This window comes from Hordeum vulgare, chromosome 2H, assembly GCF_904849725.1.
Source record: "Hordeum vulgare subsp. vulgare chromosome 2H, MorexV3_pseudomolecules_assembly, whole genome shotgun sequence".
Taxonomy (NCBI): domain Eukaryota; kingdom Viridiplantae; phylum Streptophyta; class Magnoliopsida; order Poales; family Poaceae; genus Hordeum; species Hordeum vulgare.
In genome coordinates this window covers 142,799,552-142,943,730 of record NC_058519.1, presented here as the reverse complement: position 1 = coordinate 142,943,730, position 144,179 = coordinate 142,799,552, and the positions used below count along the sequence as shown (strand labels likewise).

General features: G+C 43.2%; 1 protein-coding gene and 1 pseudogene across 1 annotated transcript; one reads left to right on the top strand and one right to left on the bottom strand.

Moving 5' to 3' along the window:
- Nucleotides 1-28,867: 28,867 nt before the first annotated feature.
- LOC123425587 lies at nucleotides 28,868-47,456 on the bottom strand (annotated as a pseudogene).
- A 15,911-nt stretch (nucleotides 47,457-63,367) lies between these two features.
- Nucleotides 63,368-137,064, top strand: LOC123425900. Its single transcript, XM_045109662.1, has 11 exons — nucleotides 63,368-63,497; nucleotides 90,684-90,712; nucleotides 90,808-90,984; nucleotides 91,249-91,325; nucleotides 91,443-91,535; nucleotides 92,068-92,167; nucleotides 92,326-92,426; nucleotides 92,518-92,617; nucleotides 136,005-136,349; nucleotides 136,413-136,563; nucleotides 137,003-137,064. Exons 1-11 carry the CDS (start codon nucleotides 63,368-63,370, stop codon nucleotides 137,062-137,064), a joined length of 1,365 nt encoding a protein of 454 aa, XP_044965597.1.
- The last annotated feature ends 7,115 nt before the right edge of the window (nucleotides 137,065-144,179 follow it).

Sequence of the window (144,179 nt, the reverse complement as noted above, 5' to 3'; positions counted from 1 at the left end):
TGTGGTTGCTAACATCACTATCTTAACAGACTTTATTAGCTTGGATATTCCCGAGGACGATGCCATGGCTGTCATCCTCGGAAGACCCTTTTTAAACACTGTAGGGGCTTTTATAGATTGCAACAAAGGCAATGTCACTTTCCATGTCAACGGTAATGAGCATACGGTGCACTTTCGGAACAAACAATATCGAGTACATTGCATCAATGCTATCGAAAAAACTTCATCGATTCTTATTGGGAGCTTTGAATACCCTATTCGTCATGTCAAGATGAAGTATGATTTGCTTGTTGGGGAGATTCACATCCCCATTGAGGTAACCTAGTGACTGTTCGAAAATTCTCCGTCTTCTTTTGCGATTCGAAAAAGTTTTGTCGAGGGGATTTGATCAACCCCATTGACGGATTTCTTTCGATGACCATGAGATGGATGAATCGAGGAGTCACAAACCTCTGTTCCAAGCTTTCACTCTAGGTTGCTTAGAAGAAAAATGATAGATTTAGTTTAATTTTTCGTGTTTTCTATTTTAGCGTTCGGTGGAAAAGTACCCCGAAAATAAAAGTTCTCCGAACGTCCTGAAAATCAAGTATCATTTTTTCTGGACTTTCTGAAAAATACTGAGACGAAGAGCTTGTCTGGGGGCTGCACCAGTGGGCCACAAGCCCAGGGGCCGTGCCCACCCCCCAGGCCGTGCCGACCAGGCTTGTCGGGCCCACAGGCACCCCATCCACTCATTCTTGCTCTCATCTGGTTCTCCTACCTCCAGAAAAAATCGTTTCATAGCTCAAAACCGTGTTCTTGCTCCTCTTAATGGGATTTTCGATCTCTTTGCTCAAAGCACCATTCTCCAAACTGTTTTGGGGAAATTACTCCTCGGTAAGTGACTCCTCCCTTGGTCCAATTAGTTTTTGCTCTAGTGCCTTATACTTCACGTATTTTTGCTGCCTTGGTGACCATGTTCTTGAGCTTTGCATGCTAATTTTAGCTGGTCCCAAGTAGTTTTGATGCCTAATATGGCCTCTAGGCACTTGTGGGAGTAGTTGCTACGAGTTTAGTTGAGCCTTGTTCACTTTTCCTTAGAATCACTAAAAATTTCAAAAAAATTCAGAGATATAAAAAGGAAAAGATGAGGAGGTTATTAAGAGGATCTTCAAGCCGTGACCCCAAGGATGATGGGAGTGAGAAGAAGCCCAAGTATATGGTCCCTCGAGTCGCAGAAGTTTGAGCGTGCGAATGGCCAAGCGACGTGTTCTTACGCACCGCTGGAATTTATGAGGACTTTTATCACTTGGTGGAGAACGTAGGCCTTACCGCCTGCATTGAAGAAAAGTGTCTGCAATACCTCCTGCTCACTAATATCTTCGTACAAAGCTTTAACTTCTATCCAAGGAAGAATCCTCCTATGGTTGAGTTTAAACTTTATGATATCCCCCAGCGCATGTCACTCCATGATTTTTGCAATGTTTGCAAATTGCCTTTTGTTAGGGATATTCATGAACCTCGTCCACGGGACATAGAAGCTTTCATCGATACAATTTCTGTAGGAGAGGAGAGAGGTGTGTCTTGCGCTAGAGCTGCTAGCATTCATTTTCCCGTGCTTCGGTACTTCTCATTGTTTGTGGGAAAATGTTTGATTGGCCGTGGGAAAGCTGGTTCACTTAGTTCCCCAGATCTTGCGGTCTTGCGCGAAGCCCTTTATAACGATAAAACTTATAGCTTGGGCGCTATAGCAGCTCAAGGGTTGAACATGAACTGTTCTAAAGGTGTTGTCTATGGAGGTATCTATGCTACCCGTCTTGCTAGACACTTTGAGATACCTATTAGACTAGACGAGGAAGAAGAGATTCTTCTTCCCGAGAGATATCTAGATTATGATAGCATGGTTCGCCATGACTTTCTTGATAGAGATATAAATAGAAGGATGATTTATAACCTGGTATTTAGTCAGGGTACTCGTGAGACTATTACTTTGCCTGCTCCGTCTTTGTTCAATCTTCATGCAGGCAGGTACATTATTATGCCCTCGGACATCTACGCATATTGGGGCTTAGCCCAACCACAGGTGCCCGTGCCCGAGCCACCAGTCGAGTACCAGACGCCAGTTTATCAGTGGGAGCCAGAGGAGCTCACACAACACTGGCATCCTCAGTCCACTCCGGAGTACCCCGGAGCTGGTTATTTCCCTCCTTGGGAGTAGACCAACTTAGGCCAAAATCCTAAGCTTGAGGGAGTACGTGTTCTCACCGACTTTACATTCTTGCTTTTGCTTTCACTTTGTTCGTCGGTGTTCACACTTTGCCACTGTATCATCCATGCTAGTTTATTTTCTTTTTCTCGTTTTCTTTTCGTGTGTCTATCTAGTTTGAGAAAAAACAAAAAGATTTTCTTTCCTTCTTTTTCTAGTTGAGAGCTTTCCCGTGTTGATAGTTTTCTTTTTCTTTGGGTCAAGGTAGAAGACCATGGTTACAATGTTTAGTGGCTCTTGCATGCATACCTGCTTAGCTTTCAAAGAGCCATATTACTCTGTCTTCTCCTTTGTGTTTGCCTGCAGATTCCTGCTTTAGTCCAATGCACGAGCACTCTTATTATTGTTCACATCATTCGGTCGTGCAAGTGAAAGGCAATAATGGCGATATATGATGAAGTGACTGATCCTGGAAAAGCTGGTATGAACTCGATCAATTTTGTTTTTGTAAATATGGCTAGCTCACTGTTCCTAGTTCAACTTTGTTGTGAGAGAAACATGTTTGCAATGACAACTTAGAGATCATAGTTTGTTATGCCATTCTTACTTAGCTAGGAGCTTATAGTTTTTTGTCTTGGATGCCCACATGAATTTTGAGATGACTGTGTTGTAGTATGATAGGATGGTATCCTCCTTTGAATGTTTCAAGTGGCTTGACTTGGCGCATGTTCACGCATGTAGTTGAAACAAAATCAACATAGCCTCTATGATATTCATGTTCATGGTGATTTGTGTCCTACTCATGCTTGCACTCAATGTTAGTTAATCTCATTGCATTTTGATGACTGTTGTCGCTCTCTAGTTGGTCGCTTCCCAGTCTTTTGCTAGCCTTCATTTGTACTAAGCGAGAATACTGCTGGTGTATCCACTTCCATAAACCCAAAGTTGTTCCATATGTGTCCACCATACCTACCTATGTGCGGTATCTACCTGCCGTTCCAAGTAAATTTGCATGTGCCACTTACTAAACCTTCAAGAAATAATCTGTTTTGCATGCCCGAACTGCTCATGTGGTGACAGGGGTCTATTGGTATCGTCCATGCTAGGCGTGTTATCCTTGATATGTGTTTATTCACTATCATTCACGAGAAAGGGGCCGGTAATTGGAATTCCCTGTTCCATGCTCAAATCGAAAAGATAATTGCAAACAAAACTCCCCCAGGATTGATGTTGATATGGACGGTACCCGAGGGTTCGGCTAGCCGTGGAGTGTGATTGATTGGTGGAGGGGGAGTCAAAACTTTACTTTTCTGTTTGGGAACCGCCTATAGCATGTGTAGCGTGGAAGATGTTGAGAACTCTTAGTCATTGCGTTGACAATGAAAGCATGCCACCCAAAATTATTATCTCTGTTTTCAAAGCTTGAGCTCTGGCACCTCTTCAAATCAATGCTTCCCTCTGCGAAGGGCCTGTCTATTTATGTTCCTGTTGAGTAATCCTCCTCTTACAAAAGCACCAATTATAGAGCACCTCTATCATTTTTATGCTTTTCTTTTAACTATGTCGAGTATGACTGTGACTGGATCTTCATTGCCATGAATTACAATGTTTAGTCAGCCCTTGGTCTTTGAAGGTGCTCTGCATTTATGTTTTGTTGTCTCAGAAAAAGCTAGCGAGATACCATCTATTCGCACTGCTTCATGTTGTTTTGATTGAAGTGTTGACATTTGAGACTTATTATTATTTGCTCGCTAGTTGATTATGCAATTGATATGAGTTTACCGTGAGACCTAGATGTCATTTTCTTATGTGGTTTGCTTGTGATCTTGCTGAAACTCTGGATATGAGTTAGTCATAGTTGCAACAGCAAGATCAAACAGAGTTCGTCAAAGTTTTTCTTTTGTCTTTTTAAGTCTGTCAACTGAATTTCTTGAGGAGTTGATACGTCTCCGTCGTATCTACTTTTCCGAACTCTTTCGCCCTTGTTTTGGACTCTAATTTGCATGATTTAAATGGAACTAGCTCGGACTGACGCTGTTTTCAGCAGAATTGTCATGGTGTTCTTTTTGTGCAGAAATAAAGTTCTCAAAATGTCCTGAAAATTTACGAAGAATTTTTCTAGAATTAATTAAAAATACATGCGCAAAGATCCACCGAAGGGGTGAACCAGTGGGCCACAAGCCCAGGGGCCGCAGCCAACCCCCTAGGCCGCACCGACCAGGCTTGTGGGGCCCACGTGGCACCACCGCCTCCAAACTCAGCTCTATATATTCCGTTTCGCCCGGAAAAAAATCAGGGAGAAGGATTCATCGCGTTTTACGATACGGAGGCACCGCCACCTCCTGTTCTTCATCTGGAGGGCAGATCCGGAGTCCGTTTTGGGGTCCGGAGAGTGGAAATCGTCAACATCGTAATCATCAACCTTCCTCCATCGCCAATTCCATGATGCTCTTCATCGTTCGTGAGTAATCTCATCGTAGGCTTGCTGGACGGTGATGAGTTGGATGAGATCTATCATGTAATCGAGTTAGTTTTGACGGGGATTGCTCCCTAGTATCCACTATGTTCTGAGATTGATATTGCTTCTACTTTGCCAGACTTAATGCTTGTCACTAGGGCCCGAGTGCCATGATTCCAGATCTGAACGTATTATGTTGTCGGCAATATATGTGTGTTTTAGATCCTATCTTGCAAGTTGTAGTCACCTACTATGTGTTATGACCCGGCAACCCCGGAGTGACAATAGCCGGAACCACTCCCGGAGATGACCATAGTATGAGGAGTTCATGTATTCACCAAGTGTTAATGCGTTGGTACGGTTCTTTATTAAAAGGAGAACCTTAATATCCCATAGTTTCCATTAGGACCCCGTTGCCACGGGAGGGATGGACAATAGATGTCATGCAAGTTCTTTTCCCTAAGCACGTATGACTACATACAGAATACATGCCTACATTAGATTGACGAACGGGAGCTAGTTACTTATCTATCCGTGTTATAGTTGTTACATGATGAATCACATCCGTCATACTCATCCATCACCGGTCCACTGCCTACAAGTCTTTTACTACTGGTCCTTGCTACGTTACTTTGTCGTTACTACTGTCGCTACTACTGTTACTCTGCTGCTACTGGTTACTGCTGTTACTTGCTACTGTTTTCACTACTGCTGTTCCTTGCTGCTGCTATCACTACTGTTGTTACTTGTTACTTTTCTGTTACCTGTTGCAAGACTTTTCTGGAGCCGTTGCCGAGGAAGCATTATTCTCAAGAATAGTCCCCCGTCCAATGTGCTATTTTCTAGCGCCATTGATACAACAAGTTAGGAATAGTCTGCCGTCAACAGATCTTTTCTGGTACCGTTGCTATCAAACCACTTTGCTACTGATACTTTCTTGCAGATACTAATCTTTCAGGTGTGGTTGAATTGACAACTCAGCTGCTAATACTCGAGAATATTCTGTCGCTTCCTCTGTTGTCGAATCAATAAATTTGGGTTGAATACTCTACCCTCTAAAACTGTTGCGATCCCCTACACTTGTGGGTTATCACTACCATACATTGGGCTTGAAACCAATGGACCCTCTCGGCTTATTAATTGCCTAGTACTCGGTCGAGGAGTTGCAAGTAGTTTCTAGTGTTTGTAGTTACGTTAGAGGCCATGCATGGTGCTGACCTTAGAGGTGGGTTGTGACACGGTAGGTAGTGGCACGGTGTACCAAGTAGCACCCGGATGGTGGGCTTGGGAACCCTGCGCACATTGTTTGAAGCCGTAACGGAAACTTCAGCCGGACTTCCGTGCGGGTTCAGTCTCAAATAGGCGACAAACCTGGACTAGGTGTTAGCATGGTTAACGGTCGTGGCCGACTCCCTCGATGGGCTTCCGCTTGAAGATTGCCGAGGTGCGTGAAGTGCACATGGTGATAAGTGGCGAGAGCGTGTTTGAAGAAGTACACCCATGTAGGGTTATGATCTATTCGAATAGCTACATCTACGGATATGGACTACTTGGAAACATATGTTATTCATAGATAACTGTAATAGCTACTCATAAAAGTATCAAGATAAGTGTGAGTATCATGAATGGCATTCTTGTAGGGAAGCGGGAAAGAATCCCTGATAGTGTATTGTTGTGGAGGTAGTAGACTCGTGTGCGACTTATCAAAACTTGTTAAAAAAATACTTGTAGTCGTAGTATAGTTTAGCCAAGAGTCAAAGCTGGCTTGCTGCATGAAACCCCACAACCCCCTTGTTGATACTTGTGCATGAGTAGATAGATCTGATTTAAAGTCTTGCTGAGTACTTTCGTACTCATGTTTGCTTAATAATTGTTGCATAAGATGCCCACGAACCATTTGGTGGGTTCTAACTAGATGTCGATGATGATGAGTAGCTGGTGTCCCAGCTACGACCTGGCCCCTTCGGAACTAGATGCCTTTTCCTTTCACCTGTCTGTACTCAGACAACTTTAAATGCTTCCGCATGGATTGTATTAATTTGTTTTTATGACTTGAGTGTCGGGTCATGTGACCCCTTTGTGTATGAACTTATTATGCAAGGCTCTTCTGAGCCTTCTAAATAAATGTTGTGATGTTGTATGGTTACGTTGTGATGCCATTTTGTATCTATGCATATTGAGTATTACATGTGTACGTGTCATGTGCTATGATATGTATGGGGTTCGACACCTAGTTGTGCACCTTTAGTAGTACTCTTTACAGAGAAATGCCCCTTTGTAACACAGACATTGCTATGATATGGGGTTCGACACCTACTGCTCCGGACACATTGGTTGAACGCCATGTATCCTTCTTAGCTGCTATGTATGTCCCTTCAGGGAAATGTCTCACAGTGTAATGGAGTCCTTGTAGCTTACTACGACTCGTCTACACACGCTGATGACCAACACCTGCTTTGCTGGGTTATGTATGTCTGTCTCTGTACGGATGTACCACTTGGGTTTATAACTAGTTATGTCAACCGAGTTCTTTGATATTGGAATGCTAGTGACACGTTTGATATGTGAGTCAAAAGACGCAAACGGTCCCGACCAAGGTAAGGTGGCAGCTGTGGGGTTAACCGTGCGTGAGACCGCAATGTGATGTTGTGTGTTAGATGTTGGATTCCTATGGCATAGGATCGGGGTCCCGACAGTTGGCCAGACCACATTGATAGACCAGCAAGGAACTCAATATAATGTCGTGAATAATCTGAACACAAACCCACAATTCATCAGATCCCAACAAACACACCACAAAAGAGTGATTACATATGACAGATCACCATGATAACCACAATGATCTTGGCAATGAAGAACAAAGAGAGAGATATAGCCATCTAGGTACTACTACGGACCCGTAGGTCTGTGGTGAACTACTCACACATCAGCATGGGAGCAGCAAGGTTGACGTAGAGGCCCTCCGTTATCGATCCCCCTCCGACAGGGCACCAAAACAATGCTCCATATGGGAACACAACATAACAAATACTTGCGGTGACGGAAAAAGATTTTTGGGTGGCTCCATAGGGTTTTTGGGGAATATGTGAATTTATAGGACACACAGGAGGGCAAGAGGCCAAGGAAGGTGGCCCCAAGCCATCAAGGCGCGGCTACCCCCTGGACGCGCCCTGTTGGCTTAGCGCTGCCCCATGGGGCCTGTGGTATCCTTCCGAGGCTTCCATGTCCTTATTTTTTCCAAAAAAATCGTCAACAAGTTTCGGGGGGTATTTGGAAAATGTTTGGTAGAGTATTCCTAAAAAGCCAAAAACATGCAGAAAACAACAACTGGCACTTGGCACTAGGTTAATAGGTTAGTTCTCAAATATAATATAAATCAGCAAGTAGATCCCAAAAAGCATCTTAGAATGATCATATAATATCATTAAACAATCAAAAAATTTAGATACGTTGGATACATATCAAGGTCACGCACTGCATTCCTTGCATATTGACAATCCATTTCTGCACATATCAAACAAAGCTATTTATCAAAAAACCATTTCTCCATTAAGGCAGAAGAATACAAATGTGTGTTAGAACACTCATCAATGGAGATCCATAGCCAACCTCGAAGCCGACTTCTCACCCCTCCTCGGGGATTCTGTACTTGGCTACCTTGAGAAGCCGCGTACACTTGGCATATAAGTCAGAATGGAAGAAATGGAGAAGGTGTCCCGTCGCTGGATTGGTGCTCCCACGTCGGCTTGGCTTGGAGTTGAAGTGGGAGAATCCGGCGGTTGAGCATGACATAGATCATGATGTGGATCTCGAGGTTCCTCTCGGTGGACCACAACTTGATCTTCTTGGTCAGGCGTGCCGCCTCTTCGGGGCTCCCTCGGGCAATGCCCATCTCCCTCCAGGACGTGGACTTTTTTGGGGGCCCGGCCGAGGAAGCTGAGATTTCGGTCTGACCAGGAGTGAGTGACTCGGTGATGTGAAACCACTCGCGTTGTCATTCGTTTACCATCTCGATGAAGGTGCCCTTGAACCATTCATCATTATGATTCTTGATGACCATGGCCCCTCCGCACTCCGTCAGCTCGGAGCCGCTCGACTTCGGCTTGACCCTGAAGATCTTTAGCGAGAGGCCAAAGTGCGGCTCGCAGCGAGGAAGGCCTCACAGACCATGGTGAAGGAGGTGATCCCATAGTAGAACATCAACCCACGCACAAAAGGATACAACAGGAAGCCCACGCCTTTGAATGAGGCGGGGGATGAAGATTACCCACTCCCCTGACTTGGGAGCGGGTACTTGCTCGTTAGCGCCATGAGCACGGGTACCGGTGTTGGCGGGGATATATCCAGCTGCACGCAGCTCCTGAATGGTGCCCTAAGTCACGAGAGAACCACCCAGCCTTCTGTTGGGGAACGTCGCATGGGAAACAAAAAATTTCCTACGCGCACGAAGATCTATCATGGTGATGTCCATCTACGAGAGGGGATTTCCGATCTACGTACCCTTGTAGATCGCACAGCAGAAGCGTTAGTGGACGCGGTTGATGTAGTGGAACGTCCTCACGTCCCTCGATCCGCCCCGCGAACCGTCCCATGAACCGTCCCGCGATCCATCCCACCATCTAGTGTCGAACGGACGGCACCTCCGCGTTCAGCACACGTACAGCTCGATGATGATCTCGACCTTCTTGATCCAGCAAAAGAGATGGAGAGGTAGATGAGTTCTCCGGCAGCGTGACGGTGCTCCGGAGGTTGGTGCTGATCTAATCTCAGCAGGGCTCCGCCCGAGCTCTGCAGAAACGCGATCTAGAGGTAAAACCGTGGAGGTATGTGGTCGGGCTGCCTTGGAAAAGTTGTCTCAAATCAACCCTAATAGCTCCATATATATAGGAGGAGGGAGGGGAGGCTTGCCTTGAGGCTCAAGGAGCCTCAAGGGCTGCGCACCAAGGGGAGGAGGAGTCCTCCTCCAATCCTAGTCCAACTAGGATTGGAAGGTGGAGTCCTTCTCCTCCTTCCCACCTCTTTTTTTTATTTTCTCTTTGATTTTCTATCTATGGCGCACAGGGCCTTCTTGGGCTGTCCCACCAGCCCACGAAGGGATGGTGCGCCACCCCCAAGGCCTATAGGCTTCCCTGGGGTGGGCTGCCCCCCCCCCCCCCCGGTGAACATCCGGAACCCATTCGTCATTCCTCGTACATTCCCGGTAACTCCGAAAACCTTCCGGTAATCAAATAAGGTCATCCTATATATCAATCTTCATTTCCGGACCATTCCGGAAACCCTCGTGACGTCCGTGATCTCATCCGGGACTCCGAACACCATTCGGTAACCAACCATATAACTCAAATACGCATAAAACAACGTCGAACCTTAAGTGTGCAGACCCTGCGGGTTCTAGAACTATGTAGACATGACCCGAGTGACTCCTCGGTCAATATCCAACAGCAGGACCTAGATGCCCATATTGGATCCTACATATTCTACGAAGATCTTATCGTTTCAACCTCAGTGCCAAGGATTCATATAATCCCGTATGTCATTCCCTTTGTCCTTCGGTATGTTACTTGCCCGAGATTCGATCGTCAGTATCCGCATACCTATTTCAATCTCGTTTACTGGCAAGTCTCTTTACTCGTTCCATAATACAAGATCCCGCAACTTACACTAAGTTACATTTTTTGCAAGGCTTGTGTGTGATGTTGTATTACCGAGTGGGCCCCGAAATACCTCTCCGTCACACGGAGTAACAAATCCCAGTCTCGATCCAGACTAACTCAATGAACACCTTCGGAAATACCTGTAGAGCATCTTTATAGTCACCCAGTTACGTTGCGACGTTTGATACACACAAAGCATTCCTCCAGTATTAGTGAGTTATATGATCTCATGGTCATAGGAACAAATACTTGACACGCAGAAAACAGTAGCAACAAAATGACACGATCAACATGCTACGTCTATTAGTTTGGGTCTAGTCCATCACGTGATTCTCCTAATGACGTGATCCAGTTATCCAGCAACAACACCTCGTACATAGTCAGAAGACCCTGACTATCTTTGATCAACTGGCTAGCCAACTGGAGGCTTGTTAGGGACAGTGTTTTGTCTATGTATCCACACATGTATATAAGTCTTCATTCAATACAATTATAGCATGGATAATAAACGATTATCTTGATACATGAATTATAATAATAACTATATTTATTATTGCCTCTAGGGCATAATTCCAACAGTCTCCCACTTGCACTAGAGTCAATAATCTAGCCCTCACATCACCATGCGAATTACATTATAATAAATTTAACACCCATACAGTTCTGGTGTTGATCATGCTTTACCCGTGGAAGAGGTTTAGTCAGCGGCTCTGCTACATTCAGATATGTGTGCACTTTGCATATATTTCCGTCCTCCCCTTAGACGTAGTCGCGGATGAGGTTGAAGCGTCATTTGATGTGTCTGGTCTTCTTGTGAAACCGTGGTTCCTTTGCTAAGGCAATGGCACCCGTGTTGTCATAGAACAAGGTTATTGGATTCAGTGTGCTTGGCACCACTCCAAGATCCGTCATGAACTACTTCATCCAGACACCCTCCTTAGCCGCCTCCGAGGCAGCCATGTACTCCGCTTCACATGTAGAATCTGTTGGAATTATGCCCTAGAGGCAATGATAAATATAGTTGTTATTATAATTCCTGTATCAAGATAATCGTTTATTATCCATGCTATAATTGTATTGAATGAAGACTCATTTACATGTGTGGATACATAGACAAAACACCGTCCCTAGCAAGCCTCTAGTTGGCTAGCCAGTTGATCAAAGATAGTCAGTGTCTTCTGATTATGAACAAGGTGTTGTTGCTTGATAACTGGATCACGTCATTAGGAGAATCACGTGATGGACTAGACCCAAACTAATAGACGTAGCATGTTGATCGTGTCATTCTGTTGCTACTGTTTTATGCGTGTCAAGTATTTATTCCTATGACCATGAGATCATATAACTCACTGACACCGGAGGAATGCTTTGTGTGTATCAAACGTCGCAACGTAACTGGGTGACTATAAAGATGCTCTACAGGTATTTCCGAAGGTGTTAGTTGAGTTAGTATGGATCAAGACTGGGATTTGTCACTCCGTGTGATGGAGAGGTATCTCGGCGCCCACTCGGTAATACAACATCCCAGACAAGCCTTGCAAGCAATGTAACTTAGTGTAAGTTGCGGGATCTTGTATTACGGAACGAGTAAAGAGACTTGCCGGTAAACGAGATTGAAATAGGTATGTGGATACTGACGATCGAATCTCGGGCAAGTAACATACCGAAGGACAAAGGGAATGACATACGGGATTATATGAATCCTTGGCACTGAGGTTCAAACGATAAGATCTTCGTAGAATATGTAGGATCCAATATGGGCATCTAGGTCCCGCTATTGGATATTGACCGAGGAGTCTCTCGGGTCATGTCTACATAGTTCTCGAACCCGCAGGGTCTGCACACTTAAGGTTCGACGTTGTTTTATGCGTATTTGAGTTATATGGTTGGTTACCGAACGTTGTTCGGAGTCCCGGATGAGATCACGGACGTCACGAGGGTTTCCGGAATGGTCCGGAAACGAAGATTGATATATAGGATGACCTCATTTGATTACCGGAAGGTTTTCGGAGTTACCGGGAATGTACCGGGAATGACGAATGGGTTCCGGGAGTTCACTGGGGGGCAACCCACCCCGGGGAAGCCCATAGGCCATAAGGGTGGCGCACCAGCCCTTAGTGGGCTGGTCGGACAGCCCAAAAGGGCCCTATGCGCCATACAAAGAAAAATCAAAGAGAAAGAAAAAAAAAGGGAGGTGGGAAGCAAGGGAAGGACTCCCACCCACCAAACCAAGTCCAACTCGGTTTGGGGGGGGAGCCTTCCCCCCTTGGACTCGGCCGACACCCTTGGGGCTCCTTGAGCCCGAAGGCAAGGTCCCCTTCCTCCCACCTATATATACAGAGGTATTGGGGCTGATTTGAGACGACTTTTCCACGGCAGCCCGACCACATACCTCCACAGTTTTTCCTCTAGATCGCGTTTCTACGGAGCTCGGGCGGAGCCCTGCTGAGACAAGGTCGTCACCAACCTCCGGAGCGCCGTCACGCTGCCGGAGAACTCTTCTACCTCTCCGTCTCTCTTGCTGGATCAAGAAGGCCGAGATCATCGTCGAGCTGTACGTGTGCTGAACGCGGAGGTGCCGTCCGTTCGGTACTAGATCGTGGGACTAATCGCGGGATTGTTCGCGGGGCGGATCGAGGGACGTGAGGACGTTCCACTACATCAATGGCGTTCTCTAACTCTTCGGCTATACGGTCTACAAGGGTACGTAGATCACTCATCCCCTCTCGTAGATGGACATCACCATGATAGGTCTACGTGCGCGTAGGAAAAATTTTGTTTCCCATGCGACGTTCCCCAACAGTGGCATCATGAGCTAGGTTCATGCGTAGATGTCTTCTCGAGTAGAACACAAAAGTTTTTGTGGGGCGGTGATGTGCGTTTTGCTGCCCTCCTTAGTCTTCTCTTGATTCCGCGGTATTGTTGGATTGAAGCGGCTTGGACCGACATTACTCGTACGCTTACGAGAGACTGGTTTCATCGCTACGAGTAACCCCGTTGCTCAAAGATGACTGGCAAGTGTCGGTTTCTCCAACTTTAGTTGAATCGGATTTGACCGAGGAGGTCCTTGGATGAGGTTAAATAGCAACTCATATATCTCCGTTGTGGTGTTTGCGTAAGTAAGATGCGATCCTACTAGATACCCATGGTCACCACGTAAAACATGCAACAACAAAATTAGAGGACGTCTAACTTGTTTTTGCAGGGTATGCTTGTGATGTGATATGGCCAACGATGTGATGTGATATATTGGATGTATGAGATGATCATGTTGTAATAGAAAATATCGACTTGCACGTCGATGGTACGGCAACCGGCAGGAGCCATAGGGTTGTCTTTATACTAACGTTTGTGCTTGCAGATGCGTTTACTATTTTGCTAGGATGTAGCTTTAGTAGTAATAGCATGAGTAGCACGACAACCCCGATGGCAACACGTTGATGGAGATCATGGTGTGGCACCGGTGACAAGAAGATCGTGCCGGTGCTTTGGTGCTGGAAATCAAGAAGCTCGTGATGATGGCCATATCATGTCACTTATGAATTGCATGTGATGTTAATCCTTTTATGCACCTTATTTTTCTTAGAACGACGGTAGCATTATGAGGTGATCTCTCACTAAAATTTCAAGACGAAATTGTGTTCTCCCCGACTGTGCACCGTTGCTACAGTTCGTCGTTTCGAGACACCACGTGATGATCGGGTGTGATAGACTCAACGTTCACATACAACGGGTGCAAAACAGTTGCGCACGCGGAACACTCGGGTTAAGCTTGACGAGCCTAGCATGTGCAGACATGGCCTCGGAACACATGAGACCGAAAGGTCGATCATGAATCATATAGACGATATGATTAGCATAGGGATGCTTACCACTGAAACTATACTCAACTCACGTGATGATCGGACTTGAGCTAGTGTAAGTGGACCATGAACCACTCAAATGACTAGAGAGATGTACTTTTTGAGTGGGAGTTTAGCAAATAATTTGATTAAGTTAAACTCTAATTATCTTGAACATAGTCTAAGTCCACTTTGAATATATTTGTGTTGTAGATCATGGCTCACGCGACAGTCATCCTGAATTTTAATACGTTCCTAGAGAAAGCTAAGTTGAAAGATGATGGAAGCAACTTTGTAGACTGGGCTCGTAATCTTAAGCTAATCTTACAAGCTGGGAAGAAGGATTATGTCCTTAATGCTGCGCTAGGAGATGAACCACCCGCTACGGCTGATCAGGATGTTAAGAACGCTTGGTTAGCGCGTAAGGAGGACTACTCAATAGTTCAATGTGCAGTCTTGTATGGCTTAGAACCGGGACTTCAACGTCGCTTTGAGCGTCATGGAGCATTTGAGATGTTCCAGGAGTTGAAGTTTATCTTTCAGAAGAACGCCCGGATCGAGAGGTATGAGACCTCCGATAAATTCTATGCTTGCAAGATGGAGGAAAACTCGTCTGTCACTGAACATGTGCTCAAAATGTCTGGGTACTCAAACCGTCTAGCTGAGCTGAGGATTGAACTCCCGCAAGAGGCTATCACTGACAGAATCCTTCAATCACTGCCGCCAAGCTATAAAGGCTTTGTGTTGAACTACAACATGCAAGGTATGAACAAGTCTCCCGGTGAGTTGTTTGCGATGCTGAAAGTCGCAGAGTCTGAACTCCATAAAGAGCATCAAGTGTTGATGGTGAATAAGACCACTAGTTTCAGGAGAAACGGCAAAGGCAAGAAGTGTAATTCAAAGAAGAACGGCAAGCCTGTTGCCAATCCGCCGAAGAAACCCAAAGCTGGACCTAAGCCTGAAACGGAGTGTTACTATTGCAAGGGTATGGGTCACTGGAAGCGCAATTGCCCCAAGTATCTGGCAGATAAGAAGGCGGCCAAAGAAAAATCAGGTATATTTGATATACATGTTATTGATGTGTACTTAACCGGCTCTCGTAGTAGTGCCTGGGTATTCGATACCGGTTCTGTTGCTCATATTTGCAACTCGAAACAGGAACTACGGAATAGACGAAGGCTGGCGAAAGATGAAGTGACGATGCGCGTAGGAAATGGTTCCAAGGTTGATGCAATCGCCGTCGGCACAGTGTCACTTCAGTTACCATCAGGATTAGTGATGAACTTAAATCATTGTTATTTAGTGCCTGCGTTGAGCATGAACATTATATCTGGATCTTGTTTATTGCGAGACGGTTACTCTTTTAAGTCAGAGAATAATGGTTGTTCTATTTCTATGAGTAACATCTTTTATGGTGATGCGCCGAATGTGAGAGGATTGTTCATATTGAATCTTGATAGCGACACGCATATACATAACATTGAGACCAAAAGAGTTAGAGTTAACAATGATAGCGCCATATTTTTGTGGCACTGCCGCTTAGGTCATATTGGTGTAAAGTGCATGAAGAAACTCCATTCCGATGGACTTTTGGAGTCACTTGACTTTGATTCACTTGACACGTGCGAACCATGCCTCATGGGCAAGATGACTAAGACTCCATTCTCCGGAACAATGGAGCATGCAAGTGACTTGTTGGAAATCATACATACCGATGTGTGTGGTCCGATGAGCGTGGAGGCACGCGGCGGATATCGTTATTTTCTCACCTTCACTGACGATTTGAGTAGATATGGTTATGTCTACTTGATGAAGCACAAGTCTGAAACATTTGAAAAGTTCAAGCAATTTCAGAGTGAAGTGGAAAATCATCATAACAAGAAGATCAAGTTCCTACGGTCTGATCGTGGGGGTGAATATCTGAGTTTCGAGTTTGGTACTCACTTAAGACAATGTGGAATTGTTTCAGAGTTAACACCACCTGGAACACCACAGCATAATGGTGTGTCCGAACGTCGTAATCGTACTCTATTAGAAATGGTGCGATCTATGATGTCTCTTACTGATTTGCCGTTATCGTTTTGGGGTTATGCATTAGAAACAGCTGCATTCACTTTAAATAGGGCACCATCAAAATCCGTTGAGACGACACCATACGAACTGTGGTATGGCAAAAGGCCAAAGTTGTCGTTTCTTAAAGTTTGGGGATGTGATGCTTATGTCAAAAAGCTTCAGCCTGAAAAGCTGGAACCCAAAGCGGAAAAGTGCGTCTTCATAGGTTACCCAAAAGAGACAGTTGGGTACACCTTCTATCTCAAATCCGAGGGCAAAGTATTTGTTGCTAAAAACGGAGCTTTTCTCGAGAAGGAGTTTCTCTCAAGAGAATTGAGTGGGAGGAAGATAGAACTTGACGAGGTTGTCGAACCTCTCATCCCTCTGGATGGTGGCGCAGGGCAAGGGGAAACCTTTGTCGTTGCGACGCCGGTTGAGGAGGAAGTTAATGATGATGATCATGAAACTCCGGTTCAAGTTTCTGTCGAACCACGCAGGTCGACGAGACCACGTGCTGCTCCAGAGTGGTACGGTAATCCCGTCTTATCTATCATGTTGTTAGACAACAATGAACCTGCAATTTATGAAGAAGCAATGGTGGGCCCAGATTCCAACAAATGGCTAGAAGCCATGAAGTCCGAGATAGGATCCATGTATGAGAACAAAGTGTGGACTTTGGAGGTACTACCTGAGGGCCGCAAGGCTATTCAGAACAAATGGATCTTTAAGAAGAAGACGAACGCTGACGGCAATGTGACCGTTTATAAAGCTCGACTTGTGGCAAAGGGTTTTTCACAAGTTGAAGGAGTTGACTACGATGAGACATTCTCACCCGTAGCGATGCTTAAGTCCGTCAGAATCATGTTAGCAATAGCTGCATTTTTCGATTATGAAATCTGGCAGATGGATGTCAAAACGGCGTTCCTTAACGGTTTCCTTAAGGAAGAGTTGTATATGATACAACCCGAAGGTTTTGTCGGTCCTAAGAATGCTAACAAGGTGTACAAGCTCCAGCGATCCATTTATGGACTGGTGCAAGCATCTCGGAGTTGGAAGAAACGCTTTGATGAGGTGATCAAAGCATTTGGGTTTATACAAGTGGTTGCAGAATCTTGTATTTACAAGAAAGTGAGTGGGAGCTCTGTGGCGTTTCTAATATTATATGTGGATGACATATTGCTGATTGGAAACAACGTGGAGTTTTTAGAGAGCATAAAGGATTACTTGAATAAGAGTTTCTCTATGAAGGACCTAGGAGAAGCTGCTTACATTCTAGGCATTAAGATCTATAGGGATAGATCAAAACGCCTGATAGGACTTTTCACAAAGCACATACCTTGATAAAGTTTTGAAGAGGTTCAAAATGGAACAGTCCAAGAAAGGGTTCTTGCCAGTTTTACAAGGTACGAGATTGAGTAAGACTCAGTGCCCAGCAACTGATGAAGATAGAGAGCATATGCGCTCCGTCCCCTATGCTTTAGCCATAGGTTCTATCATGTATGCAATGCTGTGCACTAGACCGGATGTTAGCCTGGCCATAAGTATGGCAAGCAGGTTCCAGAGTAATCCAGGAGTGGCTCACTGGACAGCGGTCAAGAACATCCTGAAGTACCTGAAAAGGACTAAGGAGATGTTTCTCGTGTATGGACGTGACGAAGAGCTCGCCGTAAAAGGTTACATCGATGCAAGCTTTGACACAGATCCGGACGACTCTAAGTCGCAAACCGGATACGTATTTATTCTTAATGGGGGTGCGGTAAGCTGGTGCAGTTCCAAGCAAAGCGTCGTAGCAGATTCTACATGTGAAGCGGAGTACATGGCTGCCTCGGAGGCGGCTAAGGAGGGTGTCTGGATGAAGCAGTTCATGACGGATCTTGGAGTGGTGCCAAGCGCACTGAATCCAATAACCTTGTTCTGTGACAACACGGGTGCCATTGCCTTAGCAAAGGAACCACGGTTTCAAAAGAAGACAAGACACATCAAACGACGCTTCAACCTCATCCGCGACTACGTCGAGGGAGAGGACGTAAATATATGCAAAGTGCACACGGATCTGAATGTAGCAGACCCGCTGACTAAACCTCTTCCACGGCCAAAACATGATCAACACAGAACTGTATGGGTGTTAGATTTATTACGATGTAATTCACATGATGATGTGAGGGCTGGATTATTGACTCTAGTGCAAGTGGGAGACTGTTGGAATTATGCCCTAGAGGCAATGATAAATATAGTTATTATTATAATTCCTGTATCAAGATAATCGTTTATTATCCATGCTATAATTGTATTGAATGAAGACTCATTTACATGTGTGGATACATAGACAAAACACCGTCCCTAGCAAGCCTCTAGTTGGCTAGTCAGTTGATCAAAGATAGTCAGTGTCTTCTGATTATGAACAAGGTGTTGTTGCTTGATAACTGGATCACGTCATTAGGAGAATCACGTGATGGACTAGACCCAAACTAATAGACGTAGCATGTTGATCGTGTCATTTTGTTGCTACTGTTTTCTGCGTGTCAAATATTTATTCCTATGACCATGAGATCATATAACTCACTGACACCGGAGGAATGCTTTGTGTGTATCAAGCGTCGCAACGTAACTGGGTGACTATAAAGATGCTCTACAGGTATTTCCGAAGGTGTTAGTTGAGTTAGTATGGATCAAGACTGGGATTTGTCACTCCGTGTGACGGAGAGGTATCTCGGGGCCGACTCGGTAATACAACATCACACACAAGCCTTGCAAGCAATGTAACTTAGTGTAAGTTGCGGGATCTTGTATTACAGAACGAGTAAAGAGACTTGCCGGCAAAAGAGATTGAAATAGGTATGTGGATACTGACGATCGAATCTCAGGCAAGTAACATACCGAAGGACAAAGGGAATGACATACGGGATTATATGAATCCTTGGCACTGAGGTTCAAACGATAAGATCTTCGTAGAATATGTAGGATCCAATATGGGCATCCAGGACCCGCTATTGGATATTGACCGAGGAGTCTCTCGGTTCATGTCTACATAGTTCTCGAACCCGCAGGGTCTGCACACTTAAGGTTCGACGTTGTTTTATGCGTATTTGAGTGATATGGTTGGTTACCGAATGTTGTTCGGAGTCCCGGATGAGATCACGGACGTCACGAGGGTTTCCGGAATGGTCCGGAAACGAAGATTGATATATAGGATGACCTCATTTGATTACCGGAAGGTTTTCGGAGTTACCGGGAATGTACCGGGAATGACGAATGGGTTCCGGGAGTTCACCGAGGGGGGAAACCCACCCCGGGGAAGCCCATAGGCCATAAGGGTGGCGCACCAGCCCTTAGTGGGCTGGTGGGACATCCCAAAAGGGCCCTATGCGCCATAAAAAGAAAAATCAAAGAGAAAGAAAAAAAAAGGAGGTGGGAAGGAAGGGAAGGACTCCCACCCACCAAACCAAGTCCAACTCGATTTGGGGGGGAGCCTTCCCCCCTTGGACTCGGCCGACCCCCTTGGGGCTCCTTGAGCCCCAAGGCAAGGTCCCCTCCCTCCCACCTATATATATGGAGGTATTTGGGCTGATTTGAGACGACTTTTCCACGGCAGCCCGACCACATACCTCCATGTTTTTTCCTCTAGATCGCGTTTCTGCAGAGCTCGGGCGGAGCCCTGCTGAGACAAGGTCATCACCAACCTCCGGAGCGCCGTCACGCTGCCGGAGAACTCTTCTACCTCTCCGTCTCTCTTGCTGGATCAAGAAGGCCGAGATCATCGTCGAGCTGTACGTGTGCTGAACGCGGAGGTGCCGTCCGTTCGGTACTAGATCGTGGGACTGATCGCGGGATTGTTCGCGGGGCGGATCGAGGGACGTGAGGACGTTCCACTACATCAACCGCGTTCTCTAACGCTTCTGTTGTACGGTCTACAAGGGTACGTTGATCACTCATCCCCTCTCGTAGATGGACATCACCATGATAGGTCTTCGTGCGCGTAGGAAAATTTTTGTTTCCCATGCGACGTTCCCCAACAGAATCAGCTACGACGCTTTGCTTGGAACTACACCAGCTTACCGCACCCCCATTAAGAATAAATACGTATCCGGTCTGCGACTTAGAGTCGTCCGAATCTGTGTTAAAGCTTGCATCGACGTAACCCTTTACAGCGAGCTCTTTGTCACCTCCATACACGAGAAACATCTCCTTAGTCCTTTTCAGGTACTTCAGGATATTCTTGACCGCCGTCCAGTGATCCACTCCTGGATTACTCTGGAACCTGTCTGCCATACTTATGGCCAGGCTAACGTCCGGTCTAGTGCACATCATTGCATACATGATAGATCCTATAGCTAAAGCATAGGGGACGGTGCTCATATGCTCTCTATCTTTATCAGTTGCTGGGCACTGAGTCTTACTCAATCTCGTACCTTGCAAAACTGGCAAGAACCCCTTCTTGGACTGTTCCATTTTGAACCTTTTCAAAACTTTATCAAGGTATGTGCTTTGTGAAAGTCCTATCAGGCGTTTCGATCTATCCCTATAGATCTTAATGCCTAGAATGTAAGCAGCTTCTCCTAGGTCCTTCATAGAGAAACTTTTATTCAAGTAATCATTTATGCTCTCGAAAAACTCTACATTGTTTCCGATCAGCAATATGTCATCCACATATAATATTAGAAACGCCACAGAGCTTCCACTCACTTTCTTGTAAATACAAGATTCTCCAACCACTTGTATAAACCCAAATGCTTTGATCACCTCATCAAAGCGTTTATTCCAACTCCGAGATGCTTGCACCAGTCCATAAATGGATCACTGGAGCTTGCATACCTTGTTAGCATTTTTAGGATCGACAAAACCTTCGGGTTGCATCATATACAACTCTTCCTTAAGGAAACCGTTAAGGAACGCCGTTTTGACATCCATCTGCCAGATTTCATAATCAAAAAATGCAGCTATTGCTAACATGATTCTGACGGATTTAAGCATCGCTACGGGTGAGAATGTCTCATCGTAGTCATCTCCTTGAACTTGTGAAAAACCCTTCGCCACAAGTTGAGCTTTATAAATGGTCACATTACCGTCAGTGTCCGTCTTCTTCTTAAAGATCCATTTGTTCTGAATAGCCTTGCGGCCCTCGGGTAGTACTTCCAAAGTCCACACTTTGTTTTCATACATTGATCCTATCTCGGACTTCATGGCCTCCAGCCATTTGGTGGAATCTGGGCCCACCATTGCTTCTTCATAATTTGTAGGTTCATTGTTTTCTAACAACATAATTTACAAAACGGGATTACCGTACCACTCTCGAGCAGCACATGGTCTCGTCGACCTGCGTGGTTCGATAGGAACTTGAACCGGAGTTTCATGATTATCATCATTAACTTCCTCCTCAACCGGCGTCGCAACGACAGGGGTTTCCCCTTGCCCTGCGCCACCATCCAGGGGGATGAAAGGTTCGACAACCTCATCAAGTTCTATCTTCCTCCCACTCAATTCTCTCGAGAGAAACTCCTTCTCGAGACAAGCTCCGTTTTTAGCAACAAACACTTTGCCCTCGGATTTGAGATAGAAGGTGTACCCAACTGTCTCTTTTGGGTAACCTATGAAGATGCACTTTTCCGCTTTGGGTTCCAGCTTTTCAGGCTGAAGCTTTTTGACATAAGCATCACATCCCCAAACTTTAAGAAACGACAACTTTGGCCTTTTGCCATACCATAGGTCGTATGGTGTCGTGTCAACGGATTTTGATGGTGCCCTATTTAAAGTGAATGCAGTTGTGCCTAATGCATAACCCCAAAACGATAACGGCAAATCGGTAAGAGACATCATAGATCGCACCATCTCTAATAAAGTAAGATTACGACGTTCGGACACACCATTACACTGTGGTGTTCTAGGCGGTGTCAACTGTGAAACAATTCCACATTGTCTTAAGTGAGCACCAAACTCGAAACTCAGATATTCACCCCCACGATCAGACCGTAGGAACTTGATCTTCTTGTTACGATGATTTTCAACTTCACTCTGAAATTGTTTGAACTTTTCAAATCTTTCAGACTTGTGCTTCATTAAGTAGACATAACCATACCTACTCAAATCGTCAGTGAAGGTGAGAAAATAACGATATCCGCCGCGTGCCTCCACGCTCATCGGACCACACACATCGGTATGTACGATTTCCAACAAGTCACTTGCACGCTCCATTGTTCCGAAGAACGGAGTTTTAGTCATCTTGCCCATGAGGCATGGTTCGCACGTGTCAAGTGAATCAAAGTCAAGTGACTCCAAAAGTCCATCGGTATGGAGTTTCTTCATGCGCTTTACACCAATATGACCTAAGCGGCAGTGCCATAAAAACATGGCGCTATCATTGTTAACTCTTACTCTTTTGGTCTCAATGTTATGTATATGTGTGTTATCACTATCAAGATTCAATATGAACAATCCTCTCACATTGGGTGCATGACCATAAAAGATATTACTCATAGAAATAGAACAACCATTATTCTCTGACTTAAACGAGTAACCGTCTCGCAATAAACAAGATCCAAATATAATGTTCATGCTCAACAGAGGCACTAAATAACAATTATTCAAGTTCATAACTAATCCTGATGGTAACTGAAGTGAAACTGTGCCGACGGCGATTGCATCAACCTTGGAACCATTTCCCACGCGCATCGTCACTTCATCTTTCGCCAGCCTTCGCCTATTCCATAGTTCCTGTTTCGAGTTGCAAATATGAGCAACAGAACCGGTATCGAATACCCAGGCACTACTACAAGAGCTGGTTAAGTACACATCAATAACATGTATATCAAATATACCTGATTTTTCTTTGGCCGCCTTCTTATCAGCCAGATACTTGGGGCAGTTGCGCTTCAAGTGACCCATACCCTTGCAATAGTAGCACTCTGTTTCAGGCTTAGGTCCAGCTTTGGGTTTCTTCGTCGGATTGGCAACAGGCTTGCCGCTCTTCTTTGTATTACCCTTCTTCCCTTTGCCGTTTCTCTTGAAACTAGTGGTCTTATTCACCATCAATACTTGATGCTCTTTACGGAGTTCAGACTCTGCAACTTTCAGCATCGCAAACAACTCGCCGGGTGACTTGTTCATCCCTTCCATGTTGTAGTTCAACACAAAGCCCTTATAGCTTGGCGGCAGTGGTTGAAGAATTCTGTCAGTGATAGCCTCTTGCGGGAGTTCAATCCCCAGCTCAGCTAGACGGTTTGAGTACCCAGACATTTTGAGCACATGTTCACTGACAGACGAATTCTCCTCCATCTTGCAAGCATAGAATTTATCGGAGGTCTCATACCTCTCGATCCAGGCGTTCTTCTAAAAGATAAACTTCAACTCCTGGAACATCTCATATGCTCCATGACGCTCAAAGCGACGTTGAAGTCCTGTCTCTAAGCCATACAAGACTGCACATTGAACTACTGAGTAGTCCTCCTTACGTGTTAACCAAGCATTCTTAACATCTTGGTCAGCCGTAGCGGGTGGTTTATCTCCTAGCGCAGCATTAAGGACATAATCTTCTTCCCAGCTTGTAGGATCAACTTAAGATTACGAGCCCAGTCTACAAAGTTTCTTCCATCATCTTTCAACTTAGCTTTCTCCAGGAACGTATTAAAATTCAGGGTGACTGACGCGTGAGCCATGATCTACAACACAAACATATTCAAAGTGGACTTAGACTATGTTCAAGATAATTAGAGTTTAACTTAATCAAATTACTTGCTAAACTCGCACTCAAAAAATACATCTCTCTAGTCATTTGAGTGGTTCATGACCCACTTACACTAGCTCAAGTCCGATCATCACGTGAGTTGAGTATAGTTTTAGTGGTAAGCATCCCTATGCTAATCATATCAACTATATGATTCATGATCGACCTTTCGGTCTCATGTGTTCCGAGGCCATGTCTGCACATGCTAGGCTCGTCAAGCTTAACCCGAGTGTTCCGCGTGTGCAACTGTTTTGCACCCGTTGTATGTGAACGTTGAGTCTATCACACCCGATCATCACGTCGTGTCTCGAAACGACGAACTGTAGCAACGGTGCACAGTCGGGGAGAACACAATTTCGTCTTGAAATTTTAGTGAGAGATCACCTCATAATGCTACCTTCGTTCTAAGCAAAATAAGGTGCATAAAAGGATTAACATCACATGCAATTCATAAGTGACATGATATGGCCATCATCACGTGCTTCTTGATCTCCATCACCAAAGCACCGGCACGATCTTCTTTGTCACCGGCGCCACACCATGATCTCCATCAACGTGTCGCCATCGGGGTTGTCGTGCTACTCATGCTATTACTACTAAAGCTACATCCTAGCAATATAGTAAACGCATCTGCAAGCACAAACATTAGTTTAAAGACAACCCTATGGCTCCTGCCGGTTGCCGTACCATCGACGTGCAAGTCGATATTATCTATTACAACATGATCGTCTCATACATCCAATATATAACATCACATTGTTGGCCATATCATATCACAAGCATACCCTGCAAAAACAAGTTAGACGTCCTCTAATTGTTGTTGCATGTTTTACGTGGTGACCATGGGTATTTAGTAGGATCGCATATTACTTACACAAACACCACAACGGAGATATATGAATTGCTATTTAACCTCATCCAAGGACCTCCTCGGTCAATTCCGAGTCAACTAAAGTTGGAGAAACCGACACCCGCCAGTCATCTTTGAGCAACGGAGTTACTCATAGCGATGAAACCAGTCTCTCGTAAGCTACGAGTAATGTCGGTCCGAGCCGGTTCGATCCAACAATACTGCGGAATCAAGAAAAGACTAAGGAGGGCAGCAAGACTCACATCACCGCCCACAAAAACTTTTGTGTTCTACTCGAGATTACATCTACGCATGAACCTAGCTCATGATGCCACTGTTGGGGAATGTCGCATGGGAAACAAAAACTTTCCTACGCGCACGAAGACCTATCATGGTGATGTACATCTACGAGAGGGGATTTCCGATCTACGTACCCTTGTAGATCGCACAGCAGAAGCGTTAGTGAACGCGGTTGATGTAGTGGAACGTCCTCACGTCCCTCGATCCGCCCCGCGAACCGTCCCACGAAACGTCCCGCGATCCGTCCCACGATCTAGTGCCGAACGGACGGCACCTCCGCGTTCAGCACACGTACAGCTCGACGATGATCTCGGCCTTCTTGATCCAGCAAGAGAGACGGAGAGGTAGATGAATTCTCCGGCAGCGTGACGATGCTCCGGAGGTTGGTGGTGATCTAATCTCAGCACGGCTCCGCCCGAGCTCCGCAGAAACAAGATCTAGAGGTAAAACCGTGGAGGTATGTGGTTGGGCTGTCTTGGAAAAGTTGTCTCAAATCAGCCCTAATAGCTCCATATATATAGGAGGAGGGAGGGGAGGCTTTCCTTGAGGCTCAAGGAGCCTTAAGGGCTGTGCACCAAGGGGAGGAGGAGTCCTCCTCCAATCCTCGTCCAACTAGGATTGGAAGGTGGAGTCCTTCTCTTCCTTCCCACCTCTTTTTTTTCTTTTCTCTTTTATTTTCTATCTATGGCGCACAGGGCCTTCTTGGGCTGTCCCACCAGCCCACCAAGGGCTGGTGCGCCACCCCCAAGGCCTATGGGCTTCCCCGGGATGGGCTGCCCCCCCCCCCCGGTGAACATCCGGAACCCATTCGTCATTCCCGGTACATTCCCGGTAACTCCGAAAACCTTCCGGTAATCAAATGAGGTCATCCTATCTATCAACCTTCGTTTCCGGACCATTCCGGAAACCCTCGTGACGTCTGTGATCTCATCCGGGACTCCGAACAACATTCGGTAACCAACCATATAACTCAAATACGCATAAAACAACTTTGAACCTTAAGTGTGTAGACCCTGCGGGTTCGAGAACTATGTAGACATGACCCGACTGACTCCTCGGTCAATATCCAATAGCGGGACCTGGATACCCATATTGGATCCTACATATTCTACGAAGATCTTATCGTTTGAACCACAGTGCCAAGGATTCATATAATCCCGTATGTCATTCCCTTTGTCCTTCGGTATGTTACTTGCCCGAGATTCGATCGTCAGTATCCGCATACCTATTTCAATCTCGTTTACTCGCAAGTCTCTTTACTCGTTCCGTAATACAAGATCCCGCAACTTACACTAAGTTACATTGCTTGCAAGGCTTGTGTGTGATGTTGTATTACCGAGTGGGCCCCGAGATACCTCTCCGTCACACGGAGTGACAAATCCTAGTCTCGATCCAGACTAACTCGATGAACACCTTCGGAAATACCTGTAGAGCATCTTTATAGTCACCCAGTTACGTTGCGGCGTTTGATACACACAAAGCATTCCTCCGGTGTCAGTGAGTTATATGATATCATGGTCATAGGAACAAATACTTGACACGCAGAAAACAATAGCAACAAAATGACACGATCAACATGCTACGTCTATTAGTTTGGGTCTAGTCCATCACGTGATTCTCCTAATGACGTGATCCAGTTATCAAGCAACAACACCTTGTACATAGTCAGAAGACCCTGACTATCTTTGATCAACTGGCTAGCCAACTAGAGGCTTGCTAGGGACATTGTTTTGTTTATGTATCCACACATGTATATAAGTCTTCATTCAATACAATTATAGCATGGATAATAAACGATTATCTTGATACAGGAATTATAATAATAACTATATTTATTATTGCCTCTAGGGCATAATTCCAACACCTTCCGAGGCTATCGACCACGATTAGTTGGGGTAGACTAAGGTTGTTGGAAGCTAGATTGGAGATGAGCGCTGGAGCTAGACGAAGCAGTGCGGGGGGGGAGAGGGTGGTTGCTTGCGCTGCTCTGTGTTTTGCTCTTATAGTCTGTTGAAAGGCCAAGAGCCACCCTCACCGTGCCGATAAACCCGACACTCCCGCAAAAGATGTCGTTGTGCGTATGTGGGAAAACAAAATCTAGATGATATCCCTAATAAAACGGGCACAATCTCCCTTCCGATGGGATGGACTAGTAGAAAGTTTGCCTCGAGCCACGATTTGGGGGTAAGTAGTAACTGCTCGACCCATCATTGGATGAGCCGCTATGATAAAGCTGTTAGGATAGAAGAAACTATTCACACGTGCAAGGTCGGCCTTCGAGGCTAAGTTACCTCGTCTCTTCAGGTAAAATAAGAGTTCAGCTAGGTCTTGTTTGTAAGATGTTGTTTCTTTCGAGAGCGGTCCGGGAGTTCGGAAGTAATAAAGGGAACTCATCTATCGATCCAAGGACTCCGGATCTGAGATTATCTTCGTCAAGAGAATAAGCCTCGACACATAAGACCAGTTCGAGGGCTACCGATGGTGTCCTGGACTAGGTGGTGCTAACCTGGTCGGCTCAGGCTCCTCCGATTCGGTCCGTGGACCCTCATTCTTTTCAAGGTGGACTCCGGAAGCTACATCATGGGAATTTATCAAGACTACATCTACCGAAGACTTAACATATACTCCAAGATATCTCCTACCGCCTCTACGCCAGGATACTGACCTTGTAACCCTATACACACTTCCTCGCGTGTATATAAGCCACAGGGTTTAGCTCGTAGAGGGGACATCAACACAATATCATCCACCTAACCTTAGGGTTAGAACACAACTTACGATCTCGAGATAGATTAAGCTTGTACTCGATACTTCATCATCAATCTAAACAAGAGCAAGGCGTAGGGTTTTACCTCTATTAAGAGGGCCCGAACCTGGGTAAACATCGCCTCCCTTGTTCCTAATACCACATGTCCGAGATCCATAGCTCGTGACCCCTACCCCGAGGTCTGCCGGTTTTCACACCGAGAGGAAGGGACACTAACCCGAATCCAAATCAAACTCTTCAACTCTTTTTATTTAGGGAAAACTCTTGTGCTCTTCTTAGCTAGCTCTACACTTTGCATATCTCTTAGTTTGTGTCAATAGCTTGCATCATGTACGTACATACTTGAGTTGTTTGATGAAGCACATATATTTAAGGGAGTTGAATTGTGGAAAGTACTCCTGTGAAGCTGGTTGTAGATGAACCCGATATGCGGAAAATGGTTGAGCAATCCAGGAAAAAAATAAAATATTCTAAAACCTTTTTCAAACAAATTTACCTACTAGGTGTACTCTATAAGAAGTGTGCATTGGTCCTAGCTATCCATCTACCAATACTACTGAAATCAATACATGGGACGGTAATTTTCCATTATGATAACACGGGTTTATAGATTACAAAAAAGATCTCCTCCGACTGAAGGACCTTTCGGACGACGGGACGTGCAAACAAAAAGAGCGATCGTAGAGCATAAGATAACTAATCCTTCAAAGAGGGAGCAAGAGAAAACATAAATAGCTGTAAATTACGAGAAACGCTTCATCTTCCACTGAACAGAACTGTCACCAAAGACTCACCAGATCCGCTGCAAATGCCCATCGCCGGTGAAGGGCATGGTGTGATGTATGAATCGAACCCTTCGCTCTGAATCAAGGCCATCTCGTTGTAGCTCATGTAGGTCGGAGTCAAATGAGGGGCAGCTTGGTCACCGTCGAGGTACTGCATGACCTTTCGCATGCTAGGCCTTGCGGTTGGCAATGGGTGCGCGCACAACAAACCTAGTTTGAGCACGATACTTACTTCTTCCTTGTTAAAATTTCCCTCGAGCCGGGAATCCACAGTATCGATGATTGAGCCATTGCGGTGGTGCTCAAGCACCCAGTCGACCAGCACCACCGGATTGTTATGCTCATCACTCCCGATTGGCCTGCGCCCACAGACGACCTCTAGGAGAAACACACCAAATGCGAATACATCGGTTGAGGGTGTTGCCTTCCCCGTGCGCATGAGTTCTGGCGCAAGGTATCCCATGGTACCAACGACATGTGTTGTTTGAGCATCCGTGCCATGGTCGTATAACCTTGCAAGACCAAAGTCACCGAGCCGTCCATTCATCTGCCTATCCAGTAGCACATTGCTTGCTTTTATATCTCGGTGGATGACGACTTGCTCCCAATCCTCGTGGAGATACAATAAGCTTGACGCGATGCCTTTGATAATCCAGTACCTTTGAGGCCAACATAGAGGTGGCCCATTCTTATTGTACAAGTACTTGTCAAGGCTGCCATTTGCCATGTAGTCATACACTAACAGAAGTTCACCGTTGCGCCGGCAATAGCCTAGCAGCTGCGCGAGATTCCGGTGCCGGAGACGACCAATGCTCACCACCTCGGCAATGAATTCACGTATTCCTTGCCTTGAGTCATGCGACACTCTCTTGACGGCGATCTCCAAATTAGACACCGGAAGGACCCCTTTGTATACTTTTCCAAACCCTCCAACACCGAGCACATTTCTGTTCTTGAACCCGTCTGTGGCATGGAACAAGTCCTTGTATGCGAATCGGTGTGGGCCGAAATCTTCCTCCCAGTCTTCGCGCACCTCAGCGAACCGACGCCGACGCCGCACGATGAACGCAACAGCCAAGACTGCAGCGATGAGCAATATGATTGCTAATGGTAGAGCGATGTACAGGGTCTTGGACGGAGGTTCGGGACCCACACGCGGTAGGCTGGGCAGCTTAGAGAAGTCGAGCGGCGGAGGAGGTCCGTCGAAGCTGAAGCTCCATCCGAGGACGTAGTGGTGCGTGGACACCACGCCCGACGATGATGAGAAGCCAGCATACATCGTGTCCGCCACGATAGTGGAGAGGTCAATGGTTTCAGAGAGCAAAGGATTCTTGGGCTTGGGAACTTGCACGGGAGATAATGTCACATTGAGTCTCCTGCCGTGGCCGTCGTAGTCCACCCACACCTGCATTGGCTTGCGGCTAATCAGCATCAGGTCTCGGAAGGCCATGTCGTCGTCGTCGCCGTAGTAGCCGGCGGGCTTGGCCTGCTGCGAGATGAGGCTGTTGACGTTGATGCCGACGTGGTTGCTGTTGATGTCGCTCAGCTCGGGGTTCCGGATGGTGTCTAGCTCGACGGCCAAGATGTGGTCGCTCGCGGTGCCGTTGGTCGCGTTGAGGAGGCCTAGGTACTGTCCGCCGTTGGCCGATGAGAGGTTAGAGGTCGGGGCGAGCACGAAGGCGAGGCCCTGATCGCTCAGGCTGTCGAAGACAGACACGATGGCGAACACGAAGGACGCGGAGAAGGACCGCGCCACGGCCGTGGAGCTCGCCGTCGCGTTGAGGAAGCGGAGTGGGGCTGGGTGGAAGGCGTGGCCTTTCTCCTGGGAAGTGAAGTTTGTGAGAGCGAGGAGGCCGTTGGGCATGACGACGGCGAGACCATCTAGGGTAAGATTCGCCGTCGCGAAGCCCTGGTAGGTGAACTGGCCGGCGTCGGCCGAGGAGGCTAACGCTACGTTCAGGCTCAATGACAGGAGCAGAAGAAGAGCTGGCATGGTTTCTCGCCAAAGTTTGCTCTCTCGTTTTCTTTTGAGCAGACTGAGATAAACTCAACTGGTTAAGTTTATGACCACGATCGGTACATTTTATGACGGCGTGGATGGTTGTGTTGTGGGTGAGATCGCAGGATTGAGGCGCACCGCACACTAGGATAAGTCAGAGAGAGAAGGACGTGTCTTGCAGTCGTAGAGGAGGACCGAGGCGCGCCGCACACTGGGGGCTGGAAGTCAGACAGAGAGAAGGGCGTCGGAGGGAGTCGCCGTCGTCCATCTAACAGAAGGTAGTAAAAGTGGAACACAAGTCTGCTACATTTATGGATAGAGTAGAATGGACCGCAGACAATTCTCACGCTCCAGTGACAACTCTCGCCTTCTATTGAGTACGAGTAAATAAATCTTCTCAAAACTATAAAGGTCTATGTCGATGCATCGTCTCTTAGCACGTAATCATATAATTAATAAAAACATAAAGAAACAACGAGTATAATGCATTGTATCTTATGTGTTATATCTAAATTTAATGATTTATGACTCATGTATACATGTGATTGGGTTAGCATTTCTTTTTTGTCTATGGCCACGTGTTAAGGTTGTATATTAGGTGAGATACAACTTCACTATCTCTCTTCATTTAATACAGTACCACATAAGCAAAATGCATATGAAACCACGCTAAGAGACTTCAGTTGACATAGGTCTAAGTGATAACGTGAGAGTTCTCACTCGAATGATACTCCCGTCGGTCCTTTTTTGTGTGCATTTAGGGTCCAGCTCGCATACCAATGAGGAGCGCTAGGTAAAAAAATGGACTAGTTTACCCCTGAATTGCTACAACGAGAGTTACTCGGCGCATGCGAACCATTCATTAGTAGAAAAAGGACCTTTTGTTCCGGTTCATAAGGGCTTCTGTCCCGGTTTTGGAACCGGGATTAAAAGGTCGTTACTAATGCCCTCGGCCTTTAGTGCCGGTTCTTACACCAACCGGGACAGATAGGCCTCCACTTCGCCACTCGGCCTGATGCATCTCGATTGTGGAGGATTTCCGCCAACGGAGCATCAGAAACGACAGACACCGAGTGGTCTTGGAAAAATGGGCTACCTTCTTTGCAGTCATGTAAATCCCGTAGATAAGTTTTTGATAGTGGGGATACCTCTGCTTGGAAGGAGTCAGGACTTTGGAGACGTAATACACTGGCCGCTGAACTTTGTATGCTTTGCCTTCTTCTTCTCGTTCGACTGTAAGAACAGTGCTGACGACTTGATTTGTAGCCGCGATATACAGAAGAAGGGGCTCTTTACTGAGCGGAGCAGTAAGAACCGGCTGGGTGGAAAGTAGGACTTTGAGGTCGTCGAATGCGACTTGGGCTTCGTCTGTCCACTCGAAAGTATCTGATTTCTTCATGAGTCGGTACAGAGGAAGTGCTTTCTCGCCGAGTCGACTGATAAACCTGCTCAAAGCCGCTAGGCAACCTGTGAGCCGTTGAACATCGTGTATTCTGACCGGCCTCTCCATTCGGACGATGGTCCTGATCTTTTCGGGGTTGACATCGATCCCTCGTTCCGAAACGAAGAAACCGAGTAACTTTCTGCTGGGAACGCCGAATGAACATTTGGCGGGGTTGAGCTTGATATCGTACCTATGAAGGTTGGCGAATGTTTCTGCCAAGTGAGTCAGCAGGTCGGAACCTTTGCGTGACTTGACTACGATATCATCCATATACGCCTCCACATTCCGACCGATCTGGTCGAGGAGGCATTTTTGGATCATACGCATAAAGGTAGCTCTTGCATTCTTCAAACCTAATGTCATAGTGATGTAGCAGAAGCACCCGAATGAGGTGATGAAGGTTGTTTTTAATTCATCGGGGCCATACAGACGGATCTGATGATAGCCCGAGTAGGCATCAAGAAATGACAAACGCTCGCAACCCGCAGTCCAATCGACAATTTGATCGATGCGGGGAGCAGAAAATGGTCTTTCGGGCAGACCTTATTAAGGTGCTTGAAGTCGATGCACATTCGGAGCGACTTGTCCTTCTTGGGAACCATGACAACATTGGCGAGCCACTCGGAGTGGTGAACCTCGCGAATGAAGTTGGCTGCCAAAACTCTCCGATTGCCTTCCTCTTATGCGCGGCGGACCGACGCAGGCGTTCTCGGATAGGCCGAGCGGTGGGATCCACATGAAGTCGGTGCTCAGCCAACTCCCTGGGTACACCTGGCATGTCAGAGGGTTTCCATGCGAAGATGTCCCAGTTCTCACAGAGGAATTGGGTGAGATCGGCTTCCTATTTAGGATCGAGGGTGGTGGAGATGTTCGTCGGGGCAGCAGTGTCGTCTGTCGGGTGGATGCTCACCTTCTTCGTCTCTCTCGCCGACTGGAATGCGGACTCCGAAGCTGGCTTCTTCGATCGCATCAAGTCAGCGGGGTCGACTGTTTTCTTGTACTCGTCAAGCTCGAGGACGGCCATCTACTGGTCGGCGATTCTTGATCCCTGCCACAGACACTCTTCGGCCAGCTGTCGATTGCCCGTGATTGTGATCACACCTTTCGGGCCTGGCATCTTCAGCTTCAGGTATACGTAACACGGACGGGCCATGAAACGCGCATACGCAGGGCGGCCTAGAATTGTGTGGTAAGCGCTCTGGAAGTCCACCACTTCGAACGTCAGCTTTTCCTTGCGGAAGTTCTTGTCGGAGCCGAAAACGACGTCCAACACGATCTGACCGAGTGACTTGGCCTTCCGTCCAGGGACGACTCCATGGAACTGCATGCTGCTCTCGCTGAGTTTGGACATCGGAATGCCCATCCCCTTGAGGGTGTCGGCGTACATGATGTTCAAGCCACTGCCACCGTCCATGAGGACTTTGCGCAGTCGGACTCCTTCCACCACCGGATCGAGGACCAGAGCCTGTCTCCCTGGGGTGGGTACGTGCGCCGGATGATCCGACTGGTCAAAGGTGATCGCAGTCTGAGACCATTTGAGGAACTTGGGGTTGGTAGGGGTGGCCATGTTCACCTCCCTGTTCACCAGCTTCAATCGACTCTTGCTCTCAACGTCCGCAAAAATCATCAGTGTTGCATGGACTTGGGGGAACGGATCCTCCTTATCCTCCTCATCCTGTTCATTATCTTTTTCACTCGGTTGCCCTTCGCCGAACCCCTAGATCAGGGGGCGACACTATCGAGTGGTATGCTTCGGATATATGGGGTTCCCTCTTCATCCATCTTCGTATGAACCGGACATGGCTGGTCCAGGATGGGATTATTGAACTGCTTCTTCTTGGGGGTGAATTGAGCCTTCCCTTTGCCCTTGAACTTGGCATTGGTTACGGCTGCAGCTTCTGCCTCCGGAGTGGACGGAGCTTTCTGCTTCTGCTTCCGAGTGTTACTCCCATCTCCATCGACGACTGTTTTGTGCTTGCCGCTTTGGATGCGGTCCTCTTCTTCGCCATTTGCATAGCGTACTTCTATCTCCATCATCTTGATCATGGAGATGTCACCTGTTCGGCCGAACTTCAGGTACAGATCCCTGTACCGCACGCCTGCCTTGAAGGCGCAGACTGCTTGATGCTCTGTGACGTTCTCCACCGTGTGGTAGAGAGTTGTCCAACGCTGAATGAAATCATGCAGGGGCTCATTCTGCTTCTGGACGCAGTGCTGGAGCTCCACGAGGCCAGCAGGGCGCTTGCACGTCCCTTCAAAGGTCGTGATGAACACTCGGGCCAGATCTGCCCAGCTATAGATGCTTGAGGGGGCCAACTGGTTCAGCCACGCTCGCGCCGAGCCGTCGAGCATCAGAGGGAGGTGCTTCATGGCGACATGGTCGTCTCCTCCTCCGATCTGGACTGCCACTCGGTAATCATCCAGCCATGTTTCTGGCTTGGATTCTCCTGTAAACTTGCTAATTCCCGTCGCCAATCGGAAGTTGGGAGGGATGTCAGCCGATCGGATGGCTCGACTGAAACACTCGGGACCAGAAACGATGGTCCGGCTTCCACTCGGACGGTCAATATCATAACCATCGCGGTGGGCTCGCCCCCTGTCGACCCTCCGCTGGGCGATATGCCCTCTCGCGTCGGGCCTTGGGTCGTAAGTTTCACCGACAGAATGCTGATCATCATGATGTCGGGGCCCGTAGGGCCCACCCCGTGGAGGGGTGCGTGAACGGCGACGATCTTCGGGATTTATGGAACGGCTGCCTCCCCTGTGTCGCTGACGAGAACCAGGGCTGTGAACTGACCGATGCGTATTCGCATGAACAGAACTATTGTAGATCCTGTTGTGCAACTGGGAGACAGCCGAATTTTGCTGCTGCGCCGTGTGCAACAGGGCGCGGATTTGCTTGATCCCCCTGCCAGCTTCTGAATCAGTCGGCTGAAGGGAATCGGCTATCTTGGCAGACGCAGCCAAGTTGAGGAGGGGTGTGCGGAACAACTCCACGTTGCTCCGCCGAGTGTGCCGACTGGCAGAACGGCGAGGCGGACGACGCGCGCCGGACGTTGCGCCGATCTCGTGCCCGTTCCGGCCAGCTTGACGGGGATCTTCATGGGAGTTGGCCATGTGTACTTCTGCTACAGGCCCGCGACCCGCTTACTCGGAAGGAAACTCGGTCGGAACCGAGTGCGAGCGCTGGGACGGCGGGGCAACCACAACCGACTCTAGAACCGCCACTTGTGAAGACGCGTTCTGGCGCGCCTCGGCGTGTTGCACCCAACGCTCGAGCCGCGGACGGCGGGACTGATTGTTGCGGCGCGTGACGGCGGTGTAGGTCGACACCGGAGCCGACTTCTCGAGAAGAAGAATGCCGCGGGCGCCGGCACGGAAGTGCGTAGCCCCACGGCGGGGAAGCGCCTCGACGTCGAGAGGGGCGTCGCGAAGCCATGCCGAATCGTCGACGATGAAGGAGAGAGCAACCGAAGAAGATCTCGTGACTCATGCTCGAATCTCCACCGGACGACATGACGAAATGATGTAGTCGCAAACTCGCCGGAAGTCGCTTAGACGCCTGCCCCACGGTGGGCGCCAACTATCGTGGGTATAAGCCTGAAAGTAGATGTGTAGGGTACGAAAAGGATGGGCAGAGCCTTAGCTACGGCGAGGTTGTATGAGTTCAGGCCCCTCTGTGGTGGAGGTAATAGCCCTACGTCTCAGTGCTCTGGGAGCTTGTTGTCGAGTGGAATCTGTAATACAATGAGTTGCTAACCCCTGCACCAGTGGGGGAGGGTGGCTTATATAGAGTGCGCTGCCCTCCACAACGGTTCGTTGCACAGGGGTGGAGTAGTGGCGAATAAATGCCTACGTTACAGGTAACGTATGTCTTAAATGCTAATAAAGGCACATGGAAACGTATGACCGTTTCCCTCCAGGGGGTTACGATGCACAGAGTGGAATCCAGTCGGTTAATTTGATAAACTCCGAATGCTAATCTCCGACTGGACGGACGAGGATCTGTTACCGACTAGATGAAGGGAACTCCTTAGTTCAGTCGGAACTGACTAAGGGCCTTGTCCCTTATGAGGGGTAGTCCTTGGGTTGGACCTACAGGGCAGGCCTATGACCCTACCCTAGGACTATAACCCCATCACCAGCCTTCCTGCATAAGACATAAGCTTACCCTTCCAGCAGCTTAATTTCTTTTCAAATCGTTCTTCAATACATTTCCACTCTTTAATTGTTAGTCGCCTATGATGAATCGGAATCCCGAGGTAGTTAATTGGAAGTGCTCCTATTTGACATCCAAATAACTGTCTATAAGCATCCTGCTCCTCTTTTGCTTTTCCAAAGCAAATGAGTTCACTTTTATGAAAGTTTATTTTTAACCCTGACAGTTGTTCAAATAAACATAACACCAATTTCATATTAATCGCTTTCTGCATATCATGCTCCATGAAAATAATTGTATCATCTGCATATTGTAAAATGGAAATTCCCCCATCAATCAGATGTGGAATTAAACCACCTACATGACCCATGTGTTTGGCCCTATCAATGAGTATTGTCAACATATCTGCTACTATGTTAAACAACACCGGAGACATTGAGTCACCCTGCCTTAACCCCTTATGTGTTTGGAAGTAGTGACCAATGTCATCATTTACCTTCACTCCTACACTCCCTTTGTGGATAAAAGTATGAACCTGCTTTCTCCATCTTTCATTGAATCCTTTCATCCTTAAGGCTTGTTGCAGGAAAGACCATTTGACTTTATCATAAGCTTTCTCAAAGTCCACTTTAAAAAAACCCCGTTTAGTTTTTTTTTTTTGCATTTCGTGGACCGTTTCATGCAGGACAACCACACCCTCCAAGATGTGTCTCCCTGGCATAAACGCCGACTGTGTTGGCTGAACCAAAGAATCTGCTATCTTCGTTAATCTATTAGTGGCAACCTTTGTGAAAATTTTGAAACTGACATTAAGTAAGCAAATCGGTCTAAACTGCTGAATACGCATAGGATCCGCCTTTTTGGCAACAGCGTAATTGTTCCAAAGTTAAGGTGGAATAACTGTAATTGTCCATTGAACAAATCTTGGAACATAGGCATGAGATCCCCCTTAATCAGGTGCCAACACTTTTTATAAAACTCTGCCGGAAACCCATCAGGTCCCGGCGCTGTATTTTGTTTCATGCTAGTAATTGCTTCATACACCTCTTTTCCTGTAAACGGGGCTGATAAAACCTCATTCTCCTGTTCATTGAGTTGAGGTATATCCTTAACCTTGTTTTCATCTAATGATATCGACGACTCGCTAGGTGCACTAAAAAGACTTATAATATTCAGAAATATAAGATTTTAAATTCTCATGTCCTATAATTGTTCCTTCATCTTGTTCTAACTGGATAATTTTCTTCTTTCGATGTTTGCCATTTGCAATCATATGAAAGAACTTAGTGTTATCGTCCCCATAGGCGACGTTCATCACTGTTAGAGCATATATCTCCATATGTGGTTTTGGTAATTGATGACAATTCCTATGGACTAATGGTTGCCTTAAGTTACATTTATAGGATTTTTCCATAGGCACTTCTTGAAGTCCATCTGTTGGGTTCAAGGAGTTTATATGATGACCAAGATGGTATTCAAGGTATTATCCAAAGAATGGTCATAGAGACACATGGTTGATCAAGTCTGAGACAAAGAGTAAATCAAGATGATCAACACACAAAGCGTACAAGATGTATCGAGAGGGATCAAATGATCCCATGGTATGGTAAGCATTGTCCATTACGTGTTTGTGTACTAACCCATGGTCTTCGTGAGAGTTCTATGTGGGGGTTAGGTGTGTTTCCATGGGCTTGCGTCAAAGGGAAGATCTCATACAACCCATGAAGTATGACGTCAAGTTGTGATCGTCATCAAAATTGTGATGGGCAAGTTCAAGTGGATCAGCACGAATATATCATGCTTGAAGCTTGCCGTCCATTGTGGTGGCAATGGACTTGTGAAGATATGCTGAAGAGTGGCTCACCCATAGTGAGTATGGGGGAGCAATCAACTAGTCTTCATCAAGCCAACGCAATCAAGAAAGGTGGTCCATCTCGAGGAAGCCAAGATCATCATCATCTAGCTCAAGAGGACGAGGTGAAAGGTATAGGTTTGCCCTTGATAGGTTTTCTATTTAGGATAGATTGTTGTACTATCAAGGGGGGCTCTCAAGTGAGTAGCTTGATCGTATCGTTCGTTGAGAGCTCAAACCATTTGCATCCTTGCATCATACTTCTTGGTTCTTGTTTGGTGTTTCTCTTTGTGAGTTTTAGAGCTTATGGTCATCTTCGTGACAAGCTCGAGTTCATCGAAAACGGAGTCCATATGCATCTACTATGATGTTTTCAATGTTGGAGTTTTTGCCGGTTCTTCATTCATAGAGGACTCACATCTCTATATCATTGGCATTTTCATATCTGCATGGTCTTAAGATTTCCAACAAACGGAGTCCATTGGCATTTTCATAGGTTTGCTGTTTGGATAGCTCTTGTCGTCCTGAATCCAACAAGCTTGGATTTGCTCGATTCGGAGCTCGTATGCGAAAGTTATGGCTGTTTTAAGTGGCGAGCGGTAGTACCGCTGGACCTAGCGGTAGTACCGCTAGAGTTGGCGGTAGTACCGCTGGCCCTAGCGGTAGTACCGCTAGAGCTGGCGGTAGTACCGCCCCTGGCCAGCGTAGTACCGCTCCAAGTTTTTAGTACCGTCATCTTTGCGGTTGTACTGCGTCGGACATTTTTGCGAAGACTTTCTTGGCGGTGGTTGGCCCGGTAGTATCTTTGCGCTACCATGGGCTCAGCGGTAGTACCGCTGGAGGGTCAGCGGTAGTACCGCTGCAGCCAGCGGTAGTACCGCCGGAGGGTCAGCGGTAGTACCACTGGAGCCAGCGGTAGTACCGCTGGGCTCGGGCTGTAAGTGGGGGTAACGGTCTGATTCCTTCCCCCACTATATAAAGGGGGTCTTCTTCCCCCTTGGCCTTATCTATCCGTTGAGCTCTTGTTCTACCTCCATTGTTGACATTCTTAGAGCTTGCTTACTCTCAATCCCTCCAATGATTCTTGCTTGTTCTTGAGGGAAAAGAGAGAGGAGATCTAGATCCACATCTCCACCAATCACTTTCTCCTCTATGTGAGGGGAACCCCTTGGATCTAGATCTTGGAGTTCTTTGTGAGCTCCTTGTTCTTCCTCTCATATTTCTCCATAGCTTTCGTTGTTGTGGAGGGATTTGAGTGTGAGGGACTTGACCACTTCGTGTGTTCTTGCCATTGCATTGGTTGCATCGGTTTGAGTTCTCCACGGTGATACGTGGAAGTGAAGTTTGAGAAGCTTATTACCTTTGGTACTTAGTACCCTAGATATTGTTCTTCGTGGATGTTTTGGCGTCCCAGAAGCTTGGTGGTGTCTCAGAGCTCAATCATTGTGGTGTGAAGCTCCGGGGAAGCGTCGGGGTCTCCAATTAGGTTGTGGAGATTGCCCCGAGCAATTTGTACGGGTACCGGTTACCGCCCCCAAGGGTTGCCACGTGTACGGGTTCGGTGACCGCCCCCAAGGTTTGCCATTTGTACGGGTTCGGTGACCGCCCTCAAGGGTCCCTTAGTGGAATCACGGAATCTTGCATTGTGCGAGGGCGTGAGGATATTACGGTGGCCTTACTGGTATCTTGGGGAGCATTGTGCCTCCACACCGCTCCAACGGAGATTATTATCCGCAAGGGTGTGAACTTCGGGATACATCATCGTCTCCGCGTACCTCGGTTATCTCTTACCCGAACCCTTTACTTATGCACTTTACTTTGTGATAGCCATATTGTCTCTTTTCATATATCTTGCTATCACTTAGTTGTTTATCTTGCTTAGCATAAGTTGTTGGTGCACATAGGTGAGCCTAGTTGTTTGAGGTTTTGTGCTTGACATATTAAACGTTAGTTGTATTCCGTATTTGTTCAAGCCTAAACCTTAATTATTTTAAAGCGCCTATTCACCCCCCCCCCTCTAAGCGACATCCACGTCCTCTCAATCACCTTAGCTCTACTAGCCCATCTGAGCTCTTCCTCTCTCAAAAGATTTTGTAGTTTGATCTCAGCATCATTCTTAATATTTCTTTCAAACAAACTTAGTTGGACCGACTCGGCCTTAATGTCTAAATCCTCAATGAGAGTGGTGAGTCTTTGTTTCTCTTTTTTATAAGCACCACTCTAATTTTTCGCCCACCCTCTTAGAAATTGGCGTAGATTTCTGATTTTATTTTGCCAAATTTCTACAGTGGTAGCACCTCCTAAATCTCTAGCCCATTCAGTAGCTAATAGATCCGTGAAACCCTCTTTTTCGAACCAGCTTAGCTCAAATGAGAAAGAATTTTTATTGCCCATATGGCTGCCCTCCCCTGAGTCAACCAAAATAGGAGTGTGATCTGAAATAGCTCTGTGTAAGGCATGCGCATTAACCAAAGGGTACTTCTGCTCCCAATCAACAGTAGAAAGAACCCGATCCAGCTTTTCATATGTTGGCACAGGTAATGAGTTAGCCCATGATTCACAACGGGTTTCCTAGCAATGCACCAACTTGCTTCCCTTTTCTTTACCTTTTTCTGCTTAAATTGGTTGTGATCTTGAACTATGCATTTTCGTTAAGAAACTAATGGAAAGGAAGAATGTATGGTTAAAAGGAGAAAAAGATAATGGTTGGTGAGACCACACACGTTTATGTGGTACTGAGGAGAGCATCAATCTTACGGCAGAAAAAGAAAGAAATAAGAGAGCATCAATCACCTTCTTTTTACATGCTCTTTTGCTAGATTTCTACGTACCATGATCTGTGGGGAGCTAAGTAACCCCAAAACACCAATGTGTGTTTTTGTTTTGTGTTCAAGCGCCACAAATCATCGCAAAGGACTGTGATTTGTGGCGCAACTATTCGAATGCGAAATGGGTTCATTGTCGTTTAGTTACCTTGGGATCCCGATTCATCAGAGATGTTTGACGAATCGGGAATGAAAACATATTGAGGATAAATTTGAAAAAAGACTAAGTTGTCGGAAGGGCAAACTTATGTTTTATGAAGGAAGGTTGGTGTTGATAAACTCGATGTTGTCAAGCTTGTCGATGTTTCTTGTATCTTTCTTTGAAGTACCGATAGGTGTACGGAAAAGATTAGCAAAGTGGGATATTATTTGTAGACCCAAAGACCTTGGGGGTCTAGGCATTGAGAATTTAAAAGTGAAGAATAGATGCTTGCTTAGCAAATGAATATACATGTTATCTACTGAGATCGAAGAGATGTGGGTACACATTTTAAGAAATACGTACTTACAATTTAAGTCTTTGGCTTAGGTTACTTCTCAGCCTAATGATTCTCCTTTTTCGAAGGGGTTAATGAAGGTGAAGGTAACCTTATTTTAAAGGGTGACGTTTTAGTTGGCAATGGCACCATGACCAGATTCTGGAAGGACACATGATTTGGAAATACACCGCTAGCTTTACAATATCCTATCCTATATAACATTGCACAATGCAAGAAAGATTAGTTGCACAATATTTCAGTCAATACCTCTTAATATCCAATTCAAGCGAGCTTTAGTGGGAGAAAGCTCAAATTTCCGGCTGCACTTGGTGAGACGATTTATGGATATTCAAGTCTCGGACCAGGCAGATAGTATTCACTCGAAATTAGCTACGAATAGTAGATTTTCGGTGAAGTCAATGTACATGGATCTAATTAACTCTGGGCCCCTTTCGAGATCATTGCATATTTGGAAGATTAAGGTGCCGCTCAGAATTAAAATTTTCATGTGGTTTATACACAAGGGGGTCGTATTAATCAAAGATAATTTGATAAAATGAAGATGGGTAGGCAATCTTAAATGTTGCTATTGTGATCAAAATGAAACAATAAGATATTTCTTTCTTGATTGTCCACTAGCAAAATTACAATGGCGCACTGTTCATATAGCCTTCAATATTAATTCACCAACGAGCATTAATACGATATTTGGGATGTGGTTCAATGAAGTAGTCGGAACTATAACGAATCATATCCAGATTGGAATAAGTGCTTTATTTTGGGCTATATGAAACACTAGAAACTATTTGATTTTTTATGGCAAGAGCTTCCATAATTTTTTGCTGGTTATCTACAGACCTACGGCTTGGATCCGTACGTGATCGTTACTCAACCATGCGGATTCCAGAAAGCTTATGACTATTGGATGCAACCGGTGAAAGACGATCGCACGGGCTAACTTTAGCTGATTTTGATGACGACTTACTAATAGGCTAGGTGTATAGGTATCATAGTCTATTTTTTGATCTCCTCGGATGTGGTAGTCTTTTATCTATCTTGGCACTTGTTTATTTTGCTAGTTTGTTAGCTGTTTGAGAATCTAAGACTTTGTTCTGGTACTTTTCTTATAAGATGGCTGCATGGATTGATGCACAGGTTGGGGCTGTGTTCTTCTTTTCCAAAAAAAAAAATCTTTTAGAAAAAAATTTAAAAAATCTGTGGCGCAACAGTGGAGTTGGTCGCTGTGGATGCTTATGGAAGCGGCTGGAGTGGCTTGGGATGAAAGACATTGCCTATTCTCTGGTACATTCTCACAACTGCTAGCAGTCGCAGGTATGAGCTGGGCAAGACGCAAGAGCGTGTCACGCGGGGCGAGAGCGTTTGTCACTGCATATGGTAGAAAGCTACTCCGTAGAAAAGAGCGATGTCTGAGTGAGACCTCTTTTACTTTTCTACGGGAAAAATATGGTCTTTTAGGCTCTTTTCACTATGATTTGACAAGAAGATTCGTAGTTGTGACTTCTAACAGTGATACATTTCTAGTTCACAAAGCCATTTTACGACTACTAGTTGTCTCATGTGTCAGTTCTTGGTTCCGGTTTTCTCTTATCTTCATTCGTTATCTACTCCCTTCGTTTTTAAATATAAGACCTTCTAAATATCTTACTATGAATTACATAGATTCATTCATTCTACATCGTATTTAGTGTATAATAAAATCTTTAAAAGGTCTTATATTTAAAAACAGAGGGAGTAAGAATTATTTTTTGGGTATTGAATTTGGGAAAAGCCCTATTTCAGCAAAACCATCAACGTCGTGTGACCCAAATATCTTGTTTTATACTGGCGGGTTTAACTCGGGCTCGGTGACAAAATTAAGGGACCGAAACTCGCTATTTTCTTCATTTAAAAGCCCATGGATTATAATTTATATTTTGACGAAAAGGCCATATATTTCCATTAAAGAAATGACCACAGTTTGCAAACCAAGAACAACAGAAACTAAAAAAGGAAACCTCACGGATAGGAGGAAGAAAACTAAAGCCTACAAAAATCAGGCAAAGCTAGTGTAGTGTCAAGAACACATTTATATTATAGAACCAACTGCACGCATGCAGCTCAAACTAGCGTGACACTTGCACAAGATCACGGCAAAGTTCAAACCATCAACTAGAACAAGTTCCCAAGACATTTTTTTGATAAAGGCTTTTATTACTTAAAATGTTTAAGCAATACATCCAATCTCTGTACAGTTAAGATGCACACAGTCACCGACTAAACGTACGAACAGTAAAAACAGCAACACACCTAATACAATCTTCCAGACGTAAATTATCGTCGCCTACGGAGGTCCTATCCGGAGATCAAACAACCACCCATATAGGATAAAAATATGGCTCGTCACCTTTTCCAATCACACACAAGCCTTCGTAAAAAGGACTCGAAACTTCATCCGTTGTAAGGTGGACCACGAACGAAGAATACCCTTGCATTGGAAGAGAACAGAGTAACTTGTATCATTAAAAGCCTTGTCATTTCTACTCAGCCAAAGTGACCATATAACAACAAGCGTTCCTACCCTAAAATTGGTTCTGAACTTATAATCTATCCCATTTAACCAATTGTCAAATACATTTGCAATGGATGTGGGTTGATACAAATTGGAAGCCATTTGAATAGCTGACCAAATAGAACGTGCGAACTTGCAATCAAAGAATAATTGTTTTATTGTCTCTTTTCGAGGAAAAAGTACACACTTCGTACTTCGGTGCCAATTGCGTTGGATAAGGTTATTCTTAGGTAAAATAACACCTTTGCGAAGGTACCACGCGAATATTTTTAATTTCAGTGGAACCTTCATTTATCATATTTTTATTATTATTATCGACTGGGATATTGGACTGGATCATCGCCCTATACATGGAATCAAATGAGAATCTCCCATTCCTACATAAATTCCAACGAAACTCATCAGTACCTTGTGACAGATGAACCGATGCCAACCGACCCAACAAGGCATTCAAAGACCGAAGTCTCAGACCGGTTAAATCTCGTCAGAACGTTACATCTGATGGCGAAACTTGCATAACAGAAGCAAGTGTAGCATCTTTGTGTCGCACAATATTGTAAAGAGTCGGAAACTGTTTTTGGAGGATGGTACTACCTAAACATTTATCCTCCCAGAATCTTATCTCCGATCCATCCTTAATCCTAAATAAGTCAAAACGAAAGAAATGCTTCTTAATTAGTCGCCATCATGCCAGCCCAAAAGTGTGAGTCCCTGGGTATTCATATGACCTGTGATAACATTTTCGTGCCAATGCATTTTTACTTAAGGAGTGTTTGCCAGACACCATCCTCCGTAAGTGGCTTGAAAAAGCCACTTATCCAAGAGGGCTGATAATATTAGTTAGTTCTTAGCCTGTAAAATAAACTACACTGGTAGTGTTTGAGATGAAGACTGCACGCAAGAACAAATCAATCAACTCCCTGTTGTTCTGAAGGAAAATACGTAGAGGTACTCGTGTATTTAGAACTTCTGGGGTATTGGTTTTATCATCCATTTGAATTCCTATTGTAAGGTACTTCCTCCTTTTTTTTTAGTGTGCATATAAGATTTGGTCAAAGTCAAGTGATACAAAGTTTGATCAAATATATATCAAGAGATATCAACATCTATAATACTAAATCTATATGCTATGAAAATTAATATTATGACGCATCTACTAATATTGATTCAATATTATAAATGTTGATATTTTATTTTATAAATTTAGTCAAAATTTATGAAGTTTGACTTTGATCAATTTTTATATACGGACTAAAAAAAACGGAGAGAGTACTAGTATGGTGGGCATTCATTGGGTGGAGATACGAGCCTGAAAAATAGATATCACTTGTTTGACAACATTGTGTCGTGTGTTTATTATATAATCCTGAATTTCAGTCATAAGAAAGATAAGCCACAATATTGGTATACCATAGATACATCGGAGCTCCTATTGTCAATTACAGAATTGCACTTTTTTTACTCAGTGCAAGAACCTCATCACCTTCCTCCCGAGAGATCAGAAATGGCACCTACGCTCGTTGATGAAGTGTATGGCATCACGTTCTGGTTGAACTCCCCGTTGTACATCCGCTCCAGCATGCTGAAGCTGAGGTACGCCGGTGACAGGTCTGGGAGGAGCATGTCACCGTCGAGGTACTGCATGACTTGCCGCATGGTTGGCCTCGCGGTGGGCAGAGGGTGCGAGCAGAGCAGTGCTAGTTTCAGTACCAGTGAGACCTTGTCCGGATTAAACCCATCTGGAATTCTTGTATCTGCCACATCAATAATCGAACCGTTGCGCCATTGCTCGATCACCCAATCCACGAGCACGATGCGGCTGTTGCGGTCGTTTTGCTCAATTGGCCTCCGTGCACAGATGATTTCCAGAAGGAATGCACCGAAAGCGAACACATCGGTAGACGGGGTTGCCTTGCCGGTGTGTCCTAGCTCGGGAGCTAGGTAGCCCATGGTGCCAACCACATGTGTTGTATGGGCGTCTGCTCCATGATCGTACAACCTTGCAAGGCCGAAATCCCCTAACCGCCCATTCATCTCGCTGTCTAGGAGAACATTGCTTGCTTTCACATCTCGGTGGATGACAACTTGCTCCCAATCCTCATGGAGGTACAATAACCCAGAAGCCACCCCTCTGATTGTGTGAAATCTTTGACGCCAATCCAGTGTACCCACTGACGCATCATACAAGTATTTGTCAAGGCTTCCGTTTGGCATGTAATCGTAAACCAGGAGAAGCTCCGCCTTGCGGCGGCAGTAACCAAGCAGCGGCACGAGGTTCCGGTGCCGCAGTCGTCCGATGCTTGCAACCTCGGCAACGAACTCCTTCATCCCCTGCCTCGACTCATGGGAGACCCTCTTTACGGCGATCTCCTTGTCAGGCTTGCGGAGTTTACCCCTGTACACACTTCCAAAGCCTCCTACTCCGAGCAGGTTCTTGTTGCTGAACCCCTTGGTCGCATGAAATAATTCTTTGTAAGAGAATCGGTGGGGGCCGAACGCGTCCTCCCAGTCCTCACGCAGCTCGGAGTACTTGTGGCGCCGTCGTACAAAGAAGCACACTCCGATGCCTACTGCAAAAACCAGCATCACTGACACTATAGGCAGCACAATCTCTAGGATCCTCGACCGCGGCTTGGGCCAGGCGCGCGGCAAGACCGGCAGCGCCGAGATGTCCAGTGCCGGGGCTGGCACGTCCAGTGCGAAGCTCCAGCCGACGACGAAGTGGCGCGTGGACATGACGCCCGTCGCCGACGAGAATCCAACGTACGCCGTGCTCTGCACCACACCCGAGAGGTCGACGGCGGTCCGCAGGAGCGGCTTCCTGGGCCTGGGCACGCCCAGGGGAGCCATGGTCACGGTGATCTCCGTGGCCACGCCATCGTAGTCCACCCACACTTGCATTGCCTTCCGGCTGATCAGGCTTAGGTTCTGGAACCTACCTGTGCTATCATCGTAGTATCCGGCGTCAGCGGAATCGATGGATATCAGACTATTGATGTCGACGCCGACATGGTTGCTGCTAATGTCACGGAAATCGGCGTTGAGGAGAGTGTCGAGCTCCACGGCGAAGATAGGGGCGGTCTGGTTGCCGTTGGTGCCGTTGAGGAGGCCCAAGAACTGGCCTGGAAGCGCAGTGGAGAGCACATCCCTGGACGCTGAGGCGAAGAAGGTCAGTCCGTGGCTGCTCAGGTTGGCGTACGGCCCGAAGATGGCGAAGACGAAAGTGGTCGAGAAGGACCGCATAACGCCGGTGCCGTTAGCCTCGGCGTGGAACGGCAGCGGGGACGGGTGGAAGGCCTGGCCTTTCATCTGAAGGGTGCCATCGGTCAGCATGAGGAGGCCCTTCGGCGTGACGGTGGCGCCGCCATTGAGCGTCAGGTTGGCACCCACGAACCCGTTGTAGGCGAACTGCCGACCGTCATCGCCGCTGCTGCTTCCACCACCGGTGGCCGGGTGCCAGAGATCGGCGCCCACCAGGAGCAGGAGCAGAGTGACCAAGTGGTGAGGCTGGAGAAACATGGCCGGATGAGCCAGTGTGCTGTAGTCTGTGGCGCAGGAAACAGTGAGACACGCTCTCTTTGGTTCTTTGGTTATAGCCAGGTTCGTCAAATTTCTAACTGCATACTACAGCGAACCCTCAGTTTTTGTGTAAGATTGACGCGTTGGAGAGGAGTTCTTTTTTCAGCGTTCCCGGTGTGGAAAATTATGAGAGCCTTGTGGTTCGTAGCGCGCGTTTGACCAAACTTACCTACTGGAATTGAAATGCACTAATGGAGTCTACAAGTTGTGATATCTACGAATCTACAATGGTGGCCTCCAAGCACATTTCAACTCATCAACCCGTGGATCTGCACGGCTTAGAAAATTTCTAAAGGCAAATCCAAGATTGGACTACACATTCACGGGAAATTGTGATCTCCAAACACAGTGTTAAACAAAGTACCAATAACCTTAGGCTGGTCATAGTGGGGAGTAACTTAGGCTGGTCGTAATGAAAGTGTCATAGATAGTATTGACAACTAGTCAATTTTGATGAGGGGCATAAAATTAAATGAAGAAAAAGAGCCGTAACATATTACATGTTGTGCTACTGACCATTTTCTCGAGAAACGACTCCATCTCCGGAAGGCGCAACGATGACATACCATCCTCTCTTTGTCGAGCTAACGTTGTTGGCATTTGTTTTATTTTTTATTTTTTGGGCTTGATGTGCTGTTCGGTCCAACAATGATCTAATGTACGGTGTTGGTTGCTTTGTATACAAAGCGGGGGGGAAATCCTTTTTCGGTAAAATGTTGTGTTACTATGTGTCATGCATAACAATAAATGAACTATTCTATGATACTAACATATGATACTATGCATTATGAAAATATCATACACTAGTATCATATGCATGATACTAATGTAGGATACTCTCGATTACAACCAGCCTTAAGCCCTTTCAAGTGCTCCACCTTGTATTGGTGCTAAGACTGCCATATACACAAAAAATCTGTTGTGACAAGGTAATTAATAGGAGAGAGATGAGTTTGGTGACAAAAAAACAATGTCAAGCACGTGAACCTTCGCATTGAAGGAAGCTCACCAATGAATGCAAAAGTTTAGTTGCTAAATCCATTAACAAAGTGGGCTTAGCAACAATAGCTTAAGCACCTATGCATTGAGTGTTTTAGTTGCTAACCTTATTAATGTTCATAGAGCATCTCTAGTACACCCTGTAAAAACGCAAACTGTAGAAGTGGGATATGGGTCGAAAAAAAGGCATTTTAAGGGTTCATTTTAGCTACGCCCGAACAGAAACTGTAAAAGAAACTATAAAACTGCGGTAAAGAGCTCCTTCCTCTGGTCCGGCGGCCGCTGCACCTTCCTTCAGGCGGCCGTGCCAGCCACACCGGTCACGTCCAACCCCGTCGGACGCGCCCCCGTCACCCATTGGCCATGCCCCGTCGCCCATCGGCCGCATCCCATCACCCCGCCGGGCGCGCCCAGCCTTACCGGCCGCGCCTTGTCGCCCGCTGGCCATGCCCTGTGACCTCCGTCGTCAGCGACTTGCTTTGTTGCTAGCCGCGCCGGCCGAGCCGTGCCCCTTTGCCTGCCACGCTAGGAGGATTCCGGAGGACAGGCTGAGGTCATGGGAGGCCATGACGAGGCCGAGCTCGTCCAATTCAAACCGGCGATAATCGATTGTGGCGTCCAGCGGACTTTTCTGGCTTGCGGTGATGAATTTCGGCAGGTTTATGACGGATTCCGGCAAACTCCACGACGGCGTGTTTGCTCCGACGAGATTTGACCGGTATAAGGGCCCCCTAGAATCGGCATTCCAACCTTCAAAAATAAGGGTTTCAAGTGTGGCTTTACCGTGCCCCTTCAAAATTTTACAGGTTGGACCACTTTTAGGGTTTTTGTTCTGCATACTTTTTGCGATCAAAACTGTAAAACACAATTTTTTTACGGGTTTGACCACTTATACGGGGTCTGCTAATGATGTTATTAGCACCTTATCTAATAAGCACCTATGCATTGGAAGAAACCTTTATACTAGTATCATTCATATGACACTAGTATAAGTTACTACGTACCTTCATACGTAAATTAGCAAAATAGTAGTGCCATATATGTCTTTATATATTAGTTTGTAGATTCATATTTTTTGGGAAATGCTATGTTACAGTAACATATTTATGTTAATCTAAACACATCTTTCCTTATTAAATACATGTCACATAAGCAAACTTGTCTTAAGATGCGTTATATTACTAGCTAAATTACTCTTACTATGACCAGCCTTATGTAGTTTCATGATTTTCACTGGTATCATACAAGACGCGAGTCTATGTATTTGCAGTTATTCATGTAAAAAGATAAATTTGTACTTCAGATACTTATTGTTTCACAAATAAGGCAATAATGGTATTTTAAGTAAAGAGAAATGGAGTACAAACAACTGAATTCTGTAGAGATGTAAAACCGTAACCAATGTTTGCATTTTTTTTACTCCAACATTCTATTGAAGAAATGATAGTTTATTTGTACAGGAACAACATATACCACACTGTCAAAGTTTAGTTGAACATGTAGCTTTGTTTTGTAGATGCATAATATATATTTTTAATAGTCAGGTGTACTGTGAAGAAATGTTACTTGAGTGAAACTGTAACTACAATATGGATGGAAACAAACATGCACAAACCTGTCTTCATGTATGGTTGTCTTATCCATTCTTGTGTCTTCAGTTAGCATTCTTTCCTCGTCTTTACGACAGTTTTGATTTTCAATTCCTGCACTTCTTTCCTTCATATATCTTTGCATACAGTATTTGTGGATGCTAATAGTCTACATAGATAAATTTTGACCATAAAAAGAACAATTTACCTGTGGCAGAAAGAGGTCCGCAAATAATGGAAAGAGCGGTGATGCGAATAAGGACGTAAAGAGCATAGCCTCATGACTGCGGACAGAGTGGTGCAACTTAAAATACGTAAAAAGTGTATCACTAATTAAAATACATTTAGGTGCCAGAATAGCAAAACATGTGCAAATTTCTAGTTCATATGCATAATACTCCTAGTAAAGGAAGAGAAACATCCTCACAATCTTTATTTAATTATTATTGTGCATCTTAGACAGCAAATGTTATATTTCATTAGCTAAGGCTCATATGTTCCTCACTAACATTGAATTTGATGCTTACAAACTTTAGAGATGGGTAGAGTTCAGGAAAATTTCCTCATTAAGATAAAAGATATAGAGAAATTACATATACACCTCTCCCCCCAATCGTGACCGCCTCCATCCCGACGCATCCCGCCTAGCATCCGTCCCCTCTCCTCCCTTCCAGCCGCTGTCTTGAGTCCCAATTTATGAGCATTCTGACCAACGAGACCCAATTACAAGGTCCAGCTGGCATGTCACATCTGCAGGTTATTTTCTGATGATTTTTCTGCACACCAAACCATATCGCCCTAGTTTCTCCCGACTGTTCTGGCTCGATATGATCGCACCCAAGCAGCTTGGAAACATACAATAACTCTATACCTCTCAACATATTTGCTACCATGGGAAAGAAAACTTCTAAAACATCATTTAACTAGTTCAAGCTTGGCTAGGTATTCATATATGTACGTACATCAAAGTTAGTGAAGTAGTATATTTACAACACTTCTAAAACGATCCATAGAACCATGCATACTTAAGGTCGTATGCGATAATACTGAAGAAGAAAATACATGATTTCAGATTATATCACAAACAATTTTTCCTATAATTTATTCAATGAAAACATGCCACGTTGATCAAGTATAGTCATTTCATCACTGGAAATGAGTAGCCTAAACCTGTCAAATATGCATCCCAAATTGAGAGAAAATATAGCCACAAAAACCCTAACCATGAGGGGTAAAAAACAAAGGACATGACCATTCATGAGAGGGGAGGAGATTGTGCTATTGGCTGTCGCTGACTCCGAGGATCGCTAGTGGCCATGCTTTGAAGTCTTGCCTGCCACACGTTGCCTATATCGTTCGACCCCCTCGAAACGAAGGAGGCAGTGGTTTTGGGCCAGACAAGGGAAAGATTGTGTGTGCCTTGAATAATGGAGGCGCGTGTGGTGCGATCCGACTTGGGCGACTTGGCCATCCGGTGCCGGCGAGCTGCTCTGGTGCAATCATATCGAGCTTGACAGGTAGGGAGAAGCTAGGCGATGTGGTTCGGTGTGCCAAAAAACAATCCGGAAAAAACCTACCGAGTGGCATGCCAGCTAGACCTTGCAATTGAGACTCATCGATAAAAACCCTCACAAAATTTCAAACAAGGTAAATTATGATGACACTTTTTCTAAATGGGTGAAACTTATGAAATCCTGCTAAATGGAGGAATTAATGTAAAAAATGTCAAAACAGGGGGTAAACACCATAATTCACTCTATAAAGAAAGTTTGTAACCAATGCACCAAGTGGAGATCTTTCAATGCCTTGCAGTTCTGTCATTATTCAGTTATTGTAGCTATAGGCACATGGAAGGAAGCTAGTAATATATAGCAAACTCCAGAAGATTGCATTGCATAATTCCATTTTTAGGTCAATACCATAATTCTAGAAACACAACAGATCAACCTTTGATCAGAGGCTTTTATATGTAGGCTTTTCCCCTTTATCTCCAAGTAGAGATCACAAAAAAAACCTCAGGTGTACCAAAAATATAATAATTAGCATCACACGAAGATCACAATTTTTTTTGTTAATTATTATGGTCAGGATAAACTGCACTGTTTATTATAATCAGACATAATTTAGGGACGCTTATAGGTGCATTGGCACGGAAGAAAATTTTATTTGACGGGGTCTCACAGTGTCCTGCCTAGGGTTCCTCCTCAGATTTTGCGACATCATACTTTGCACAAATCTTAAAGCAACAGTCTGGAGCTTCACCTAGTCACCAGATACATACTATTGGAATTCCACCATCTTCAATTACATTAGCACTTGTATATAAAGTGTAGTGTAAACTACTCCTGTGCATGACAGAATTAGATCAATTTTAATTTGTTTATGATTGTACCATTGGAGGATAATGTAAATGCGAAATCGTTCGTTGCCACTGGCCAATGTCAACATTCAGTCTTAACATTTTACATACCACTGGTAGAGTTTTGAAGAAGCTCAAGATCAATTTTAATGTGGTAAAATATCTCAGTGTTTACAACCTACAACACATAGATATTGTGATCATGAAACTCTGAATGTTTTTTTTCTTAAGATCTCTGAATGTTCACACTCTGAATGTCACCATCTCTGCATGGCGGCGTACATGTGGTGGGCAAGGGGAACCCATCGTTGTGCATGTTGCCGCTGGACAACAAGCACGTCGTCGTCACCGACCCTGGAGAGGTCGCGAAGGCGCCGCCGCTTCCGCAATGGTCGGCGTCATCGGCGCATGGAGGGTTCACCATGAGGATAGGTCGCGGTGTCTGGTGCAGCTGATAGCCAGCGAGATGATCGCTATCTTCTGTTTAGTTACATGGAAAGTATCGAGCTGATCATACACATACTGTCATACCTAGTCTTAATTACTCCCTCTGTATCTAAAAATTTGTTATTGAAGAACACTACTCCCTTTGTGTCAGTTCGTGCGTGTAGTTTTAGATCATGAATTTGACTAGCTAAATATGTGTTATATGTTATCAAAATTATATCATTAGATTCTTAAGAGAATATAGTTTTTAAACATATTTTTTTCATTAAATGTAATGCATATTTAAATAGTTAAATTATTAATCTAGAATAACGCCAGCTATAAGTATTGTGATACATGTTGAAATATATTACCCATCTCTCTCTATCAGTTCGAACTTTTGAATGAGTTGGTTGGAGCATGAATTCAATCTGGTATCACAGTCAAGAGGTCTTGAGTTCAAGACCCTACCAACGCAGTATTAAAAATAAACGATTATGCGGCCTACACCGATCCCACGTCTAAGGACTAAAATAGGAAATTAAATCCGCTTTCAGTTGTGTGTAAAGTATGACATGGCAAAATCTGAAAGGCAGGACACTGAAAGGAAATACTTTATAACGAGGTTTAATTCCTTCTCCGCTATCAGGGTGAGACCCATATGAGTTCTTGTACATTTTTTAAGATTGTTATATGGATCCTAGGCCCATCTCATATTTCAACAAGGACGATTTGATCAAGGAGGCTGCATAACATATAAATTGCAATATATAACTCATTAGAAAGATTATTACACCGAAAAATAATAATGTAATACCATGAGTCAATCCTACCAACATTGGGCTAATTTTTTTAAACAATATTTTTTTATTAAATTTGAAAAATATTATGCAGGTTCAACAATTTTTTTGTTGCCGTTGCTCTGCATTCAATCTGCCGGAGCAACCAATTACGCCTTTTAAGGAACTTGTTGAAATCTGTGACGGGCTTAAAGCCAATGAGACAATTTCAGAAAATATCTAAGGGCCCATGTAGGTGGTGGCATGACAAGGGGTGGTGGAAAGTTTAGTCCCACCCCGCTAGTGGAGAAGGAGTTGGACCCTATATAAGAGTTTCTCTTCTACATACTATTGGAGCAAGAGAAGAGACGAGGCCCTCGCGCACTCCTCCTCCGCCCCCCTCGTCGCGGGTTGTGGGAATGAACCGAGCTGAGCTCATACCTACGCGCTTATTTTTGTCGGTCAGGAATGGAGAATACGTGGGCAAGGAACTCTGTGAGACGTCGGATCGTGGGTGTTACCGACTCGGACGCGGGTCCAGCCCATGTCTCTCCACTCTGCCTCCATGCGCTTGTTCCTTTTGCCACTGCCACCACCGGCGACTCCGTCCCGTTAACCGCGTACACGGTCGATGGAAGAGTAGGCGTCTGAAACCCCACCTCTCCGGTTCCTGTACGGGAGAGGTGTGATTAGGTTTTTGGGAAGAGATGGTGATACAAGTGTAGTATGGATAGTAAATATAGATTTTTGTAATCTGAAAATATAAAAACGGCAAGGTAGAAAGTAGAAAACAACGAGCAAAACATTGTATAAATGCTTGAAAATAAGGCCTAGGGTTTATACTTTCACTAGCGCAATCTCTCAACAATTCTAATATAGTAGAATCTTATGACCATCCCTCAACGTGCGACTAAGAATCACTCCAAAGTTCATAAGTAGTAGAGAAGATAAGATGAAGTTGGCTTAGGTAGTAGAACCACCTCAAAGTTATTCTTTCTAATCAATCTTTTGAGCTATTCCTATAAGTGTCACAAACTGCCCTAGAGTTCGTACTAGAATAACACCCATGATACATATCAATCAACCCTAATGTCAACTAGATACTCCAATGCCACCTCAAGTATCCGTGGGTAAATTATGTGACATGCATCAAACAAGTTTAGATCTATCATATTACATCCAACACAAAGAACTTCAAAGACTACCCCAAGATTTCTATGAGATAACGTCGTATGAAAAATGTGCAATCAACCCCTATGCATAGATCCCCAAGGTCACCAAATCTGCAAGTTGATGCCATACCATATATCAAGTGAATCAATAGAATATACCATTGTCACCACATGTATCCACATGCAAGACATACATCAAGTGTTCTCAAACCCAAAATATTCAACCCAACATAAGGAGATCTCAAAGGGAAAGATTCAATTCCTCACAACAAGATAGCAAGGGAAGAATACCATATGATCCAACTATATTAACAAAGCCCATCGTACATCAAGATCGTGATATCTCAAGAACACAAGAGAAAGAGAGATTGAACACATACCTACTGGTACATACCCTCAGCCCCGACACCGAACTACTCTCTCCTTGTCATGGCCTCGACCGGGATGATGAAGATGGCCAGCGGAGATGACTTCCCCCCTTTGACAGGGTACTAGAAAGGCTCTTGATGGGTTTTTCATTGATACAAAGAGTTGCGACACCAGAGCGGAAGTTCTTTGTTTATTTCTGAGTGTTTCTGTATATATATGATTTTTCGCATTGGAATCACGCTAAACAGAGCCACATGGTCCCCATAAGCCATGAGGGAACACCCAAGGGGGTGGACGCGCCCTCTTGGCTTGTGGCCCACGGGTGGCTCCCCTCTCTTGCTTCTTCACTCCAATATTGCTCATATGTTCCAGAAAAAATCATCAAAAAGTTTCGGGCGATTCCGAGAACTTTCATTTTCTGCACAAAAAAACAACACCACGGTAATTCTGCTGAAAACAACGTTAGTCTGGGTTAGATCTAAGTAAATCAAAAAATTGCATCAAAGCCATATATAAATATTGTAAACATAAGTGAATATGGCATGAATACTTCATAAATTTTCGATACGTTGGAGACGTATCAACATCCCCAAGCTTAATTCATGTTCGTCCTCAAATAGGTAAATGATAAAAGAAATAATTTATGAAGTGTGAGTTCTAGCATACAATATAAGTTTGATCAATTATAACTCCAATCAATTTTTCTAGCATCATAACCAGCAACTTTAAAAAAATCATCATGGTTGAGTAGCAATCAATTCACATGTCATGGTTCAAATAATGCATTCTCTTGAAACTTAACAACCATGTTCTTAGTCACAAAACAACTTCAATGCATCATCAAGTCTAAGTAAGAGCTCAACATACTCAATTATCATATAGTCTTCTATTATTTCTAATACTCAACGCATAATTTTAGAACAAACACCATCCATCGAACAAAGAGAAAGATAGGGGCTTGAAGTTTCATCTCCCAACATACTTATCATAAATATAATTGTTAGTAATAACTAATCATGATCAAATATATTTTACTCGATATATATGTTTGGATCTTCCAAACCACATGGTGCTTTCCAACTAATAGATTGAGGTTGGAGTAAAAAGTTGACTCAACATGAAAAGTAAGTAACATGAAAATAAATACATTGTCCCTTCGTAGAGGGAAGTAGGGATTTGCACACGTGACAAAGCTAATTATTTTAAAATAGATATGAACATGTAATTTTGGGTGGTTTTCCTTTCCTCTCAACGTTATGACAAGAGTTTTCAACATATTCTATGCTAATCACATTATTGACTGTTCCCAAACGGATTTGAAATTTTACTCCCCCTTCACCATTCAAACAGATTCACAGCTAGTCGTGTCCACGAATACCATCCAAACAATCAACTTTCTAGGGGGAGTTCTTGTTTATTTATTTTTGTATTAAGCAGGATTGTGCATCCTTTTTACCAGCCTCTCTCGTGCAACAACAATTGAATAAACACTGATCTTGAGAATAACCCAATTAGCATGGAAGATAATGACCGACCTGTCGCGCCATGAGAAGTACGAGCAAACAAAATCTATGTTTATTTGAAAGTTTTAGAGGTGGCACATGCAAATTTACTTGAAATGGCAGTAAATACCATATATAGGTAGGTTTGGTGGACTCTCATGGAAGAAACTTGGCTCAAGGATTTGGATGCACAAGTAGTATCTCTACTTAGTATGAAGTTTTGGCTAGCAAAATGTACTAAACAAGCACCACATGTTGGAGGATACATAACAATATAACTTATAAAATATACCCAAACATAACCATTATCTTGTCTTTCTTGTCCAACTTCAACTATTTGATCAAGGTTGAATGTAATTACTGGGTATTCACAATCATAAAAGTTGTCCAAGATAATATATTTGTATGTGAAATTTCTCTTTCTTATACTAATCATTGATGAATTGCTTGTATGACCAACGTTGTAATTGTAAAACTTCAATATATTGTACTTCATAAATCCAATGTGAACCTAATACTAAGCATAAAGCACATTGATAATTTCAGATTTATGATATTCAATTCATTCACAGTTTATTCTTGGGATATAAGTGAAGCACATGAGTAAACATCAAACTACTCTCACAAAATATAAATGAAGATCAATGAGTAGTCAAACAATTAAGTAGCTATGTGAGGACTCTCTCTTAATAAAGATTCTCAGATCCAAGATTAACAAAAGATACTCCAAGAATAGCACATATCATGTGGACAAATAAAAATTTGGGCTTAAAATAGGCTAACCAGTATTTGTTTGATGGAGAGAGGTGGGATGCGATCCCCAAGCTTAGATGCTTTAGACTTCTTCAAATATTTACTTGGGATGCTTTGGGCATCCCCAATATTGAGCTTTTCTATCTCTTTCTATCCTCTCATATCTCGGTTTGACCTAAGTCTCAAACACTTCATCCACACAAAACTTGAAAATAACTCATGAGATAGGTTAGTACACATAAGAGTAAATCAACACTTCATGTACTGCCAAGACTAGTTGCATAATACTTTTCAAACATTAGTACTGTATACTATCATTTCCACAGTTTATATCTACCAATATAAGCCATGGAAACTCTAGGATAAGTAGGTAACAAAACTATGGCAACAATCTATCCAAACCGAACAATCTGTAGCAATCTATTTAAATAGTGTACTTATGTAGCTCAAAAAAGTCATGAAAATTTAGGACATGGTAAAGAATTTGTATGACAGCACTGTGTAAAATTTTAGAAACTTTCCACGTTCCAGTAAAATCCGATAATTTAAATAGTATTGCAAAAGTTTCTGTTTTTGTACAATACATATCACAAATGCGATTCAAGCATTCTAAAGGCAATTCTTGGAACTTTTTAGTTAAAACAAGATTATAAGTAATATATAATAGAGAAAAATAAAATAAAATGATGCTGCAAGCAAAAACACATATCATGTGACGAATAAAAATATAAGTACAAGTAAGATATACTGATAATGGTGGATAAGTAAACTAGAGAGCGAAGATGCAAACTAGTGACAACCAAAGGTAAATATTTTTGTATTTCTGATTTCTTGAAGCAAGCAAGATATAAAAGAAAATGAAAAGAAGAACAAGTGAATGATAATTTGTATGAAGTTACTTGATAGTTGGTGATGATATTCCCCGGCAACAACGCGAGAAACCCTTCCTTATGATGTGCTTTGGGTTTTCCATGAAGGGGAATGTGCAATCGCAGCACAATTTGGGTAAGTATTTCCCACAATTAATAAACCAAGGTTTATCGAACCAATAGGAATATCAATCCTCCACCATCTTCAACGGCTGCACACAAAAGAGCAAACAACTTGCACCCAACGCGGGCAAAAGGGTTGTCAATCCCCTTGATCTCGTTAATTGCAAGTAAATGAGGTGTGTAGATAATTGTAACTTGCAAAATAAAATAAAAGACAAATAATAAAAGTGAGGAAATAATAATTTTTCTAAATATATAAGTAAATTGACCCGGGGGCCATAATGTTCTCTAGTGGCATCTCTCATGAAAGCAACATATGGTGGGTAAACAAATTATTGTTGGGAAATTGATAGAACAACAAATAGTTATGTGATTTTCACGATAATGATCATGTGTATATAGTCATCACGTCTATAAGAAAATAAGTTGAATCTTGCCTACACCTACTACTATTACTCCATCCATCGACCACTATCCAGCATGCATCTAGAGTATTAAGTTAAACAAGGTAATGCTTGGAGAACGATGACATGATGTAGACAAAGTAAACTCAATGTTATGAATAGACACTATCATTTTGTACTTAGTGGCAGCAACACAAAGACACAACTTGTCCCCTCCTGTCATTAGGATATAGAAATTCGCCAGGTTGAACACACTACAACGCACCCCTCCCATTGAAGAAATACCAACTACTTGGCGAAAGCAATTCAACAGATCATAGAGAACTATGAAGCTATGATGATCATGAAAATAAGAATCGTAGAACTTGGAGAAGACTCAAATATTTTTCATGAATAACCTGAACAAAGACCCACAATTCCTCGCATCCCAACAAACACACCATACAAAATAATTACATCGGATTGATCAAAGCGAAGATGCGATGATCATTGTATTGAATATCAAGAGAGAGAGAGACATCTTGGTACTAACTACGCACTCGTAGGTTTGTGGTGAACTACTCACACATCATCACGAGGGCAACAAGGTTGATGAAAAGGCCCTCCATGATCAGTCCCCCTCCGATAGGGTGCCGGAACCAAGCTCCATATGAGATCGATGTGGAACAGTGACTTGCGAAAGTGTAAAAACTGTTTGGCCATGATATTTAGGGTTCGTAGAATATTTTTCAATTTATAGGCTAGAGAATGGAGCAAGAGGTTCCACCAGGGAGGCACAAGCCATCACTGGTCGCGCCCTGTTGGCTTGTGTCACCCTGGTGTGGCTTCATGTCTCCTCCCTAATATTCCAGGTCTTATTTTGGTCCAAAAAAACATAAAAAAGTTTCGTGGAAATTGGACTTCGTTTGATGAGAACCTGAAAAATAAACACACACACAAAACAACAACTGGCCATGTGCATTAGGTTAATAGGTTGGTGCTAAAAAATAACATAAATTGGTGAATTATGACCCAAAAAGTATCCTTGGATGATAATATAATAGCATGGAACAATAAAAACTTATCGGTATGTTGGAGACATAACATATAACACCCAATCCTTGAAAACTTCTACACAGAAAACTCAGCACAAAACTCGTGAGATCCCTTAGTAGGATAGGTGAACCATAAAGATTAGTTACTGTTATAAATTGGTTCATATTTTATTATTTCACAAGGTATTGTATTGTAACTTCTCCATCACCTATACCCCCCGATATAATCGGTAGCATCATCAAAACAAGCAAAGTATGCAAGCAAAAAACAGAATCTATCTAAATAGAATAGTCCATAGTGATGAGAAAATACACCCTACTTCTGTAAGCCGGAAAATTCTGAAACAATTGTAAAACCTGAGGAATTTGTATAGCAATACTGCGTACAAATTTCTTATCAAAATGACAATCCGGTCAAATCAGAGAAATTCTGCACTGGACGCAAAAGTTTTTGTTTTTGCGCTGTATCAATAATACTTATCATTCAAATCATGCAAAAGGCTTTACTTGGCATAAACACTAATTTAAACATAAAAACGCAATCATTACAGTAGCAAAAATAGGTTATATCACTTAAAAATAATGTAAAATAAGAAAAGTAGGATAACTGTGGGGTTGCCACCCAACCAGCGTTATTGTTTTACGCCCTAGCTAAGCATAATGCATAGTTTCACGTGTTGTAGTAGTCATCAGAAAAATTCATCATGCTATAATCATATTACCTTCTCTTAGCATCAAGTTTTCTATCAGGTAAGCAAAATTAATTGAAGGGACTAAACTTCACAACACAAGGGTCCATGAGATCTATCTCGGGAGGAAGAGGAGGCTCCTCCTTAGGCTTCTCATAAGTAATAGTTGATAATTCCTTGTATAGGTATCGATAAAGGTACTTTCTCAATTATTTCTCAAGCACATGACCAAATCCAAGATTTGGTATGAAAAAATGATCATTGTGTTTAGAAATTTTATCAACTAAGATATTAGGTCACTACTACAGGATGGTCCAAATGGAACAGCACAATCAGAGACCCTTCGATGAAACTATGTCCCATGCATTAATCGCAAACTATGCTGTAAAGAACCCGTCAAAAAGATGCAAAAAGTTTGCGATGGCGAAGATATCAAACATTATTGAGATTAGAGTTGTGCGTGCGATGCATGGCATAATGTTCACTCCAATGAACTGTTTGTGATTAGGGAGAACAACAGAAACGGTTAGCCGGATCAAGGTGTGTGCAATATACGACATACAATGCACTCGTATGAACTGTTTGTGATTAGGCAACATGATAGAAACAGTCAGCCAGATCAACATGTGTGTGTGATATACGACATACGGTTCACTCCGATGAACTGTTTTCGATCAGGAAACACAACAAAAACGTTTCAGTTTAACAAGATGTGTGTGATATGCGGCATAGAGTTCATATAGATGAACTGTTTGCAATGAGCCAAAAGAACAAAAATGATTTGCGATGATAAAATATAACACAGACGGTTACTACTGTTAATTCATGTGTGATTCTGTGAGTAGAAAAAACTTTACAAAATGCAAACTAGTTAAGCATCCAAATAACAACATGATTGCATAACCTAATTAAGCATCCAAATACATAAGTGACTACACACATAACATTGGCGCACACCTCAATAAACTATTACATGCATAATAAACTTAGCCTACTAAAAGTATAAATATTTTGGCACAAAGTGAGTGTGGTAAACGATCAACACATCATCTACTTCCTGTTACGCTTGCCGCCACCGCTCTCCTTGTGGCTCGATCTCTCGACGTATTCAGGTAGGAGATAGTTCCTCATTTCAATGATTCGCCTGAACATCTTGTACCATGTGTACGCTTCCTTGGCCGCGGTCTGGAGGTGATGTTCATCGAGTCACTTCACCTAGGCCATGTGCCAGACATGCTTGTTCTTGTCGCACTCAGCCTTTATGCCTCTAGTAGGGGTCAATAATGGCCTCGTCCACATCAACATGGGAGTCCATATCCTTATTGCTGCCCCAAATCTTGAAGTGGCCGCGGATGTCGACATGCTTCTGGTTGGACAAGCCTGAAGTTTTGAGCACATTTTGATTGTTGATGGTGTCCACCATAGTGAACCTGTAGTCGGGGATGTTGACAAACCTGGTGAAACTCTCGCAAGTCACTATGGCTTGGTAGTAGTGGTAGAGGAGAACATGATGGTGCACGCACAACTTGGCGACGACAACCTTGTGATCATGCCCGACACGACCGCTGGTTTAAGCAAGATCAAAGCCGACCACTTTTTACTTGTCATCCTCAGCAAGCAACCGATCTGTAGTGTTGATGGAGTCCTCCACCATGACCGGGCCGTTGGTGTACACCATCGTGAGGTCCATCTTCCTCATGTGGGTCCCACAAGATGCACAACAAATTCCATTGCAGTACTGCTGAATATCCTCTCTGTATGTGTCGTCGAGGGTGTGCTTATTGTGTTGTGGGGCACGATTGAAAGCGTGAAGAGACTATGGTTAATTGCCACGGGTATAAAACTATAAATTGGAGCTAGACGTCCCAAAAAACTGACACGGGGCTACGCTCATGGCGCAACCGCATGCATATGGAGCCCCGAACGTGATCGTGGGCAGGCCCCAACCATTGGAAGAGTGTCATATGATTCACTTGGACGAAATGTTTTTGATTAGGGAATACAACAGAAACAATTCAACTTAACAAGATTGGTTGTGCGCTAGCCCCAACCGCTAGTAGAGAGCGTGCAGTGGGATGCGACCCGAGCACGCCTTGGTGCCTAAAAGGCGAGCAGAACACACGGAGGGACATGAGCAGAGTGCGCCACGGTGTCCTAAACGACAAGCAAGCACATACATAATTATTGCATATAGCAGTTGAATATAGCCATATGAAGGTGTGTTTCGGGCTTCGATTCCAGAACCATCAATAAATTTTGAGCTTGATTCTCGTCACATTCCAGATTAGCATGCAATAAGTAATTGCTAATGTGTTCACACCAATCAAACCTAAACGTGTTCACACTCAGCACCGGGCTATAAAAACTCCCCACTCGAAAATTACTTCTCATTTCCTCTCCTTATCACCCGCAAAACAAGTCGTTCCTCTCAAGTCACTGCGCCATGATGGGTAGGAGGTGTTTCGGGTCGACATATAACCAGGGAGCAAAGAACAAAGCCGTGGAAGCACTAGAGAGGTCTCGCCGCTGCGTGGCAGATGCAGCAAGATGTCCTGGCGCGCCATGGAGCCCTCGAACGAGCTCTCACTGGCAGGCGAGGTCTCTCACATGCGTACTCGTCGCGTCAACGAACGCGAAGAAATGGTGGTGCTTAAGTCCTTGTCTATCGACGATGCTAGTCTTGCTGGCCTAATTAGGTAGAAGGAGGTGGTCTATAGATTGGTGAAGCTGCTCAAGAGTAGCGATGCCTCGGCTGAGAAGACGACCGACCTCGTCGTGTGACTCATGGATGACAATGCAAAGGTGCTCAAGGAGATTGCCAAGAAGGAGGAGGAGGCTTCCGGCTGGAAGAAGCTGCATGAGAAGAGTAGTGCCTCAGGGATGACACTAGATGCGGTCATTGAGGACCTTATGCGTGAGTTTAGGAAGCTCCAAACGGTAGATGGAGGAATCTAGGCTTCTTTCAAGCAAAGTCATGATGATTTGACGAAGGAGCTGGAGGAACTCGTCGCTCGGGGATCCATCGAGGAGTAGAGATAGTAGCAAACCCAGATCGTTGTCTGCGATTTCCTTCTTCTCTTGCCCCCGTGTCTTTAGTGCCTTGCCGCGTGTGTCATTTAAAATTATTCGGAATATGTAAGTCAATTATTATCCGCGCCATGGTAAATTTGTCCTTGTATTATCTGTTTCCATTTTATTTTGTCGTTGTATTATCCATTGTCGCATGTGGCATTTTAAATTATACGGAATACGAGTTGGAAACAAGCTAAAATCACGTTCTCAGCGGGGCACGAACAAAGAAAATGCTTAACGTTGAGCGGGGCCATGGGATTACAAGCAAGCGCCCTTTGTCGAGGTGCTTTAATTAACCGCATGTTAAACAATGGCTTGGACTGCTTGGACGCGTCCCATCGAGCCTGCACGGCAGACTGCTCACGCTCGTCGTGTCAAATCAAATAGCTGCACGCACGCCATCGAATATGGTTAAATTGTTGCACAAAATACAAATATGACCAATGAACCAGGATGGAGGTAGTACTCTCCAAGAAAAAGAGGGACACGTGGCTGCACTTAAATCGGTACAAGAACATGCCTAGTTCACATAATACTTGTTTCTGATTGTAACGTGTCATCTATTTGTTCCAAAGGATTGCATTGGGTTTCAATGTGTGCGCCTTGTCTCAAATTGGACGATTTTTTTAGCACGCATATATGTGCCATGTCATGAAACCTGCCAAGTTTCACGATTTTTGGGTGAGTTTTTGATTTACTGGGATATATAACCCAAGATTCTCAATGTTTGAGGATAATGAGACATGTGTAATTCATTCCCATAACTTTAATGAGACCTAAACACACACTCAAGGACACATTTACTATATTTCTAGCCATTTTGGTGGACTGGAGCATGTATTTGTAGTTAAGATTTGAATTATGGACATTGAGTGCCTAGAAAACTCAATTAATGTATAAAAAGGCCAAACGAACCCTGAATAATTTCAAATTTCATCTCGAATCTAATGTTGTTCCATGTTGCTTGTACAAAAATATAAGGCGAGAAGAGGCAACAATTATCATTTGCACCCACATGGGGGGCACGTTTCCATCTCAGAACCACAAGGGTTCTTGCGATAAGCTCTGGTTCGTAAGAGGTTCGTAATAATGATTGACTCAAATTTGACAATTCTTTTACCACGACATATATGTGCCATGTTGTGGCACCATACCAAGTTTCATGATTTTATTCTGAGTTTTGGATTTACGGGGACATAAAAACCGAGATTCCCAGTGTTTGAGGCCGAGCTAGGATATTGATACGGTTGTAATCCATTCACATTCCTAGCATGGGACATAAACATGCACCCAAGGACACATGTAGAATTTTTCTAGACATTTTGATGCACTAGAGCATGTATTTGTAGTTCAGATTTGAATTATGGACATTAAATGCCCAAAAACCTCAAATTTTGTATAAAGAAGGACAAATGAACCCTGAATTATCTCAAATTTCATAACGAACCTCATGTTGTTCCATGTTGCCTGTAGAAAAAATACATGGCGAGAAGAGGCATCGATTATCGTTTCGCCCACAAGGGGGCACGTTTTCCTATCGGAACCACGAGGGTTCTTGCAATAAGCGCCGGTTTGTAAGAGGTTTGTAATAAAGATAGGCTCAAATTGGACAATTCTTTTACAACGACATATATGTGACATGTTGTGACACCATACCAAGTTTCATTATCTTCTGGTGAGCTTTGGATTTAAGGGGACATAAATACCAATATTCCCAGTGTTTGAGGCTGAGCTACGACACTAATATGGTTGTAATCCATTCCCATTCCATGCATGGGACTTAAACATGCAGCCAAGGACACAAGTACAATTTTTCTAGCCATTTTAATGCACTAGAGCATGTATTTGTAGTTCAGATTTGAATTATGGACATTAAATGCCTAGAAAACTCAATTAAAGTATAAAAGGACAAACGAACCATGAATAATTTCAAATTTCAGCCCGAATCTCATGTTGTTCGATGTTCCCTGTAGAAAAAAGTACAAGGCGAGAAGAGGCAACAATTATCGTTTCGCCCACAATGGAAGCATGTTTCCCTATCGGAACCATGAGGGTTCTTGCGATAAACTCCGGTTTGTAATAAAGATTGCCGCACATTGGCCAATTCTTTTATCACGTCATATATGTGCCATGTTGTGATACCATACCAAGTTTCATGTTTTTCTAGTAAGTTTTAGATTTACGGGGACATAAACATCGAGATTCCCAGTGTTTGAGGCTGAGCAAGGACACTGATTCGGTTGTAATCCATTCCCATCCCTTGCATGTGACTTAAACATGCACCCAAGGACACATGTACGATTTGTTAGACATGTTAATGCATCTCAGGATGTAATTGTAGTTCATATTTAAATTATGGACATTGAATGCCCAGAAACTCATTTAATGTATAAAAAGGGCCAAACAAACCTGAATAATTTCAAATTTCAGCACGAATCTCGTGTTGTCCCATGTTGCGTGTAGAAAAACACAAGGCAAGAAGAGGCAGCGATTATCGTTTTGCCCACAAGGTGGGGCACCTTTCTCTATCGGAACCACGATGGTTCTTGGGATAAGCTCCAGCTTGGAAGAGGTTTGTAATAAAGAGTGGACCAAATTGAACAATTCTTTTACCACGACATATATATGTGCCATGTTGTGACACCATATTAAGTTTCGTGATTTTCTGGTGAGTTTTGGAATTACGGGGACATAAAAGCCGAGATTCCCACTGTTTGAGGCCGAGCCGGGACACTGATATAGTTGTAATTGATACATCTCCAACGTATCTATAATTTTTTATTGTTCCATGCTATTATATTATCTATTTTGGATGTGTTATATGTATTATTATGCTATTTTATATTATTTTTGGGACTAACCTATTTATCTAGAGCCTAGTGCCAGTTTCTGTTTTTTCCTTGTTTTTGAGTATTGCAGATACGGAATATTAAACACAGTCCAAACAAAATAAAATGCCCGGAATGATTTTTCTTGGACCAGAAGAAACCTGTCAGACTTGGAGAGGGGGGCAGGACACCTACCGGGAGGCCACATGCCTGCAGGGCGCGACCTGGGGGGGCACGCCCCCTGGCTTGTGGGTCCCCTGCAGGTCTCCTAACCCTAATTCTGGGCCTATAAATTCCCAAATATTCCCCCATTATCAAAAAGACACGAAGAAATATTGTTCCGCCGCTGGAAGCCTCTGTTTCCGTGAGGTCCAATCTGGGAGTCTTTTACGCTAATATGCCGGAGGGGGAATCGATCACGGAGGGCATCTACATCAACTCCATTACCCCTCTGATGATGCGTGAGTAGTTCACCACAGACCTACGCGTCCACAACTAGTAGCTAGATGGTTTCTTCTCTCTCTTTGTTCTTCAATACAATGTAATACTCTTTTGCGGTGTGTTTGTCGAGATCCGATGAATTGTGGGTTTATGTTCAGATTATCTATGAATATTATTTGAATCTCCTTTGAATTCTTATATGCATGATTTCATATATGTGCAAGTCTCTTCGAGTTATTGGTTTGGTTTGGCCAACTAGATTAGTAAATCTTGCAATGGGAGAAGTGCTTAGTTTTTGGTTCAATCTTGCAGTGTCCTCACCTAGTGACAAAGTAGGCATAGCGAGGCACGTATTATATTGTTGCCAACAAGGATAAAAATAAGGGGTTTTCATCATATTGCTTGAGTTTATCCCTCTACATCATGTCATCTTACTTAATGTGTTACTCTATTCTTCATGAACTTAATACTCTAGATGCACGCAGGAGTCGGTCGATGTGTGGAGTAATAGTTGTAGATGCAAAATTGTTTCGATCTATTTGACACGGACGTGATGCCTATATGCATAATCATTGCCTTGGATATCCTCATAATTATTCGCTTTTCTCTCAATTGCTCGATAGTAATTTGTTCACCCATCGTATTATTTTCCTTCATGAGAGAAGCTTCTAGTGAAACCTATGGCCCCCGGGTCTATTTTCCATATTATACTTTCAGATCTATACACTAAAAATACCAAAAATACTTTGGTGCAATTTATGTACTTTTGTTTTACTTTCCGTTTCCGCAATCTTTCATATCCATCTCTATCAGATCTCATCCTTGCAAATAACGGTGAAGGATTGAGAACCCCTTTGTTGTGTTGGGTGCAAGTGTTTGATTGTTTGTGTAGGTGCTAACATTGGAGCCTTGCTTGTTCCTCCTACTGGATTGATACCTTGGTTCTCAACAAACTGAGGGAAATACTTATCTACTTTGCTGCATCATCCTTTCCTCTTCAAGGGAAAACCAACACAAGCTCAAGATGTAGCAAGAAGGATTTCGGGTACTGTTGCCGGGGAGGATACATAGCAAGATCAAGCCTATCAAGTACCCATCACAAACTCATATCTTGCATTTACATTATTTTCCTCTCATTTTCGTCTCCCCCACTTCTAAAAAGATTTTCAGAAAATACCAAAAATATTTGCCTTTTTATTCACCCTTCTTCCGTTCTTCTTTTCGTTTTCCTTTTTGTTTGCTTGTGTGCTAAATCTATTGGTCGCCACTATGTCCGAATCTGGGGAGTTTTTCATTGAAAAGGATAGTAATAATCTTGAAGGGAATGGAGAACCTACTATCATGCATACAAAAAAACTCCGCATAGGTAGCGGTAATATTATTGGAATAGGTGTTATTAAAGATTTCTTTACTTGTGCTAGTACGCTACCTACTTTAGTAGGGTCTATCCTAAATAAAACTAATAGTCTTGCGGATGCCATAACACTTCTAATAATTGAACTTGACACGCAATTTATTCATGTGCATCCTTGCACACAAAGGATTTTTCTTGAGTTCTCTAATATTCATCTTGCTTCCGTTAAGCGTGCCGCTACTATATTTCTAGCCCATGAGTTTAGATTCATCATGAGAGAGGCTAGTGAAATTTTTGCTCATTATAAAATTAATTTTGGATGTCCCCTCATAGAGGAGATCCTTTTTAATCAAGAAATAAATAATAAGGTTGCGTTCTCCGGATTGTGTCGCTTATAATGAAAACTAGAGAAAAAGGGTTCCTATTGAGGTTTTGGTTGATAAGATTTCTGAACTCAATGATGATTTTGCTATACAAAATGACGGATTAGAGTTCATATTAAGAGATAGACTTATGACTCTCACCCAAAGGAAAGCCTACAATGATGAATTGATTATACAATATAGAGGGCCAAAGGAGGAACCTATTCCCCCCGCACTTGACCTTAGGGATCCTTATCCTATTAAATCTAGCCATTTTGATTACTTTTGCTTGCCTGAAAGGAAACTTGCTTCTTAAAGAAGGGAGTATTAGATGAGCTTGGACAATCACCCTTACTATTATGACAATACCTAGATCCGTTATGTTATGCCTAGCTAGGGGCGTTAAACAATAACGCTTGTTGGGAGGCAACCCAATTTGATTTTTATGATTTTGTTTTGCTTCTTTTTTTGAGTGTTGAACACATTATTACGTCTATAAAAATTGTGTTTTCTTGTTTTAATTAGTGTTTGATCCGAGTAAGACCTTTGGGATGGTCTACAGTGTTTCTGATTTGATTTTGCTGAAAAACAGAAACTTTCACTCTTAGTCCAGGAATTTTGTAAATTCACTGGAACGTGATTTTGATCTGATTTTTCTACACAAGATTGATATACAAATTTCCCACGTCTTACTAATATTTCATATTTTTGGAGTTACAGAAGTATTCAAAGTATACAGATTGCTACAGACTGTTCTGTTTCTGAAAGATTCTGTTTTCTTTGTGTTGCTTGCTTATTTCGATGTATCTATGAGTTGTATCAGGGGGTATAAACCACGAAGAAGTTGGAATACAGTAAATATTAGACCAATAGAAATAAAGAATGAGTTCACAACAGTACCTAAAGTGGTGATTTATTTTTCTTATACTAACGGATCTCATGAGTTTTCTGTTGAGTTTTGTGTTGTGAAGTTTTCAAGTTTTGGGTAAAGATTTGATGAACCATGGAATAAGGAGTGAAAAGAGCCTAATTTTGGGGATGCCCAATGCACCCCAACTCATATTCAAGTATACCAAAGAGCCTAAGCCTGGGGATGCATGGGAAGGCATCCCCTCTTTCGTCTTCAATCCATTGGTAAATTTACTTCAGGCTATATTTTTATTCACCACATGATATGTGTTTTTCTTGGAGCGTCTTGTATGATATGAATCTTTGATTTTTAGTTCACCACAATCATACTTTATGCACACATCTTTTGAGATAGACACGCTGAATCGTGAATTTATTTGAATACTCTATGTGCTTCACTTATATCTTTTGAGCTAGGCAATGTTGCTCTAGTGTTTCACTTATATCTTTTTAGAGCGCGGTGGTTTTTTATTTTGTAGAAATTATTGAACTCTCGTACCTCACTTATATTATTTTGAGAGTCTTAAAACAGCATGGTAATTGGTTTAGGTTATGAATTTAGTCCTAATATAATGAGCATCCAAGAGGGATATAATAAAAACTTTCATGTTAAGTCCATTGAATACGATGAGATGTTTGATTCCTTGCATATAGTTTTGAGATATGAAGATGGTAATATGAGAGTGATTCTAGAAAGTAATTGTGAATTGGAATAAATACTTGTGCTGAAGTTTTTGATTCCCGTAGCATGCACGTATGGTGAACCGTTATGTAATGAAGTCGGAGCATGGTTTGTTTAATGATTGTCAACCTTTGTGTGATAGTCGGGATCGCGCGATGGTTAACTCCTACCAACCCTTCTCATAGGAGCATGTGTCTAATATTTTTCTTCAATAAATAATAGAATTTTGCAATAAGTATGTGAGTTCTTTATGACTAATGCTGAGTCCATGGATTATACGCACTCTCACCCTTCCACCATTGTTAGGCTCTCTAGTACCACGTAACTTTCGCCGGTGCATTAAACCCACCTTCCTCAAAACAGCCACCATATACTTTCCTCAAAAGAGCCACCATACCTACCCATTATGGCATTTCCATAGCCATTCTGAGATATATTGCTATGCAACTTCCACCATTCCATTTTATGACACGCACCATTATTGTCATATTGCCTTGCATGATCGTAAGATAGCTAGTATGGTGTTTTCATTTATGTCATTGCTACGCTAGATCATTGCATATCCCGGTACACCGCCGAAGACATGCATATAGAGTCATATTTTGTTCTAGGAATTGAGTTGTAAGTAAATAAAAGTGTGATGATTTGCATTATTAGAGAATTGTCCCGTGTGAGAAAAGGATGATGGAAGCTATGACTCCCTCACAAGTTGGGATGAGTATGCAAATTTTACAAAAAAATAAAAGAGTCCATCGAAGCCCATAATAAAAAATAAGAGGCAAAAGATGCCCACAAAAAATAAAAAAAAGGAAAAAAAGGAAAAAATGAGAGAAAGAGAGAAGGGACAATGCTACTATCGTTTTCCACACTTGTGCTTCACAGTAGCACCATGATCTTCATAATAGAGAGTCTCCTATTTTGTCACATTCATATACTAGTGGGAATTTTTCAATATAGAACTTGGCTTATATATTCCAATGATGGGCTTCCTCAAATTGACCTAGGTCTTCGTGACCAAGCAAGTTGGATGCACACCCACTTAGTTTCTTTTTGAGCTTGCATACACTTGTAACTCTAGTGCATCCATTGCATGGAAACCCCTACTCACTCACATTGATATCTATTGATGGGCATCTCCATAGACCGTGGAAACGCCTAGTTGATGTGAGACCATCTTCTCCTTTTTTTCTTTGCAACCTCCACCATATTCTATTCCACCTATAGTGCTATAGCCATGGCTCACGCTCATGTATTGCATGAGAGTTGAAAAAGTTTGAGAACATAAAAAGTGTGAAACAATTTCTTGACTTTAATCGAGGTTGTGCATGATTTAAATACTTTGTGTGGTGAAGATGGAGCATAGCCAGACTATATACTTTTGTATGGATAACTTTCTAAGGCCATGTTATTTCGAAAGAACACAATTGCCTTGCTAGCATGCTTGAAACATTACTATTTTTATGTCAATATTACACTATTGTTTTGAATATAATGGATCTGAATATTCATACCACAATAATGAATATTACATGTATAAAAATGATAGGTAGCATTCCACATCAAAAATTCTGTTTTTATCATTTACCTACTCGAGGACAAGCAGGAATTAAGCTTGGGGATGCTTGATACGTCTCCAACGTATCTATAAATTTTGATTGTTCCATGCTATTATATTATCTGTTTTCGATGTTTTATATGCAATATTATGCTATTTTATATTATTTTTGGGACTAACCTATTAATCTAGAGCCTAGTGCTAGTTTCTCATTTTTACTTGTTTTTGAGTATTGCAGATACAGAATATTAAACGGATTCCAAATGGAATAAAATCCCCGGAATGATTTTTCTTGGACCAGAAGAAACCTGCCAGACTTGGAGAGGGGGCGAGGACACCTGCCGGGAGGCCACAAGCCTACAGGGCACGACCTGGGGGGGGCGCCCCTTGGCTTGTGGGTCCCCTGTAGGTCTCCTAACCCTAATTCTTGGCCTATAAATTCCCATATATTCCCCCAATATTAAAAAGACACGAAGAAATACTTTTACGCCACGGGAAGCCATTGTTTCTTTGACATCCAATCTGGGAGCCCTTTCCGATAATCTGTATGAGGGGGAATCGATCACGGAGGGCATCTACATCAACTCCATTGCCCATAAGATGATGCGTGAGTAGTTCACCACAGGCCTACGAGTCCATAACTAGTAGCTAGATGGCTTCTGATACGTCCATTTTGCATCATGCTTTTATATTGATATTTATCGCATTATGGGTTTTTATTACACATTATGGTACAATACTTATGGCTTTTCTCTCTTATTTTATAAGGTTTACATGAAGAGGGAGAATGCCGGCATCTAGAATTCTGGGCTGGAAAAGGAGCAAGTTTGAGATACCTATTCTGCACAACTCCAAAAGCCGTGAAAATAAGTGAGGAATTATTTTGGAATATATAAAAAATACTAGGTGGAAGAAATACTAGAGGGGAGCCACCAGGAGGTCAGAGCTTGCCAGGCGCGCCCCACCCCCTGGGCGCGCCTTGGGGGCTTGTGGGCCCCCTGTTACCCCTCCGGCTCGCATCTTCTGCTATATAGAGGGATTCGTCCCAGAAAAAAAATCAAGGGAGAGCTTTCGGGAAGAAACGCCGCAGCCACGAGGCGGAACTTGAGCAGAACCAATCTAGAGCTCCGGCAGGGCCGTCCTGCCGGGAAACTTCCCTCCCGGAGGGGGAAATCGTCGCCATCGTCATCACCAGCACTCCTCTCATCGGAGGGGACTCATCTCCATCAACATATTCATCAGCACCACCTCATATCCAAACCCTAGTTCATCTCTTGTACCCAATCTCCGTCTCGCGACTCTGATTGGTACTTGTAAGGTTGCGAGTAGTGTTAATTACTCCTTGTAGTTGATGCTAGTTGGATTACTTGCTGGAAGATCATATGTTCGGATCCTTAATGCTATTCAATACCTCTCTGATCATGAACATAATTATGCTTTCTGAGTAGTTACGTATGTTCCTGAGGACATGGGAGTCTTGCTATAAGTAGTCATGTGAATTTGGTATTCATTCGATATTTTGATGCGTTATATGTTGTCTTTCCTCTAGTGGTGTTATGTGAACGTCGACTACATGACACTTCACCATTATTTGGGCCTAGATGAAGGCATTGGGAAGTAATAAGTAGATGATGGGTTGCTAGAGTGAAAGAAGCTTAAACCCTAGTTTATGCGTTGCTTCGCAAGGGGCTGATTTGGATCCACCAGTTTAATTCTATGGTTAGACTTTGTCTTAATTCTTCTTTCGTAGTTGCGGATGCTTGCGAGAGCGGTTAATCATAAGTGGGATGTTTGTCCAAGTAAGGACAGCACCCAAGCACCTGTCCACCCACATATCAAACTATCAAAGTAGCGAACGCGAATCATATGAACATGATGAAAACTAGCTTGACAGAAATTCCCATGTGTCCTCGGGAGTGCTTTACCTTATATAACAGTTCGTCCAATCTTGTCCCTTGCAACAAAAGAGATTGGGCCATCTTGCTGCACATTTGTTACTATTGTTACTTGTTACTCGTTACGAATTATCTTATCCCGCAACTATCTGTTACCGATAATTTCAGTGCTTGCACAGAATACCTTGCTGAAAACCACTTGTCATTTCCTTCTGCTCCTCGTTGGGTTCGACACTCTTACTTATCGAAAGGACTACGATAGATACCCTATACTTGTGGGTCATCAAGACTCTTTTTTGGCGCCGTTGCCGGGGAGTGAAGCACCTTTGGTGAGTGGAATTTGGTAAGGAAACATTTATATAGTGTGCTGAAATTTATTGTCACTTGTCACTATGGAAACTAATCCTTTGAGGGGCTTGTTCGGGGTATCTTCACCTCGACCGGAAGCACAAAGAGTTGCTCCTCAACCTACTGCACCTAGTGAAAATATTTTTTATGAAATTCCTTCGGGTATGCTAGAGAAATTGTTGGCTAATCCTTTTACAGGAGATGGAACATCACATCCCGACTTGCATCTAATCTATGTAGATGAAGTTTGTGGTTTATTTAAGCTTGTAGGTTTTCCCGAGGATGAGGTCAAGAAGAAGGTCTTTCCCTTATCTTTAAAGGGATAAAGCATTGACATTGTATAGGCTAAGTGATGATACTAGATCATGGAACTACAGAAGTGTCACTTCGAGGCTTACGGAGGACACCATGCGGGAGATAGAACTACACACAAGGTATTGCAATCCGGTTTTTATTGACCTACTCTCTTCAAGGATGCTCGTAAGTTTGTCTTGTCTTGTGATGAATGTCAAAGAATAGGTAATATCAGTAAACGTCAGGAAATTCCTATGAATTATTCAATTGCTATTGAACCATTTGATGTTTGGGGTTTTGATTATATGGGACCTTTTCCAAAGTCCAACGGATATATTCATATTCTAGTTGCTGTTGATTACGTTACTAAGTGGGTAGAAGCTATTCCAACTAGTAGTGCTGATCATAACACCTCTATTAAGATGCTTAAAGAAGCCATTTTTCCTAGATTTGGAGTCCCTAGATATTTAATGACTGATGGTGGTTCACATTTTATTCATGGTGCTTTCCATAAAATGCTTGCTAAGTATGATGTCAATCATAGAATTGCATCTCCTTATCATCCTCAGTCTAGTGGTCAAGTAGAGTTAAGTAATAGAGAAATTAAATTAATTTTGCAAAAGACTGTTAATAGGTCTAGAAAGAATTGGTCTAAGAAACTTGATGATGCAATGTGGGCTTATAGAACTGCTTATAAGAATCCCATGGGCATGTCTCCCTATAAAATGGTTTATGGTAAAGCATGTCATTTACCTCTTGAGCTAGAGCATAAGGCTTATTGGGCAATCAAAGAGCTCAACTTTGATTTCAAACTTGTTGGTGAGAAGAGGTTATTTGATATAACTCACTTGATGAATGGAGAACTCAGGCATATGAAAATGCCAAGTTGTTTAAAGAAAAAGTTAAGAGGTGGCATGATAAAAGGATACAAAAACGTGAGTTCAATGTAGGTGATTATGTCTTGCTATACAATTCTCGTTTAAGATTTTTTGCAGGAAAACTTCTCTCTAAATGGGAAGGACCTTACATTGTTGAGGAAGTATATTGTTCCGGTGCCATAAAAATCAACAACGCGGAAGGTAATTTTTCGAGAGTTGTAAATGGGCAAAAAATCAAGCATTATATCTCAGCTACTCCCATAAATGTTGAAAGCAATATTATTAATACCATAACTCCGGGGGACTACATAAGGGATATTTACCAGCTTGTTTCAGACTCCAAAAACGAAGAGGTATGTAATACGGGAAGTAAACCGACTCCAAAACTTTTCCAATAGCAATTTTTCTCCGTTTTGGAATATTTAGAAAAATAGAAAAATTTAAAGTAGTCCGGAAAGCGCACGAGGAGGTGACAAGCCTGCCAGGCGCGCCCCACCCCCTGGGCGCGCCTAGGGGACTCATGAGCACCTCGTGTGTCACCCAGACTCCGTTTTCTTGTGGAATACTCCTTATGGTCGGTAAAAATTCATTATATAATCTCCCGAAAGGTCTAACCCTCGTATCACGCAAATATCCTCTGTTTTTGTTACGAGCTGCTGTGCAGACAGATCCAGATCGCTATGGCGTCGCCAAAAGTTCTGAAGGACAAGTTCTTCGAGAAGGTCATCAATCCCTACCTCATGGAGGTGCTGCAACACCCTCAATCTATCGAGATGCATGAGGGGTGCTGCACATCCATGATGTTGAGGGGCCCAAGAGGACCGGAAGCGTAGAGGCGAGGCTCGAAGCAATGAAGCAGCAAGTCTTCAAGTGCCAAGGGATGGTGGAACGCGGACTCAACGCGAACCACATGATGATCACGGAGTTCACCAACAAGAACAAGATCGATGCCAAGGACATCAGGGAGCACCTCTTCAAGCTGTATGACAATCGATCATCTCCAAGCGGAGATCTACGACCTGTAGAACCAAAACTGTGAGTATGAGTATAGATTTAAAGCAATGCGGTTGGCTGCAGATTTGAGGATTCCGGAGACTCGATCATCTTTCCATGATGGAGAACCTATGCCTTGGAAGATGGAGAATTAACCCAAGACTCCAACAACTCCATCACCATCACCTCTGAAGGAAGACAATTAAACACATGGGTATGGGCACTCCCCTTGGCTTGTGCCAAGCTTGGGGTAGTTGCCCCGGTATCGTATCACCATCACACCTTTTGCCTTTATCTTTATCTTAGTTCAATCCTTTTTGGTAATATCTTTATCTAGTAGAATAAAGTTCTTAGTATGATCTTGGCTTGAGTTTTGCTTTGTGTTACCCCAATGTAATCGAGTTCGTGAGTTATATAATAAATAGTGCTTTAGTTAAGGGCTATGCTTCATGCCATGATCTAAAGAAAAGAATAATAATAGAACAAAAGCATGAAAGATCATGTGATGATCCTATGGGAAGTGGTGGCGTCACATATAACAAGAATGTTGATTGAAACTTGTTGTGGGTGGACAAACGTAGACCTTGGTCATTGTTGCAATTAATAGGAAGTAATAAAGAAAGAGAGGTTCACATATAAATATATAATCTTTGACACTGTCTATGATTGTGAACACTCATTAAACTATTACATGCTAAGAAGTAGAAGTTGGACAAGGAAGACAACATAATGAATTATGTTTGCTTGGTTCCGAACAATGTTATATGACTAGAGATCCCTTAGCATGTGATGCTTGCTTCCACCTCATATCAGCCAAAACTTCTGCACTAAGTAGAGATACTACTTGTGCATCCATAAACCCTCAACCCAGTTTTGCCATGAGAGTCCACCATACCTACCTTTGGATTGAATAAGATCCCTCAAGTAAGTTGTCATCGCTGCAAGCAATAAAAATTGCTCCCTAAATATGTATGATCTATTAGTGTGTGTAAAATAAGCTTTGTGAGGAGTAAGATGATCGTGCAATCTCTGGCGCTAGCTAGACGAATGCTTATGACAACAAACTTCTCCTGCAACGGCACCAGAAGAATGCTGCTAGCACTCCCCGGCAATGAAACTAGAAGAATGTTGTTGATGGCCCACCAGCGCGTGGGTTCGCAGCAGTTTTCGAGGGTAGAGTATTCGATCCAATTTGTTGGTTTACCAGTCAGGAGGTGAGAGAATACTCTCGAGTATTAGCAGCTGAATTTGTCAGATTCAACCACACCTGAAAGATTAGTATCTGCAAGCATAGTAGTAACAGCAAAGTAGCGAGTAACGGCAGTGTAACGAGCAATAGCAGTGGCAAGGAACATCAGTAGTGATAGCGGTAGCAAGTAGCAACAGTAGCAAGCGACAGTAGTAGCAATAGTAGCAGCATGGCAAGACAAGTAACAACAGTAGCAACAGTAGTAGCAGCAGGAGAGCAAGACAAGTAACAACAGTAGCAACAGTAGTAGGTGCAGCAGCAGAGCAAACCAAGTAACAGCAGCAGTAGGACAAACTCGTAGGCAATGGGTCGGTGATTTGTTTGGATGATATTCATCATGCAATAGCTATAACACGGAGAGATATCTGACCAGCTCCCGTTCATCAATGTGATGTAGGCATGCATTCCGTGTGTCGTCATACGTGCTTAGGGAAAAGAACTTGCATGACATCTATTGTCCATCCCTCCCGTGGCAGCGGGGTCCAAAAGGAAACTACGGGATATTAAGGTTCCTCCTTTTAATAAAGAACCGGACCAACGCATTAGCACTTGGTGAACACATGAACTCCTCAAACTATGGTCATCACTGGGAGTGGTTCCGGTTATTGTCACTCCGGGGTTGCCGGATCGTAATACATAGTAGGTAACTACAACTTGCAAGATCGGATCTAAAACACACAGATATTGGTGACAACATAATAATTTCAGATCTGAAATCATTGCACTCAGGCCCTAGTGACAAGCATTAAGCATGGCAAAGGAGTAGCAACATCAATCTCACAACATAGTGGATACTAGGGATCAATCCCCATCAAAACTAACTCGATTACATGATAGATCTCATCCTACTTATCACAGCCCAGCGAGCCTACGAATAGATTACTCACGAACGACGAAGAGCTTCATGGAATTGGAGAGGGAAGAAGGTTGATGATGACGATGGCGACGATTCCCCCTCTCCGGAGCCCAAGACGGACTTCAGATCTGCCCTCCAGATGAAGAACAGGTGGTGGCGGCGCCTCCGTATCGAAAACGTGATGAAAACTTCTCTTTTTTATTTTTTCTGGGATGAAAGGCAACTTATAGAGCTGGAATTGGGGGCGGCAGGTGCCTGTGGGCCCCACAAGCCTGCCCACCGCCACCAGGGGGTGGTGGCGGAGCAGGGGCTTGTGGCCCACGGGCCCACCCCCTAAGGTGGAACTTGGTGCAGATATTTTTGATATTTTCCAAAACTGCTCCCCGTAATTTTTCAGGACGTTTGGAGAACTTTGATTTCTGCACAAAAATAACACCAAGGCACTTCTGCTGAAAACAGCGTCAGTCCAGGTTAGTTCCATTCAAATCATGCAAATTATAGTCCAAAACAAGGGCAAAAGAGTTTGGAAAAGTAGATACGATGGAGACGTATCAACTCCCCCAAGCTTAAAACTTTGCTTGTCCTCAAGCAACTCAGTTGACAAACTGAGAGAGAAAGAAAAACTTTGACAAACTCTGTTTGATCTTGTTGTTGCGATTATGTCTAACTCATAACCAGAATTTCAGCAAGATCACAAGTTAACCACATAAGCAAATGACAGAAAGGTCTCACGGTAAAGTAATATCAATGGTATAATCAGCTAACGAGCAAATAATAATGAGTTTCAAATACCAACACTTCAATCAAGACAAGTGTGAAGCAATATGAATAGGTGGTATCTCGCTAGCTCTTTCTGAGACCACAAAAAATAAATGCAGAGCACTTTCAAAGATCAAGGGCTGACTAAACATTGTAATTAATAGCAACGAAGATCCACTCATAGTCATACTCAATATCAATCAAAAGCAAAGCATAAAAATGACAGAGGTGCTCTCTAATTGGTGCTTATATAAGAGGAGGATGACTCGATAGGAACATAAATAGATAGGCCCTCCGCAGAGGGAAGCATTGATTTGCAGAGGTGCGAGAGCTCAAGCTTTGAAAAGAGAGATAATAATTTTGGGTGGCATGCTTTCATTGTCAACGCAATGACCAAGAGTTCTCAATATCTTCCATGCTACTCATGCTATAGGCGGTTCCCAAACATAAAAGTAAAGTTTTAACTCCCCCACCACCAATCAATCACACTCCATGGCTAGTCGAATCCTCGGGTACAGTCCATACTAACATCAATCCGGGGGGAGTCTTGTTTTACAGTTATGTTTTCGATTTAAGCGTGGAACTGGGCATCCCAAATACCGGCCCCTTTCTCGTGAATGACTGTGAATAAACACATGTCGAGGATAACACTCCTGGCATGGAAGATACCAATAGCCCTCTGTCACCACATGAGCGGTTTGGGCATGCAAAATAGATTATTTCTTGAAGGTTTAGAGAGTGGCACATGCAAATTTACTTGGAACGACAGGTAGATACCGTAAATAGGTAGGTATCGTGGACTCTCATGGAATTTTTTTTGGGTTTGTGGAAGTGGATGCACAAGCAGTATTCCCGCTTAGTACAAGTGAAGGCTAGCAAAAGACTGGGAAGCAACCAACTAGAGAGCGACAACAGTCATCAAGATGCAATGAGTTTGACTAACATTGAATGCAAGCATGAACATGATATAAATCACCATGAACACGAACATTATAGAGCTATGTTGATTTTGTTTCAACTACATGCATGAACATGCGCCTAGTCAAGCCACTTGAAACATTCAAAGGAGAATACCATCCTAGCATACTACATCATAGTCATCTCAAAATCTATGTTGGCATTCAAGACAAACCATTATAAGCTCTCAGCTAAATAAGCATGGCATCAAAAACTATGATCTCTAAGTTGTCATTGCAAACATGGTTCTCTCACAACAAAGCTAAATCTGGGTCGACAAGCTAGTCATATTTACAAAAACAAAATAGCTAGAGTTCATACCAGCTTTTCAGTCTCAGTCACTTCATCATATATCATCATTGTTGCCTTTCATTTGCACGATCGAATGATGAAAACGATAATAAGCGCATTGGACTAAGCTGAATCTGCACGCAAACACAAAGGAGAAGACAAAGTAATATGGCTCTTTGAAAGCTAAACAGGTAAGCATGCAAGAACCAATAAGCATTGTAACCAATATCTTCTACCTTGACACAAAGAAAAAGAAAACTATTTACACGGGAAAGCTCCCAACAAGCAAAAGAAGAAAGAAAATTATTTTTGGGTTTTCTCAAAAGGACACAAAACAAGAAAACAAGAAAACGAAAAGAAACTAGCATGGATAATACAGTGGCAAAGTGTAAACACCGGCTAACAAAGTGAAAGTATAAGCAAGAATGTAAAATCAGTGAGAACACGTACTCCCCCAGGCTTAGGCTTTTGGCCTAGCTTGGTCTACTCCCATGGATGATCCTGGCGAAACCCAAAGTCATAATGGGTGTTATACGGGAGTGCTGCAGCCACTGCCTGAATAGCTGCCTCACGAAGTCAAGCAGCCGTCGCCTCCCTCTCATACTCCTCTGCCTCTCCTATGGTTATGTAGTATCTTCGTTTAACCTGAAAGTCAAAGAAAGCAGGAGCAGGAAGGGTAATATGGAAAACACGCTGCCGGTTAAATATCAAGCGGTATAGGAGGGATCCATGATCTCTCTCAAGGAACTGGTAGCGTGTTAGAGCGACACGATCAAGGTAGGCTATACGGAGAGGAGGGTCTTCTGGACGGATGGATACTCCAAGAAAATTTGCTAAGCGTGTAGCATAAACTCCACCAAATAAATCCCCCTCACTGGCATTTTTATTCAGCCTCCTTGCTATAATAGCTCCCATATTGAAGCTCCTGTCACCTCTTATTGCGCTCTTAAGGATACTAAGGTCGGAAGCGCATAGGTGACAATGTGAACCCTTGCCGTTAATGCACCTACCTATGAAGAGGGCAAGGTAGTGCAAGGCAGGGAAATGGATGCTTCCTATGGTGGCTTGCATGATATCTCTGGTTTCTCCAACAGTTATACTGGAGACAAAGTCTCTGACCGAAGACTTAGGAGGCTCATAGACACTACCCCCATCAGGTATCTTGAAGATCCTATTGAAATCCTCCAGATCCACGGTATAGGATTTATCGTACAGATCAAACAGTATGGATGAGTCATGACCAGCTAAAAATTTAAATCTATGCACGAAAGAAGCAGTGAGCATAGCATACTGTTCACATTTATCTGAGAGGAATTCTTCTAGCCCGGCATTGCGGACAAGTGCATCAAACTCATCCTTGAAAACTGCTTCGATCATGAACTCATCGGAAGGCCATTCACATGGTTGCACCGGCGCGTCCCTTAGTTGAAAAGGTTCGGGCTCCCGAAAATAGAGACGGGGACCCTTCTTACTTGAGGAACGACCATGAAACTTCCTCCTGAACATAATATCGTTTTGCTGAAATTTTTGAAGTTCAAGAGAAAAGTGAACAAAGACCCCCTACACCTTATAGCAACTACTCCTACTAGTGCCTAGAGACCGTATCACGCGCTAAAACTACTTGGGACCAACTAAAATCAACTTTTCAAGCTCAAGAACATGGTCACCAAGGTAGCAAGAATTCGCGAAGGATAAAGCACTAGATCAAAAACTAATTGGACCAATGGAGGAGTCACTTACCAAGGAGTAATTTCCCCAAAATGGTTCGGAGAATGGTGCTTTGAGCAAGGAGATCGGAAATCGCAGCCAAATGAGCAAGAACACGGGTTTGAGCTGCGAAACAATTTTTTTGGAGGTGGAAGAAGAGGCTGGGAGCTGGAATGAGTGGAGGGGGTGCCTGTGGGCCCCACAAGCTTGCACCCGGCCACGAGGGGGGTAGGTGGCGGTGGGGGGGGGGGGCTTGTGGCCCACTGGTCTGGCCCCCAGGCCAGCTCTCAGGCCTAGCAATTTTCAAAAATTCCACAAAAATCATACTAAATTTTCAGGACCATGGGAGAACTTTTATGTTCGAGGTATTTTTCTCCGGGACGCTAAAACAGAAAACAGGAAAAACTAAACTAATTCTATAATTTTTCTTAAAAGCAACAAAGAAGGAAAACTCAAAACAGAGGTATGTGACTCTCTAATTCATCCGTCTCATGGTCATCGAAAGAAATCCGTCAATGGGATTGATCAAGTCCTTATGACAAAACCTTCTCGAATCGCAAAAAGAGAACGGAGAATTTCCGAATATCCACTAAGTCACCTCAATGGGGATATGTATCTCCCCAACAAGCAAATCATACTTCATCTTGACACGAGGAATAGGGCATTCAAAGCTCCCAATAAGAATCGATGAAGTCTTTTCGGTAGCATTGATGTAATGTACTGGATATCGTTTCTTCGGAAAGTGCACTGTGTGCTCATTACCGTTGACGTGGAAAGTGACATTGCCTTTGTTGCAATCTATAACAGCCCCTGCAGTGTTTAAAAAGGGTCTTCCGAGGATGATAGCCATGGCATCCTCCTCGGGAATATCCAAGATAACATAGTCTGTTAAGATAGTGGTATTAGCAACCACAATAGGCACATCCTCGCAAATGCCGATAGGGAAAGCAGTTGATTTGTCGGCCATTTGCAGAGAGATTTCAGCGGGTGTCAACTTATCCAGGTCAAGCCTACGATAAAGAGAGAGAGGCATAACACTAACACCGGCTCCAAGATTGCACAACACAGTTCTAACGTAGTTGCCTTTACTGGAGCAAGGTATAGTGGGCACTCCGGGATCACCCAGTTTCTTAGGAGTTCCACCTTTGAAAGTGTAGTTGGCAAGCATGGTGAAGATCTCAAGATCTGGTATCTTCCGTTTATTAGTCACGATATCTTTCATGTACTTGGCATACGGAGACATCTTGAGCATATCAGTTAACCGCATCTGCAGAAAGACGAGTCTTATCATCTCAACGAAGCGCTCAAAATCCTCATCATCCTTTTTCTTGGATGGCTTAGGAGGAAAGGGCATAGGTCTCTGAACCCATGGCCCTCTTTCTTTACCATGCTTCCTAACAGTGAAGTCATTCTTGTTGTATCTCTTAGGTTGTGGGTTATCAGGATTAACCGTAGGTTCAATCTCCACATCATCATCATTGCTAGGTTGAGCATTATTATGAACATCACTGTCCATATTGTCACCACGTTCATGTTCATCACCAGATTGTGTTTCGGCATCAGACGCAGAAATATCATTAGGTTCTTCAGGTGTGATAGTATTTGGTGAACTGGCGTGCATGTTTCTATCATCCTTCTTCTTCTCCTTAGGATGACTAGGTGTATCAGCATTGATTCCTTGAGAATCTTGATCAATTCTCTTAGGTTCATTGAGCAAGTCATTCTGAGCTTTAAGGACTTGTTCTACCTGAGTAGTAATCTTAGAGGCATGTTTACTCAGGAGCTTCACAGCATTGACATTTCTGTCTACACAAGCACTTAAATGGCTAAGCATATGAGTACTTTGTTCCAAATGTCTGCTAACATAATCATTGAAACTCTGTTGTTTGGCAACAAAGTTGTCAAATTCATCAAAGCATAGGCTAGCAGGTTTATAAAAAGGAATATCACTCTCATCAAACCTACGCAGAGAATTCACTTCTAGTACCTGTATCGGGTTATCGAGACCATGGATCTCTTCGATAGGTTGTAGATTTTTGACATCTTCAGATCTAATGCCTTTCTCTTGCATAGATTTCTTGGATTCTTGCATATCTTCGGGACTAAGGAATATAATACCTCTTTTCTTAGGAGTTGGCTTATGAGGCGGTTCGGGAATAATCCAAGCATTATCGTTGATCAAGATGTGATTCAGTAGGGTCTCAGCTTGTTCTATAGTTCGTTCCCTAAAAACACAACTGACACAACTATCTAGGTAGTCTCTAGAGGCATCGGTAAGTCCGTTATAGAGGATATCAATTATCTCGTTCTTCTTAAGAGGGTGATCGGGCAAAGCATTTTGTAGCTGGACGAGCCTCCCCCAAGCTTGTGGAAGACTCTCTTCTTGGAGTTGAGCAAAGTTGTATATTTCCTACAAGGCAGCTTGCTTCTTATGGGCAGGGAAATATTTCTCACAGAAGTAATAGACCATCTCCTGGGGACTACGCACACATCCAGGAGCAAGAGAGGTGAACCAGACTTTAGCGTCATCCTTTAGAGAGAAAGGAAACAACTTAAGGATATAGTAGTGGCAGATCTTCTCCTCATTAGTGAAGAGGTTGGCTATTTTGGATAGTTTGGCAAGATGGGCTATGACCGTCTCAGACTCATAACCGTGAAAAGGATCAGATTCAACTAGAGAGATTATCTCAGGATCGACAGAGAATTCATAATCCTTATCGGTGACAAAGATAGGCGAAGTGGCAAACTTCGGGTCATTTCTCATCCTAGCTTCCCGATATTTTTCCTTCCACTTGAGAAGTAATTTCTCAGCGTCATAGGCATCCTTACACGCAAGAAAATCCTCAGCTCTCTCTCCCTCCATAATGTAACCCTCAGGTATAACAGGCAATTCATATCTAGGAGAGCTAGATCTAGCAGGAGCAAAAGCAGGTTCTGTCTCAATAATATCGGCAGTATCAGAGGCATCACGAGCATTGGCAGTAACTCTAGCAATATGAGCATCAAGGAACACTCCTAGTGGAACATCAGGCAAAGGAGTATCTCTAGCAGTATCAGGCATAGTATCAAGCATAGCATCATCAGGCAAAATAGCATCTCTAGCATCATTAGGCAAGGCAGTATCAAGCATAGCATCTCTAGCAGTATCACGCATAGTATCAAGCATAGTATCATCAGGCATAGTATCAAGCATAGTATCATCAAGCATAGTATCAAGCATAGCTTCTCTAGCAGTAGTATCACAAGCATCATCAAGCACATGCGACATATCAAGATTTCTAGCAGGAGGTGATGTCGTAAACTTACTCATAACTGAAGGTGAATCAAGTGCAGAGCTAGATGGCAATTCCTTACCTCCCCTTGTAGTTGAGGGCAAGACTTTGGTCTTCGGATCCTTCAGATTCTTCATAGTGATCAGCAGATATAAATCCCAAGTGACTCAGAGAATATAGCAATACCTCCCGGCAACGGCCCCATAAAGATGCTGATCGTGCAATCTCTGGCGTTAGCTAGACGAATGCTTATGACAACAAACCTTCTCCTGCAACGGCACTAGAAGAATGCTGCTAGCACTCTCCGACAATGAAACTAGAAGAATGTTGTTGATGGCCCACCAGCGCGTGGGTTCGCAGCAGTTTTCGAGGGTAGAGTATTCGATCCAATTTGTTGGTTTACCAGTCAGGAGGTGAGAGAATACTCTCGAGTATTAGCAGCTGAATTTGTCAGATTCAACCACACCTGAAAGATTAGTATCTGCAAGCACAGTAGTAATAGCAAAGTAGCGAGTAACGACAGTGTAACGAGCAATAGCAGTGGCAAGGAACAGCAGTAGTGACAGCGGTAGCAAGTAGCAACAGTAGCAAGCGACAGTAGTAGCAATAGTAGCAGCAGAGCAAGACAAGTAATAGCAATAGCAACAGTAGTAGCAGCAGCAGAGCAAGACAAGTAACAACAGTAGCAACAGTAGTAGCAGCAGCAGCAGAGCAAAACAAGTAACAGCAGCAGTAGGACAAACTCGTAGGCAATGGGTCGGTGATTTGTTTGGATGATATTCATCATGCAACAGCTATAACACGGAGAGATATGTGACTAGCTCCCGTTCGTCAATGTGATGTAGGCATGCATTCCGTGTGTCATCATACGTGCTTAGGGAAAAGAACTTGCATGACATCTATTGTCCATCCCTCCCGTGGCAGCGGGGTCCAAAAGGAAACTATGGGATATTTAGGTTCTCCTTTTAATAAAGAAACAGACCAACGCATTAGCACTTGGTGAACACATGAACTCCTCAAACTATGGTCATCACCGGGAGTGGTTCCAGTTATTGTCACTCCGGGGTTGCCGGATCATAACACATAGTAGGTAACTACAACTTACAAGATCGGACCTAAAACACACATATATTGGTGACAACATAATAATTTCAGATATGAAATCATGGCACTCGGGCCCTAGTGACAAGCATTCAGCATGGCAAAGTACTAGCAACATCAATCTCAGAACATAGTGGACACTAGGGATCAATCCCCATCAAAACTAACTCGATTACATGATAGATCTCATCCTACTCGTCACTACCCAGCGAGCCTACGAATAGATTACTCAGGAACGACGAATAGCTTCATGCAATTGGAGAGGGAAAAACGTTGATGATGACGATAGCGACGATTTCCCCTCTCCGGAGCCCAAGACGGACTCCAGATCTGCCCTCCAGATGAAGAACAGGTGGTGGCGGCGCCTCCGTATCGAAAACGCGACGAAAACTTCTCTTTTATTTTTTCTGGGACGTAAGGCAACTTATAGAGCTGGAATTGGGGGCGGCAGGTGCGTGTGGGCCCCACAAGACTGCCCACCGCCACCAGGGGGGTGGTGGCGGAGCAGGGGCTTGTAGCCCACTGGCCAACCCCCCCCCCCCCCCCGAGGTGGAACTTGACGCATATATTTTTGATATTTTCCAAAACTGCTCCCCGTAAATTTTCAGGACGGTTGGAGAACTTTGATTTCTGCACAAAAATAACACCAAGGCAATTCTGCTGAAAACAGCGTCAGTCCAGGTTAGTTCCATTCAAATCATGCAAATTATAGTCCAAAACAAGGGCAAAAGAGTTTGGAAAAGTAGATACGATGGAGACGTATCATAAGACATAAAAGCGAGAGACTGCATAATAAAGTTCTTTATCACAGGAGGCAACATAAAGTGACGTTCCTTCACACTAAGAGATCACACATCCAAACCTCAAAAGAGCATGACAACCTCTGCTTCCCTCTGCGAAGGGCCTATCTTGTACCTTTACTTTTTATCTTTATAAGAGTCATGGTGATCAACACCAATTCCTTATTTCGCCATTATCCTGGCAAGCGTCATGTGCTAGGGAAAGATCTATATTCATATATCAACCTGGAAGTAAGTAATCATGAATTATTATTGTTGACATTACCCTTGAGGTAAATAGTTGGGAGGCGAAACTATAAGCCCCTATCTTTCTTTGTGTCCAACTGAAACTTTGATCTCACAGTACTAGGAAAAGGGCTTTAGATGATATAGACACTAATGGCGCACCAGACAAGTAGTGCGCCACTACTATATAGTAGTGGGGCACCATGTGCAGGTGTGCCATTAGTGTGATGGACACTAATGGCGCACCACACACTCGGTGCGCCACTACGATTTTTTTTGCAAAACTACTAATGGCGCACCACCAGCTGGTGCGCCATTAGTAACCAGGGTTACTAATGGCGCATCTGTTGGTGGTGCGCCACTACTATAATTTTTTTTGTTGCAAAACTACTAATGGCGCACAAGAGCTGGTGCGCCATTAGTAACCAGGGTTACTAATGGCGCATCTGCTGGTGGTGCGCCATTAGTAACCAGGGTTACTAATGGCGCATCTGCTGGTGGTGCGCCATTACTATATTTTTTTTTGTAAAACTACTAATGGCGCACCACCTGCTCGTGCGCCATTAGTAACCCTGGTTACTAATGGCGCATTGATAGGTGGTGCGCCATTAATAGTTTGTGTTTCCCTCCCAATCGAAATTTCAGTTTCCCTCCGCTCCACCGAAAATGCTCCCCCAACTATGCGGCGCGCTCCACCCGAAAACTTGAAACGAGAACCGCCTCGAAGGCCAACGCCACGGGGAGGAACTCCAACTCCATGAGGGAGTTCCTAGAGAAGAACTACAAGGACACCTCTGGCAAGGAGACCATCAAGCTCACCATCCGAGCCCTTCTAGAGGTATTTATGCTGCAATTGCTTCTTGTTAGTTTTATATCCAACATAATAGACCTCAATGTTTCCAGGGAAGCCGCCGGATCGATCGAGACGACCGCCGCCGTTCTCCTTCGGTCCGTTCCCCCCTCCGCCCCTCCATAGCTAGTGCCTTGCGGATCTCAGGTACGGCGCAACTCCTCTCTCTCCCGCTCCCCGTCACACGCCATGCCCCCTCCCTAGGTTTTGCTCTGCTCCGCCTCTTGCCGGATACTCCGGTGCACGCCAGGATCTGATTGATCACGACTCGTGTCCCCTACGCGCCAACCAGCCTTCTCGCCCGCGTTCCTAGATCCGTGAATCTGTAATCCGTCTTCGCGAGGCATTGTTTGCCTCTAACTGTTCGCGAATCTGTGATCGGTTCGGGTTAAGACGGCCGGTGCGTGGAGCGGCTGCAACTCGCGGCTACCAGTTTGGATCTGTAGTAAACTCCAATAGCGGCTCATAGTTAGCAGTGTCAGTAGTCGGGTTCTGAGATGGCTCGTGCGTGGAGTGCAAGGATTGCGCGGGCTGACGAGTTTGAAGATGTCAGTTCGGTTCTAGGATGGCAACTCGGATGTCAGATTACCCGTTGCCATATCAGTAGCCTGCCGGGCCTATCTACATTATGCTCGATTTGTTTGGATGGTTTAGCTTGAGGGTCTTAGATTTTTTTTATAATGTGATCTGATGTTGTTTGATTGGGGATCTCTGATCATAGTGTTCAGTCTGCATCTGCTTCACAGTGAATGCTTTAGGCTAGCGTTATTTTAACTGACGTCTAGCAGTTACCTACTTATGTGGACATTGTACTTTCGAAATTCTTAAAATATGGTATTGCTCTAGGAAAATATGTGTTGAATTCACTTGTGTTCATAATGTATTTATATGTTCCCTAGTCTTTGTGTTCTTGCTTTTTACTTATGGCTACCTCGTGAATTATACTTTTTTTGTTCCGCCACGAGCAAAACTTAAGTGGCAGAATATTTAGTTAAACCTATTTGATATGTGCATAGAACATTTATTTCTTGGCCACTCTTTGTATATGAGTGGCTGTAGATTCTCAGTTCTCGATTCTTTCAAGTTTCAGCTATCTTGCATGCCTTTTTTGTGAGAAATAATTAGCTTCTCTCTTGCAGTTTTATAACTTGCCGACTTGGCTTTGGTAACTCCTGGGACTGACGAACCACAGAACCACCAAACGACTGAACAAATAGCGAGACGGAACAAATTACCAGTCAACTTTTGAAAGCCTTGCACTTTTGTGTTTCACTGTTCTTAATCACAAGTATTTTTGTTTTGGTCCACACACACAATGTTGCCAAGGAATTGATGAAGTATCACTCACAAACCCTCGGATATGTAATTGGTGGCAATGGCGGGAGAACTGAAGCTGACCAGCTTGCAAAGGGGGTCAATTTGTTAGTAGCAACACCAGGCAGGCTGTTGGACCATCTGCAAAACACCAAGGGTTTCATATATAAGAGACTAAAGGTAAATAACTAGTATGCACCACCTTTATGTCAAGGAACAGAGAAGATTTGAAGTTGGATTTGAAGTTGCATGTTTATGGTAACATCACAGTTTTAGTTATGTCTAGTAGCTTTACTAAAGTAAGTAGCTATTGTCATAATACACTTATGCACAAGATGTGAGATGTAACTTGCCTTGTTACAACAGAAAATAGTAGCCATTATGGTTGTAACTGTCAGCAACGTGTGAAAGAAACATACATTTTCATGGAGGAAGCAACACTCATCATGGTTTATATATGTATGATGATGCTTCGTTGCACACCATATAGCTTAACTTAATTTTTTTATGCCAGAATTGCTTTGTTATGGACTAATCAGTCATCTAAGAGGTGCTTTACCCACTAGGACTGCTGCTGATGACCCTAGTAGCTGTAGCTCTCATTTGACAAATCACCCTCCGGTTTTGCTAGCTATGCTGTATGGCTGATTCTGATGCACTCAAAGTGGAAAAATGAAGAATAATGATCCTCCTTTTCCCCTTCCTGTCTTAGTATTCGTCGCAGTCCTTATCGCCTCTGTAGCCGCATAGTTAATTTCAAGTTGCAACAGCTATGTAAATCTACACCAAGTTGCAGTTGATTCTCCTTGGATCAAAATATTTGCGGGCAAGGTTCACGATCTGCCAGGCTAATGACATTCAATAACATATCCAGAGTGCACTTTCATGCAGTTATGAGTGGTGTTTCTGTAAACTTGTAGGAATGGTGTGGCAGTAAAAATGTTTATAAACACCAAGGGTTTCATAAGTTAGCTTGAAAAATCAATGCACACTGTCATAACTAAAGGAGTAAGACCTTGGATTTGATGTTGCATGTTTATGGAGTGCAAGGATCAGACCAAGCGTAGCTCTGTGATGTTACCATACACTTTTCTGCCAACTATGCCAGCTAGAAAACTGAGAGTTGTAGCACATAAGGTATATTTTCATTAGATTGATTTTCTCTGTGGTGTGATGTGGCAAGGAGGGGAGGATGAACATGCCTTTTTCAACACATGGGTGGGGACTAACAGCGACGGGGCTTTCCAAATCTGGCGGCCGCTGTACCCGCCTGTATAGCGCGCGGGCGCTGCGTAGCAGCGTCCAGTTTCCCAAACGCTGCCACCAAGGACGCCGTCCGTGCCTCGGCGGCTTCTGCCGCCACCAAGTACACCATCCTCAGGCCCTTCCGTGAGAACCGTGCTCTCTGGGTCTCACTCTCTATCTTGACACCTTCCGTGCAGTAATAAATTTACATTGCTTTGATAGACTGTGATGATAGATGTGGCACTGTGTTGTATCTGTCACTAGTTCTGATAGATGTGGTAGCGTTTTATCTTCAGACTGCATGGATAGTGCAAGTTTAGAAGTCATCTCTGGGTTTGAAGTGTAGAGCAATAGAAATTTCATTGCTTTGATACGATGGAATGTGCCTGCTGGACTCTGATGATAGTGATTGGCCTTTTGACGTGCAGATCATTTCGGGGCTTCAGAATTTCGATAGGTCCAATGTTGCATCTGTCGTCACGACCGCAGATAAGGTGTGGATGCTGTTTGGTGCACTCATTTTCCATGCTCTGTTTTCTTTTTTTGTATAGCTTAGCTCTTGCAGAGGGGTGAAATGTTAACCTTTGAACTTTTTCTGGGATAAAACCTGGTCGCTTTGCAGACATTTTTGTATGTACGTTCCCGTCGCCGTCGCGGGGCGTTCTTGGCTCCGATCGCTTGCCGGCTCCGAGCGGATAGTCGATAGTGCCGTGCCGTGCTGCTGGCCTGCTGCAAGCTGATGGCGAGTGGGGGAAGGGGAAGCGGCTTGGAGTGACAGTGACATGCGGCACTGAAATGTGGACGCGAGTGCTGAAATTCTGAAAAACCTTGCTTCGAAATTCAGAGACGCCAGCTAAAGGCAAGCGTGATCATGAGTTAAAGAACCACTTGGAGATGTTTGGTTGCCTCTTGTTGTGTGTTTCAGCGCTCTACTCCCATGCTATATGTGCCGTGTTCACGAACTTTTAGTTCTATTTCTAGCATTTATGTTATCATTCATTACATAGTTCTTGTTATTTTAAAGTGATATGAACCTGCTGTTGTGTTGTTGGAGTCCTAACAAACAGTCAGATCCACAGGCTCGGTTTAGGCTAATTGCCTGAGCATTCAACAGATGCCAGGCAACTGTTCTTTAATTTGATTTTGTACCTGGCAACTGTTCTACATAGACAAGGGTGGACCACGGGCATCTGGTGTTCCTCTCGTAGTTAGACCAGCTTGTCTTATTTTTGTGATTATTGTCTTAGCTCTTATGGCTGGTGCTTGCAGAAAGATCCAATAGCTGGAGAGTCTGAAGGGCTGGCATTTGAGTTCAATATCTGCGAAGCTGTGGCCTCATGGGAGCAGGTGTGCATTTTATGTACTGTACTGACTTATCCGTGTGGTTTATATTAATTCACTGAAAATCGGCAAGACATCGTTAAGTGATGCGTTGGCACTTGACATAATGTTGTTAGAGCAACACAGTAGCTATTGATGTAGTGACTTAAGTTGTTTTTTTCTAGGTTCGCAAGAGTACCACAATACTCACAAAAGAGTACATCGATGCATTACCAAATGGCTGGGAGGAGTATGCATGGCGCAGGATCAACAAAGGAATCCTTCTGTGGGTAGACACAAGTTTCACAGTTTCACACAGACTTGCATTATGGTTCAATTCTACAGATTGTTGAATATGTTTAGTTTTGGGTTTGCAGGAATAAGTGCAGGAACATAACTCTTTGCATGGAGAAGCTTTCATTGGTTCTCCCTGACACATCACCATATGTACCTCAGCAATTTGGTAGCTGTGCCGTTGTTGGTCACTACCCTATATATTTGGGTTGTATCGTTGTGTATTATATTTTCTATGGAGCTATGTATGTATGGATAGTATGGAACTATATGTATATATGGATGCTATGGAACTATATGTATATATGGATGCTATGGAATTTTGGATGTATGGATGCTATGGAATTTTGATATATGGATCATGAAATTTGTTATGCAGCTTTGCATATATGTTATGTGTTGTGGATCAGTAAAACTATTGGGCACATATTATGTATTATATATTTGATATATATGTTATGTGTTGTTGAATTTATGGTTTTGAAACAAAACATATATATGCCAGAATACAAGATACTAATGGAGCATCATGGGCTATACTAATGGCGCACTGCCTGGTGCGTCATTAGTATACCAGATACTAATGGCGCACCATGAGCTAAACTAATGGCGCACTTCTTGGTGCGCCATTAGTATACCAGATACTAATGGCGCACCATAAGCTATACTAATGGCGCACTGCCATACTAATGGCACACCTGTGGTGCGCCATTAGTAAAAAAATTTAATGGTGTGATGCTAGTGGCGCACCTATAGTGCGCCATTAGTAGCCAAAATAGGTGCGCCACTAGCAGGCCTTTTCCTAGTAGTGTCATGAGTACCGCGTGAGTTTTAGCAATTGTAGAAGACTAAAAGATGATTGAGGATGTGGACTTGCTCTACAAGCTCTTATTTGACTCTTTCTGATGTTATGATAAATTGCAATTGCTTCAATGACTAAAGACTATTGGTTGTTAATTCTCAATAAGGTTCTTGATCCATACTTTACATTGTGAAGGAATTGTCACTTTAGCATAAGAGATTATATGACGATAATGGTGTTCTAAATATGATCATGATGCCTGCATGTCTGTATTTCATTTTATCGACACCTCTATCTCTAAACATGTGGGCATATTTATTGATCTCAGCTTCCGCTTGAGGACAAGCGAGGTCTAAGCTGTGGGGAGTTGATACGTCTGATACGTCTCCAACGTATCTATAATTTTTGATGGTTCCATGCTATTATCTTGTCAACTTTGGATGTTTTGTATGCATGAATATGCTATTATATATATATATTTTTGGGACTAACCTATTAACTCAGTGCCAAGTGCCAGTTTCTGTCTTTTCCGTGTTTTTGACCTTTTTCAGAAGAGAATATTAAACGGAGTCCAAACGGAATAAAACCTGTGGAATGATTTTTTTCCATAACATAAGATATGCAGGAGAGTTGAGAACGAAGGCACGGGACCTCGGGGGAGGTCACAAGACCCCTAGCCCCGGCCTGGGGGGGCCTAGCAGGCTTGTGGGCCCCCCGTGGCCCCTCTGCCCTACCTCTTCCGCCTATAAATTCTCTAAAAATCCAAAACCATCAGAGAGAGCCACGAAAATACTTTTCCTCCGCCACAAGCTTCTGTCCCCGCAAGATCTCATCTGGGGACCGTTCTGGTGCCCTGCCGGAGGGGGGATTCGGACACGGAGGGCTTCTTCATCAACACCATTGCCTCTCCGATGATGCGTGGGTAGTGCACCATAGACCTTCGGGTCCATAGCTAGTAGATGGCTTCTTCTCTCTCTTGGATCTTCAATACAAAGTTCTCCATGATCTTCATGGAGATCTATCCGATGTAACTTTCTTTTCCGGTGTGTTTGTCGAGATCCGGTGAATTCTGGATTTATGATCAGATTATATATGAATATTATTTGAGTCTCCTCTGATCTCTTATATGCATGATTTTGTATCCTTGTAATTCTCTTCGAGTTGTGGGTTTCGTTTGACCAACTTGATCTATAATTCTTGCAATGGGTGAAGCGCTTGGTTTTGGGTGCATACCGTGCGGTGTCCTCACCTAGTGACAGAAGGGGTAGCGAGGCACGCATCATGTTGTTGCCATCAAGGGTAAAAAGATGGGGTTTATATCATATTGCATGAATTTATCCCTCTGCATCATGTCATCTTGCTTAAAGCGTTACTCTGTTTGTTATGAACTCAATACACTAGATGCATGCTGGATAGTGGTCGATGTGTGGAGTAATAGTAGTAGATGCAGACAGTATCGATCTACTTGTCTCGGACGTGATGCCTATATGTATGATCATTGCCTTAGATATCATCATGACTTTTCGTGATTCTATCAATTGCTCGACAGTAATTCGTTCACCCACGTAATACTTGCTATCATGAGAGAAGCCTCTAGTGAACACTATGGCCCTCGGGTCTACTTCACATCATATTTTCAAATCTACACTTTTACTTTGTTGCACTTTCCACCTTCAGTTCTCACCTTGCAAATAATCGTGAAGGGATTGACAACCCCTTTATAGCGTTGGGTGCAAGTTTGTTTGTTTTTGCGCAGGTACATTGGTGCCTCATCTTGATACTCCTACTGGATCAATACCTTGGTTCTCAAACTGAGGGAAATACTTATGGCTACTGTGCTGCATCACCCTTTCCTCTTCAAGGGAAAAACCAACACAAGCTCAAGAGGTAGCAACGTCCTTTTTGCATCATGCTTTTATATTGATATTTTTCGCATTATGGGCTGTTATTACACATTATGGTAGAATACTTATGCCTTTTCTCTCTTATTTTATAAGGTTTACATGAAGAGGGAGAATGCCGGCAGCTGGAATTCTAGGCTGGAAAAGGAGCAAGTTTGCGATACCTATTCGGCACAACTCAAAAAGACGTGAAAATCAGCGAGGAATTATTTTGGAATATATAAAAAATACTGGGCGGAAAAAATACTGGAGGGGAGCCACCAGGAGGTCACGAGCCTGTCAGGCACACCCTAGCCCCCTGGGCGTGCCTGGGGGGCTCGTGGGCCCCCTGTTACCCCTCCGACTCCCATGTGCTGCTATATAGAGAGTTTCGTCCGAGAAAAAATAAATCAAGGGAGAGCTTTCGGGAAGAAACACCGCCGCCATGAGGCGGAACTTGAGCAGAACCAATCTAGAGCTCCAGCAGGGCCGTCCTGCCGAGGAAACTTCCCTCCCGGAGGGGGAAATCGTCGCCATCGTCATCACCAACACTCCTCTCATCGGAGGGGACTCATCTCCATCAACATCTTCAGCATCACCATCTCATCTCCAAACCCTAGTTCATCTCTTGTACCCAATCTCCGTCTCGCGACTCCGATTGGTACTTGTAAGGTTGCGAGTAGTGTTAATTACCCCTTGTAGTTGATGCTAGTTGGATTACTTGGTGGAATATCATATGTTCAAATCCTTAATGCTATTCAATACCTCTTTGATCATGAACATAATTATGCTTTGTGAGTAGTTACGTTTGTTCCCGAGGACATGGGATAAGTCTTGCTATAAGTAGTCATGTGAATTTGGTATCAGTTTGATATTTTGATGCGTTGTATGTTGTCTTTCCTCTAGTGGTGTTATGTGAACGTCGACTACATGAAACTTCACCATTATTTGGGCCTAGAGGAAGGCATTGGGAAGTAATAAGTAGATGATGGGTTGCTAGAGTGACACAAGCTTAAACCCTAGTTTATGCGTTGCTTCACAAGGGGCTGATTTGGATCCACCAATTTAATGCTATGGTTAGACTTTGTCTTAATTCTTCTTTCGTAGTTGAGGATGCTTGCGAGAGGGGTTAATCATAAGTGGGATGTTTGTCCATGTAAGGACAACACCCAAGCACCGGTCCACCCACATATCAAACTATCAAAGTAGCGAACACGAATCATATGAACATGATGAAAACTAGCTTGACAGAAATTCCCATGTGTCCTCGGGAGCGCTTTACCTTATATAAGAGTTCGTCCAGGCTTGTCCCTTGCTACAAAAGGGATTGGGCCATCTTGCGGAACCTTTTTTACTATTGTTACTAGTTACCCGTTACGAATTATCTTATCCCGCAAATATCTGTTACCGATAATTTCAGTGCTTGCAGGGAATACCTTGCTGAAAACCACTTGTCATTTACTCCTACTCCACGTTGGGTTCGACACTCTTACTTATCGAAAGGACTACGATAGATCGCTTATACTTGTTGGTCATCATCTTCTTCTCTCTCTTTGTTCTTCAATACCATGTTCTTCATGATCTTCATGAAGATCTATCCGATGTAATACTCTTTTGCGGTGTGTTTGTCGAGATCCGATGAATTGTGGGTTTATGTTCAGATTATCTATGAATATTATTTGAATCTCCTATGAATTCTTTGCAAGTATCTTCGAGTTATTGGTTTGGTTTGGCCAACTAGATTAGTAATTCTTGCAATGGGAGAAGTACTTAGTTTTGGGTTCAATCTTGCGGTGTCCTCACCGAGTGACAAAGTAGGGGTAGCAACGCACGTATTGTATTGTTGCCGTCAAGGATAAAAATATGGGGTTTTCATCATATTACTTGAGTTTATCCCTCTACATCATGTCATCTTACTTAATGCGTTACTCTGGTCTTCATGAACTTAATACTCTAGATGCACGTAGGAGTCGGTCGATGTGTGGAGTAATAGTAGTAGATGCAGAATCGTTTCGGTCTACTTTACATGGACGTGATGCCTATATGCATAATCAGTGCCTTGGATATCCTCATAATTATTCTCTTTTCTATCAATTGCTCGATAGTAATTTGTTCACCCACCGTATTATTTCCTTCATGAGAGAAGCCTCTAGTGAAACCTATGGCCCCCGGGTCTATTTTCCAATTATACTTTCAGATCTGTACACCAAAAATACCAAAAATAAATTTTTTCAATTTATTTACTTTTCTTTTACTTTCCTTTTCTGCAATCTTTCATATCCATCTCTATTAGATCTCATCCTTGTAAATAACCATGAAGGGATTGACAACCCCTTTATTTCGTTGGGTGCAAGTGTTTGATCATTTGTGTAGGTGCTAACATTGGAGCCTTTCTTGTTCCTCCTACTAGATTGATACCTTGGTTCTCAACAAACTGAGGGAAATACTTATCTACTTTGCTGCATCACCCTTTCCTGTTCAACGGAAAACTAACGCAAGGTCAAGAAGTAGCACTAATCCATTCCCATCCCTTGCATGGGACTTAAACATGCACCCAAGGACACATGTATGGTTTTTTTGGACATTTAAATGCACCGGAGGATGTATTTGTAGCTTAGATTTAGATTACGGACATTGAAATCCCTAGAAAATGAATTAATGTACAAAAAGGCCAAACGAACCGTGAATAATTTGAAATTTCAGCACCGATCTCCTATTGTCCCATGTTGCGTGTAGAAAAAATATACAAGACCAAAAGAGGCAGCGATTATCATTTCGCCCACAAGGTGGTCACATTTTCCAACCGGGACCATGCAGGTTCTTGCAAGACGCTCTGGTTTGTAAGAGGTTTGTAATAAAGATTGGCCAAGACTGGACAATTTTTTTACCACGACATACATGTGTGCCGTGTTATGACACCATACCAACTTTCATGCTTTTTTGGTGAGTTTTGGATTTACGGGAACATTAAAATCGACATTCCCAATGACTGAGGTCGAGCAAGGAGACTGATATGATTGTAATCCATTCCCATTCCTTGAATGTGACTTAAACATGCACCCAAGTACACATGTATGATATTTCTAGCCATTTTGGTGCACTGGAGCTTGTGTTTTTAGTTTAGATTTGAATTACATATGGACATTAAATCCCTAGAAAACTCAATTAATGTATAAAAAGGCCAAACAACCTAAATAATTTAAAACTTCAGCAGAAATACCCTGTTATTCCATGGTGCCTGTAGAAAACAATACAATGCGAGAAGAGGAGCAATTATCGTTTCACCCACAAGGGGAACACGTTTCCCTATGAAAACCACGAGGCTTCTTGAGAGAGAAGCTCTGGTTTGTAAGAGGCTTGTAATAAAGCTTTCCCCAAAATGGACAATTTTTTCCACGACAGATATATGCCATGTCGTGACACAAAGCCAAGTTTCATGATTTTCGGATCAGTTTTGGATTTACGGGGATTTAAAAACTGAGATTCTGGATGTTCGAGGCCGAGCCACACATCGAAACGGTTGTATTTCATTCCCATTCTTTGCATCGGACCTAAACAAGCATTGAAGGACACATGTATGACTTTTGTAGCCATTTTAGTGCACTCGAGCATGTATTTGTAGTTCAAATTTGAATTATGCACATTAAATTAATGCTTAGAAACTTAATTGTATGTATAAAAACAGGCAAATGAACCGTGAATATTTAAAGTAGCTCTGGTCAACTCTCTGGCAGCCGTGGGTAAGCACTGTGTGCACGCTCCTTGCTAGCTCGGGCTTCCTTCTTTACTAAGTTTTCCATATTATTTGTGTTATATATCCAAACACGCTACCGTTTCCGCCACTCCTCTCATCGGTTTCCTGCCTCTTCTCCCATTGGTTTCCCGTGCCAGTGTCAATGCTCATAGAAGGCTAGGCAGAAACACACCAGCCATGTAAAGGCCACACACAGTTTTTATTATCACACGAAGAACCGTGTGCGATAGACCATCTAGCTAGAAATCAAAAAACATACTACCCGCCTTCAGGGATGAAAAAATTAGTGGTTCTGCCACTTTCTCCTTATTATCATACACGCATATTGTTTTTCGACTGTGTGTCATATTGGTTGCTCCAGCCCCACTTCAATTCATTTACCCAAATTTTAGTTGTCGTGGTATTTCAACCATCGTCCTGACTCCTCTCCACCACCGACCTTATAGTAAAATTCTTGTAGCCGAGGTATTTGAACCGTCGGCCTCCCTTGTACACAGCCATCTCCACCCACCATTAGTAAATTTTTCAATAGTAGTGGCATATCTTCAAACAACACCCCACGTCCCCCCTCCACAGCCCCCCGCCCAAACCATTGATCACCGGCACCGCCACCACCCGCGCCTCCAACCCCTGCCAGTCTGCTCGAGCCTCCTAGCTTATATAATTAAGTTCAGGTTACCCAATGATTCCCATACCATCGCCCCCTAGAATTTTTAGATGAGGCCTGCGGTGTCCCTCCCCACCAGATCCACATCCCCTACTCCACAGAGTCACATCCTAAGACCGACCACATATCTCGGGGATCCCGACGTGTGTTCGGCTAAAAAGAGGTTTATCATGGCCTCTCTGGCGGATGTTGGCGAGCTGACTACTGTTCGTCCTGACGTGTCGATCCCGGAGCAACAGCTCGCGTAGGAGCCAGCGAGGACGTTGCCTATGTTGCCATGTCGAAGGCTTCACGTTAGTAGGCTAGCATATTATTGTATCTCCATAAAGCTGGCTACGACATCAAGCTCGCCGACTGCGACGACTTCACACATGCCATGTCACGGGTTAAGTGGTCCATCCCCAACCCCTCTATTTCAACCGCCATCAATCTCTTCGAAGGCCCTGCTCCAGATCTCCTCGGCCACACGGTCATGGATTTGCGATCCTTGTATGCCATCGAGCCCATTTTGTCATTTTTGAAGGACACTTAGTGCGACGGTGGCTTGGGATCCTCAATTGCCAAGTTAGAGCTCATCAACCACAAGCATGAGGAGGGCACCAAGGGTCTTGCAAGGTGAAACAAGGCATCTGCGACATCAAAGAGTGCTCCATGGGTTTGTGTTCCTCCAACTGGAAGGATCCCGTCCATGACAAGTGAGGCAATATCCTATCAACAAATCTTACTTTTTCTAACTAGCCAAACTGTACCCTTTGTTGTAGTAGATTTTTTCCATGCGATATTTTAACTATGCCCTGCTTAATTATTTCAGTTTTACAAAAACGTAATGTTCAATAGGGATATGTGATGTTTAAGTATGAATTGTCCACTTGAGTTTCACGAATGGCTATATTTGGTTGTTTATAGTGAGTAGATGCCTTGTTTATCTATATTTGGTTGTTAGGTTGGTTGAAGTGATCATTTGTCTAGTTTTCAAGAAGATGCATTTTTATCTGTATTTGCTTGTTAGGCTAGTTGAAGTGAGCATTTGTCCAGTTTTCAAGCATATGCCATGTTTATCTGTATTTCTTGTTAGGTTGGTTGAAGTGAGCCTTTGTACAGTTTTCAATGGGTATATTTGGTTGTTATACTGATCATATATGCCTTCTTTATTTCAGTTATTCACAATGTGATGTTGATTATGTGCAAGTCGGAACTGTGCAGTTTGATTTCATCAATACTAGTTTGAATGGTTATATTTGGTTCCTTCTATATTTGAATTGAGCATTTGTCCAGTTTTCAAGCATATACTACACATGTTGTTTATTTCAATTTGACACATTTATCTAGTGTGATGTTTAAGCATGAGCTACGTTCTATTCATTTTCAGTTTCAGTTACAATATTTGGTGGTTGTTTATGCTTCTGTAGTTAACATTCCCTTCCATTTTATATCATCTTTATCATTTGGAGATAATGTTGTTTACCTTGGCTATATTTGTTTGATGTTAAGGTTGCTGTACTTATCATGACTTTCCACTACTTATACATGACAACAATGGGAGTGGCCAGCATTTTCAGCCGAGGTTAATTTCATCCCTCGGCTTGTAACCCCCCCCCCCCCCCCGCGTCATTCCATAATGTAGTGCATATAGATCCAGGCTTGGACACATTTTAGCTTGTAATATTGACTTGTTGCTTGTAGGTACATATGCTCTTGGCAAAGATCCATGCATCAACCTTTTCTGCATATGGGGCAATGATATTTTCATGAACCATCATCAAATGAGGAAACCTATAAGGATTATTAGGAAAAAGATTCGAACGGTGGCAATCAAATTATTTGTTTATGCTCTATGCAACACAACGGTGAGGTGTAGGATGGTAACTACGAACTCTAAAGTCTTCTCTTTTTTACTTCCCATAACGAGTTATTACACAGTAATGTCTGAATGTTTTTCCTTTGTAGTCGTTCCCAAAGCAGTTTACTCAAGATTACCTCGCAAAGTACATGATTGGTTGACATGCAATGAAGGATAAATTATTTCATCGAGACTACAATGAGCATCAAGAATTCCTAATGAAGACAGTGAAGGATGGGCTAGCAGCCATCACAAGGGTTTGGCCTAGAGTCGTGCGCACATTACACATGGAGGTGGGCACAATATGGGCATTCCGCTTCACATTTTCTAGCAACCAGAATGTCTTTCGCCTCTATATTTAGTACAACTATGGTTCATCATTCTTTAGTTTGTGCTTCAACATGGTTCGATATGAAATATGCATTCATGCTTGAAACTATATTTGTAATAAACATGGTTCAATATGAACTAAGTAATTGCCTACTCTCAAATTCAAAATTTGTGATTTTTAAATGCAGGAATTATATTAGCGATAAATTATGTTCTACATGCGTGTACCCTGCACACGATTTGCAAAAATCAGTACAATTTTAAATATCAACAATTAAATTATGGTGAAAATATGTTGTGGAGGTCATTATGGTGCGAACAGACTATAAAGCACAACATGTGTGATATACATAATAATCTGAAATGGTTCACGGAGGGGAAACGTGTGTAACCATGCATACAGTTGCCGTTTGCAAACCATGTGTGATGTCAGACAATATCGCAAACTGTGCGAGAAAAGTATATGTGTGTGATTGTGGCCTTGTCGTACACTCTTTACAATCATGAAATGTTTGTCATGTGGCATGCATCGTAAAAGTAGAGCCAGTTTGGTACGTGCCTGGACTGTGCCTGGACTGCACCTGGTAAGGTAAAACCACAGAAGTCCGATTGCGATGGTAATGCGATCACAAATGAGTAGCAAGGATGGAGCGTTTGCGATATTGGAGATATTAGAAACAATTGTGTGAAGACTCGCATTTGGGATAGATATCGACATCACATACGCTTAATTATGCAAAACGTATGCATTCCCACACCCTATCCCCGACGATTTTTTGGGTCATGTGGGAATGACGCCCCTATCACCCACACTCACTACGCGATGATTTAAAATGCCATCACGAAAAGGTGTTAAAAACCGTTTGTATAGAACGTCGCTACACTAGTGGATGGAAATTTCCTTATAAGGTTTTCATTATAAGCAACATAATCCGTTGATCTCAACTTCCTTATTCCTTCCAAATCATAAAGAATTCCTTCTATAGGTGGGCACTCATCACTAACCATATAATGAGGAAATATTTCTCTAGCTTCCTGCATAATGTGATTGAACTCATGAACGGGAAATATTGTTGCTAACGTTTAGTAGGAGCATCCTGAATATTAGAGAATTCTATAAACAACCATTGTACAATGGGATGGATATGAACGAATTGTCTTTCCAATACAACTATGAGAAAAGATATAGCATCCGCACAACTAGTAGTTATAGCAATCATAGTTACTCCTAGCAAGGGTAATGAACGAGCACAAGCGAAAAAGTCTTGAATTACAATTTTCCAAATAATACTACCACTACCTATGCGGAATTTCTCTGTTTGCATAGTAGGTTCTCTTTTAGAAGGATCATCAGCCGCAAGATTATAAAAATTATCCTTGGAAACTTCAACAAGATTTCTTTTAGCGTTATCAAAAAGAGGTGAAGTTGGAATATCTATAACTTCTGCACTAGTGGCAGAAGTAGCATTAATTTTAAAATCAGACATGGTAGCAAATTCAAGCGAGCAAAACAAGCAAACCACTAAACTAGCAAAGATAAATATTTTAGTATTTTGGATTTTTATAGAATACAAAATATAACATAAAATAAAAAGTAGAACAAGTAAATGATAATTTGTGAGAAGGTACTTCATAGGAAATTGGTGATACTCCTAGGCAACAATGCTAGACATCCTTCCTAGTACTTGTGATCTACGTTGGGGTTTTCCCACAAGAGGAGGGGATGATGCAACACAAGATAGATAAGTATTTTCCTAAGTGAGAACAAAGGTTATTGAACCAATAGGACGACCACGCAATCTCCCATCTTGACCGCCTACACACAAAAGAGAAAACACTTGCACCAAAAGCGGGCAAGAGGGTTGTCAATCCCCTTGAACTCGTTACTTGCAAGAAAATTAGTGATGTAGATGATAGTTGATAATTGTAAATTGGAAAAAATGAAATAAATAAATGGCATCAAGGTATTGGGAGCATTTGTAAATATATTTGTGAATAGACCCCGGGGCATAGTTTTAGCTAGAGGCTTATCTCTTGTGGTAGAAATCGTACGATGGGTAAATAAATTATTGTTGGGCATTTGCTAGAAAAATGCGTAGTTATGGATTATTTATTCATGGAAATGATCATTACATATAGGCATCACGTATGTAAGCAAGTAGACCAACTCATGCGTGCATGTACTACTGTCACTCCACCCATCGACCACTATCCAGTTTGCATCTAGATTATTAAGTAAAACAGAGTAATGCTTGGAGAATATTGACATGATGTAGACAAAGCAAATCCAATTAATATGAATCAACCTCATCGTTTTCTCCTTAGTAGCAGCAATACAATATGTGTCATGTGTTGGGGAACGTTGCATGGGAAACAAAAAATTTCCTACGACACGCAAGACCTATCCATGGCGATGATCATCTACGAGAGGGGAGAGTGTATCTACATACCCTTGTAGATCGCTAAGCGGAAGCGTATATAATGCGGTTGATGTAGTGGAACATCTTCGCGATCCAAATCGCAGCCCGTCCCGCGATCTCATCACGAACCATCCCGATCTAGTGCCGAACGGACGACACCTCCACGTTCAGCACACGTGCAGCTCAATGACGATTACCGCCTTCTTGATCCAGCAGGAGGGGCAGAGAGGTAGATGAGTCCTCCAGCACGGTGGTGTGGTGGTGGTGGTGGTGAACTAATCCAGCAGGGCTTCACCAAGATTTTGTGCAACTAATCTAGAGGAGTAAAAGATCTACAGGGAGAGAGGGTCGCGCCTTGGCTTGATAAGTTAAAAGCGTCTCTACTCTCTAGTATATATAGGAGGGAGGGAGGGAGGGGAGGAGGCAGCCCAAAAACCCTAATAGGGTTCGGCCGAATAGGTGGAGGTGGAAGAGTCCACCTCTAATCCTACTCCAAGAAAGGACTCCTGCTACTTGGAAACCTCCTCTCCTTTGGTTTTTCCCCTTATTTGCTCCTTGGCCGACATAGGCCCTCTTGGGATGGCCGCACTAGCCCACTAAGGGCTGATGCACCACCTTTAGACCTATTATGTTCTCTCCCGGGTGGGTGGCCTCTCCCAGTAAATCCCGAGAACCCATTCGTCACTCCCGACACTTTACGAGCAATGCCCAAAAACTTTCCGGAAGCCGAATGCAACTTTCCTATATATTAATCTTTACCTCCACACCATTACGGAGATCCTCGTGACGTCCGGGATCTCATATGGGACTCCGAACAACTTTTGATTACCAACACACATAACTCAATAATACCGAAACGTCTCTAAACCTTAAGTGTGCAGACCCTGCGGGCTCGAGAACTATGCAGACATGACCGAGACACTCTCCGATCATTATCAGATAGCTGGACCTGGATGCTCATATTGGACCTTACATATTCTACGAAGATCTCTATCAGTTCAACCTCTATGTCAAGGATTCAGTTAATCCCGTATAACATTCCCTTTGTCCTTCCGTATGTTACTTGCCCGAGATTCGATCGTCGGTATCTCCATACCTATTACAATCTCGTTACCGGCAAGTCTCTTTACTCGTTCCGTAATACAAGATCCCGTGGCTAACTCTTTAGTCACATTGCTTGCAAGGCTTGTTTCTGATGTTGTATTACTGAGTGGGCCCCAAGATACCTCTCCGTCATACAAAGTGACAAATCCCAATATTCACTACTGGGAATCAGTTTTTGGCATCTGCCAAATCTTTGCCGTCTGCTAGCTGATGGCAAAGAGTGTCTTTGCCGTCAGCTGCCACAAAGCAGACGGCAAAGAATTGGCTGATGGCATCGAAGGTCTGTGCCATCAGCCACTTCTTTGCCGTCAGCCACAGACGGCAAAGGGCCGCACAGCAGACGGCAAAGCTGTAGGGGGGCCCACCTAACCGCGGGGACGGTAGGTCAAACTGGAGTCCCTTCTTTGCCATCTGCTAGCTGACGACAAAGAGGCTAGAGGCAGACGACAAAGAGTCTAGACTCTTTGCCGTCCGCCAGCAGACGGCAAAGCCCTAACGTCTACTAGCGGCCGTCCCGCCCCCACCCTGGCCTCTCTCTCTCTCACCCCGACGCCCACCGCTGCCACCAGTGCTCCCTACCGCCGCACTGCCCCCCACCGCCGCCACCACTGCCCCTCACCGCCGCCACCACTGCCCCCCGCCGTCGCACAACACCCCACCGCCGCCACCACTGCCCCCACCGCCGCCACCACTGCCCCCCGCCGCCGCACAACACCCAACCGCCGCCAACACTGCCCCCCGCAGCCACCACTGCCCCCCGCAGCCGCACTACCCCCGGCGATGCCCCACTGCCCCGTCGCACCCGTCCTCCTCGCCGCCCCGACGCCCCAGCCGCCCCCGCCGGTGAGTCCCCCCATTTTTTTTCCTTATTTTTATTTATGTTAAATTAGTTAGGTTAGTTTTTTAGTTTATTAGGTTAGTTAGGCTAGTTAGTTAGGTTGTTAAATTAGTTAGGTTAGTTAGTTAGCTTGGTTAGTTAGGTGGAGGAGGAGAAGAGGAGAAGAGGAGGTGGAGGAGGACGAGAAGAAGAAGAGGAGGAGAAGAGGAGAAGAAAGAGGAAAAATGAAAAGAAGGAAGAAGAAGAAGAAGAAGAAGAGGAGAAGAAAAAATAAGAAGGAGAAGAAGAAGAAGAAGAAGAAGAAGAAGAAGAGAAGAAAAAAATAATAAGAAGAAGAAGTAAAGAAGAAGATAAAAAGAAGAGAAGAATAGAATAAGAAAAAAATAAGAAGGAGAAGAAGAGAAAAAAGAAGAAGAAGTAGAAGAAGAGGATAAAGAAAAATAGAAATAGAAATAAGAGGAAGAGTAAGAAGAAGAGGAGAAGAGGAGGAGGAGGAGGAGAAGAAGAAGAAGAAGAAGAAGAAGAGGAGAAGAGGAGAAGAAAGAGGAAAAATGAAAAGAAGAAGAAGAGAAGAAGAAGGAGAAGGAGGAGGAGGAGAAGGAGCCCTCCTTCTTCTCCTTCTTCTCCTTCTTCTCTCCTCCTTCTTATTTTTTAGCTTGTTTAGCTAATTATCCTCCAAAATGTCATAATAAGCTAAAAACCTTGGTTAGCTCATGAATATTATATTCTTAGCTTGTTTTCCTAAAAAATGACATAATTAGACATAATTAGAATATTTGTGTTGATCGGGTGGATTTACATGTGATAGTTGTCTCGTCGCTGTGAGGTCTGGTGTGCGAAGACCTACCCCTGTGTTGTACGAGCTCCGCCCCTGCATTCGTGGGTCAGTACAAATTTCATCTCCTCCTCGCCCCTTCATTTACTGTGGCTCGGTTTCCGGATGAAACTTTCTAGATTTAGGTAATTCAATTAATTTATCAGTATGCGTGACCAGTATGCGTCTCCCGTTCGAAAGGGCGACATCTATAAATATGCATGTCTTTGCATATTTATAACCACCATCCTTTCGAATTGTCCAACATTATGCATGGACAGCCCGAGTATGGGTAGATTGGGTTCGTTTTCCCGTATGCTGTGCTCTGGATCCGATGCGGAATTTCCTCAGTGCCTCCCTGTTGTTCTCCGGATGCACATCCTCTTTGTTTTGCGGAGACGTGTATCAGGAGAATAGCGGGGAGGTGCTGCCGAAATTTTGCGTTGGATCCGGAGCAGAGCATGGGAAAACGAACCCAATCTACACATACTCGGGTGGGATTAGGACCTATCTTTACCTATTAGCGTGTAGGTTGGCTGGACGTAATAAAAATGGCGAACCTGATTAATCGATGAATATAAATGCTAAATTATATATGAATATATTTCTTCTGTATTTAGTAGCTACGCAAGATGAGTGATCGTGCGTGGATGTATACCGGTCACCCTAGTCAGAAAGAGATGACGAAAGACTGGTTTGTAAAAACAAAGGAATTTGTGAAAGCCGCATTCGCAAATGGCCAGGAAAAAAACTATTGCCCCTGTCGTGGATGCGAAACTATAAAAAGACGACAGAGGCTATAATGATTAAACACCTGCAGAGGAGGGGTTTTAAGCCTAATTATAGGGTGTGGACATTTGATGGTGAGTCTATACAACGCACAAGAGCTGAGGTGGTCCGTCGTCGCACGGACGAGCATGGTACCGGGATCGAAGACATGGTGCAAGACTTGGATGATGCTCGGGATTCGGAAGATGAGATGGAGGAATCTGCAAAGGCCTTTTATGAAATGTTGGAGTCTTCAAAACGTCCTCTCCATGAGCACACTGAGCTCTGTCAGCTGTATGCAATTGCACAAGTAATGGCTCTGAAGACTCAGTTCAACTTGGGAAGAGAATGCTACGACGCGATGATGACACTATTTGGACGCTTCCTACCCAAAGGCCATGTCATGCCTGCAAACCTGTACCAGTCGGACAAAATACTTCGTGTACTTAAGATGCCCTATGAGAAGATAGATGCATGTGAGAAAGGATGTGTCTTATTTAGGAAGGAGTATGCACACTTGGACTATTGTCCCAATTGCGAGTCTTGCAGGTATCTTGTGGTAGACAACGGTATGGGTGAGAAGAGGTAGACCAAAATCGCAGTTAGTGTTCTTCGGTATATGCCAATCGTACCAAGACTTCAACGTCTTTTCATGGTCGAAGAGACAGCCAGACAGATGACATGGCACAAATTGGGCAAAAGAACTGAACTAGATGCGGATGGGAATAAGATGATGGTACACACATCGGATGGGGAAGCATGGAAACATTTCGATGGATTGCATCAGGACAAAGCGGCAGATCCAAGGAATCCTCGAGTCTGCGCCACCACGGATGGTTTTAATCCCTTCGGCATGACGGCAACCCAATACAGTTGTTGGCCTGTATTTGTCATTCCACTCAATCTCCCCCCGGGCAGATTATGCAAAGAAAGAACATATTTCTAACGTTGATAATTCTAGGGCCCAATTATCCGGGGAAGAATATGAATGTGTACCTGCAACCGCTTAAGGATGAATTGGAAGAAGCTTGAGATAATGGGGTCAAGACATACGATGCCGCTAGAAAAGAAAACTTCAAAATGCATGTGTGGTACATGTACTCTATGCATGACTTGCCAGCGTATGCACTATTCTCTGGATGGTGTGTGCATGGAAGGTTCCTGTGCCCCCAATGCAAGGCAGTTCTTCAGTTTCATTGGTTGCAGGAGGGTCAGAAGTATTCTTGCTTTGACTTGCATAGACAGTTCCTGGATCCTGACCATCAGTTCACAAAAGACAAGAAGAACTTTACCAAAGGTAAAGTTGTCAAAAACTTGGCACCACCTGCGTTCACAGGCCAACAGATCCTGGATCAGTTAAACGCCCTCGAGCCTGATCCAGACAGTCCAGGGTATTTCAAGGGGTATAATTCAAAACACGCCTGGACTCACAAGCCATGCTTCTGGGATCTGCCTTACTTCAAAGACCTCCTTCTTCCACACAGTATCGACATGATGCACACTGAAAAGAATATCGGAGAGGCTATTTTTGTTACATTGTTCGACATAGATGGGAAGACAAAGGATAATATTAAGGCTAGAGTCGATCAAGAGACACTATGTCATAGACCGTTACAAAACATGCGAGAAGGCAAAGGAAAGCAGAAGTGGTCGAAGCCAAAGGCCTGGTTCAATCTTGGAAGGCCAGCTATGAGGGAAATTATCTTGTGGGTCAAAATGCACTTGATGTTCCCCGATGAGCATGCAGCGAATCTAAAGAGGGGAGCGAGTCTTGAAAAAATAAAAATCTTTGGTCTCAAGAGTCATGATTGGCACATATGGCTAGAGAGGGTAATGCCGGTGATGTTACGTGGCTTTATTCCTGAGGATGAATGGCTAGTACTGGCGGAGCTGAGCTATTTCTTCCGTGTTCTTTGTGCGAAAGAATTGTCGCCTGGCGTGGTAGAAGACATGGAGGAGTTTGCACCGGAGTTGCTGTGCAAGTTAGAGAAGATCTTTCCACCGGGCTTCTTTAATCCAATGCAGCATTTGATTTTCCATCTACCGACCGAGGCAAGATTGGGTGGGCCCATGCAAGATCGTTGGTGCTATGCAACTGAGAGGACGCAGAAGACCCTTCGAGCTAAATGTAAAAATAAGCGTAGAATTGAAGCATCGATGGCTGAGGCATTCATTATTGAGGAGGTGGCAAACTTTGTGACAGCACACTACGAAGCCAAAAATCATCATTTGCATAATCCGAAGCCTCGGCCAATGATGCAGACCCTAAAAAAGGTGGGTCCAACCTCAGCCTATTCAAAGGGAAGCTCGCACCAGCCGGTGCTTTGAAACCAATAACGTTGGATGACGAAGAATGGCGGAACATTTCGTTGTATATCTTCAACAACCTAACAGAAGTGCGGCCGTACATCGAGTGAGTTCTCAACACATTTTCCCGTAACTTCTAATTCATTTGAACTGCTCTTATTCCCAGATATTTCAAACAGCCGTTACATCGTCAAATTCTCGGATGGAGCGGTGATCGAAAATGATTCCGTCGAAGAGTATGAGCTTCTGTCAAAGAGAGGAGGCGGCTATGCCGGTTTCATCTCTTGGTTCAAACAAACGTTAATTATCACTAATGGACCATTTCATTCTTGGTCTAACTTGCGGCTAATGCAACAACCGTTTCGTATTAAACTTGTAGGCTAATTCACAGTCTATGGACGCCGAATTGAGACAAGTCGCTAATGGTTTTGACTATAAGGTCCATTCATTTGATAAATACAACATCAACGGGTATCTCTTTCGTACCTTTGGCAAAGAGCTATCTATGCCCGACCAGAAATCTACAAATTGTGGTGTCTCTGCTATCGGCGAAGGTGTTATCGAGTATTATGGAAGGGTTGAAGCAATTTATGAACTTCAATTCTATGGTGAAAACCCACCGAACGTCGTAGTCTTCAAATGTTATTGGTTCCAGCCGAAAAAGACTAGAAGGACTCATGAACATATAGGACTAGTCGAAATCAATCCAAACACCCATTTAGATGTTCTCAATGTCTATATTACGGCTCAACAGGCGACCCAAGTTTTCTATCTACCGTGGGCATGCCAAACGGATAAGAATCTGGAAGGTTGGTATGTTGTTTATGAAGTGCCGCCACATGTCAGACCACCTCTCCCAAATGAACAGGATTATGAACCTCACATTAACCCATGCACATATGATGGAGAATTCTTCCGAGAAACACGTCTTTCCAAGAAACGTTTCAAGAACCGCCGTGCTTCACCCAAGAACATGGAAGTAGACAGCGACAATGAATCCGACTCTAGCCCTGAGTCGGAACCAGAAGACCTAGAACTCGTAGAGGTTACTCATACGGATGACCTATCAATGCTTCAACGATTAAAGGAAGGCCTTTCACAACTTCACGTCGTTGAACCCGACGAGCACGTCATTTATGAAGACATGCGTGATAGTGATGATGATGATGCATTTATTGATGATGATTATTAGTTTGTAAGATTCACAACTTAAATTATATATATTTTAATCTTTATTATTCATGTACATATTATTATTCATGTCAGTTATTCAATTTTTTTATGTTGTACTAATTTCTTTTAATCTTTATCATGGCAGGTCACCAGGTGTGGAAAGATGGTGGGCGCTGGTCTAGATCGCTCGACGGGTACTTCCCAGGCACCCCGCACGAGGGGTGGTACTTCCCTTCCACCCCTATCTCTCCGTAGAGCCTTGGCAGACAGTCTGTTGACACCACCCATGGGTTCTTCTTCGTCGGCGGCATTGCCCACTGGGAGAGGTGCTGGTCGGGTAGGGAAGAAGGGGAAGGGTACATGGAGAGGTGGTGCCACGGAAGATCCAGGAGGACTGTTGAGCCGTCCACGCCACCACCACTAGCTCATTCACCCGAGCACAGGACTACTATGGTCGACCCGTTTGCGGAGGAGCCTACAGGGACTCTGTTCCAGGAGCCTGTTGTTAACGGGCATTCGTCCCATGAGACTCCGGTCCAGGAGCAGCCTCGGGTCGAGGTGCATTCGGCCCAGGAGCAGCCGGAGGAGACTACGGTTCCGGAGGCTTCACCCGACGTGGAGAGAGCCCGGATGGGAGACCTGGCCGAACCGTACCGAGTTGCCGGATTGGACCGAGGGTCCGGGTGGCTCAGGGGGCGGGGATTGCGGGGATGAGCTTACGGATAGTGAGGGCGATGTGCAGGTGGACGGGTCCACCGTGTACAAGCGTGGTAGTACACGTCTCCCGGTCGCGCCGGCTACCCGCGAGTAGAGGCCGGTGATTAAACCTGAAGGAGATATGTAAGTACATTTACTCTTTTTTTAGCTTTTTCGTTCAAGTTTGTTCAAATATCTAATGTGTTGACCTTATCATACTGCAGGGGATGGGTACACCCTCTTGTAGTCCGCAGGCCGAACTCCGTCCTTGGTGTGCTTTGTCGGACAAATGTCCCGGGGTTTGTCACGTTGAATGTTGAGGGTCAGGTTCCTACACTAGGATTTTCCTGGGAGCACTACCAGGCTGCGCAGGCCCTGCCGGAGGAGATTATAGATGGTGTCTTGTGTCACACAAGGGCCAAGATGGTGATCAAGAGCTTTTGGGTAAATTATCCTTTTACAAAATCTAAAATTAACAATATAGCTAATTATTGTACTAATCGGTGTTTTCACGTTTGATTGCAGACCATCTATAGGTGTGAGGATGGATATGAGGAGGAGGCGGCCAGGGTTCTCGAGGCCGACTGTAGGCGGTTACTAGAGAACTTGCACCACGAGGCTCGGCCGCAGGCTATTCGAGATTACTACGCCACGCGTGGTATTAAGAAGCAGAAGAAGGATTGCCACGGAAAGTTTCTGAAGAAGGATAATACATGAAGGTAATTACCTATTCTTAAGTTCTTCTACGTAGTTTTCTTGATTTCATTCATAGGCGTAGCGCTGAAAATTATTTCTAATAACTTACAAGTGCCCCCGAGATGGTGTGCGGATAAGATGGATTGTTGGGAGGCGTTGGTTGATGAGTGGTGCACAGGCAGCTGGCGAGCCGTCCACGAGAATGCGAAGGATCGGCGTAGCCAAATGGTTGGCGTGCCACACCATCAAGGAAGCGCCAACTTACTTCAGTTTGGACGAAACTGGGTATGTGATTTGCTTCATGATTCATGCAATTCATTCTTGATGCTAATATTTTGTTCCTCTCTTTTAGGCGCATCACAATAAGACGGAGATGCCACACTTGTACGACCTTTATGGCATGGCCCATACTGCCTCATACAAGAAGGCGAAGGCATTCTCTGAGTCTGACCTGGATGATCCCAATAACTTCACCAACATATCATCCCACAGAAGCTCGTGGCATACAGGGACACGGGGAAGGCTACGAAAGGGGATGACTTTAACCCTAGCCAGGAACCTTTGGATCCAGAGCTGGTGATGATATCTGGTGGCGGGAGGCCCCATGGCTCGATAGCCATTGGAGATGGGATAATACGTTGTCCACTCACTCTTCTGGAGATCAAGGCGTGCCAGTCGAGCAGCTCTCCTGAGATAATGCGTCGTCCATGGCCAGTCGAACTTGCCATCGAGGTTAGTTGTACGGACTAAGAACACTTTCATCCATTTCATTATGTGTGTCACCATAGATCATTACTGTGGTAACGAGGAATGGTGTTTCAGGCTGCTCTTCAGAAAAAGAGATTGGCAATGCAGGCTGCACTTGAGAAAGCGAGATTGGCAAGCCAGACTGCTCTTGAGGCTGCTCTCGAGAAAGAGAGATTGGCAAGTCAGGCTGCTCTTGATGAGAGGGACTAGACCACGACACGATTGATTGAGGAGGAGAGGTCCCGGAATGAGGCGGGTCAACGGGTCGTGTACGAGCTTTTTGTGGTAAGTTTTTTTTCACATTAGCCAAATCATGTATGTAATGTCTGTTTCATTACTAACTAATACGACCCACTCTTCAGGGTCTGTGCGAGAAGAGCGGTCAAGTCCCTCCGCCGATGCCCGTCTTCTCTTCGATTGGCACGGTGAGTTTCATTATAAACTAGTATTAATAATTGAGTGTCATCATGCTAACTGAGACATTGCAAAAAATCTGTTCTGCAGAATAACTCCCGAGCGGCATCGCATGACCCTTCTCCACATGTTTCTCCTCCTTGATGACCACTACGGTAAGTTTCTCTCCTCCTCTTTCATATTCTCCTTGCCTTAGTTTCCCCAACAATGACATAGTTAGCCCATTTAGCTCCAAAAAGACATAATTAGCCCATTTAGCTCCAAAATGCCATAATAACCTCCAAATGGCATAAGAACCTTGGTTAGCTCATTAATATTATATACTTAGCTTGTTTTCCTCTAAAATGAGATAATTAGCCCATTTAGCTCCAAAAAGACATAGTTAGCTAATTTAGCTCCAAGAAGAGGAGAAGAGGAGAAGAGGAGAAGAAATAGGAAAAATGAAAAGAAAGAAGAAGAAGAACAAGAGAAGAAGGAGAAGGAGGAGGAGGAGGAGGAGGAGGAGAAGGAGGAGAAGGCCAAGGACCTCCTAGTCCTTCTCCTCCTCCTCCTTCTCCTCCTTCTTCTTGATTTCTTCTTCTTCTCCTCCTCCTCCTCTTTCTTTTCATCTTTCATATTATCCTTGCTTTAATTTCCCCAAAAAGACATAATTAGCCCATTTAGCTCCAAAATGCCATAATAACCTCAAAATGGCATAAGAACCTTGGTTAGCTCATAAATATTATATACTTAGCTTGTTTTCCTCTAAAATGAGATAATTAGCACATTTAGCTCCAAAAAGACATAGTTAGCTAATTTAGCTCCAAGAAGAGGAGAAGAGGAGAAGAGGAGAAGAAATAGGAAAAATTAAAAGAAAGAAGAAGAAGAAGAAGAGAAGAAGGAGAAAGAGGAGGAGGAGGAGGATAAGGAGGAGAAGGCCAAGGACCTTCTAGTCCTTCTCCTGCTCCTCCTTCTCCTCCTTCTTCTTCATTTCTTCTTCTTCTCCTCCTCCTCCTCTTTCTTATCCCCTTTCATATTATCCTTGCTTTAATTTGCCCAAAAAGACATAATTATCCCATTTAGCTCCAAAATGCCATAATAACCTCAAAATGGCATAAGAACCTTGGTTAACTCATAAATATTATATACTTAGCTTGTTTTCCTCTAAAATGAGATAATTAGCCCATTTAGCTCCAAAAAGACATAGTTAGCTAATTTAGCTCCAAGAAGAGGAGAAGAGGAAAAGAAATAGGAAAAATTAAAAGAAAGAAGAAGAAGAAGAAGAAGAGAAGAAGGAGAAAGAGGAGGAGGAGGAGGAGAAGGAGGAGAAGGCCAAGGACCTTCTAGTCCTTCTCCTGCTCCTCCTTCTCCTCCTTCTCCTCCTTCTTCTTGATTTCTTCTTCTTCTCATCCTCCTCCTCTTTCTTCTCCCCTTTCATATTATCCTTGCTTTAATTTCCCCAAAAAGACATAATTAGCCCATTTAGCTCCAAAATGCCATAATAAGCTCAAAATGGCATAAGAACCTTGGTTAGCTCATAAATATTATATACTTAGCTTGTTTTCCTCTAAAATGAGATAATTAGCCCATTTAGCTCCAAAAAGACATAGTTAGCTAATTTAGCTCCAAGAAGAGGAGAAGAGGAGAAGAAATAGGAAAAATTAAAAGAAAGAAGAAGAAGAAGAAGAGAAGAAGGAGAAAGAGGAGGAGGAGGAGCACAAGGAGGAGAAGGCCAAGGACCTTCTAGTCCTTCTCCTGCTCCTCCTTCTCCTCCTTCTTCTTGATTTCTTCTTCTTCTCCTCCTCCTCCTCTTTCTTATCCCCTTTCATATTATCCTTGCTTTAATTTCCCCAAAAAGACATAATTAGCCCATTTAGCTCCAAAATGCCATAATAACCTCAAAATGGCATAAGAACCTTGGTTAGCTCATGAATATTATATACTTAGTTTGTTTTCCTCTAAAATGAGATAATTAGCCCATTTAGCTCCAAAAAGACATAGTTAGCTAATTTAGCTCCAAGAAGAGGAGAAGAAATAGGAAAAATCAAAAGAAAGAAGAAGAAGAAGAAGAGAAGAAGGAGAAGGAGGAGGAGGAGGAGGCGGAGAAGGAGGAGAAGGCCAAGGACCTTCTAGTCCGTCTCCTCCTCCTCTTTCTCCTCCTTCTTCTTGATTTATTCTTCTTCTCCTCCTCCTCATCTTTCTTCTCCTCTTTCATATTATCCTTGCTTTAATTTCCCCAAAAAGATATAATTAGCCCATTTAGCTCCAAAATGCCATAATAACCTAAAAATGGCATAAGAACCTTGGTTAGCTCATGAATATTATATACTTAGCTTGTTTTCCTCTAAAATGGGATAATTAGACCATTTAGCTCCAAAAAGACATAATTAGGTAATTTAGCTCCAACAGGAGGAGAATAAATAGGAAAAATGAAAAGAAAGAAGAAGAAGAAGATGAGAAGAAGGAGAAGGAGGGGGAGGAGGAGGAGAAGGAGGAGAAGGCCAAGGACCTTCTAGTCCTTATCCTCCTCCTCCTTCTCCTCCTTCTCCTCCTCCTACGCTTTCTTCTTCTCTTTCATATTATCCTTGCTTTAATTTCCCCAACAATGACATAATTAGCCCATTTAGCTCCAAAATACCATAATAAGCTCAAAATGGCATAAGAACCTTGGTTAGCTCATGAATATTATATACTTAGCTTATTTTCCTCTAAAATGGGATAATTAGCCCATTTAGCTCCAAAAAGACATAATTAGGTAATTTAGCTCCAACAAAAGGAGAATAGGAGAAGAAATAGGAAAAAGGAAAAGAAAAAAGAAGAAGAAGAAGAAGAGAAGAAGGAGAAGGAGGAGGAGGAGGAGGAGAAGGCCAAGGACCTTCTAGTCCTTCTCCTCCTCCTCCTTCTCCTGCTTTCTCCTCCTTCTTCTTGATTTGTTATTATTCTCCTCCTCCTCGTCTTTCTTCTCCTCTTTCATATTATCCTTGCTTTAATTTTCCCAACAATGACATAATTAGCCCATTTAGCTCCAAAATGCCATAATAAGCTCAAAATGGCATAAGAACCTTGGTTAGCTCATGAATATTATATACTTAGCTTGTTTTCCTCTAAAATGGGATAATTAGCCCATTTAGCTCCAAAAAGACATAATTAGGTAATTTAGATCCAACAAGAGGAGAAGAGGAGAATAAATAGGAAAAATGAAAAGAAAGAAGAAGAAGAAGAAGAAGAAGAAGAGAAGAAGGAGAAGGAGGAGGAGGAGGAGGAGGAGAAGGCCAAGGACCTTCTAGTACTTCTCCTCCTCCTCCTTCTCCTCCTTCTCCTCCTTCTTCTTCATTTCTTCTTCTTCTCCTCCCCCTCCTATTTCTTCTCCTATTTCATATTGTCCTTGCTTTAATTTCCCCAACAATGACATAATTAGCCCATTTAGCTCCAAAATACCATAATAAGCTCAAAATGGCATAAGAACCTTGGTTAGCTCATGAATATTATATACTTAGCTTGTTTTCCTCTAAAATGGGATAATTAGCCCATTTAGCTCCAAAAAGACATAGTTAGGTAATTTAGCTCCAACAAGAGGAGAAGAGGAGAAGAAATAGGAAAAATGAAAAGAAAGAAGAAGAGGAAGAAGAAGAAGAAGAGAAGAAGGAGAAGAAGGAGGAGGAGGAGGAGAAGGAGAAGGCCAAGGACCTTCTACTCCTTCTCCTCCCCCTCCTTCTCCTCCTTCTCCTCCTTCTTCTTGATTTCTTCTTATTCTCCTCCTCCTCCTCTTTCTTCTCCTCTTTCATATTATCCTTGCTTTAATTTCCTCAACAATGGCAATAAGCACAAAATGGCATAACAACCTTGGTTAGCTCATGAATATTATATTCTTAGCTTGTTTTCCTCTAAAATGAGGTAATTAGCCCATATAGCTCCAAAAAGACATAATTAGGTAATTTAGCTCCAACAAGAGGAGAAGAGGAGAATAAATAGGAAAAATTAAAAGAAAGAAAGAAAGAAGAAGAAGAAGAGAAGAAGGAGAAGGAGGAGGAGGAGGAGGAAGACAAGGCCAAGGACCTTCTAGTCCTTCTCCTCCTCCTCCTCCTTCTTCTCCTACTTCTTCTTGATTTCTTCTTCTTCTCCTCCTCCTCCTCTTTCTTCTCCTCTTTAATATTATCCTTGCTTTAATTTCCCCAACAATGACATAATTAACCCATTTAGCTCCAAAATGCCATAATAAGCTAAAAATGGCATAAGAACCTTGGTTAGCTCATGAATATTATATTCTTAGCTTGTTTTCCGCTAAAAATGACATAATTAGCTCAAAAACATCATATTTTGTTCTTCTTCTGACTTTCTTATTCACATTTTTGCAGATTGGATATACTACATGCATGGAAGCTGGCATTCATGGAGTTGAACAATGTCGATGGATGAACTTTATATGTATATCATCTAGTTTTCATTTGAGTTGATGAACAATGTCGGACTATATGTATATGTATATATGGATAAATAGTGCAATAGTTTGAATGTTGGTTCTTTCGATATATGGGGATGTACATTGATTTGTATGTATATCATATATGTGTGGTGAATTATATATTTGTGTTGGCAAGTATATGTGTGGTGAACTATATATCATATATGTGTGGTGAATAATATAAATGTGTTGTCAAATATATATATATATATATATATATATATATATATATATATATGTGCTGTGAAATAATATAAAACAAAAAAAACAGGTACTATATGGGCTCTTTGCCGTCTGCCAGCTGATGGCAAAGACCTGTGCCATCAGTTGGCAGATGGCAAAGGTGCCACATGGCACCCAGTTGTGCATCCTGGGGTGTCTACATAGGCTCTTTGCCGTCTGCCTCCAGGGTGGGCAGACGGCAAAGAAGAGGGCACAGAGGAGGGGGAGGAGGAGGCAGACGGCAAAGAGTGGAGGGGGGGGAGGAGGAGCAGGCAGACGACGAAGAATAAGGGGGAGCAGACGACAAAGAATAAGGGGTAGGCAGACGGCAAAGAATAAGCGGGAGGCAGACGACAAAGCCTCCTTTAACCACTAATGGAGGCAACGCCTGTCGGCTGCCGTCTCGAGCACTTTGCCGACTGCTCCTATGGAAAGCTGACGGCAAAGAGCTTTGTCGTCCGCTTTGGGGGGACAGACGGCAAAGAAGGTCCTATGCCGTCGTAGGCTGACGCAGAAATTTTGCCGGCCGTGAGATTCTTTGCCGTATGTGGTATTCTCTTTGCCGTCCGGGATTTAGTCTTTGCCGTCTGTGATGGCAGACGGCAAAGAAGCTGATTCCTGTAGTGCTTGATCCATGCTAACTCAACGAACACTTTTGGAGATACGTGTAGAGCACCTTTATAGTCACCTAGTTACGTTGGGATGTTTGATACACACAAGGCATTCCTCCGGTGTGAGTGAGTTACATGATCTCATGGTCATAGGAATGTATACTTGACATGCAGAAAACAATAGCTATAAAATAACATGATCGCATGCTACATTTATAGTTTGGGTCTTGTCCATCACATCATTCTCCTAATGATGTTATCCCGTTATCAAGTGACACCCCTTGTCTATGGCCGGGAAACCTTGACCATCTTTGATCAACGAGCTAGTCGACTAGAGGCTTACTTGGGACATTGTGTTTTCTAAGTATCGACACATGTATCTGAGTTTCCAATCAATACAATTATAGCATGGATAATAAACAATTTTCATGAACAAGGAAATATAATAATAATCAATTTATTATTGCCTCTAGGGCATATTTCCAATAGTTTCCCACTTGCACTAGAGTTAATAATCTTGTTCACATCACTATGTGATAGTAATGAATCTAACACCCATACAGTTCCGGGGTTTTGATCATGTCTTGCTTGTGAGAGAGGTTTTTAGTCAACGGGTCTGAACCTTTCAGATCCATGTGCGCTTTACAAATCTTTATGTCATCTTGTAGATGCTACTACCATGTGCCATTTTGGAACTATTCCAAATGACTGCTCCACTATACGAATCCGGTTTACTACTCAAAGTCATCCGGATTAGTGTCAAAGCTTGCATCGATGTAACTCTTTATGATGAACTCTTTTATCACCTCCATAATCGAGAAAAAATTCCTTAGTCCACTAGTTACTAAGGATGACTTTTGACCACTGTCTAGTAATCCATTCATGGATCACTTTTGTACCCCTTGACAGATTAATGGCAAGGCACACATCAGGTGCGGTACACTTCATAGCATACTATAGATCCTACGGCTAATGCATAGGGGACGAACTTCATCCTTTCTCTTTCTTCTGCCGTGGTCTTACTCAAATTCACACCTTACAACACAACCAATAACTCCTTCTTTGCCTATCTATTTTGAACTCCTTGAAAAACTTGTCAAGGCATGCATTTCATTGAAAGTTTTATAAAGGGTCTTGATCTATCTCTATAGATCTTGATGATTAATGTTCAAGTAGCTCAGTCCAGGTTTTCCTTTGAAAAACACCTTTCCAACAACCCTTTATGCTTTCTATAAATTCTACATGATATTTCCGCTCAACAATATGTCCACCACATATACTCATCAGAAATTCTATAGTGCTCCCACTCACTTCCTAGGAAATACAAGTTTCTCATAAACTTTGTATAAATCCAAAAGCTTTGATCATCTCATGAAAGCGCATATTCCAACTCCGAGATGCTTACTCCAGTCCTTAGAAGGATCGTTGGAGCTTGCATACTTGTTAGCATCCTTAGGATCGACATAACCTTCTGTTTGTATCACACACAACCTTTTCTCAAGTAAACCGTCGAGGAAACAATGTTTTGACATCCATTTGCGAGATTTCATAATTGAAAAATGTAGCAACTGCTAACATAATTCCAACAGACTTTCAGCATTGCTATGAGTGACAAAGTCTCATCATAGACAACTCCTTGAACTTGTCAAAAACTTCTTTGCAACAAGTTGAGCTTTCTAAATGGTGACTTTCACCATCATCGTCTATCTTCCAACAAAAGATCCGTGTTTTATTAATAGTCTTATCACCATCAAGTAGTTCTTCCAAAGTTCATACTTCGTTTTCATACATGGATCCTCTCTCGGATTTCATGGGGTCCAGCCAATTGTCGGAATCCGGGCCCACCATCGCTTCTCCATAGCTCGTAGGTTCATTGTTGTCTAGCAACATGACCTCCAAGACATGATTACCGTGCCACTCTAGAGCAGCGTGTATCCTTGTCGACCTACGAGGTATGGTAGTAACTTGATCCGAAGCTTGATGATCACCATCATTGGCTTACACTTCAACTGGTGTAGGCGCAACAAGAACAACTTCCTGCACCCTTCTACTCTCTCGTTGAAGTAATGGTTCAATAACTGATACGTCCCAAAGATATCTATAATTTCTGCTTGTTCCATGATCTTTTGGGTGACATTGTTATATGTTTTGCTACACTTTTATATCATCTTACACATATTTGGACTAACCTACTAACTCAGTGCACCCAGTGCCAGTTTCTGTGTGCTGATGTCTATTTTGAAGGGGCTTTTACCCAATTTTCCGAAGCCCGAAAAATCCCGAGAAAAAAATATATAAAATCAGCGTACTGGAAGCTTCCAGATCACCGAAGATGGGCCACGGGGACAGGGGCCTCCTAGGCGACTTGTGGGCGCGACCTACACCCTGGCTGCGCCAAGAGGCCGCCTAGGAGGGTCCCACATCCTCCGGTGCCCTCCTTTCTCCTATATTTACCCCTTGACGAGGAAAACCCTATAAGGGATCCAGAAACGCGAATTTCTCCATCGTTCCGCCGCCGCAGCGCTTCCGAGATCGGGAGCGTCAGGAGACCTCTTCCTGGCACCCTACCGGAGGGAAGATGGACCTCCAGGAGCTTCTCCACCGCCATGGATGCGTCCCGGACCTGCCGTGACTGGTCCTCCTTGGACCATGAGTCCATGACCAGTAGCTATGTGATGTCTTCTCTCCAATCTTGTGCTTCAATGGTTAGTCCTTGTGAGCTGCCCTACATGATCAAGGCATCTATGTAATTCTCTTGCTATTGCTATACTCGATTTGTTGGGATCCGATGAATTATGATATTATATATGTTCAAATTTTTATGAGTTATATATTTGATTATCCTTTTATTTTATGTTCGATAGTGATTCATGCATGTTCTCCGTTGCTATTTATTTCTTTGGCCGAGTAGTATATTGTAACTCCAAGAGGGTGCGTTATGCATGATTGTGGGTTCATGCCCCTCGATGTCTAGCTTGAGTGACAGAAACATGAGACTAGGGGATGTGATGTTGCCATCAGGGAGAAAACAACGGTGCTTGTGACCACGGTTGCAAGGATTGTTTACCTTACACATAGTTCGTTAATGCAGTTGTCCGTTGCTTTGAGTTTACACTTTGGGTGGGGCTCGCAACTTAATACCGGCGAGATGTTCTGGATAGTTATCTCAAGGTGGATGATTAGTAAGTAGATGCTAATGAATGAACGTTCTACTTGTCTTGGCGTACTGCCCATTACTATTGAACCTCTAACTATCAAGTAGCATAATTAGCATTGCGGTGCGTTCATAATTCTGTCAATTGGCCAACTGTAATTTGTTTACCCAAGCGTAGTTATTTATCGTCTTTTGGGAGAGAGACATATTTAGTGAACATCATGTGACTCCGGTCCATATCACCATCATTGTTTACACCTCCATCATTTACCACTTTCCTTTACTTTTCCATTGCAATCAATATTACTATTCCTGCTTGTGTTTTGATCCTTTGCAAACTACAAGGCCAGAGAGATTGAAAACCTCTCTATACTCGTCGAGAGAAAAGTTATTTGTGTGTGTGCATGTCCAGGTCTTCTTCTAGACAGGGGCAGCGGACACCTACCTTTTGATCCTAGGAGTCCTACTGGTTCGATAAACCTTACAGTCTCCGTGCGAGGGAGAACTTGCTGCTGACTACATCTCAACCTTCCACTTGGGGTAACCAATGAGGTGCGATAAGTATATACATCATCTAGTCATCAAGCAAAGTTTTCTGGCGCCGTTGCCGGGGACTCCAGTCTTCAAGATAGGTGAGTTGCATGCTATCTTTTACCTTTGCTTTTTAGTCTACCCAATTACTTTGTTTACGATCATGGATTTGACACTATTATAGATAAACTTGCTATCATTGAAAGAAAAATATATGCTCTAGATTTAAGAGAAATATAGAAACCCATGGTTTATAAGGAAATAATTTTTAAAATAGATGATGACTGGGAGCCTTTTGTTAGAATTAGCATCTCTAACCAAGACTTCCTTGCATATTGTGATTTTGGATCCATGGTTTCTAGAATACCAAAAGTTGTTTATGATTCTCTCTGGTTAGACATGGATGATTTTTCATCTTATCATGAACATGCTAATGGGGACATTACTGAAATCCAGGGAAAGGTAAAAGATGTCCAGGTTACATTGTCTAAAAGGAATGCAATGGTTGATTTCTTCATCCTGAATCCAAGCCAAGGAAACATATTAATTGCTTGGAAGGGACTTCCTCTAAGCCACGAGAGGCTTCAATTATATAGGTAATGGACACATACGCTTACGTGGGAAAGTGAAAGGTATGTACCCGTTCCCTAGGAAAAATAAGGATGAACTTGTTGAGGATCCGTTTGAAGGTTTTTATGATTCCGATGACCTCGGAGAATCTTGATCCCCCTTTTTGCACTATGCCTAGCTCAAAGGCATAAAAGAAAGCGCTTGTTGGGAGGCAACCCAGTTTGTTTTTACTTTCTGTTTTAGTGGTCTTGATGCTTGTTACTACTGTAGCAACATCATTGTATCTTTATTTTTAAGATTTGTGCCAAGTTATAGCCTTTGATTGCAAGAAAGTTCAAAAATTGTGACATCCTGTCGAGAAACAGATTATGTCCGCCTGACGGAAAAATTCGCCAAAAATCAGCAAATCATCTTTTTGATCTGAATTGTTTTGACAGCATGCTCTATATAATTTCCTTTCTGGCATCAGTTCTGAGTTTTTTTTATTTGAGTTGCACAAGTGCCCCGAATAAATTATTTACTACATGTTGTTCTTCTTTTCACATATTCTGCCATGTTTTGCGTTTTCATTCTTTTGCAAATCCTAAACTTACTTTTTGTTTGCAAAAACCCTTAGGCAATCATGAGAAACAATAGTTATTCATGAAAATATTTATTTCCAGCAGGTAATGAATTATTTTATTAAGGGTACTAACCACTCTAATCAGCTTATGATGAGTTTCGTATGAAGGGAGTTTTCAAGTATGCGATGGGAGATGATGAAAGAAGATACAGGAGTGTCAAGCGCTCAAGCTTGGGGATGCCCCCAAGCACCCCAACAAATATTCAAGGAGACTCAAGGATCTGAGCTTGGGGATGCTTCTACTGCAACAAACGACCTTCCAACGGTGCCAGAAATACGTGCTGACGGGAGACTATTCTTGTCTTGATACTACTCAACAACGGCACCAGGAATCTTTCTGCTACGGCTACGCCTTAAGGGACTTCCTAGGAAAATATGCAAAGGATTCCTCCGTGGCCTTGGAGCCTTGCGTTGGTGTTCCCTTGAAGCGGAAAGGGTGATGTAGCACAGCGGTGGTAAGTATTTCCCTCGGTTTTGAGAACCAAGGTATCGATCCAGTGAAGGAGTATCACAACTACCTCCACAAACACAAAAAGCTTGCTCCCAACGCTATGAAGGGGTTGTCAATCCCTTATAGATTGTTTGCCAAGTGAAAACTGAAAGCAACAAAGTAACAAAGAAAAGTAAATGAGAAAGTAGAAACGATAGGTGTGAATAGACCCGGGGGCCGTGGTGTTCACTAGTGGCTTCTCTCATGAAAGCCAGTACACGGTGGGTGAAAAAAATACTGTCGAGCAATTGATAGAACCGCACAAATTCGAGACGTCATCTATGGCAATGATTATATCTATAGGCATCACGTCCAAAACAAGTAGACCGATACTTTCTGCATCTACTACTATTACTCCACATGTCGACCGCTATCCAACATGCATCTAGTGTATTAAGTCCAATAGAACAGAGTAACACCTTAAGCAAGATGACATGATGTAGATGGACAATCTCATATCTACGACAAAGCCCATCTTGTTACCCTTGATGGCAAGTACACGATGTGTGCCTTGCTACCCTTTCTGTCACTGGGAAAGGTCACCACATGGTATGAACCCAAAACCAAGCACTTCTCCCATTGCTAGAATCATAGATCTAGTTGGCCAAACAAAACCCAAGACTCGGAGAGACTTACAAGGATATCAAATCATGCATATAAGAAATCAGCAAAGACTCAAATATATATCATAGATAATCTGATCACAAACCCACAATTCATCGGATCTCGACAAACACACCGCCAAAGAGGATTACATCGGATAGATCTCCATGAAGATCATGGAGAACTTTGTATTGAAGAACCAAGAGAGAGAAGAAGTCATCTAGCTACTAACTACGGAACCGTAGGTCTGAAGTGAACTACTCACGAGTCTTTGGAGGGGCGATGATGTTGATGTAGAAGCCCTCCAATTCCAAAGTCCCGTCCGGCAGGGCACCGGGAAGGGTCTCTAGATGAGATCTCGCAGAAACGGAAGCTTGCGGCGGCAGGAAAGTGTTTTTGTGGATTCCCTTGATTTTTTCTGTATTTTAGGGAATATATAGGCGAAGGAGCTAGGTCAGGGGGCGCCAGGGAGGCCACAAGCCTGCTAGCCGCCGCCCCCTGGTGGCGGCTCCATGGCTTGTGGGACCCCTGTAGCTCTCCTGGCTTGGCCCTCAAGCCCCCTGATCTTCTTCCGTTCGGGAAAAAAATATTTCGGGGATTTTATTCCGTTTGGACTCCGTTCCAAAATCAGATTTGAAAAGAGCCAAAAACACAGAAAAAACAGGAACTGGCACTTGGCACTGAATTAATAAGTTAGTCCCAAAAAAGATATAAAAGGTACATAAAACATCCAAAGATGACAAGATAACAGCATGAAACCATAAAAAATTATAGATACCTTTCAGACGTATCATGCATCCCCAAGCTTAACTCCCGCTCGTCCTCGAGTAGGGAAGTGATAAAGAATGAATTTTTGATGCTTTCATGCTACCTAGCATAGATGTCCTTTGTAAGTGCTCTTATGTGACGTGAACGTTCAGATCCATTAGATTCAAAACAATAGTTTGCTATTGACTTGGAAACAATAATACTTCAAGCAAACTAGCAAGGTAATCATGAACTTTCAAAATAACAAGGCCAAAAGAAAGTTATCCCTACAAAAGCATATAGTCTGGCTATGCTCTATCATCATTGCACAACAAATTTAAATCATGCTTAACCCCGGTATTGGCCAAGTAATTGTTTTCACACCTTTACTTTCTCAAACTTTTTCAACTCTCACGCAATACATGAGCGTGAGCCATGGTTTTAGCACTATAAGTGGTGTGGAGTGTGGTGGAGGTTGCAAGACAAACAAGGAAAAGATGATCACATGAACTAGGCATATCAATGAGCTATGGAGATGCTCATCAATAGATATCAATGTGAATGAGTAGGGATTGCCATACAAATGATGCACTAGAGCTAGGAGTATGTGAAAGCTCTTAGAGAAAACTAGTGGGTGTGCATCCAAATTGCTTGCTCACGAAAACCTAAGGCAATTTTGCGGAAGCCTATCATTGGAATATACAAGCCAAGTTATGTAATGAAAAATTCCCACTAGCTATATGGTGGTTACAAAACGAGAGACTCTCAATCATGAAGATCATGGTGCTTAATAAGCACAAGTGTGGAAGGATAGTAGCATTGTCCCTTCTCTCTTTTTCTCTCATCATCATTTTTTTGGTGGGCTCTTTGGCCTCTTTTTATCTTATTTATTTATTTTGGTGGGCATCTTTTGCCTCTTTTATTTCCTCACATGGGACAATGCTCCATCAATGATGATCAACACACTTACAACTCAAAACTTAGAGCAACGATGACTCTATATGGAATGCCTTCGGTAGTGTATCGTGACAATGATCTAGCATGGCATAGACATTAACTGAAACATCATGCTAGCTATCTTATGATCATGCAATGGCAATGTAGAAGTGGTGGCACATGTCATGGTGGCAGTTGCATGGCAATATATCTCGGAATGACTTTGAAAAAGCCATAGTAGGTAGGTACGGTGGCTTTTTTGAGGGAGGCTATATGGGTGGTTTTGTGCACCGACGAAAGTTGCACGACACTAAAGAAGATAGTGATGGTGGAAGGTGAAAGTGCATCTAAACCATGGACTCAACATTAGGCATGAAGAACTCATATACTTGTTGCAAAAGTTTTATTAGTAATCAAAACAAAGCATTCAACGCATACTCCTAGGGGAAGGGTTGGTAGGTATAAACCATCGCGCGATCCCGACCGCCACGCAAAGGATGACAATCAATAGACTAATCATGCTCAGATTTCATCACATAGCGGTTCACCATACGTGCATGCTACGGGAATCACTAACTTCAACACAAGTATTTCTAGATCCACAACACCTTACTAGCATAACTTCAATATTACCACAACCACAACTCAAAACTAATTGAGATGACTCAAACTTCTCTAACTATTCAATGCACATCAAGGTGGAAGTTTTCATATCCCTTTGGATAACTACCCCTTTTGAGACTACTTTCATAGCATAGATCAACTACCAAGCCACGCACCGCCGTGCTCTAAAAGATATAAGTGAAGCACATAGAGCAAAATCAACTAGCTCAAAAGATATAAGTGAAGCACATGTGAGCTGAATTGTCTACCAAAGGATATAAGTGAAGCTCGACAAAATCACGGTGAGTGCATGTCTCTCTCTAGGTGTGCAGCAAGGATGATTGTGACACAACAAAAATAAAAGACTCCTACGATACAAGACGCTCCAAGCAAAACACATAACATGTGGTGAATAAAAATATAGCCCCAAGTAACGTTACCGATGGATTTGAAGACGAAAGAGGGGATGCCTTCCCGGGGCATCCCCAAGATTAGGCTTTTACGGCATCCTTGAATCTCTTGGGGTGCCTTGGGCATCCCCAAGCTTGAGCTCTTGCCACTCTTTATCTCTTTGTCCATAAGAACTTTACCCAAAACTTGAAAACTTCACAACACGAAACTTAAACAGAAACTCGTGATAACATTAGTATAAGAAAGCAAACCACCACTTCCATAGGTACTGTAGCAAAATTAAATTCTACATATGTTGATGTTGGGTTACTGTATTTTCAATCTTCCATGCGTAATACACCCCGATACTATCCATAGTTTCATCAAAATAAGCAACCAACTCAATAAAAACAGAATCTGTTAACAGCAGATCAGTCTGTAGCAATTTGTATACTTCGTATACTTCTGGTACTTCAAAAATTCTGAACAATTACGAAAGTTTGAAGAATTTGCGTCGCAATCAGCAGAAAAAAGAATCAACTCAAAATATCTTATAGAAAAAAATGAAAATTCTTTTCGTGAGCAGAAAGTTTCTGTCTTTTCCAGCATGACCAAACGATCATCCCCAAGACTAATCATAACGGTTTTGCTTGGCACAAACGCAAAAAAGAAACACAAAAAACACAATCATAACAGAATTATGAAAGTGTGTAAAACACAAAACAGAAAGAAAAAAGATAGATTCGTTGGGTTGCCTCCCAACAAGCACTATTGTTTAACGCCCTTAGCTAGGCATTCAATGATGCTCTCACAAAAGACAAGAATTGAAGCACAATGAGAGCATCCTAAAGCATAGGCATTTTATAGGAAAACAAATTGTCAAGACAACCAATAGCTGCCATATGCAAGGAAGAAGAAAAAGACAAGAGCAATCTCAACATCACGAGAGGTGATTTGGTAACATGAAGGTTTATACCACAATATTTTCCTCTCTCATAGCAATTACATGTGGGATCATATTCAAATTCAAGAATATAGCTATCCCATAGAATATTCTTTTCATGATCCACATGCATGCAAAGGGACGCTCTTCAAAAATAGTGGGATTATCATCAACTACAGTCATGACTTCTCCAATCCCACTTTCAATATTGTTACAAATATCATATTCATCATGAGGTTTGAACAAATTTTCAAGATCATAAGAAAGATCATCACCCCAATCATGATTATTGCAACAAGTAGTGGACATAGCAAAACTAGCATCCCCAAGCTTAGGGTTTTGCATATTTTTAGCATGATTGTCACTAATAGAATTTATAGTGAAACCATTGTAATCATGCTTTTCATCCAAGGAGCCCTCGTGAATCACTTCACAAATTTCTTCCTCACAATTTTCAGATTCACACATCTCAAGCAAAACTCCATAAAAATAGTCAAGTGCCCTCAACTTACTAGCAATTGGATCAACATAACTGGATCTCTTAAAGAGATTAGCAAGTGGGTGAGGATCCATATCACTAGATTTTCAGCAAGCGAAGATGCAAGCATAATGAAGGCACATGGCACACAAGCGAATAGAAAGCAAGCGAGAGAAAAGGGCGAACAAAAAGGCAAATGAAAAAGGCAAACGAAAAAGGCAAAGGAGAAAGGCAAATGAAAACGACAAATGTGAAGTGGGGGAGAGGAAAACGAGAGGCAACTGGCAAAAAAGGTAAATGCAAGAGATAAGTTTGTGAGACCTACTTGGATAGATCTCTCCTTCCCCGGCACCGACGCCAGAAATAGTTCTGCTACTGCAACAAAAGACCTTCCAATGGCGCCAGAAATACGTGCTGACGGGAGACTATTCTTGTCTTGATACTCCTCAGCAACGGCACCAGGAATCTTTCTGCTACGACTACGCCTTAAGGGACTTCCTAGGAAAATATGCAAAGGATTCCCCCGTGGCCTTGGAGCCTTGCGTTGGTGTTCCCTCGAAGCAGAAAGGGTGATGTAGCACAGCGGTGGTAAGTATTTCCCTCGGTTTTGAGAACCAAGGTATCGATCTAGTGAAGGAGTATCACAAGTACCTCCACAAACACAAAAAGCTTGCTCCCAACGCTATGAAGGGGTTGTCAATCCCTTATAGATTCTTTGCCAAGTGAGAACTGAAAGCAACAAAGTAACAAAGCAAAGTAAAAGCGAAATTGGAAACGATAGGTGTGAGTAGACTCGGGGGCCGTAGTGTTCACTAGTGGCTTCTCTCATGAAAGCAAGTAGACGGTGGGTGAACAAATTAGTGTCAGGCAATTGATAGAACCACACAATGTCGTGACGTCATCTATGGCAATGATTATATCTATAGGCATCACGTCCAAAACAAGTAGACCGATACTTTCTGCATCTAATACTATTACTCCACACGTCGACCGCTATCCAGCATGCATCTAGTGTATTAAGTCCAAAAGAACAGAGTAATGCCTGAAGCAAGATGACATGATGTAGATGGACAATCTCATATCTACGACAAAGCCCATCTTGTTACCCTTGATGGCAAGTACACGATGTGTGCCTTGCTGCCCTTTCTGTCACTGGGAAAGGTCACCACACGATATGAACCCAAAACCAAGCACTACTCCCATTGCAAGAATCATAGATCTAGTTCGCTAAACAAAACCCAAGACTCGGAGAGACTTACAAGGATATCAAATCATGCATATAAGATATCAGCAAAGACTCAAATATATATCATAGATAATATGATCACAAATCCACAATTCATCAGATCTCGACAAACACACCGCCAAAGAAGATTACATCGGATAGATCTCCATGAAGATCATGGAGAACTTTGTATTGAAGATCCAAGAGAGAGAAAAAGCCATCTAGCTACTAACTACGGACCCGTAGGTCTGAAGTGAACTACTCACGAGTCATTGGAGGGGCGATGATGTTGATGTAGAAGCCCTCCAACTCCAAAGTCCCCTCCGGTAGGGCACCGGGAAGGGTCTCCAGATGAGATCTCGCGGAAACGGAAGCTTGCGGCGGCGGAAAAGTGTTTTCATGGATTCCCTTGATTTTTTCTGTATTTTAGGGAATATATAGGCGAAGGAGCTAGGTCAGGGGGCGCAAGGGAGGCCACAAGCGTGGTAGCCCCCGCCCCCCTGGTGGCGGCTACAGGGCTTGTGGGCCCCCTTTAGCTCTCCTGGCTTGGCCCTCAAGCCCCTTGATCTTCTTCCGTTCGGGAAAAAAATATTTTGGGGATTTTATTTCGTTTGGACTCTGTTCCAAAATCAGATCTGAAAAGAGCCAAAAACACACAAAAAATAGGAACTGACACTTGGCACTGAATTAATAAGTTAGTCCCAAAAAAGATATAAATGGTACATAAAACATCCAAAGATGACAAGATAACAACATGAAACCATCAAAAATTATAGATACGTTTCAGACGTATCAGATGCCCCCGTGCATCCCCTTCTCTATCAACAATCATCAGTTCGTCATCTCCATGCTATATTTTTATCACTTCATATGTTATGTGCTATGCTTGGAGCGTCCCGCTATTTACTTTTTAGTTTGTTTTAGTTTTTCTTGCTGTTCATAACAAGTCGGAACCTAGACTACCTTGTTTGGGAGAGAAACACGCTCCATTCCACTCTAGAACCCAACATAGGTTTTCATGCTTATCTTTTTTGTGTGTCCTTTATCTTTACATAGATAATGTCATGCCTAGCTCTTAGTTTTCATGCTATATCTTTTTAAGAGCTTTTATTTAGGTTGCTTTTGGAACTCTCTTGAGTTATCATGCTTATCTTGTTTAGAGAGTTGGCTCGTTGCACTGAGTTGTGTGTCTTGCATGAGTAGGTAATTGAGGTTGCTATTTAAGTATAGTAGTAACTTGCAATTGTTTTGATGTATTGATTTGAGTAATGTTTGTACTATTGGTGCCAAGGTCTTAAGCCTATTAGTGACAGGTGTCTTATTTTGGGAAATCCGTGTGATTTTGAAAAACTAGAAAATAGTTGTGAACTCTAGCTACTAAACTGATTGCTAACATCTGGAGTGGTTGGAATATATAGAGTACCCTCATGTTACCATGAGTCGAGGATGCTCAAGGATAACCAAACCCCCAAACACTTTTCCTCGAGGTACTTGTCTCTTTGTGAATTTCCTAACTAGATAGAGAGTTATCGACAATAAGTGTATGTGTTCTTCGGACTAATTTGAGTATTCGATTGTTGGCACTTCCACCATCCATATTTTGCTAGCCTGTTCGGTACCATGCATTACCCTTTCTCATCTTGAGAGTTGGTGCAAACTTTGCCGGTGCATCCAAACCCATGACATGATACGCTCTGTCATACATAAGCCTCATTATATCTTTCCTCAAAACAGCCACCATACCTACCTATTAAGGCATTTCCATAGCCTTTCCAAGATACATTGCCATGCAACATACACCATCTCATGACTTGATCTTCATGTTATACATGCTTTTGCTTGATCGTAGAGCCGCATGATAGTTGGGCCTTGCCCAAATTATTGCTACATGACGCGCTAGTATCATTGCATATCCTTCTACACTGGCAGAGACATACATTTGCATACATCATGATAGTTTTCACTTGTATTTATGTTGAGTACTTCTTATAAAGTGTGATGATCTTCTTTTTATTCATGTAAAACATAGAGTGTTGCCCTTAAGTGAGGAAAAGATCCCAAAGAGGACAAAACAAAAGATCCCAAAGAGGACAAATGAGAGATGAAAATAAAGAGCCAAAGAGGCCACAAAAAATAAAAGAAAAAAGAAAAAAAGAAAAATAAAGAAATAAAAAGAGAGAAGGGGGCAACACTACTATTCCTTTTGAAAGATCCACAGTCGTACTCCATTGCTATATTTGTACTACATAGAGATTATCATTCATGCATAACTATGTGGGGACCCTTACACTATAGAACTTGGTTTGCATATTCCAATGATGAGCCTCCTCAAATGAGCTCTAGGTCTTCATGAGAAAACAAGTTGGATGCACCCCCACTAGTTCCATTGGAGAGCTTACCTTAGCTCATACGTGCATCCATTACATGGCAATCCCTACTCCTCACATCATATCTATCATTTGGCTTTCTCTCGCCTATGGTTGTCCTCATTGATGTGAGCCTTTCACACCTTTTTGTCTTCCTTCCCCATCATTATTCTATTTGCCATCCTAAGTGCCAACATATCTTGCCTACACTCATCCATTGCATGAGTGCTCAAAGTCGAAAGGGAGAGGATCATTTTGACTTGTGCCTGACTAGTGGTCTGGGGATGAGTCAAAATAAGATTGGGAAGGACACCAAGTGTGAGGTTTAGTAGATTGAGTTCTCAATTAAAAATAGTTTTATTATGATCTCAACCCATCTCCCACTTCTTGCACGCAAACACCATTTGGAGACATTCGAGTCACGGACACCGAGAGCTCTTGCACCTTTATGTTCTTACTTTGCTATTTTCAATACTGGATATAGACTCTTGCTTGTTATTATCTTCACTTGAATTGTATATCTCACTTGCTTTACTTTGAAGTTCTTATATGTGTGTTAGCATGTCACCATAGAAATTATTGTGTTATCATTTCTCTACTCGAGGACGAGCAGAAATTAAGCTTGGGGATGTTGATACGTCCCAAACGTATCTATAATTTCTGCTTGTTCCATCATCTTTTGGGTGACATTGTTATATGTTTTGCTACACTTTTATATCATTTTACACATATTTGGACTAACCTACTAACTCAGTGCACCCAGTGCCAGTTTCTATCTGCTGATGTCTATTTTGTAGGGGCTTTTACCCAATTTTCCAAAGCCTGAAAAATCCCGAGAAAAATATATAAAAAATCAGCGTACCGGAATCTTCCAGATCACCGAAGATGGACCAGAGGGGGCCACGGGCCCCCTAGGCAACCTGTGGGCGCGGCCTACCCCCTGGCCGCGCCAAGAGGCTGCCTCGGTGGGTCCCACCTCCTCCGGTGCCCTCCTTTCGTCTATATTTACCCCTTGACTAGTAAAACCCTATAAGGGATCCAGAATCGCGAATTTCTCCATCATTCCACCGCCACAGTGCTTCCGAGAACGGGAGCGTCAGGAGACCTCTTCCCGGCACCCTGCCGAAGGGAGAACTAACCTCCGGGAGCTTCTCCACCGCCATGGATGTTTCCTGGACCTGCCGTGAGTAGTCCTCCTTGAACCATGAGTCCATGACCGGTAGCTATGTGATGTCCTCTCTCCAATCTTGTGCTTCAGTGGTTAGTCCTTGTGACCTGCCCTACATGATCAAGGCATCTATGTAATTCTCTTGCTATTGCTATGCTCGGTTTGTTGGGATCCGATGGATTATGAGATTATGTTCAGATTGTTATGAGTTATATATTTGATTATCCTTTTATATTATGTTCCTTAGTGATTCATGCATGTTCTCCGTTGCTATTTATTGGTTTGGCTGAGTAGTAGATTGTAACTCCAAGGGGGAGCGTTATGCATGTTTGTGGGTTCATGCCCCTCGATGTATAGCTTTGGTGACAGAAACATGAGACTAGGGGATGTGTTGTTGCCACGAGGGAGAAAATAACGGTCCTTGTGACCACGATTGCAAGGATTGTTTACCTTACACATAGTTCGTTAATGCAGTTGCTTTGAGTTTACACTTTGGGTGGGGCTCGCAACTTAATACCGGCGAGATATTCTCGATAGATATCTCAAGGTGGATGATTAGTAAGTAGATGCTGATGAATAAACGGTCTACTTTTCTTGGCGTACTGTCCCTTACTATTGAACCTCTAAATATCAAGTAGCATAATTAGCATTGCGGTGCGTTCATAATTTTGTCAATTGCCCAACTGTAATTTGTTTACCCAAGCATAGTTGTTTATCGTCTTTTGGGAGAGAGACATCACTAGTGAACATCATGTGACTCCGGTTCATATCACCATCATTGTTTACACCTCCATTTACTGCTTTCCTTTACTTTTCTGTTGCAATCACTATTACTATTCCCTCTTGTGTTTTGATTCTTTGCAAACTACAAGGCCGGAGAGATTGACAACCTCTCTGTACTCATTGGGAGCAAAGTTATTTGTGTGTGTGTGTAGGTCCACGTCTTCTGCTAGACAGGGGCAGCGGACACCTACTTGTTGATCCTAGGAGTCCTACTAGTTCGATAAACCTTAAAGTCTTTGTGTGAGGGAAAACTTGCTGCTGACTACATCTCAACCTTCCACTTGGGGTAACCAACGAGGTGCGAGAAGTATATACATCATCTCGTCATCAGTAACCTCATCAAGTTCCACCATCATCCCACTCAATTCTTTCAAGAGAAACTCTTTCTCGAGAAAGGACCCATTTTCTCAAACAAACACTTTTGTTTCGGATCTGAGCTAGGAGGTATACCCAACTATGTTGGGTATCCTATGAAGATGCATTTATCCGCTTTGGGTTCGATCTTATCAGGCTGAAGCCTTTTGACATAAGCATCGTAGCCCCAAACTTTTAACAAACGACAGCTTAGGTTTCTCCAAACCGTAGTTCATACGGTATCATCTCAACGGAACTTACGTGGTACCCTATTAAAGTGAATGTGGTTGTCTCTAATGCATAACCCCAAAACTATAGTGGTAATTGAATAAGAGACATTGTAGTATGCACCATATCTAATAGGGTGCGGCTATGATGTTTGGACACACCATCATACTATGGTGTTCCAGGTGGCATTAGTTGTGAAACAATTTCCACATCGTCTTAAATGTGTGCCAAACTTGCAACTCACATATTCATCTCTCACTACGGGAATCAGGTAATTTGCCGTCTTTGAAGATCTTTGCCGTCATCTTTTTTTCGTGGATGACAGCAAAGACCATTTTTGCCGTCTATAATAAAAAACTGTTGACGGCAAAGAATGACTGATGGCAAAGACATATTTTGCCGTCTATAGTAAAAATTGCTGACGGCAAAGAAATATTTTGCCGTCTGTAATAGAAACACATGACGGCAAAGAAAATTTTTGCCGTCTGTGATAAAAACAGATGACGACAAAAATATTTTGCCGTCTGTGATAAAAACAGATGATGGCAATGGAAAATTTTGCCATCTATAATAGAAACATATGACGGCAAAGACAAATTTTTTGCCATCTGTGTTTTTGGAGCAGACGGCAAAAAAGAAAACATGCCACAGATCCGTGATGTGGCACACATCCACCACAGCACCGCATCTATCCCTGCACTATCCACTCCACCCCTCACTCGGCCGGCCACGCCCCCACCCACGATGCGCACCCACGCCCGCAGCTCGTGTGCACCCGCTAGGGTTACACGCCGCCGCCGCCGCTAGGGTTACACACCGCCGCCGCTGGTCCTAGCCTCCGTCAATCCGCCGCAGGTCCAATCCTCCACCAAGCCGCCGCCAGTGTTAGTCCCAGCCTTCACCGAGGTGCCACTGTCGGTCCCTGCCGCAGCTGGTCCCAACCTCCGCCGCCGCATTCTTCGTCGCCCCTCACACGACGCCTCCGCCGCCGCATTCTTCCCCACCCCCTCCCGTGATGCCTCCACCCCGTCCACCACGTCCTACCCGTCCTACGACCACCAGTTCCCCACGCTCATGGACGTCACCCTCGTCGTTGGCGCCAGGGAGAAGGGCGCCGCGTGCGTGGACGGGACCCCGCCTAGGTACCACTGGCTCCCGGGGTTCTGGGACGGGTCCGACAAGTGGCTCCTCCACTTGGAGGTGACGGCCAACTTCTCTACCCGCTATCTGTTTGATGTTATGTGTCAACGAAGATGACTGAAGCTTTGTTTTAGTGTTGGCCTGCGGGGTGGAAGCTGGTCCAGGAACCTGACATGGTGCACTCAGTGCAAGGAGACAAATCTAGGTTCCTCTGACCACATGGAAACGCGGGCCCAGTTCGTCGGCATCTTGAGAAACGATGCATTGCAGAATCCAGGTACTTTCTGGTTTCAACGCCACGATTCCTGATGAACTGAATAAACAACCCTGTTTCCAGTGTCCAATGTTTAGTGTGTAAATGAGTGAGGACTTGTTCTGATGTTCTTTAGTTTGGTATATAAATGAGCAGTCTGCTCAGTTGGTTATCTTGCTTGCAGTCTGATGTTCTTCAGTTTGGTATATAAATGAGCAGTCTAATGTTTTTTAGATTGATTTATGATCATCATAAAGGATTGTCAATGATTTACTCCATGTAATGTTCGGACCTTTTTTTGACTGGACTAGGCATTGCATATATGTAATCTCGTGTTGTTCTTGTTGGATTCAAGGAACCTTTTCTTGCGTGGGAGCCATCTTTCTGATACACTTTGTGTGCTGATATCATAGAGGCACCACATTTAGACATCCGCTGAAAATTATTTTGTCTGAACCTGCTGACTTTTACAATTGGAATAAAGTGAAGGTAAGGTATTGTGATGGTGCACATGTGTATTGACTGTGATGACTTCCGTGCACTTGTACCAAGAAATGTATTATTAAGTAGATAAGTTCTCAAGTCACACACTTTGTATCAAGAAATTTAACTTCTGAGTCAGCTATATATATTATTCTGTATTGAACATAGTCTGAAATAATGGTTTTTATGGAAAAGATATACATATTCTGTAGTTGTGCGAGGTCTACTTCGAAGTGCTATATGATAAAACATATGTAACAGTAATAATATCCTTCTAAATTTTTGTCTGATATGTCCCAATGAGTGCACCATTGCTTGTAGATAGTTTTTTCATGACTCCAACACGTGCCTACCAGGACGGTGCTCCTGAACCTGGTGGCTGCGCAACGTACGCCCGTGGCGGCCCAACCCTGACACGACAGTGGCTCACCTCTGGTGGTTTCCTAGACGGTGGTGGATGGCTCCCCCACAACCGCGGTGTCAGCCGTGCATGGCATCTACTTCAAAAATATCATGGTGAGCTTCATCCCCTCCCTTCTTCCTCCTCTGCCTCCCTCCTCTTTGTTCTGAAGCTTGTGTCCTTCATGCAACAGTAGTAGCATGCTCCGATTCATGGCCACCGAGTCATTTGTTATAGCAACTGGAAATCTCTAGCTATGTCCTTTATAGATTTTTGTCATTAGATTTGCTATCAACCCAATAACTGGATTTTGGTCAGTCAACTCCTGATTGGTCTTTATCTAAATGGTTGAAGAGCATATACACATGTGCTCTTTCATTCCGAATTTGTTTCCTTTGACATCCATTATATGCTCAGTATTTATGACTCTTGAGGTAATTGAAAACCTTAATTCTTAGTGTCCACTATACTTTAGTGATTAGTTGTGGCATGTTATTTCAATTATAACACAACTAAAAATATTTATTGATGTCTTTTCTGCTTTTGACATATAAATTAATGAATCGTTGTGAGATGATTCGTGATTTGGTATTTATCTAGAATGGCTGGAGAGCCTGTTGCCACGTGCTATTTTTTAAAATTGTATTTGTTTGCATTGACGGGCAGAAACTGTTAGCACAATCGACATGGGAACATTCATGGCTTTTGTATTATCTTGATTTTTAAAAGCCACATTGATTAGTTTATTTTTGCCCGCATTCATGGTTCTAATATTAGCTTGATTTTAAACCAACATTAATTAGTATGATGTTTAATGTTTGCAAGTGCTTGACAAGTTTATTTGATTGATAAAAAATGCCTTTAGTATGATAATGATGGTCTCGAGTCTGAATCTATTTGCTATGATGAATCTAAGTCAAAACCGATTTCTTGTTTGGTTAATTGCAGGGGACACATGAAGAAGGGATGGAGCTTCAGCGATGACTCATCACACGGAGCTACAGGCAACCTGATGCGGCGTTTTCATCCCCTCGACACGACGAGTAGTTCTACTTCGTCTCCTTTCCAGTAGCATGGTTGTAGCTTAGCATGTGTGTAGAGGCTGATGGTCGCAAGGGCTCCTAGATTGTACATGACTTGAAGATGCCCAGCTAGATGTGATACTTTGTGAACTCATATGCGTACCCTATGATATATATGGATATTTGCTATGTATGATTTTGTTTCCATGGATCATTGTTATTATATTTGTGATATATGTTGTGTATTCAACTCCTGAGATAAGGTTTTTATTTAAAAGAATATGTACAAATCACCATCAGCCTAATTCAAGAAAACAATTTTGCCGTCTTGTACCTGTGCAGCAGACGGCAAACAACATACCTCTTTGCCGTCTGTGATATCATCAAGCAGACGGCAAAAATGACTAACGTTGTCCGTTAGCTAGGCCGTTCCGTCTTCCTACCAAATATTTGCCATCTACTAGCCCAAAAGACGGCAACATAATTTCACTAACGGCAAAAGTTTTGCTGTCTGCTCTCCCGGCCGCTGACGGCAAAGACACCCTTTGCGGGCACATGGATTGACGACATTTTTGGCCGTCATGGGCTGGCGGCAAATTTTTTGCCTACTGTAATTCTCTCTTTGCCGTGTGTAGCATCCTGACGGCAAAATGCCCGATTCCTGTAGTGTCTATGATCATATCGTAGACATTTCATCCTCTTGTCACGATGATCTTAAACGTCACTCCAAAATTACCTAAACCTTTCAATAATTCAGACTTGTGTTTCATCAAGTAAATATACCAGTATCTACTCAAATTATCTGTGAAGTAAGAACATAACGATATCCACTACATGCCTCGACACTCATTAGACTACATACATCAAAATGTATTATTTACAATAAGTTACTTTCTTCTTCCATCTTAATGAAAAACGAGGCCTTCAGTCGTCTTGCCCATGTGGCATGATTTGCATGTCTCAAGTGATTCCAAATCAAGTGAGTCCAAACGATCCATCTGCATGGAGTTTCTTCATGCGTTTACACCAACAGGCATGGTTCTATGTCTCAAATGATTCAAAAACGAGTGAGTCCAAAGATCCATCAGTATGGAGCTTCTTCATACGTTTTATACCAATATGACTCAAGCGGCAGTGCCACAAGTAAATAGTACTATCATTACTACTTTGTATCTTTTGGCATCAAATATTATGAACATGTGTAATACTACGATCAAGATTCAACAAACCATTTATATTAGGTGCATGACCATTGAAGGTATCAATCAAGTAAATAGAATAACCATTATTCTCTATAAATGAATAACCATATTGCAATAAACACAATACACATTATGTTCATGCTCAACACAATCACCAAACAACATTTAGGTTCAACACTAATCTCGAAAGTAGGGGGCGCGTGCGATGGTGATCACATATACCTTAGAAACACTTTCAACACACATCATCACCTCGCCTTTAGCTAGTCTCCGTTTAATCCTTAGCTTTTATTTTGAGTTACTAACACTTAGCAACCGAACTAGTATCTAATACTCCGGTGCTACTAGGAGTACCAGTAAAGTACAAATCAATATCATGTATATCCAATATACTTTTGTCGACTTTGCCAGCCTTCTCATCTGCCAAGTAACTAGGGTAGTTCCACTTCAGTGACCGCTCCCCTCATAATAGAAGCACTTAGTCTCGGGTTTTAGATTCAACCTTGAGTTTCTTTAGTAGAGTGGCAACTGGTTTGCCATTTGATGAAGTATCCCTTTTAACCCTTACACTTCTTAAAAATACTAGTTCTACTAACCATCAACACTTGATGCTCCTACTTGATTTCTACCTTCACGGTGTCAAACATCGTGAATAGCTCAAGTATCATCTTCTCTATCCATGATATGCTATAGTTCATCACGAAGCTCTGTAGCTTGGTGGCAGTGAATTTGAAGAACTATGTCAATCACTATCTTATCTGGAATATCAAAGCCCACTCAATTCAAGTGATGGTAGCACTCAGACAATCTGAGTACATGCTCAACGATTGACCTTTTCTCCCTTACTTTGTAGGCGAAGAATCTTGTGGGAGGTCTCATACCTCTCAACACGGCACGAGCCTGAAATCCCAATTTCATCTCTTGGAACATCTCATATGTACCATGTGATAACCCACAAGTATAGGGGATCAATTGTAGCCTTTCTCGATAAGTAAGAGTGTCGAACCCATCGAGGAGCTAAATGTATAACAAATATTCCCTCAAGTTCTATCGACCACCGATACAACTCTACGCACACTTAACGTTCGCTTTACCTAGAACAAGTATGAAACTAGAAGTACTTTGTAGGTGTGATAAGATATGTTTGCAAGATAATAAAGAACACATAAATAAAAACTAGGGGCTGCTTAGATAAAGAAATAACTAAGTTACTCTTAGTAGAGATCTTGTTGTCACAAGAAGGTTATTTATCCCTAGGCAATCGATAACCAGACCGGTAATCATTATTGCAATTTTTTATGAGGCAGAGGCATAAGCTAACATACTTTCTCTACTTGGATCATAGGCACTTATGATAAGAACTCTAGCAAGCATCCGCAACTACTAAACATCATTAAGGTAAAACCCAACCAGAGGATTATAAGGTATCAAGTCCTCTTTATTCCCATACGCAAACAATCTAGTTACTCGGGTCTGTGCTTCTGTCACTCACACCACCCACCATAAGCGAATCATAAACATATTGCAAACCGTACGACGGGGATCCCTCACGCTTGTGCGACATGGAGAGCACCATAGAACAACACCAATAATAAAACATGCAACTCAAACCAATCATGATCATCAATCAACCCATAGGACAAAACGGATCTACTCAAACATCATAGGATAGCCATACATCCTTGGGAAATAATATATAGCGTTGAGCACCATGTTTAAGTAGAGATTACAGCAGATAGAAGGGGTGTTACACCTCTGCATAGAGGGGGGAGAGTTGGTAATGACGGCGGCGAAGTTGTTGGTGTATATCGATGTCACGATGATGGCCCCGACGACATTCCGGTGCCACCGGGAGAGAGGGAAAGAGAGACCCCTCCTTCTTCTTCTTCCTTGCCCTTCCCCCTAGATGGGGGAAAGGTTTCCCCTATGGTCCATGGCCTTCATGGCGGTGGAGAGACGAGAGCCCCTCCGAGATTAGATCTCTCTCTGTTTCTTTCTGTTTCTGCATTCCAGATTCTTGCCTTTCACCGTTTCTTATATTCCCGGAGATCCGTAACTCCGATTGGGCTGTAATTTTGACACGATTTTTGCCTGGATATTAGCTTTCTTGAGGGGAAAGAAGGGCACCAACCGCCTTACTGGGTGGCCACAAGACAGCCTGTCGCGCCCTATCCCCAGGGCGCACCCCTCTGGCTTGTGGACCACTCGGGCACAACCTTCTGTTGATTCCACTTCCGAAAATTCACATATATTCCAAAAAAATCTTCGTAAGTTTTTATCCCGTTTGGGCTTTGTTTGATACGGATTTTTTGCGAAACAAAAAAACATGCAACAAATAGGAACTGCCACTAGGCACTGGATCAATATGTTAGTCCCAAAAAATAGTATAAAAAGTTTCCAAAAGTATATGAAAGTTGTAGAATATTGGCACAAAACAATCAAAAATTATATATAAGATGGAGACGTATCACCGTGACATTCGAAACATCTTCAGCACCTCAATTCTAAGCCATTTAAGCATTAAGCACTGACACTATCATGTATTCATAAAAAACATGTATGTCAGATGTTCACAACATCTAGATACGATGCTCGGGGTTTAGCACACCGATCGGTTCATTAAGGACATAAGCCTTCTATGCAGCAATGAGGACAATCCTCAGTTTATGGACCCAGTCCGCATAATTGCTACTATCATCATTCAACTAAATTTTCTCTAGGAGCATATAAAAAATAGTAGAGCTACATCGCAAGCTACAACATAATTTGCAAAGACATTTTGACTATGTTCATGATAATGAGTTCAATTAATCATATTACTTAAGAACTCCGACTCAAATTGACATCCCTCCAGTCAGTTGAGTGTCACATGATCCAAATTCACTAACTCAAGTCCGATCATCACGTGAGTTGAGTTTAGCTTCAATGGTGAACATATCCATGTTGATCATATCCACTCTATGACACATGCTCGACCTTTTGGTCTCTTGTGGTCCGAGGCCATGTTTGTACATGCTAGGATCGTCAAGTTTAACCCAAGTGTTCCGCATGTGCAACTATTTTGCACCCGTTGTATGTGAACGTAGAGTCTATCACACCCGATTATCACGTGGTGTCTCGAAACGACGAACTATCGCAATGGTGCACAGTCGGGGAGAACACAATTTTATCTTGAAATTTTAGTGAGGGATCACCTTATAATGCTACCGTCGTCCTAAGCAAAATAAGGTGCATAAAAGGATTAACATCACATGCAAATCATAAGTGACATGATATGGCCATGTACTTGTGCTTCTCGATCTCCATCACCAAAGCACCGAGATGATCTCCATCGTCACCGACGCCACACCATGATCTCCATCATTGTAATGCCATCGAGGTTGTCGCGCTAACTATGTTGTTACTACTAAAGCTACTGACTAGCGATACAGAAAAGCATCTCCAAGCGTTAAATAATTAAAGACAACCCTATGGCTCCTGTCGGTTGCCGTAGCATCGAGGTGCAAGTCGATATTTTAACTATTACAACATGATCATGTCATACATCCAATATAACATATCATGTCTTTAGCCATATCACATCACAACATACCCTGCAAAAACAAGTTAGACATCGTCTAATTTGTTGTTTGCAAGTTTTACGTGGCTGCTATGGGTATCTAGTATGATTGCATCTTACTTATGCAAAATCATAACGGTGATATGCAAGTTGCTATTTATCCTTCTCCAAGGACCGCCTCGGTCAAATCCGATTCAACTAAAGTTGGAGAAATACACACCAACCAGTCATCTTTATGCACCAAGTTGCATGTTAGTCGATGAAACCGGTCTCTCGTAAGCGTACGAGTAATGTTGGTACGGGCTGCTTCATCCAACAATACTACCGAATCAAGAAAAGACTAAGGAGGGCAGCAAATTGAACATAACCGCCCACAAACTCCTTTGTGTTCTACTACAGATGTCATCTACGCACAGACCTAGCCCATGATTCCATTGTTGGGGTATGTTGCATGGGAAATAAAAAAATTCCTATGCACACGCAAGACCTATCCAAGGTGATGATCATCTACGAGGCGGGAGTGTATCTACATACCCTTGTAGATCGCTAAGATGAAGCGTATATAACGTGGTTGATGTAGTGTAACATCTTCGGGATCCAAATCGCAGCCCGTCCCGCGATCTCATCACAATCCATTCCGATCTACTGCCGAACGGACGACACCTCCGCGTTCAGCACACGTACAACTCGATGACGATCACCACCTTCTTGATCTAGGAAGAGGGGCGTAGAGGTAGATGAGTTCTCTTGCACGGCGGTGTGGTGGTGGTGGTGGTGAACTAATCCAACAGGGCTTCGCCAAGCTTCTGCGGAACTAATCTAGATGAGTAAATGATCTAGAGGGAGAGAGGGCTACGCCTTGGCTTGATATGTCAAAAGCCTCTCTAGCCTCTAGTATATAAAGGAGGGAGGGATGGGAGGATGCAACCCAAAAACCCTAATAGGGTTCGGCCGAATAGGTGGAGGTGGAA

Bases quoted from the DNA above. Each gene is read 5' to 3' on its own strand.
- LOC123425900 (XM_045109662.1), top strand. From the start codon at position 63,368: ATGGATGACAATGCAAAGGTGCTCAAGGAGATTGCCAAGAAGGAGGAG. The intron at 91,326-91,442 runs GTTTGGTGCACT...GTCGCTTTGCAG, and splicing joins GCAGATAAGGTGTGGATGCT to ACATTTTTGTATGTACGTTC. The intron at 92,168-92,325 runs GTGTGCATTTTA...GTTTTTTTCTAG, and splicing joins CTGTGGCCTCATGGGAGCAG to GTTCGCAAGAGTACCACAAT.